At 40.8% G+C, this 123,011-nt stretch overlaps 3 protein-coding genes across 9 annotated transcripts; 1 reads left to right on the top strand and 2 right to left on the bottom strand.

The window, feature by feature from the left end:
* Window positions 1-19,973: 19,973 nt before the first annotated feature.
* LOC108704963 (oocyte zinc finger protein XlCOF26-like) lies at window positions 19,974-36,397 on the bottom strand. Of its 3 annotated transcripts, XM_041571659.1 has the most exons (5): window positions 36,271-36,397; window positions 30,552-30,690; window positions 26,429-26,482; window positions 22,165-22,249; window positions 19,974-21,209 (listed from the first exon to the last, which is right to left on the bottom strand). In XM_041571659.1, the coding sequence occupies exons 4-5, from the start codon at window positions 22,232-22,234 to the stop codon at window positions 20,224-20,226; spliced, it is 1,056 nt and encodes a 351-aa protein (XP_041427593.1). In that variant the 5' UTR covers window positions 22,235-22,249; window positions 26,429-26,482; window positions 30,552-30,690; window positions 36,271-36,397; the 3' UTR covers window positions 19,974-20,223. The 3 variants fall into 3 exon arrangements, with proteins under 3 accessions (XP_041427593.1, XP_018097202.1, XP_018097203.1); XM_018241713.2 differs by lacking the exon at window positions 26,429-26,482; XM_018241714.2 differs by lacking the exons at window positions 26,429-26,482; window positions 30,552-30,690; window positions 36,271-36,397 and adding an exon at window positions 25,646-25,686.
* Window positions 36,398-41,950: 5,553 nt separating this feature from the next.
* Window positions 41,951-49,730, bottom strand: LOC121396576. 4 transcript variants are annotated; one of them, XM_041571665.1, is made up of 4 exons: window positions 49,596-49,730; window positions 47,835-48,013; window positions 46,654-47,303; window positions 41,951-45,086 (listed from the first exon to the last, which is right to left on the bottom strand). In XM_041571665.1, the coding sequence occupies exons 3-4, from the start codon at window positions 47,292-47,294 to the stop codon at window positions 44,042-44,044; spliced, it is 1,686 nt and encodes a 561-aa protein (XP_041427599.1). In that variant the 5' UTR covers window positions 47,295-47,303; window positions 47,835-48,013; window positions 49,596-49,730; the 3' UTR covers window positions 41,951-44,041. The 4 variants fall into 4 exon arrangements, with proteins under 4 accessions (XP_041427599.1, XP_041427597.1, XP_041427596.1 ...); XM_041571663.1 differs by lacking the exon at window positions 49,596-49,730 and adding an exon at window positions 49,239-49,365; XM_041571662.1 differs by lacking the exon at window positions 47,835-48,013 and having other exon boundaries at window positions 49,596-49,691.
* Window positions 49,476-63,173, top strand: LOC108706121 (interferon-inducible GTPase 5). Of its 2 annotated transcripts, none has more exons than XM_041571661.1 (3): window positions 49,476-49,610; window positions 52,433-53,073; window positions 61,617-63,173. In XM_041571661.1, exons 2-3 carry the CDS (start codon window positions 52,436-52,438, stop codon window positions 62,749-62,751), a joined length of 1,773 nt encoding a protein of 590 aa, XP_041427595.1. In that variant the 5' UTR covers window positions 49,476-49,610; window positions 52,433-52,435; the 3' UTR covers window positions 62,752-63,173. The 2 variants fall into 2 exon arrangements, with proteins under 2 accessions (XP_041427595.1, XP_041427594.1); XM_041571660.1 differs by lacking the exon at window positions 49,476-49,610 and adding an exon at window positions 49,677-49,812.
* The last annotated feature ends 59,838 nt before the right edge of the window (window positions 63,174-123,011 follow it).

Below are 123,011 nucleotides of genomic sequence, written 5' to 3' on the forward strand. Positions count from 1 at the left end.
GACCTTTCATCAAACAAACAAGGAAGTCAAAGTTTTTTTTAATTTTTTTCCCTTTTGGTTCCCTAATTTACAAGAAGTCAGGCAGAAGTTCCGTCTGGGCCTGGAGCAGGGGAGGCAGAAGGTCCGCGAGGGTCAGGAGCAGGGGAGGCAGAAGTTGTTTGAGGGTCAGGAGCAGGGGAGGCAGAAGGTCCGTGAGGGTCAGGAGCAGGGGAGGCAGAAGGTCCGTGAGGGTCAGGAGCAGGGGAGGCAGAAGTTCTGTGAGGGTCAGGAGCAGGGGAGGAAGAAGGTCCGTGAGGGTCAGGAGCAGGGGAGGCAGAAGTTCTGTGAGGGTCAGGAGCAGGGGAGGCAGAAGTTCTGTGAGGGTCAGGAGCAGGGGAGGCAGAAGTTCAGTGCGGGCCAGGAGCAGGGGAGGCAGAAGTTCTGTGAGGGTCAGGAGCAGGGGAGGCAGAAGTTCTGTGAGGGTCAGGAGCAGGGGAGGCAGAAGTTCCATGCAGGCCAGGAGAGTGGAGGAAGGAGTTCTGTACGGCTGACCTCTTCAGGAACTAGGGGCAGCAAAGTACGTGCTTGGTGCCCCTTTACCTTCGCTCCCTAGGCTCGTGCCTCTTCTGCCTCCCCATAGTTACAGCCCTGCTATAACATTTGGCATTGTGTCCATCTAACTGCTCTTAGACTGTGCCCTGGATGTAGGTTCTCTAGTGGACCCAAGACCCCCATACTAACGCCACCTGGATCATTTGGGCTAGGGTTCATGACAGAGACCCATGGTAGACTTGCTTCCAAATCTGGAGACAATCGAAGCATCAGTCTATATCACCTCTGAAATGATTCCTGACTAAAGATTTTATAAAGGGAATTTCAAAAGGTGTTCTAAGAATACTGCATTTCTATTACTCTTGGGAGGGGATGTAAAATCTAATATAACACTTTTAGCTGAAGACTCCTGTATCCCGAACTGTAATTTCAGTAGTGCTGTGACTAATAGGTGAGAATATAGCAAAAAGGGCAGCACACCAGGACGTAAAGTACAAAAAATTCCTTGGTGGTTCTATATTATAGAAAAATAACAATTAGGAATGATACAGACTTATAGAGAATCCTGTGTTGCTAAGGACTAATATAGCAACCACCTCTCTCTACAGAGTTGTCAGCTGGAAAGCAAAAAGCAATTCTTATGCACAGGGAGAAGCTGGGTTAAAATGTGTGCGGCAGCTCAGGACTTAAAGACAGATAATTTGCAGGGAAATAATCCAACGGACTTCTTAAAGCAGTCACTACGTCTGAAATAATAAAGCAGAATAAGGCTCGGAGTGTATCTGTGCAGCAATGTATGGTGGCAAAAAAAAACAGGTGATCTGCTCCAAGGCAATGTTAGGGATCAGGATAAAATATAAACAAAAATAAGCAAATTCCGTGGGCAAGCAAACAGTACATCTGGTTGGCCAGTGTGTATGTCTATTGCTCACTGCCAGGGTCCCTTTTAATATAAACAGTGGGCTGGAAGCTCATTTGTTTAATTCACTGTGTAGACAAATTAACCAGAGCTCAGCTTATTCCATGATCAAGTCCTACTGTGTTTCCAGTTTATGTCTTGGAAATGCCAACTCCTGGCACTACATTATTCTGTTTCTCCACTTCCGACCTCTTATCATCATTCTGAATGACCAAAATCCAACTTGTTCTTGACACTGCCCGGGCTTCCTGGAAGATGATTCCAAATTGACATTCAAAGACCAAGCTAGTCATCACGCCTTGTGCATTAACCCTACGGAATAACACAGTTTCTTGCATTTTCTTGTGCCTTTTATTTGGGCATCAAGGCTGACATTTACTGGAAATGTTGAGGCCTCAGACAATTTTTTTTGGCTCATTCTTTCATTAGAGTTTCAATTTATCAATTTCCGTGCCATCTCTAGGCTCCCATATTCATGTGCTTTATAGCAGGCTCCTTACTTCTCTGATCTGCACCTTTCATACCATTCAGGCTCAGCTGCAAGGATTACACCACTATCCTTGTTCGCTGTCTGCTTGCCTCATGATAACATCTGGCTGTTGGTTTTTTTCTTATTAAATCCTGTATACAATACAAAATTCTTCAAAGTCCATCACTTGCTCGCACCTAGCAACATGTTTGACTTAATCTTCCCGTTCACCTTGTCCATGCTTAGCCGAGGCTTATCTTCTCAACAGATCCTGTCTCAACAATGCTCCATAGCATCTACAACCCTTTTGCTAGGCTGCACCCTCTCTCTGGAACTCCGTCAATAAACACAAACAACACATGCCCATGCCAAGGCTAGAGGGATTATTTACCAATTGCATGGCATAGTGCAAAGTGCAAAGAAGGATGCAGAGTTCTATCCTACACTTCTTGGAGGCGGCAAGTCTCTGTGCTCCAAAAGATTATGTTTGCTGTGATACTTGATACTGTATATTTAGGACTGCCCCATGCATAAAGTGTTACCTGCCAATGTAGAGGTAAGTCTCTCGGATTCTCGGAGCATAATGACCTGGTCCAGCCAGCAAAGTGCATGGCAGTGGATTGCGTTTGATTTTTTGCACTTTGCTTGCACTTATTACATGATCCTGTTTGTGCACTGGGTTCAGAACTGTAATTAAGCAATTCTCCGACCTTGTCCACTGCTTCCGTCCTTTGAAGCCAGTCATGCGAAAAAATATTGGTATGGAATAAAGGTCAACGTCTATTGATGTCATGAAAACACTGAAAGTGTGAAGCGGAGACTTGCATTGTTGACCTTCATTCCACACCAACATTTTTTCTTAGTTGATGAACCCTCCAGTCTTGGAATGGGATGGCAGTGTCTATCAATATTGTATATACTCTATAATGGCCACTGGTTCATTAGGGTCAAAGGTTGGTTTTAAATATACTGTATCAGAGCAACATGATGAATGCACTCGATCATAATATACTATATAATGCAACACTGTACATACATAGGCTCTCTGTGCAGAATAAACCTAAGGTAAAATGATCTCTTGAACATAAATAAGTCTCTCTGTGCAGAATAAATCTATGGTAGCATCATGAAATAATCTTGTATGTCATTTCCCTGACTTGGCTTGTGCTTTTCCTTACATTTGGCTCTCAGTAAGTCAGCTCCGAGCTCTGATCTGTCTCTGATCTGTCTCTGATCTGTCTCTGATCTTTTGTGAGGCTTCAGGGTTACTTTGTAGTAGGTTAGAGATATGCTAAGACTCCCCTATATCCTACTCATGTATATGCTGTTGTGCATCATAAAGGTCACAAGTTACAATATAATCTCTCTCTCTCTCTGTTTTGGGTAAAATAAAGTCATATTCGTAGAAAAATCTGAATAGGAAACAAGGCCCTGAGCTTCAAAAAGCCTTGGTAAAATCCACACGCTTTAAGCCAGTCAAAAACCCCCACTCTGAGAATTTTAACAAGTTGGATCTACATTTCAACAAGGGTGCACTGCAGAATACATTGAGTTGGAAAGATGAGGAGGTCAGGGCACCAATCAACTCACTTAAACACAGTGCCAGTAACAGCATGACATTAAGGTGTCTCCTGTGCAAGTGAAGGGTGAATAAAGTGACCTGACAAGGTTTTAAACATCTTTTACGTTGACTTTTGACACTCGTTGCTCCACAAGAGGGCTTTGTGACATGAACTCAATTAATATATCCATAAGGAATCTCCTTAAGAAAGAGCGTGCTCATGCAAGCGTCTGGTTGGACAAGCCTGTCTGCAGTGACCTCCTGTTGTTCATTGTCGTTTTTTGGTGGTACAAATATAACCTCTTCTACTTTCTCTACAGTTTTTTCGATGGACACATCAACTCATGCTGTCTAAAACATCTCTGGACCTGTCTGCACGCAGAACAATTAGCTTGTGTGCTATGCATGACTTGGTGCTAAATGACAAACGTATTCGTGCTGCCATGGTTTCATGCTCAACTGAGAGTATTCATTCCGAGGTATCTGGAAAACAGGTGCTTTTAGACCGTTGTGTTGTGGTTCCAGAATGAATTGAGAACCCATCATGCGTATAGTTGAACCTATGAATATCTGGCTGCTCAGCACGTCGGCTTTCATGGTTAGAAAAGAAGGATTATTTGAGGTAGTGTGGCATTAAAGGGGCAGCATGACTTGGGGCAGCTGGGAAATTGACAAAATGTCTAGCCCCATGTCAGATTTCAAAATTGAATATAAAAAATCAGTTTGCTCTTTTGAGAAATGGATTTCAGTGCAGAATTCTGCTGAAGCAGCACTATTAACTGATTCATTTTGAAAAATTTTTTTTTTCCCCATGACAGTATCCCTTTAAGAATAAGGTACTCAGTGGATAGCCAGGCTAGTTATGTAAGGCTGTAGGTGAAACCAGTGGCGGAACTACTGGGGGAGCAGGGGGTGCAATTGGGCCAGGGCACCCCCTTAGGGCCCCCCGGCAGCTTGCGCACTGCCGATTTCCGGCCGCATCTGCCAATTTTGGGTCAAATAAAATTGTACGGAGGGAGGCGGGGCCCTGGTTGGCACGTCCCCCTCCAGTTACGTTACTGGGTGAAACAGGTTACCAAAGGGATTTGCTGGGGCGTCCCCCACTCCCTCTTTCTTTCCAGCTGTAAGTGCCCCCCAAAATAATTGGCTTGATCTCACCAGATCCTGCATTCCGGTCTTTCCTCGAAGGCACAGCCGGGCATAGATTGTCAGCGATGGACAGCTTGTTCACGATTTCTCCACTTTGCAGGTATCTCTTCACGAAGATCCAAGATGGCGCCCGGTTCACTTCAGCGCGCGAGTTCTCTCAATCTCCTCACACCGATTTCCACTATTTTACCGATTTTTTTTTACGAAGTAACGGCAAACTGCCGATTTTCAAGATTTTTCCGATATTGGGGTAAAACACAAACAATGATAATCCAACCTTAGGAGTGACCCCCACCTGGGTGTTGCAACGCGTTTCGCCTCTATAAGGCTTTATCAAGCAGTTTGAAGCAGTTAGGTTTCTAACTGCTTGATAAAGCAGTATGTTTCCAGATGTGAGCTCCTGAACCTAAGAGCTTAAAATCTAATGGTGATGTGGGAAATTTTGCAAAGGGACACAAGGCATTCTGGTTACCATGTATCTGGGCCTTTCAATAAGGCAGCACATCTTCCTCTTTCTCAACATATTTTTCACGTTAAAAGGACACTATTAGTTTTCATTGTATACTATATGTAATGTTCTTCATTTCAATACAATTATACCAACAATGGCTTAAGTATTAACAGTTAATAATAGATTCAGCATTCTATTGCTAAATGGATCAAGCAGAGAAAGCTATGAGCCAAGGTCACGGCAGTATGATATTGTTACAAGGACACCAAGCAACATCTAACCCAGTGTTCTCAGTATTATTATCACTCTTTATACAATATACAGTACCTTGGAGAGGATTGTCTTCATGGGCTTCTTAAAGGAGAACTAAACCCTAAAAATGAATATGGCTAAAAATGGCATATTTTATATAGTGAACTTATTGCACGAGGCTAAAGTTTCAGCTTGTCAATAGCAGCAATGATCCAGGACTTCAAACTTGTCACAGGGGGGTCACCATCTTGGAAAGTGTCTGTGACACTCACATGCTCAGTGGGCTCTGATTGGCTGTTGAGAAGCTAAGCTTAGGGCTCGTCACTAATTATCCAGCAGAAATGAGCTTCCCTGGCTGTAATATAAGCTGATGCTACAGGTTTGCTGATGCTAATTGCACTGGTTTCTGTGCTGCCATGTAGTAATTATCTGTATTAATTACTAATCAGCCTTATATTGTGACATTTCTGTTCTATGTGTACTGTATATTGTGAGTGGCTCCCTAAGCTCAGTAAGTGACAGCAGCACAGAGCATGTGCAGTGAATCAGCAGAAAAGAAGATAGGGAGCTACTGGGGCATCTTTGGAGACACAGATCTTTACTGCTAAAGGGCTGTGGTTGCCTTGGGCTGGTACAGAAGCACAAAACATAATGTACAACATTTCTAGCTACTTCTTTATTTAGGCTTTAGTTCTATTTTAAGCTAGCAGGAGAATGCAAATATAAAGACAGCCTAAGCAAGCTCATCAAACCTTATACGCTGTATTTATATATTTTATAGCAGCTCAGAGATACAGCATCTCTATAACGGTAATGATACCGGCCTTTAAAGTTGTCAAAAAGTGTAGGGGTTGTACGAAACATTAGCATAGAAACTGATGCTACAAGGTTGATTGGCAGTTGTTTCTACCCTGCCATGCAATGTGAATCTGAATTAATTACTAATGAGTAATTGTATTTTATTTAATTTTTGTATGTTGTGAGTCGATATCTAAACTTAGGTAATTAACAGTAGCCAGGAGCAAATGCTGTGAATCAGTGCAAAAGAAAATTAGAAAATAACTGGGGGCATCTTCAAAGTCACAGCTAACGGGTTGTGGTGGCCCCCTCCGGGTTTGGGGTCTCTCAAATCTAAGTCCCAGGTCTCCCGTAGAAACAGGTCTGTCTCCCACTGTCAGTAATTTCCCCTGTGACCCAACTAACCCCCTCCATTGAAATGCATAGAATTGTCCAACGATATTGTTTCAACCAGTGGAGCAGGCATTTGGGGTAAAATGGGGGCAGAACAGGGGTGTCCAAGATGCCCTGTGTCCTGGAAGCCCAAAACATAATGTTAAGCTTTTTTAGCCTAATTTTTCATAGAGCTTTAGTTCTCCATTAAAGGACAAGTAAACCTTTAAAATAAGTGAATGTAAAATTCATGAGAGTGCTATTCTAAGATCTTTTGTAATTTACATTCATTATTTATTTTGGGGGTTTTTTTGTTCCAACAACACCACCTGCTGGTCAGTTTCCCACCAGTCTGACCAGCAAGTAGTCAAGGAAGTTGTCAGGAGAAAGAAAGAGGCTGCTCTGATGTTCTTCTGCTTAGGAAAGATGTGAGAAAGGTTTCTGATTTTTTCCTAAGCAGAAGAACATCAGCCTCTTTCTCTCTCCTGACAACATCCTTGACTACTTGGTGGTCAGACTGGTGGGAAACTGACCAGCAGGTGGTGCTGTTGTAACAAAATTCATTCATATCATGTATCCCTTCATAGCTTGGAATAAAAATAAACTAAATAATGAATGTCAATTACAAAAGTGCTTAGAATAACACCCTCGTCAATTTTACTTTCACTTGTTTTAAAGGTTTACTTATCCTTTAATCCTAAAATAGAAATAATACTTATTGGAGGCAAAACAAAATAAATAATGAATGTAAATTACAAAAGTTCTTAGAATAGCACCCTCATCAATTTTACATTAACCTATTTTAAAGGTTTACTTACCCTTTAAGCCAAAAATAAAAACAGAAATAAAGGGGCATATATATATGTTCTGTAAAGGATCTCTCTCTCCTCTCTCTCTCTCTCTCTCTCTCATCTATCTATCTATCTATTTTTCTGTCCTGACTGTCAGTCTATATATATATATATATATATATATATATATATATATATATATATATATATATATATATATATATATATATATATATATATATATATATATATATATATATATACAGGCCTGCTGTCTCCATACATCTTTGTACAGCTGTGAGGAGTGAATGTGGACTGGAACATTTCTCAGTATTCATACATTCATAAAGACTAGAATCTTTTATCTTCATATGATTGATTGACAGAGGAAACGAACCACAGAACATTTTTTCTTTGGCAAAAAAAAGGAGAGCGTTCCACTGATAGAGAGTTCAGATTAAGCAGAAACATTATCTGGATTGGAGCAGAGTATATGCAGATTTTGGAGGAAACACAAACACTGAACGAGTCTGATGGTAGAATGGCTCTATTATGTGATATTGTGAGATGAATAATAATGTTCCTAGGCTAGCTAGCGTCTTCTCTCTGATACACGGGGAGCCGGTGGCATAAGAGAAAGGAAGGTGAGCCGAGGGGGCTGCAGAAAGAATAGTCTTGTATATAGAAATATAGCAATAAATCCCTTCACTAATAAACATTTGGCTGCACTCGCTTGTTAATAACACAGCAGCCCGACCTGCAGGTGCTACAAAAATCAAACAAATTAAAGATGGGCCCACTGTGCTCTGTCCTATTTGTACGGTATACAGATTTATTGGCCACCTGATATAGAGCACGCATTGATGTTTATTATGGATAATAAAACCATCTACGCTAAACTACACCTCTGTATTGTTTAGAAATAGGATCTGTCCTCTTACTTATCCTCCCCTTGGAATGTGGCACATGGTATAAACCAATTAGTAATGATTACATACACCTTAAATGAGAAGTGCCTCATTTACTATACGTATTTTTTTTTTTTTTGGAGGGAACACCTGGGACTCATTTACCGAGTGCATGAACCCATACCAACCAGTCAATAATTAGCTTTGCTCTGTCTATGGCACATTTATTACTGGCTGCTGTAGTTTACTGCTCTAGAGCCCAGTACTAGCTAAAACTAGGACACGTGAAGGTATAGGAATAGCTGCTCACTCAAGTGGCCTTTCTAACATGGACATTAGTGATGCACAATTGTTGGACAAATCTGATTATGCATTTATGCTTCACTCATTAATTAAAGCCTTGTGCTCAGACTCATGTGGTGTGTTTACCTCCAGCCACTAGAGGGCTTCAGTCGACCTTAAGTCCAGAGCATCCAGAGGGAAATGGATTGGCAGAAGCAGGAGTATGCATACTAAAAGCTATACTCAAAAAAGCATGGGAATTAACAGAAGACCCCTGTTTGGCATTAATGGGTTACTGTGCAGCTCCACAAAGCTGAGTAAAATCTCCAGCAGAACTTCTGTTTGGGCGTCAGATTGTCACTAGAGTTCCGACCACTCAACCATGGCCACCATACCAATATAAAACAGTGGTGTACGAAACGCTTAATATTAGAACCAAGAGAAATTAAGTTCATGCCAAACATTCCAGAGAAATTCCACCTTTGAGTGACAATAGTAGAGTTCGCATTCACAGTTCCAAATCTTGGAAAGTGCCCGCCAATGTTATTCACAGACTGAGCCCAAGGTCATATGTGGTTCGTACAGATACAGGGCAGACCCTGAGTAGGAATCACAGACAACTTTTACAAGTACCAGAGGAACAAGTACCTTCTGCCCAGGTCATTGAAACCAATGATAGCACAACAGGTGCAACACCAGAGCGAGACAGCCATGAAGTAACTTCATCTGGATGAGTTATGTCAGACTGTACTACGCGCTGGGAGAAATAAGCATTTACTCACCTCCTGGCACGCCTCTCTTTATTTGTGCAGGCGCGCACTTCCTGGTTGATGCTACTAACGCTGGCGCCTGACGCTTGACGCTGGGTGCTCTGACGCTGGCGTCATGGAGCCGGGCGTCATGACGTCACTAATCAGCCCCGAATTCAAAGTTTGGCACCAAAGTTCCTGATAAAAGCCTGATTCACCGTTTTAAAGTGCCCAAGCTAGGCTTCAGTTTATCTGTTCCTGCTCAAAAGGTTTTCCATATTTTTGACTTCCTGGTTTTGACTTTTTGCTTGATAATCCGACTACGACTTCTGCTGCCTGCCTTGAACTCTTCGCCTGACCCTGACTACGTTTTCTCTTGATCCCTGCCGGTACCTCGTTTTGTCTACGAACTTCCTTGTTGGCTTTCGCAGCAAAAAGCCCGGGCCCCAAAAGGGTGTCGGTGAACACCTGTGAATCCAAAGGTTCTTTTCACCTCACTAGGTTCCCATTAACAAGATTGTTACACAAGACTCTTGTTGGTTCAGGAACTGATATTCAGCCATGAGGCTCCACTGTTGGGTACTATAACCACTCTGAATAAAAGTCTGAAGTTCTAACCAGTGTAAGTTTACAAAATATCACAACTCAGACTCCAATGCCTATACCGTTCTATATTACACAAAGAAATCACCAGTGCTCTGTCTCCACATTCTGGAGTTGACCAGCTGCCATAAACCATAGAAAACCAATATTCGGACACAAAAAGAAAAGGAAAAATTACTAGCGCGTGGTTTGACTTTAAAAATAATTATTATAAAAAAGCAGGTGTTAGTACCATACTTTGGCCAAAATATGTAAGCTCAGGTACCACGTCACATTGTATGTGAGTCCTACACTATTGACATTCTAAATTTGCACTGCATTCAAAACCAAATCAACCAGCAAACAGTGCGACTGAGTAGTAAGACCATGTTGCACTTGCCCTTATCCTATATGATTAACATTTTAAGTTTGTAGTGCGTTTTTTTTTTAATAATTATTTTTAAAGGCAAACGGTGCACTGGCAATTTTTCCTTGACCTCTCTATATTAGCCTGGTTCTTGGTGCTCAGAGTATGTGGCTTCAGTTGGGCAGTTTCAGGAGCCTCCTGAGTGGAAGAGGAACATCCAGAATCTGCACCTTTTATTTTTCTTTTATAAACCATAGTAGCTTGCTGGTTGCCTGTATAGAATTAGAGAATGTCCAGTCTCTCTGATATAAAAGTAGTACTAACCAAAATAATAAGTAAAAGAACGCAACTCGTTGAACCCACCCATGAATTTTTCAAGTGAAAGCATCTAAGTTTGCACTGTTGCTATCTCTGTTTGGGGGGGGGAATCCATTCTCAATGGCACTACTATGGATGGGGAGAAAGGTTGAGAAAAATCAAATAAAGTCACATAAAATGAGACATCCCAGTTAGCTGGGAAAAGGTCTCTGGATAACCCAGGGATGCTCCATTAGTGACCTTGCATCACTTTTTTCTTACAGGGCAAATGTCATCCATCTCATAGTAACATAGTAAGTTAGGATGAAAAAAGACACACGTCCATCAAGTTCAAACTTTTAGCTTTTTTAACCTGCCTTATTGCCAGTTGATCCAGAGGAAGGCAAAAAACCCATCTGAAGCCTCTCCAATTTGCCTCAGAGGCAGGAAATTTCCTTCCCGACTCCAAAATGACAATTGGACCAGTCCCTGGATCAACTTGTACTATGAGCTATCTCCCATATCCCTGTATTCCCTCACTTGCTAAACACCATCCAACCCCTTCTTATACCTATCTAATGTATCAGCCTGTACCACTGATTCAGGGAGACAATTCCACAACTTCACATTCCACATCTTCACTGTAAAAAATCCCTTCCATATAATTAGGCGGAACCTCTTTTCTTCTAATTGGAATGGATGACCTCGCGTCTCTCCTCCCCTCTCGTCTTTTTCTTGACCACGATGCACTCTCATTTCTAAATTCTTTATGTAGTGCCCACTTTTATCATCTTTCCTTAGCATGTGCATTATTCCTACAGACCCCGTATGTTGACAGCTGATGTGTCTGTGGCCACGGGTCAGAGGCAAACCAGATTTCTACCCTACTCTTCCATCCAGAAGCAAGTTCATTTCTTTAACGTCTTCTTTAATGAGACAAATAGAATCTACATACAGCTTTAGCCAAAAAAATCTAAAAATAAGAACTGGAAGAGTGCGATCAACCTCCTATTTATTTTAAGAATATATTCAAGATTCCAACCTTCTTCCTGGTTGGTCTCTCTTTGTAACAACCTGCCAAGGCTAGTGCCAGAGCTAAATATTAAGTCACAAACAAGGCAAGGAGGAGAGAGTACTGTTTACTATAATAAGTGAACCTTTATTAGATCACACAGCAGTGGGAGTCAATCAGAATTCAGCATCCCGCTGAGTGACCCTCATCAAAAGGCAACATAAGTATTCATTGTGTGTCTGCATTTCTAACCAGACTGCATGAGGTATAAGCCGTAGGGCAGCCACGGGGCTCCACTGTTTGCTGTTGTTCTGTATCACACTATGGGTACTGAGCAACAAGCAAAGTTCTGCCTTCAGCAACCTACCAGCTATCCTCAACTCTCCTCACTTTCTTCTGCTGCTAGTGTTGTCTTCTGTACATTAATTCCACAAAAGGTCCACTCAAAAATCCTTCCCACCTTAGCACCTTTATTTAGATCACTTAAATGAAGCATAGCACTCTTAAAAAGATGGAAAATATATAAATCCCAACGTTTTGTTGAATATCTGTGACCTTATTCCCGGAAAACTGAAAGGTCACAGAAACCAAAACGTTGGGGCTTAAAATAAATGTTTTTCATTTTAGTTCCAAGACCTGCAAAGCTGCATTCACTTCTACTTTTATTTTTCATTCGCACCCAGGCATTTGACGTTTATGGGGCAGATTTATTTTAGGCTCAAACTGGAGATTCAAATTAGAATTTCGAGTTGCATTTTTAGCCAAAACTCACAAATTCGAATTGGGAATAATCTAACCTCAATATTGAAATTTATCATACCTGGACCCTGGGAACAATTCAAATTTGACGATTCGCTACCTAAAACTTGCTGAGTTCATAAGTCAATGGCAGAAGTCCGGTGACCCATTTGAAGATGTTAATAGCCTTCCTGACATTTTCTTCTGAGAAAAAACTCGTTTTGAGTTTGGTCAAATTTGATTCTAGTTTTTGGGTCAGTAATATTCGTTCGACTAGATTTTTTTTCTTAAATAAGATACTAATTGTAAGAATACCTGTGCGGCGGGGTTGTTCGCCGCGCCATCGGCGGGGACGCCCGCCGCACCGTTCTTCTCTTTAGCCGCGCCAGCGTGTTTTCGCTGGTGCCGGCTCCTCTCTAGGGCACGCAGCGCCTCCTTGTCACTTAAAGGCGCTCTGGCGTATGACGCCAGCGAGCAAAGGCGCGAAATTCAAATCCTATTTAAAGCCTGTGAAATTGCCCGTGATAGAACCTAGTTTCTAGTGGTTTCCTGAGCCTTGTGCATCTGATCCTGAATCTGTTTGTCCTGATTATCCGGTTTTGACTCCTGCCTGTTTCCTGACTATTCTGCATTCTGTATCCTGACCCTTGCCTGCCTACGATAACTCTTCTAGCTTAACCCCTTGATTGACGATCCGGTTTTGACCCTTGCCTGCCTGACCATCCGCATGCCTAATCCTTTTGTACCGTGACCTTCGGCCCAAAAGACTCTGCTAACAGTCGTGCCCCTTTGCAGCCAGAACATCTTGCCTTGCACCCCTCGTTAAGTCCAGGTGGCACCCAAGTAAGCTGAGGGCTCCTCCCGAAGCCCAATGGTGGTCACACTACTGGTGAAGCCAAGCCGAGACCAGGGTACTTGGCACTTGTTCTGGTATTGGGTGCCGGTCGTGACACTAATCAACACTTTTGAGGTCATTTGAATTAAAAAAAACTCTAATAATCGACCTTTGATAAATGCGCCCCATAGTGTACAGTGCTCCTTCCAGGACACATACGGGATATATTTTACAGATGGGTGGTTGTGACCCATGAAATAAAATCTATGACCTACGTATATATTACAAGTAAATGACTGAATGAACTGTTAGATGAGAAGGACATGCCGCACCCAAACAGTGTTGTTACCCCTTGTATAGGGACCCAGTGCAATGTGTGGTGGAGGTTGGAGGATAGCCTAAAGGTACTGAAATTACTTTAATTGACTCCATTTATTTGTCAGTGAAAGTGGATGAGCAACAAAAGCAAAGCGGACTTGAGCTACCCTGGCATCATCTTGGAATAAAGGCAGCTTTAACCCAGAGGGCAAGGCAAGACAAGTTATGGGGGGCTGTAACCCAGAGGTCTTCAGATTCTGTGGGTTCAGATCGGCCATTAGATCATTACAAGCTACAGACATAAAAAACCAAGTTCTAACAACTGCCTGTCTTTGAGATCAGGGATATCACAGTGGGTAATAAGAATACATCCTTACTTTTAAGGGCGGAGACACACGCTCAGATCCGGGGAGATTTAATCGGCCGGCGATAAATCGCCTCTTCTTCGGGGCCTCTAAACTCCCCGAACTGCCTCCGGCTGGCTAGAATCTAAATTGCAGGCATCTGACGAGGACCCATTAGGGCAGAGACAGACAAGATTGGGGCAATTTAGTCGCCCAGCAACAAATCCCTTCTTCTTCGGGCGACTAATCTCCCCGAACTGCCTCCCCGCCAGCTAGAATGTAAATTGCCGGCGGGATGGCACTCGGAGCGGTACATTTTCCGAAGTCATCCGAAGTTTCCTCATGAGGCAACTTCCCATGACTTTTGGCAAACAAAATGCAGTTCGGGGAGATTAGTCGCCCCGACGAAGAGGAGATTTGCCGCTGGGCAACTAATGTCCCTGAATCTGAGCGTGTGTCTCTGCTCTGCTCTTTTTTGGATGACTAATCTCCCCGAACTGCCTCCCCGCTGGCTAGAATCTAAATCGCCGGCGGGATGGCATTCAGAGCACTTAGTTTTCTGGAGTCGTGCGAAGTTGCATCACGCAAAAACTTCGGACGACTTCGGAAAACGAATCTTCTCGTCTGTCTCTTGCCCTTATTCTATGATTGGGAACCAGTGCTATGTAAGAGCTCAGTACACAGTTGCATATCTCAGGACAGCTCCATGACACTAACGGGCACAAACTTACATTTTGCCTAGTGAATTAATTCGTTAAACAGAGAAAATTAAACAAATACGTACCTCTATCTTTCTAGTTCTGAAGAGGTGGTTGCTGAGATTACCAATGCATCGACAAATCCCCTTTACAATGGAACGTTGTTTAAACAGCTCTTCTAATTACAGGGGGATTAAATGCAAAACAATGCTCCATAACATCTTCATAATAGAATACAAAAAAGGAAATTGCAATGAAAAATATACTTTCAACATGAGTTGTATTTACTTTGTTGAAAAAAGAAAAGCAAACTGGTGTAAAGCGCCCATTTAAATGTCAGAGAAGAGTTGCAGCCGAAAGGCAGACAAAACAAATAATACTAGCAATTGTAGAAGGGTTTGCCTTATTATTTCCCTGTCTGCATTATACAAAAGATAATTTTAAGGTGAATTTCAGTTTAAAGTCCAAACGAATTTCTGCTTTTAGAACTTCCGTCTAAAGATATATCCTCCCGCACTGGGATAGGGCACCGAAGCCTTTTGCAAAAAGTAACTGAAACTCTTAAAAAAAAAACCCCAAAAAACAGTAAAAATGTAAAAAGAAAATTACCTGTTAAGGATTCAAGTTATTTTCAAATTACACCTCAGACCTCCATCTTCTGCCCACATTAACAGGCTTACAATTCTAAAGACTTCCGAAAAGATTAATCTCAGAAACAGGGTATGATTATCTGCTTTTAGCGTTGAAACTTTAAACTTCTCATATAACAGGCAGGCACAAAGAGGATCCAAAGTAGCCAACAATGGTGCAGATAAAGAATGATTTATTTTAGGGAAATACATCACAAAGACTTACACGTTTCTTGCCTGAGAACACGGGGCACTTAATTATAGGCTGAGGAACACTCACTATGGGAACAGTATTTAAAAGGTAAAAACACTCCGTTAATTATCCAATCACAAGTTACCGATAGCTCTGACAATCCATTTATTATTTATAGTACAGGTATAGGATCCCTTATCTGGAAATCCGATATCCAGAAAGCTCAGAATTACCGAATGGCTGTCTCCCATAGACTCCATTTTATCCAAATAATCCAAATGTTTAAAAATGATTTCCTTTTTCTGTGTAATAATAAAACAATACCTTGTACTTGATCCCAACTCAGATATAATTAATCCTTATTGGAAGCAAAACCAGCCTATTGGGTTTATTTACTGTTTAAATGAATTTCTAGTAGACTTAAGTCATGAAGACCCAAATTATGGAAAGATCTGTTATCCGGAAAACCCCAGGTCCCGAGCATTCTGGATAACAGGTCCCATACCTGTATATACAAGGGAAAGTGCTCACCCATAATTTGAATTTATTTATTTATAATATTTAATTTTAATTATATAGGGATAAGAAAAGCATATATATACAATGGAAAGTGCTGTATACAAGTGTATATACAAGGGAAAGTGCTCTCCAATGATTTTAATTAGGGGGAGGACATTTGTTTGGTAGCTTACGGCATAAAATGTCTGAATGTATAAAATATATTGATAAAGAGTTGAGTGAGGAGAGGACCTCTTGTATTTTGTGATCACAGCCTCATTACACCTCTGCTTAATAGTGAGCACAACTTTCCCTTGATTGTTATAGTTTATACAGGAGCAGTGACCAGCTCCATGTTGTAGCTCCTACCCTTCCCAGATACATTCAGGTGATCCCATTGGTGGCCAATAAAAGGGCAACCAAGTTTGGGAGTTTTAACCTCAAAAGCAAGTGAGTTGCAGATAAAACTTAGCTCCTGTGTAAAATGTATAATGAAGCAATATGATTTCTTATTAATCAGATAAAGGTGTAGGACTGGCCAGACCAGGGATAACATAGTTGGCCAGCTTAAACAATCCCTGTTTTGTTTAAAGGGTAAGGCATTTCTCAGTAGCAGTATGCACAAAATGTCTCTGTCTTAAATATATTGATAATGGGTTGAGTGCAGAGGACTCTTGTAGTTGACTATATGTATTTTGTGGTCACAGCTTCATTGCACCCCCGCCTAATGGTTTTAAAAATTAGTGGTGAGCACAACTTTCCCTTGTTTGTTACAGCTTAAATATTTTGCAATACATGGGCAAACAATCCCTGTTTTATTTAAAGGGTAAGGCATTTTTTTGGTAGCTTAAAGGAGAAGAAAAGGTTAAAATGAAGTAAGGTTTATCAGAAAGGTCTATATAAATACACCAGTAAACCCTCAAAGTAATGCTGCTCTGAGTCCTCTGTCAAAAGAAACACCACATTTCTTTCCTTCTATTGTGTACTCATGGGCTTCTGTATCAGACTTCCTGTTTTCAGCTTAAACCTCTTTGCCCCGGGCATGAGCATGCTCAGTCTGCTCCCCTCCCTTCTCTGCTGTAATCTGAGCCCAGAGGTATAAGTGAGCAGGGAAAGACTCAGGCAGGAAGTGATGTCACACCAAGCTAATACTGCAGCTGCTATCCTAAACAGAGAGCTTCTATAGCTTTTTACTTAGGTATGGTAAAACATTCTACAGAATAAATGCATTATTGCAGCTAATCTATTGGCAATAAAATGCCTCCATAGCTTTCCTTCTCTTTAAGGCACAAAATGTCTCAATGTCTTAAATACATTGATAATGGGTTGAGTGTAGAATACCTCTTGTATTTATAATTATATATATATATACACACACACACAGCATAGAAAATAAGTATTGAAACCTCAACATTCTTTTCAGTAAATATATTTCTAATGGAGCTACTGACATGAAATGTAACAACCCACATAATCTACATATACAAAGAACTCAAAACAAATAAATCCATAAATTAAGTTATGTGTAGTTAAGTGGAACTGAAACGTATTGAATACTTAGTAGAAAAGCCTTTGTTGGTAATGACAGCTTCAAGAGGCCTCCTCTATGGAGAAACTAGTCGCATGTGATTTTGGCCCATTCTTCCACCCAAACTATCTTCAAATCTTGAAGGTTCCAGGGGCCTCTTCTATGAACTCTGAACTTCAGTACTTTCCATAGATTTTCAATTGGGTTCAAGTCTAGTGATTGACCGGGCCATTCTAGCAGCTTTATTTTCTTTCTCTGAAACCAACTGAGAGTTTGCTTGGCTGTGTGTTTCCTTGGGATAGTCGTCTTGCTAAAATGTAAACCCTCATTTCATCTTCAGCATCCTGGTAGATGGCAGCAGATTCTTATCTAGAATGTCCTGGTACATTTCTCCATTCATCCTTCCTTCACATATATGAAGTCTGCCAGAACCATATGCTGAAAAACAGCCCCACACCATGATGTTCCCACCTCTAAACTTCACTGTTGGCATGATGTTTTTGAAGCGATGTGCAGTGCCATTTCTTCTCCAAACATGATGTGTGCAATGACATCCAAATAGTTACATTTTGGTCTCATCTGACCAGGCTGTATTCTCCAAGAATTTCATTGGCTTGTCCTAATGTTGTGCAGCAAACTTTAAACATGCTTTTTTTTCACCAGTGGAGCATGCATAGAGACCATGTCTATTAAGTGCATTACTTATTGTTTTCTTTGGAACAACTGTACCTACTTATTCAAGGTCTTTCTGAAGCTCTCAGTGAGGGATCCTTGGCTCTTGGACAACTTTTCTGATTATTCTTTTCACTCCGCTGTCAGAAATATTGTGAGGAACACCTGGTCGTGGCCCATTTAGGGTGCAATGATGTTCTTTACACTTGCGTCTTATGGCCCCAACGGTGCTCACTGGAACATTCAGAAGCTTAGAAATACTTCTGTAACCAATGCCATCAGCATGTTTTGCAACAATAAGGTTGTGAAGGTCTTGAGAGAGTTCTTTGCTTTTCCCCATTATCAGATGCTTCTTGTGTGATACCTTGGTAATGAGAAACCTTATTATAGGCCATCAATTAGGTCTAAACCTGCTGATATCAATTTGCACTGATAGAGGACAGGATTGCTTTCTAAATACTAAAAACTGATTGGTTTCTTGGCTTAATTTCATTTATGGACTTATTTGTTTTGAGTTCTTTGTATGTGTGGATGACTTGGGTTATTACTAACACTCGGTGCACACCATATACAACATCTATGTTCATAAATCAAGAACATAGAAACAAAAAAAGAATAAAAAAAAACGATTCCATGTTTACATACTCCTGATGAAGATCCCTGCATAGTGATCTGTGGTGCAGACTGCTTCACAGACTGGTAATAAAGATACCCTGTGAGACTCAAATACTTATGTTTTCTGTTTATTAAGTTATAATAACACTTCAGAGAAAAGAAAACATACGGAGTAAGTGCAGTTTACACAGAAGAGGCACAAGATTCAACTTGCACAAAGAGTATTGGCTTTGTGCTGAATTTCATGATAACAGAACAGGTGCATTGTGGGCAGTGGAGATGGCACAAGTGGCCAAAAAGGGTCAAACATGGCTACCTACAGTACCAGTGCAGCGTAGGCTGCTTCGCTGGCACCTTAAGATGCTGAGCAAGTACAAAGTGCTGCGATTACAATCACTCTACAATATATACTTGTATATGTATGGGACCTGTTATTCAGAATGCTCGGGACCTGGGTGTTTCCAGATAATGGATCTTTTCATAATTTGGATCTTCATACCTTAAGTCAACTAAAAAATCATGTAAACATTAAATAAACCCAATAGGCTGGTTTTGCTTCCAATAAGGATTAATTATATCTTAGTTTGGATCAAGTACAAGCTACTGTTTTATTATTAAAGATAAAAAGGAAATAAGTTTTAGAAATTTGGACTATTTGATTATAATGGAGTCTATGGGAGACAGCCTTTCCGTAATTTGGAGCTTTCTGGATAACAGGTTTCTGGATAACAGATTCCATACCTGTACCAAAACCATCTCCTTTGTCTTATTCAATGCTTATTAATGCAACAGTAATAATGATAATGTACATGTGTTAACGTTCTTTTAAACTTTGTTACTTAAACTTTTCTACAGACAGTACAGGTAGGAGCCTTTCCTTTTGAGTTTCTTAAAGGGGAACTATTGCAAAAATGAAAATTTATTATAAGCTTCATCATACTGAAATAAGAAACTTTGTAAATACAACCAATTAAATATTCTGCATCCTTTCTGAATCAAGTTTATATTCACCAGTCCTCTCTCAGCATCTGTTTCTCTTCATTCTCTCTTCATGCAGCAGTTGGGTGTCAGATTTTCATTGACAGTTAGATCCAATATATCTTATAGGGAGGCTCCTTTCCTAGTAGATGTATTAGAGCTCGCTCAAATAACTGATTCCAGTACAATGAAAATAACTGCCTTTGACACAAAATCTGCATGTAGAGAGACATGATGTCTGGTGATTTTAATAAAGTGAGCTCTAATCCATCTTCTAGATAAAAGAAGCCCCCCTATAAGATATCCTTGATCTAACTGTCAATGAATATCTGACACCCAACTGCTGCATGAAGACAGAACGAAGAGAAACAAATGCTGAGAGAGGAATAATGAAGATAAACTTGATTATTTCAGAAACAGTACAGAATTTTTAATTGGTTGTATTTATAAAGGTTCTTATTTTAGTATGCTGAAGCTTATATACATTTTTTGTTTTCACTACAGTTCCCCAAGTCGTAGCCCTCCAAATGCTGTTGAACTACAACTTACAACACCAAGGGCTGGAGTTGCTAGCATTAGAGGTCCAAATAGCGTTCCTTGCCTTACACACTACACTGTGCAATATTACATTTATACATTGATGTAGGAATATATATCGCTACTCCCACACATCCCAAGGTTGATAGTTCACAGCTCCCCTCTAGCATGTTGAATATAGTGTTTGTGCAGGCTTTCCTCCTGTGTAAATCGCCTTCCACATTCTGTACAGGTATAATCTCCTTCCTCGTCCCCCTCTTCTCCCCATACACCTCGTTCTCTCTTGTGGGTCTGTAAATGTCGTCGATAGTTGGATGCCTGACTAAAGCTCTTATCACATAAGTTACAAGGGAAAGGTCTCTTTCCAGCATGTATTAGTCGGTGGCGCTGGTAATTGGAGCGCTGATTAAAGCTCTTGCCACACTGCTGGCACTGGAAAGGTCTCTCGCCGGTGTGAATGCGTAGATGACGTTTATAGCGTGATGAAAAAAAGAAAGTCTTGCCACATACAGGGCATGCATGTGGTTTGCGAGAAATGTGCATATTCCTGTGTTTTTCAAAGGTGTGCTGGGCTCGGAATCTGCGTCCACAGTCCTGACATTGGTAAGGTTTTGGGTCTTCGTGCACCCATTGATGAACGCGCAATGTCTCCAGCTGAGTGAATGCCTTTGGACAATCTGGGCACTGATAAGGTCTTTCTCCAGTGTGAATTCGCATGTGCCTTGACAACTTAGCGGAGCAGTTGAAAGCCTTTCCACACCATACACACACTCTGTCTTTGCGGTGACCCTGCTGGTGCCTACGGAAGGCTGGTTGGCTGGGCAGCTTCTTACCACACTGTGAACACTGGTAGCCACGTTGGCCGGTGTGCTGCTGCTCATGATGACTGTGCAGAGCCAGCAGCCAACAGAAGCGGCGCCCACAGTCAGAGCAGGAATAGGGTTTATCACTACCCTCAATGGCTCTTGCACGGGCCACGTCGCAGTTTTCGCATGTGTATGAAAGGTCAGCTGCGTGGTTGCGACGGTGGAGGTTGTGTGATCGCAGTGTTTGAAATGTTCGACCGCAGTCTGGGCAAGGAGGTAGCGGAGAGTCTTCTGACACCAAATGGGCATCTGAATGATCCACCAGTGATTCTGCAATAAAGGAATGGGGAAAATTTGATATTATAGTTGTTTGGAGCCTGTTCTGGTAATCTACATGAACTTTGTTCTTATGCTTTGATTTGCTATAAATTGTCTCTAGCCCCTTCCACTTCAAATTTGGTTCAACACAGAAAGACAAAGTAAAAAAATATAGAAAAATAAACTACAATAGGCATGGCACCGCAGTGAAGGTCTCCTGACGCTCCTGTACTTTTAATGTTAAAGGGATTCTGTCATGATTTTTATGATGTAGTTTTTATGTCTAAGTTTACACTGCAAATAATTCACTCTACAATATAAAATGTATTCCTGAACCCACAGGTGTATTTTTTTTAGTTGTAATATTGGTGTGTAGGTGCATCTCAGGTCATTTTGCCTGGTCATGTGCTTTCAGAAAGAGCCAGCACTTTAGGATGGAACTGCTTTCTGGCAGGCTGTTGTTTCTCCTACTGTTGTTTCTCCTACTCAATGTAACTGAATGTGTCTCGGTGGGACCTGGATTTTACTATTGAGTGTTGTTCTTAGATCTACCAGGCAGCTGTTATCTTGTGTTAGGGAGCTGCTATCTGGTTACCTTCCCTATTCTGATGATGGGCTGCTGGGGGGGAAGGGAGGGGTGATATCACTCCAACTTGCAGTACAGCAGTAAATAGTGGCTGAAGTTTATCAGAGCACAAGTCACATCACTGGGGGCAGCTGGGAAACTGACAATATGTCTAGCCCCATGTAAGATTTCAAAATTAAATATAGAAAAATCTGTTTGCTTTTTTGAGAAACGGATTTCAGTGCAGAATTCTGCTGGAGCAGCACTATTAACTGATAAAAAATTTTTTCCCATGACAGTAACTTTTTAACATATCCATGCCAGAACCAATTACGGACGGTCCATTCACCAAAGACTTTACTCAGGTGTTTTGAAAGGCAATTCTATGCTGTCACCACTCACCCGGAGTCATGTGCTCATCAGATTTTTCTTCCCAGGCAATATCAAAAAGTTCCTCTGGTGACAGGGACATCTCTCCTGGGTCACCCTGGCGGAGAGGGAGACAAGTTTAACCTCAGGGATTAAAATACAGCCACCCTACATGATCTTGAAAGACAAAGCACAGATCTGCCAGCATTAACCTTCTCAAGAAGATCTTCACTGGATCTGGCTGCTAATGTGTGGGTGTAAAACAAAACAGGTCCAAGTTGTTGGCGAGCTCTAAATTAAAGTGGCCATAACAGACTTGAGTCAGCAGCTATTGACCCATGTACAGTATGTGGGCCTTCTGATGGCCTGTTCGGCAAATATCTAGCTCGAAATCAGTCAGATATCTATCAGACGAGGACATCGTTGATGTACATCTCTCTTGACTGGTCTTTAGAGGCCTTTATTAAAAGTCGAATATTAGCCTGAGGTCAATCAGATCAACACAATCTGGCTCAGGACATGGGTGACTCAAGATCTGGCAAAGATCTGCTTGTTTGGAAACCTTGCAAATGAGTGGCTCTATTAGTGTATAGCAAGCTTTAGGTTAGTCTGGAATCTTTAATTTTCAAGACATTGTGTAGTTCACAGCCTTCCATGGCTACTAAGATGAAACCAGAGCAGCAATCCATATACCTTTGGTGTTATGTCCTACCTTTCAGTTGTCTGATCAAACCAAACAACTGATTAGTTATTATGGTGCTTTTTAGCACTAGGTTACCGATAGGTCTTTGAAGCATCAGAAGTTGCTTACATCTCATAAGACTAAAGACATCTGGAAAATCTTAGCTATGAGGAAAGACTAGAGGATTGCCTATGATTAAAGGAGAAGGAAAGTTACGGAGGCATTTTATTGTCAATAGATTAGCTGCAATAGTGCAAGCTAGAATGTTATATTTATTCTGTAGAATGTTTTACCATACATGAGTAAAAAGCTCTAGAAACTCTCTGTTTGTTTAGAATAGGAGCTGCTGTATTAACATGGTGTGACATCACTTCCTGCCTGAGTCTCTCCCTGCTCTGGGCTCAGATTACAGCAGAGAAGGGAGGGGGGAGGAAGAGGAGCAAACTGAGCATGCTCTTGCCCAGGGCAATGAGGTTTAAGCTGAAGGCAGGAAGTCTGATACAGAAGCCCATGAGTACACAATAGAAGGAAAGAAATGCTGTGTTTCTTTTGACAGGGGACTCAGAGCAGCATTACTTTGGGGGTTTACTGGTATGTTTAGATGGACCTTTCTGATAAGGCTTACTTAGTTTTAACCTTTCCTTCTCCTTTAAGTGGTGGGTAAGCATAAAACAGTTTAGGCTCCATGTGGGGTATTGTTGTTTTTTAATATGATGTAATAAACTAACATTTTTTAATAACATGAGTATAGAAATTTTTTAGTATAATGAGGAAAGACTGGCCATGTTGGGGTTGTTCATGCTGGAGATGGATGGTTGTCTTTTTTTAACCTGACTTACTATGTTACCTAATACTGAGCAATTTTGGGACTGCGCGTATTGTAGTTTTTTCTTGATGGGGCGAACGCCCAAGAAACACAATAAAAGGCACTCAGGTTTAAGAGCCTCAAAATATAATCAAGATTATTTGCCCACTGTTTGACTGGAATCTGTGGATTTTTTTATTTCACCTTAATAGAACAAGCAGTATAGCAGGTCACAAACACATAGTAAAACACACAAAATGCTCTGGCATTCATAGCAAATCATCTTTACTGAACAAACTGAAATTAAAAGGATAAGTAAACCTTTAAAATAAGTGAATGTAAAATTGACGAGGGAGCTACTCTAAGCACTTTTGCAAAGTACATTCATTATTTATTTATTTTTAATTCCAAGCTATTAAAGGAACAGTAACACCAAAAAATTTAAGTGTTTTAAAGTAATGAAAATATCATGTAGTGTTGCCCTGCACTAGTAAAACTGATGTGTTTGCTTCAGAAACACTAATATAGTTCATATAAACAAGCTGCTGTGGAGCAATGGCGGAAATTGAAAAACGGCTATATGGCACAGGTTAACTAATGGATAACAGATAACACCATTAGACACAAAACATAGAGGCAGAAGGCGCACACTCCCCAATAGAAAATCAAAAACTAACCAAAATAAACATAAGCGAGGTGCTATGCCTCCAGGACATTACCCATCTGTAGTTTCCAAAAGAATCATGCATGAAAATCAAAAAAGAGGAAAGCACACTCTGTAATTAAATAAAAACGAATTTTATTGCATGCTAGTTACCCCACATGGCAACAGCATGTCGCCCAACGCGTTTCAACCTATAGAGGTCTTCATCAGGGGCACAAAAATCAAAAAAAGGCACCATTAGACAGACAGAGCTTATTTGCTATCTGCTGTGTAACCTGAGCCTTTTCTCCTTTGAATGGCTGCCCCCATTGCTACACAGCAGCTTATTTATATAAACTATAGTAGTGTTTCTGAAGCAAACACAGCAGTTTTACCAGTGTAGCACAACACTGCATTATATTGTCATTACTTGAAAACACTTTTATTTTTTGACGTTACTGTTCCTTTAAGGAATACATGTACTGTTAATATGAATGAATTTTATTCCAACAGCGCCACCTGCTGGTAATTTTCTGACCACCAAGTAGTCAAGGAAGTTATTAGGGGAAATAAAGAGGCTGCTCTGATGTTCTTCTGCTTAGGAAAGATGTGAGAAAGGTTTCTATTTGTTTTCCTAAGCAGAAGAACATCAGAGCAGCCTCTTTCTCTCTCCTGACAACTTCCTTGACTACTTGGTGATCAGACTGGTCAGAAAATGACCAGCAGGCGGCGCTGTTGTAACAAAATTCATTCATATTAACAGCACATGTATCCCTTTAATATATTGGAATTAAAACAAAATAAATAATGAATGTACATTCCAAAAGTGCTTAGAATAGCACTCTAATCAATTTTACATTCACTTATTTTAAAGGTTTACTTATCCTATAAGTCCTGCTTGTAGAGTTCTATTTTTCCTGAACATAGTGATTTTAGTTTGCAAGAGAAACTCTTTAGCAAGTAAAACTCTACTTAGATATGAATGATCTGGAATGGCTGTTCCAATTAGAAATGTTGCGGCTCTCCCTGCTGGTTTAGCAGACTTTCTCAGGACCTCTGAGGATTCTCTCCGCAGGATGTTTCTCTGAGAAAAGAACTTTACAGCCAACCGCGTCAACCCGTTCCTTTCTTTTTCTAGGTCAATGTGCAGGATCAATCTATGTTTTCTAGTTAAAAATTAAACTAGCTTCGCCTTTAAATTAAAAGCACACAGGGCCTGGGGATTTCCAGCATAAAATCTTAAAGCCAAACTGAAACATTGCATTTGTGAGGCAAGCAAAAGTTATAAAAAATAACAGGTTCTTATATGGTAAAAGGAGAGAAGAGTTTGGTGCATGGCAATTACCTATCTTAGAATAACTGTAATGTATTCTTTTTAGCATACCTCCCAACTGTCCCGTTTTCAGAGGGACAGTCCCTCTTTTGACAGCTCAACGCGCAGTCCCTCGTTTGTACTGGAAAGTCCCGATTTTCTCTGCACTGAACAGCCAGAAAAAGAAACAAAGTTTCTAACTTAATTGGCTTTTGGCAGGTAGCCCAGAATAGCCACAGCTGTAAATAAGATACTTTTGTAACAATTTTGAGATAAGCAAATAAACAATTGTAACAATATAAGATAACAGGTCCCTTGGGCTTAAAGGGTAATTCACCTTCATTAGCAAAACTGTAATAACTAGAAAAAAAACCACAGAAATATGTTCAAACTTTCATAACCTGCCAAATTTTGTAAAATGTACATGGTAATTAGGGGGTGTGGCCACAAAAATGGGCATGGTCAAAAAAAATCGCTTTAGCCTCAAAATATTTAAGTCAATATCTATGTTGAGCCCTACAGCAATAATATTACTTGACCACCACATTCTGAGAAAAGCTCTGAAAACATATTACCGGTTTGGGATCCGTTATCCGGAAACCCGTTATCCAGAAACCTCCGAATTATGGAAAGGCAATCTCTCATAGACTCCATTTTATTTAAAAATGATTTCCTTTTTCTGTGTAATAATAAAACAGTAGCTTGTACTTGATCCCAACTAAGGGATAATTAATCATTATTGGAGTTTATTTAATGTTTTCATGATAGAAATAAGACATTTAGATCCAAATTACGGAAAGATCAATTATCCGGAAAACCCCAGGTCCTGAGCATTCTAGATAATAGGTCCCATACCTGTACATGTAATCAAAGTTCTGAGGTTTACTATACAGTCACTGTTTTCATGACCTACATTGGGAGAAATAGAGAGTAACAGGATAAATATTTTAATGCTATGCCAATTGTATAAGAACGCACAGAATTTTCAGCAAGGCTGAACAGTACAATATGCATAATGTATGCGGCATAGCTGTACTGGTCGATAGTTGCCACATTATCTGCCCTTATGTAAGGCTTAGATTTTCTTCTCTTGGTAATTGAAGAACTAAAAATGAATAAACGTGGCAGTAATAGAGACAGAGGAGTTGGCAGTCAGTACCTACCGCTCAGTGCTGAGCCGATAGCATTGGAGACCTCTTGAGAGTAGTTATCCCGTCAGTGTAATTTAGCTTTTTAAGAGAGGATATTGTTTGCTGGTGTAGTAAAGAATACGACTTCATGGATATAAATTCTGCCCTGCTGCTGCCTCTGTAGTGATTGCCATTGGTTACTGTGCCAGTATGATATTAGAGGGAGCAAACTTGAACACCTGGGGGAACCCACACACAGAGGAAGAACTTACAAGAATTGGGCATAGCACCCTACTTACAACTGCACTCAGGATCCCCCCACCAAAAAAAAGAACAAGACCTGTCCTCACATTGGGGACACACAAGGATTTCCACAGGCATCAAACCACTGAACTGGACGCAACCCTTTATCCAGAAAGCTCCACATTACAGAAAGTCCATCTCCCATGGGTTTTATTTTATCAAAATAGTTCAGTAGTTTTTTTTTAAAGGAGAAGGAAAGGTTAAAACTAAGTAAGCCTCATCAGAAAGGTTCTCCTAAATATACCGGTAAACCCTCAAAGTAATGCTGCTCTGAGTCCTCTGCCAAAAGAAACACTGCATTTCTTTCCTTCTATTGTGTACTCATGGGCTTCTGTATCAGACTTCCTGTTTTCACCTCTTTTTCAGCTTTAACCTCCAGGGCTAGGGCTTGAGCATGCTCAGTTTGCTCCCCCCCTACCTGCTCTGCTGTAATCTGACCCCAGAGCTATAAGTGAGCAGTGAGAGACTCAGGCAGGAAGTGATGTCACACCAAGCTAATATGGCAGTTGCTATCCTAAACAAACAGAGAGCTTCTAGAGCTTTTTACTCGGAAACCCGTTATCCAGAAAGCTCCAAACTGCGGAATGCCCATCTCCCATTTTATCCAAATAATCGAGATTTAAAAATGATCACCTTTTTCTGTGTAATAATAAAACAGGAGCTTGAACTTGATCCTGACTAAAATATAATTTAAAATTCAATATAATCTAATATAATGTAAAATTCAATAGAATAGCACCGACCCGAAAATTCAAATCGTATTCAAATCAAATTCAAACTCAAAAAGACCAACCGAAATGAATTCAAAGTTTTTTTTTGGTCGAATAGGTCATTTTTCGATCGAATAGGTCATTTTTCAATCGAATAGGTCCGTATTCGGGCAAATTCAAATCGTTCTAATCGAATTAATAGCGCAAGCGAATTCGATTCAAAGTTTTTCCCAAAAAAAATCTTAGATTTTTCAAAGTCCACCAATTGACTCCAAATAGGTTCTAGGAGGTCCCTCATAGGCTAAAACAGCAATTCCACAGGTTTTAGATGGCGAATGGTGGAAGTAGAATTTTTAAAGAGACAGTTCATGATAAGTTTCAATATTCAAATTTAATTTTTTTCAAATTCGAATCGAATTTGGACTATTCCCTAGACAAAGTACACAAAAAATAGCTCGAAATTCAATTTTTTTTCATTCGAAAATTCACCTCGACCTTTGATAATCCTGCCCCTAAGCGTCTTTTGTATTTCCTCTCATTGGAGTAATTTTCGCGGTGAAACTTGAAATATGAAAAAATTGTCTCATCGCTACTATTAACATCTTCAAATAGTTCAAGGGACCAATGCCATTGACTTCTACATGAACTCTGCAGGTTTTAGGTGGTGAATATTTGAAGGGTCTGACTGTAACTGTAGTCGGCCAGATCTCGGGCAGGTTAAAAAATCCAGATGCATCTGTGCGTTTATGCGGTTCCGCTGTCCACCCGTAAAGGATGCATTATGATCCGATCGCTGGGCCCTAGGGCCCACAATCGGATCAGCCCGATATCGCCCACTTCAATGTGATCATATTGGGGGAGAGATCCGCTCGTTTGGAGACATCGCCAAACGAGCAGATCTCTACGTCTATGGCCACCTTAAGAGTCAGGAAGTCAATGGGAGAGTTGGAATTTTAACTCTGGATCAAGTAGGAGTTCGGCTGGTTTTCATTTAAACAAAACAGTCGATATGTGCATGTTCTAGCGCTTAACAAAAATGGAGCACAGGGAGATCACTAGGTTAGGTCCAGGCCTGACTTACTTAGAAAACTGCATTGCTGCCCTTATTACTGACTTGCTAAGCTTGCATAGTAACTTCGGCAAATTAATTCAGTTTCCCTGCTGTAACCCCAGAATTCTTTTGGGTGTATGGGTGATACAGAAACACTTTGTCAAGAGTTCTAGTACCCCTGTAAGACCAGTTTTATAACAAACAAATAATATTTCATATAAAATAGGATAACTCTTTCCTAGAGAGACCCCATTTGAACTAGTTAGATTAGAACAATGATTCCCAAACTGTGGAGCTGGCCCAAATTTCATACACCTGAACTAACGGTCAGGGGAACTCTACATTAGAATGATAAGAAATCTCTGTATATGGTTATTTATATGCAGCAGTAAAATGAGGACAGTCGGAACGAGCTAAAATACAGAGGCCGGCAAAAAAATGCAGAAATTGGCTTTAAAAGTAATAATACAGGTGACATTGGGAATGGCATTGGTTTTAGACTCCCTCTCTAAAAGGTAACAAAAACTGAGAGCTGCAAGTGATCACAAGCTACACTGCCTACAAGCCGGTGTGCCTGACACAAACCCACTGGAAGCGCAAGGGTCGGACTCAGTAAACATTTTCAAAGTGACATCAGCCAAACAAGGAAGATTTCAAAATTGAATGTGCTGAACTACTACATTGCCCAAGGCCTAAGGCATTAGAGCATTAGCACAGTAGGAAGTGGACTGACATCCTGAAGAAACAGTATACAAAGGTGCCCATATCATATGCAGCCCCTCGTATGATATTTATTTATTCAGTCTGCGGGCCAACGAGCCAGATACGGTTTGGAACTGGAGCCTTGCTGCCTTTAACAGGTGTTTGCAAACACATAAATACTGAAAGGGATCCTGCCATGATTTTTATGGTGTAGTTTTTATTTCTAAATTACACTGCAAATAATTCATTCTACAATATAACATTTCATTCCTGAACCAACAAGTGTATTTTTTTAGTTGTAATATTGGTGTGTAGGTGCATCTCAGGTCATTTTGCCTGGTCATGTGCTTTCAGAAAGAGCCAGCACTTTAGGATGAAACTGCTTTCTGGCAGGCTGTTGTTTCTCCTACTCAATGTAACTGAATGTGTCTCAGTGGGACCTGGATTTTACTATTGAGTGCAGTGTGATCTACCAGGCAGCTGTTATCTTGTGTTAGGGAGCTGCTATCTGGTTACCTTCCCACTGTTCTGTTACTGGAGGGAGAAGGGAGGGGTGTTATCACTCCAACAGTACAGGAGTAAAGAGTAATTGAAGTTTATCAGAGCACAAGTCACATACTTGGGGGCAGTTGAGAAACTGACAATATATCTAGTCAGATTTCAAAATTATCTGTTTGCTCTTTTGAGAAACGGATGTCAGTGCAGAAATCTGTTGGAGCAGTACTATTAACTTAAAAAAACAAAAAACATTTTTTCCCATGACAGTATCGCTTGAAATAAGAAAATAAGGCTTTATATGCCACACAGCACCAGAAATGATCACCTCTTCAGAAAAAAACACAATAATGGGTGGCTTATAAAAAAGTATGATCGAATAAGCCTTTTACTGTGCGAGGGACAAATAAAATGTTTTCATTGCAGCGGTACTGAAATATGTGGTCTAAACTGTTCAATTATTTATATTTGGATACAGGTCTCCAAATCCTCACCCTGCTCAAGCTGGATACATAATTCTCTCTCATATTGGAGGATTTGTCTAGCATTAACAGGCAAGAGAGACGAGATGAAAGACATTATCTTACAGTGTTTTGAAGATCCTCACTTCCTTCCTCCCGGCTGTCTGATCATCTCGACATGATAATGGCAACATCTGACATGCACCGTGGAACCACAAACGCCTTCCATTAAAGGGGAAACTAAAGATTTTCTGACATCTTCTTGCTACAAAAAAAAAAGGAAAAACATGAAGTACTTGAGACCCCTATAATTGCCAACGCCACAGCATATGAGAGGGGCCAGGGAAATGCAGGAAGACTGATGCCCCCCGATTGACTTCATTTCGTTTTTTAAAAGTTTGGTTGTTTTGTTCCTACTATAGCATACGGGGAGGCTGAAGGTTGAATTTCTGGCAAAGGTGGTGAATAGTCGAATTCTTAAAGGTTCAGAGTATGATAAATCTCGAAAATCAGATTAGAATTTCTTTAAAAAAACTCAATTTGAATTTGGATAACTCCCTAGTCGAATTTGACAGTTTTGACCATAAAAAATAATTTTGATAAATCTGCCCCAAATGTTTGTATACTGCATGCTGAGCGTGAAAAATGCATATATTGTGGTTATATTACTTTTTATTTAATCAACCAAGACCATTTTTTCTGTTTCAAACGCAACCCTCTAATCATTCAACGTTTATCAAAGGTTGAATTCCGAATTTATGTGAGATTTTTTAAACTCTAATAAATTTGAATATACTAAATATAATAAATATGAATTTGAATGGGGGGGTTTAATAAAAAAAAATTGAATACCTAAAACTCGGACGAATTTTACCGTCTCGAAAACTCAAATCGAGTTAGACTAAACTCAATTCAAGTTTTTTCTCCGGAAAAAACTTGAATGTCAAGAAGGCCAGTAACATGTCCAAATTGGTCCCTGGACTTCTCCCGTTGACTAATACATGAATTTGGCAGGTTTTAGGTGGTGAATAGTCGAATTTGAATTTTTAAAAAGCCAGAGTTTGATGAATCTCGAAATTTGAATTAAAATTCAATTTGTGTTTGGATAATTCACAATTCAAATTTGAGAGTTATAACCATAAAAAAAATTTGAAAATTAGAATTTTCAATTCGAGCCTTGATAAATTTGCCCCAAAATGTTTGTATACTGCATGCTGAGCATGAAAAATGCATATATTACGTGTATATGCTTTTTTTTAATGCAATCAAGACCGTTTTTTTCTGTTCCAAACACAACCCTCTAATCTATTGATACGGGGAGGCACTTTTATCAAAGATTGAATTCGAATTCATGTGAGTTTTTTAATCTCTAATAAATTTGAACAAACCCGAAATTCGATTGGGGGGTTATTTAATAAAAAAAAATTGAATACCTAAAACTTGGATGAATTTTACCGACTCGAAAACTCGAATCGAATTCGACTAGACTCAATTCGAGTTTTTTCTCCGGAAAAAACTTGAATGTCAAGAAGGCCAGTAACATGTTCAAATTGGTCCTTGGACCTATCCCATTGACATATACATGAACTCGGCAGGTTTTAGGTGGCGAATAGTCGAATTCGAATTTTTAAAAGGCCAGAGTTTGATGAATCTCGAAATTTGAATTAAAATTCAATTTGTGTTTGGATAATTCACAATTCGAATTTGAGAGTTTTGACCAAAAAAAATTAAAAAATTTAAATCTAAATTTACAATTTGACCCTTAATAAATCTGCCCCTGAGTATAGCTAGTATCCCTAACATAAAGTGAGACTGTACTGCCGTTTCTTGCCAGAAAATGAAGCAAAGGCATAATAAACAGGAAGAAACTATTTGAAAATAAAACTTTACACAAAACAAGCTGGCGTTTCTAAGCGTCTTCTGTCTGTCCTTACCTATACATGTCATAGGCTGAGGATCTCCCATGGGGAATGGACACAAACAATTCCAGGTGTTTTTTATTGTGGTGCTCACACCTAATTGTTTAGAAGTTGGTCTTGTTTTGTCCCAATGTGAATGTTGAAATGTACAATTTTAGTAACTTGCTAAATGGCAGCTGTCATTAGCGATTAACAGGAGGCCTGATGTAAAGAAAATTTGTAGAATTCTGGCAGTTGGTTTGGGTCGTATTCAGAGCACATTTTAATATTTTACAATGTATTTACTATGCACTTCAGTGTCACTTTTTACATGTTTTCGGTCACTTTGGGTCTTAAAGGTGCAATTAACCTATTAAGGTACTGCCCCAGAGACTTAGGGGAGGACCTAACTTGGGGGAAGAAGGATCCTGTGACATTATTTCACTGCGTTCAAAATGTTTTTTGGGGAAAATACAATTGCCAGTCTATATTGGGCAATATATTTCTGGGATATTACCCCAGTCCCCAAAGTAGGGCAGCCATCAGGGGGGGGATAGGGGGGGAGAGTTGTAGGGGCCCCCGAGGGTAAGGGGGGCCCTGCCATGCCACGCTTACTTGATTAGCTGGCCCCCCATCTTTCTGAGAGCTGCTGACTTCGGGAAGGTATGGACGTTTAAGGGGCCCTGGCCACCAATTTTCTTGTAATGTGGGGGTGGGGGCCCTGGCCACCAATTTTGGCCACCAATTTTTTTTTTTCTCATGTGGGGTCGTAGCCACCAATATTTTTTAATGGGAGGGCCCTGGCCACAAATGTTTTTTTATGGGGGGCCCTTACCACCAATATCTTTTTATTTTTTATTAACATGTGGGAACCCTAGCCACCAATATTTTTTTTGTTTTTTTACTGTGTGGTGGGGGGCGGACCTGTAGGCGGGCTTGCGGTGGGCGCAGCACAGGGGGCCTAGTAAATTTTGTCGTATGGGGCCCTGTGATTTCTGATGGCGGTCCTGCCCCAAAGCACCACTTATATATACTTTACAAAAAATATTCTGTAGTTCAAAATCCATAAAAATCCAGTTTTGTTTAATTCATATAATGGGGAGGCACGTTTATCAAAGGTCAAATTTCATTTGAGTTTTTTAAAACACCCCGAAACTCCCATAAATTCGACCAATCTAAACTTATTATTAAATTCGAATTTTTATAACTCGAACAAATTGAAACGACCTAAAAATTCCAATCGAATTCGATCAAACTCGATTCGAGTTTTTTCTCTGAAAAAAAAAAACGTGTATGTCAGAAAGGCTGCAAACATCTCGACCCCTGGACCTCTCCCATTGACTTAAACAGCTATTCGGCAGGTTTTAGGTGGCGAATAGTCGAATTCTTAAGGGGCCGTAAAAAAATCGTAAATTCGAATTATCAAATTGACCCTTGATAAATCTGCCCCAAAATGTTTGTATACTGCATGCTGAGCGTCAAAAATGCATATATTGCGTTTATATGGTTTTTTTTTTAACGCAACCAAGACCGTTTTTGTCTGTTCCAAACGCAACTCTCTAATCTATCGATAGCTGAATATGCGTCAAGCACAAGAAAATTTAAAAATGCTGCATCTAAACTAATGAAATGAAATGCAAATAAAAATGCAACTCAGAACGCTCATGAGTACAACCAGGCTTAATAGCATGAAATCAATTAGCGAGTGTGTTTAGGGCTCTTTCTCGTGGACGTTTTTCCTGGGCTCCCCTGCATTCCGGTTAAAAGTGTTGAACCGCTGTTAAGCGCAGGACAAAACACAGGCAACATGCTGGGTTTCATCTGCGTTTGGTGCGTTTTTTCTCATTCCGAGCAAGTTTGAAAAATGCAAACACCAGTGTGTAAGAGCCCTAAGAACGAGCCCGTTAAAGAAGAATTTCCTGCGTCTGGACCTGCGCTCCACTGCAGGAAAAAGATGTCCATGAGGAAGAGCCCTTAGGTACGCTCAATGGTGATGTGCGGGTCGAGACTAACTCCAGCCCGCACCCGACCCTAACCCAGCACACTCCCCTATTTATACACCCGTGCCAGATCTGTCCTGACTTCACGAAAGGGGTGGGGCCAAATGAGCGGATCACCCTGTGTACGGCCACCTTAAGTATAGTGCCAAGTAGTCTCCTGTAGGCTGCCAGTCCACATAGGAGCTACCAAATAGCCAATCACGGCCCTTATTTGGCACCCAAAGGGACTTTTTCATGCTTGTTTTGCTCCCCAACTCTTTTTACATTTGAATGCGGTATTGTGCCTGGCTGTACTCGTGAGCATTCTGGGTTGGGTTTTACTCCATTCGCATCTCATTGCGTTTGTTCAGGCAAAGCATACGCTCGATGCACGTTCAGCAGAACAGAGCATTGCATTTAGAACAAAAACCCACTTAGCTGCACTTTTTTACGCGCTCAGCGTGCATTTGAATAACGCAGATAAACACCCATGTGTAATAGCCCTAAGGAATAAAGAAGGACCGGCATGCAGTGAATTTGGTCTGACAAACTGACCTTTTCATGCACCAAAACCAGTGCCAATTTAATCTGGAGTAACGACCAATCGCAAGCAATCTGAAGTTCTTCTGAAACATGAGAACTAGTTGCTGATTGGCTGCTCTGGATAAGACTGAAAGCACCTGTTTTGTGCCTAGGGTTGTCATCTGTTCGGTTTTGACCTGAACAATTCGGTTTTTGTGAGGCCTGTTAGGGTCTGTTCGGTTTTCAGCCTTATAAAAACCCGAACAATAATGTGGCCAATACATGAAATGCATTTAAATACTAAGACACTCACCTCAACATGGCTTAGTTACTATCAAGTGCAGTTCATTTCTTATTATGACAGATACAAAAAAAGCAAATCAATCAAAAATAAGAATGTTTTTTTTCTAAATAAGTATCGCTGTATTTCAGTGCTTTCTAAATAACTGATTTCTGTATAATAGATCTCATCCGTGTAATTAAAGGATTGGGCTTATCTCATATAGCTAGAGATAGGGTTGCCACCTGTGTGATTTTGAACTGGGCATCAACACTTTAAAATAAGGATGCACCGAATCCACTATTTTGGATTCGGCTGAATCCTTCGCGAAAGATTCGGCCGACAAAAAGTCACACGATTTCCCTCCTCGTCCCTAATTTGCATATGCAAATTAGGATTCGGTTCAGCCGGCCAGAGGATTCGGCCGAATCCAAATCCTGCTGAAAGAGGCCGCATCCTGAACCAAATCCTGGATTCGGTGCATCCCCAATTTAAAACATTGAGAATACCGGATAGGAATCCAGCCAGTTGCATCTGAGTGATGCAATAACTTTGCCCCGGTGTCATCACTACACCAACATCATTGTGCCTACCTATGATGTCATTAGGCCTGTTGCTACATCACTGCCCCACCCCCAATGTTATCTGCCCCGCCCCCCGTGTTCAGGTTTAGCAATTAGCAAAGGAAGCGACCCTATTTGTGCCGTTATAGCCTGGGCCAATATTTGTGTTGCCTGTCAGCCTGAGGGACAATGGGGCCCCTCTCTGGATTCACTGAAGCCTTCCAAGTTTATTTCCCTTCATAAATAATTAGGTAGGAGCTTCAGTCTTTGGTATGAGCTTCAGTCAGAGGCCACCGAGGGATAAATATGTCCTGCACCCCCCAACAATGTCACATAACCAGATATTACGTCTACTAGACTACAATTCCCAGAAACCCCCAAGGGACAAATTGTAGTTCAGAACCAGCAGCAACTCTGCAGACTGATTTTAATGAACTACAAGTGACAGAAGCCGCCCATTATCTATAGTCGCTGCCCGTACAATAGGTGAGCCTGCCTCAACAACCATATATTCACCGAAACCCAGGCGTCACTATTTAATGACGTCAAGCAGCCTAACCCGCCCTCCCCCTCCTGCCCTGCTCACGTGACATCTCGGCTCACCTTGTGCCCGGTCCCCTTCGGGCAGCCTCGAGGTTATGAGGTCAAGGCCACGGCGCCGTTTCCATCACAACCAGGTCACAGAGCGATGCCCTGGTTGTGGGCGGGGTTATGAAATCCAAGCCTGGTAGACAGGAAGGCGGCTGGTCACATGATTGACCTCTCTTGACAGCCATCTTGGTGGGGGAATAACAGTATAACTATATCATAAATTAAAGATGTTTTGGCTGTTAATGCTTTAGATTATTTATCTTATTTGTTCAGATTGCTGTGAGAGCAGATCACTCTCAAAGATACATAATCCAATCCCTTCCCACATCGAATTAGCAAGGGACAGGGTACATATTATATACTCTGCTCTCACAGCTCACTTCCAAGAATATGTCATTAACAGAATAATTAAGAAACATGAAAAAAGTCCTTTAAAATCACTTTCTCTTGACGATCTTCCCACAGTCTCTCGGCTGCACAAAAAAAGTATCCAGAAATGTATATGCAGATCAGCACCTACAGCAACAGAGAAAGAAACAGAAAAAAATAGCGCAATATGTTTCAATATCACGCCAACACCCAGGGGCACATTTAATAAGCTCGAGTGAAGGATTCAAAGTAAAAAAACTTTGAATTTCAAAGTTTTTTTATGGCTACTTCGACCTTTGACTACGACTTCGACTTTGATTCGAACTAAAAATCATTCGACTAGTCGACCATTCGATAGTCGAAGTACTGTCTCTTTAAAAAAAGCTTTGACTACCTACTTCGCCACTTTAAACCTACCGAGCTTCAATGTTAGCCTATGGGGACCTTCCCCATAATTTTGCTAACCTTTTGCTGATCGAAGGAAAATCCTTCGATCAATGTTAAAATCCTTCGAATCGTTCGATTTTTCCTTCGATCGAAGTATTTGCGGTAAATCTTTCGACTTCGATATTCAAAGTCAAAGGATTTAACTTCGATGGTCGAATAGCGAGGGTTAATTAACCCTCGATACTCGACCCTTAGTAAATGTAGGTTTTTTTTCCCCCCCTTTAAATTTCCACTATTATTGGTGACATGCAAAGTTTTTCCAATTTTTCCACCACCGTTTGGCTGGATTGCCTATTACAAACTGTAGGTATAGTATATGGCTCGTAGTGTTTAGCAGGTCTGTCCCTCTGTCTGTCAGCTCCTCATGTTCCCATAGAGATATATAAAGCCAGGATAGTGTAACGCCATTTATTAAAAAGTATAAAAAAGTTTAAAACAAATTTGCACTCACATTAAGGGGCACATTTACAAAGCTCGAGTGAAGGATTCGAATTAAAAAAACTTCGAATTTCGAAGTGTTTTTTTTGGCTACTTCGACCATCGAATGGGCTACTTCGACCTTCGACTACTACTTCGACTTCGAAACGAACGATTCGAACTAAAAATCGTTCGACTATTCGACCATTCGATAATCGAAGTACTGTCTCTTTAAGAAAAACTTCGACCCCCTACTTCGGCAGCTAAAAGCTACCGAAGTCAATGTTAGCCTATGGGGAAGGTCCCCATAGGCTTGCCAGCGTTTTTTTGATCGAAGGATATTCCTTCGATCGTTGTATTAAAATCCTTCGAATCGAGTGTTTAGTTATAATTAACCCTAAAGGTGTCTATTAAAGGTGTCTATTACTTTTACTCTCTCCCTTTTACAGTACTACACACACTGCGGCACCTTTAGGGTTAATTATAACTAAACACTGGGTGTCATCCTTTCTAACAGAAATACTGCACCATATTGGTTTCTAAACTTCTGTTGCCACAGGCGCTGGTCTTGCTTTTGCATATTTTGGATCCTAATCCTGCCTGCAGCTCACTCCCATGGATCTATATTATATATACCCTGCCCAGTGCTCATTACCAAGCATATGTACCCTGCAGCATCTCATTCCTGAGGATATATATCCTGCGTCCACCATCTACAAAGCTTTCCGGTGTACCTTGCTCCTCACCAAAGACACAGAATCCCAGTAAGCACAATGTAAAGATTTCAACTAACTACCGATTGCCAGAAATGCAGTTATGTAAACCCCCCCCCCCCACCAAGATGTTCTCTGTCCAAGTCAATCTCTGTGCTTCTGCATTTTGTTCTGAAGTGGAAAATGCCGTTTACTGTTTGGAAACTTGATCTTCCTCTGATTGCTAACTATTAGTGAGCTGACAGCACTTGCACTTGGAGGCTGTCCAGAAACCCATTAGCTATCACTTCTTCTTAGCATGGGATCCAGTAAATCTCATGAAAAGCTGCCCAGCAAACCACAAGTAAATGGCCCGGGCTTGATTGGAGCTCGAGCTGAGACACATTTGGCCGCGCTACAATACCAGCACATTATACGCCTTGTGCCTCCTCGCTATATTGGGGAAGCATTCACATTACTTATTTCTTTTCTTTTTTTTTCACAAGCTTTTTGCATACTCCTGTGTTCTTTCTCATGCTGTGATAAAAGAGTCAGCATATATATATATATATATATATATATATATATATATATATATATATATAAATAAATAAACAAGGGAAAGTTGTGCTCACCACTAGTTTTTAAAATCATTAGGCGGGGGGTGCAATGAGGCTGTTACCACAAAATACATATAGACAAATACAAGAGTCCTCTGCACTCAACCCATTATCAATATATTTAAGACAGAGACATTTTGTGCATACTGCTACTGAAAAATGCCTTACCCTTTAAACAAAACAGGGGATTGTTTGTCCATATATTGCAATATATTTAAGCTGGCCAACTACGTCAAAGTCATCCATATCTGGCCAGTCCTATGCTCAATTTTCATTTGATTCATTAAGAATTCTATGGTTTCATTATACATTTTACAAAAGGGACGAATACGTTTTACCTGCAACTTACTAGCTGCTTTCAAAGTAAAACTCCCAAACTTGGCTGCCCTTTTATTAGACACCAGTGGGATCACCTGACTATAGTTGGAGAGGGTGGGAGCTACAACATGGAGCTGGTCACTGCTCTTGTAGAACTATAACAAACAAGGGAAAGTTGTGCTCACCACTAGTTTTTAAAACCATTAGGCGGGGGTGCAATGAGGGTGTGACCACAAAATACATATAGACAAATACAAGATTCCTCTGCACTCAACCCATTATCAATATATTTAAGACAGAGACATTTTGTGCATACTGCTACTGAAAAATGCCTTACCCTTTAAACAAAACAGGGATTGTTTGTCCATATATTGCAATATATTTAAGCTGGCCAACTACGTCAAAGTCATCCCATATCTGGCCAGTCCTATGCTCAATTTTCATTTGATTCATTAAGAATTCTATGGTTTCATTATACATTTTACAAAAGGGACGAATACGTTTTACCTGCAACTTACTAGCTGCTTTCAAAGTAAAACTCCCAAACTTGGCTGCCCTTTTATTAGACACCAGTGGGATCACCTGACTATAGTTGGAGAGGGTGGGAGCTACAACATGGAGCTGGTCACTGCTCTTGTAGAACTATAACAAACAAGGGAAAGTTGTGCTCACCACTAGTTTTTAAAACCATTAGGCGGGGGTGCAATGAGGGTGTGACCACAAAATACATATAGACAAATACAAGATTCCTCTGCACTCAACCCATTATCAATATATTTAAGACAGAGACATTTTGTGCATACTGCTACTGCTCTGTCTTAAATATATTGATAATGGGTTGAGTGCAGAGGAATCTTGTATTTGTCTATATATATATATAGACATATAAGTGTTGCATAAATATGTATTTCTAAGTGTCCCCAGGGCTTCTGCATATGAATAGTATGTCTTTACCAAATGCTTAAAATTAATGGGAGGGTCTTAAAATAATTGGAACTCTGTTTCTATTATGGCACAAGGATGGAGATAATGAGGCTCTCGTTGGGGTTAGCAGCCCTAAACCACACTAGATTTAGATCTCTATTCAGTCAAAAACTTACCACCCTGTTTCCATGGTGATGCCCATCCACCTTCATGCCCAGGTCTTAGCTCAGTTATAATGCCTGATTCATGATGCCCATAACTCCAGCACTCGTCAGTGGCAAACTATTCGCACTCATTTCCTGAAGAAGCAGAATATGGAGGACTTCCGATCTCTTGAAACCTAAAAAAATAAGTTGTGATTGCACTGCAAGCTCTGTCTTAAATGGAATGAGGTGGCTGGGCATGACCAATATAGCCTTATGTTGAAAATTATTTTGAGACTTTCATTTGAGGCCATAAAGATAAACTGTTAACATTATAAAGCTTCAATACGGGGGTTGGATGGATTTTTAGCAAGTGAGAAAATAGAGTCATTGAAAACAGCTACTGTATTAGTACAAAGTTGATCCATTTAACTGGTCCGATTGCCGTATTGGAGTCGGGAATGAATTATTTCCCCCTCTGGAATTTGGAGACGCTTCAGAAGGACTTCTGTGCCTTCTCCTGGATCAACTAGGCAGATTATATATAGACATAAAAGGTTGAACTTGAGTGTGTCTTTTTTCACAAAAAACATTAGGGGGGACAGGGTCACAGTGTGAGTAAAAACCCAGTGATGGTTTATCATTCCCATGTAATCAAATAACACAGAACATGTATTTACAGTGCTTAATATGAGTTACTGTGTCTACAATAGTAAATCTATGTGCAGTTCTCCTGCAGTCACATACTTTCTTTGGGGTTCAGTCACCTAAGCAACATCTTCTCGTGTGACATTAGTCTACGGAACATGAAATCCAATGTTAAATACCTTAAGTTTAAAAACAAATCTGGCAATCCATATTGTATATTTTGAATCCTACACAATAGTTCCACATAAGGGCATCTTGTGTTTCACCCAGGCTACACCTTCTCTATAAGAATGCAAATTTCACTCATGGTTGATGGAATGGTGGGAGCTGGAGCTTAACAACAGCTTTAGGGTCACAGGTTGAACATGCCTAATACAGAGTCACCCATGTGTGAAATGAATCCTAGTTATATACCACAAAGTCAAGGGCATGTTAAAAAAATAGAAAAAATTGTCTTATAAGCCATTCAAGGGGAACAGTGTTTTCCCCATCAGATGATTCTTGAATCCTAATTACTGGCATAACCTATTCAGAGCTAATGGAACAAAACTGTGGAAATAGAATGGAGCAGATGGAAAAAAGATGGAGTGTGGCTTGAAAAAATGAAGAATTTAGCAGAAGACAAAAAAGATGGAAAAGAGGGGAGAGAGATTAAGGATGTTTAAGCTTAAGAAAACAAATGGAAACAAGGGGGGAAAGGGAGAGAAAGAAAAATTAGGAAGGAGGAAGGTGGATAAGAGAAAAAACCAGATTAGATGTTTAGAACTGAAGAAGAGGAATAGAAGAGAAGCAAAAAGAATGAACAGAGAGTTGTAGAAAGATGGAGTATTGAGGTATGTGCAGATAAGAGTATGGAGACGAGGTATGAGTAGAACAAAGGGAGATGGAGTATTTCAAACACAGAATATGGAGAGGATTAAAGGACATACTGTAGAAGGGGAGAAAGCAGGGAGATGGAGCACAAGAAAGGAGCAGCCAGGGAAGTGCAGAAGAAAGAAAAATTAGATCAGGATATGCTTTACTTCATCACCCCTGCACCATATCCTCAACAAGAATACATTTCATCACAGTGGGGCAAAGGTGTGGCATTAATAAAGCAAGAAAGCTCACATACTGGAAACAAAAGGGTTATTTATTAGCACTATGACATGTGCAACACAAAGCATATAAACACACAGTGGCGTAACTAGTTTTTACTGGGCCCCATAGCAAATTCAATTTAGGGCCCCAAAATATTTATAAGTTGGCCTGTTTTACCAAGATATATTAAAATTGCTAATTAATTAGGGTCTCACTGGGGCCCCTACACTCCTGGGCCCCCCTGCAACCGCAGGGTCTGCTTCCTCTATAGTTACGCCCCTGTAAACACATTTCTCTTGTAACAGACATATGCTCCTCACATCAGCCAGAGGTGGTGCTAGTGAGTGCTCCGTTAGTAATTTGGGCATCAACTTTTGTTGTGTATCATGCACAAACTGTTGGTACATGTGACAGCCTCCCACAACCTGGAGTATGCACTGGATTTATTCAGCAGCAGGAAAGCAAGAAATCCGATCCCTAATCTAATAAATTAGGATTATAATGTAGGGAAGTCTTGTCGGTCAGCCATCACAGAACCATGTTTCCTTCATGTGTCTCCAGCTTGCTGTCCTGGCACTGCCACACAGATATTGCTTGTTGTGTAAGTTTAGAGACGTATGTATCCGTAATTGTTGCAATTTACAACAGCAAGGTAAAAGGATGCAACCGAGGTTCCCAGAGATGAAACGATTTCTTGAGAATATCCAGCCCAGAGACAGCAAATGATACAGAGGTCTTTCAAAATGTGCCCACAAGTTATATGTATAGGGTATAATCTACAAAAGAGCTTTTCCCTATGCACTTCCTTCTACTACCTTCTTTCTCTCTCTCTCTCTCTCTCTCTTCCTTCGTTTCAAAATCTGCCAAAACCAGCTCCATTGTTATACTGTTTCTATCCCATTGACCAAAATGGGAAATGGTTCTGATTGGCTGACGACAAGTTAAACAGGTATCTTATTGTTTTAGTTAAACCAGCTCATTTCTTTTGATGTTCTTTTTTGACCAATAACAACTGTACAAACAGTTCCTCTTTAAAATGTAAAAGACCCTCTCCAGATGGTTTCTCAGGGTATGTTGTTGTCAGACCACACACCTGCTATATATAATTAGGAATCAAAGCATCCTGGATGGACCTAACTTATTGTGCATTCGATTAGACTACAGGATGGGTATTCCTTTGAAGTAGGTAGAAACTAGAGTTTAGGTCATAAAAACTCAGGACGTCTACTACCTAACTAAGGATTACTACAATCCTTTTAAGTAGGCAGGAACGAAGAAATATGTAAATTATTGTGTACATCTATCATTGGAAAATACTAAAGTTATAAATGGTAGGCACCATATATTGGAAAAGATATATCACATTCATATATCCAAACATAGGCCCCATACATATTACTTCATAGCTGTCTGCCATCAAGTGTGTGACAAGTCACTTCTTCTCTTTAGAGCGGAAGCCGTTGGTGAATAAGTGTCACCTACTGCATTTAAACCACTTTTGTCTTCAGCTTCTTCTGAATTTCATTACAAACTCATTTATTGTAACTCTGCACCTTGAGCCCAAGACTTACTATGTGATGGGGCAGTTGGATGGGATAGGGTTAGGTATGGGAGCCAGGCAGGTCTTCAGGCCATCTTCAAATATCTTCCAGAAATGCAAGACTTGCCATGTGATGGGACAGTTGGGTGGAAGGGATGGGGCTAAGTATGGGAGCCAAGCAGGTCTTCAGGACATGGTATTGCACTTCAGTGTTAATTATCTTTATATATTATGAGTTTCCAGAAATGCAAGACTTGCCATATAATGGGACAGTTGGATCGAGGGGATAGGGTTAGGAATGGGAGCCAGTCAGGTCTTCAGGCCATCTTCAAATCTTTAAATATCTTAATATATTATCAGCTTTGTGAAACGCACGTAGAACCTCTAGCCTAATTTTTAGCTACTTAGGCAAGATATGTTTAAATAGACATATATTTGCAAAAGTGGTGCCAGGAAACTCGATGGCAGTTTCCTTATTTTGCCAAGTTGCATGCTCAGAAGATAAGACCAAGAAGCATTGGGCTCTATGTTATTCAGCTCAGGCAAGGGTAAGGAGAAGCAGGTTGCTCTTGTAACATTAGATCTTCAAATACAGGGCCAGCGACAGGTGACAGCACTCTCTTTAGTCCCTTTTTGCTTGGTGCAACCCCGGAGCAGCACTCTCTCTGCATCTTGTGCCATTCCAAATACACTCTCAACTAGCAGCCTATAAGTGCGCTCTGGAGAAAAGATGGGTGCTGTCTCTGTCCCACCCCAGACCGGGATGTAACTCCAGACTAATTCAGATAGTGACAGAGGCTGAGACACCATTTGCTGCAACTGCTCTGTGCTCTGGGGCACTGTCAGGGGGCAGTGGATTTCAGAGTGTAAATCCTCAGCAGAGCACCCAGTTACTTGAGCTATTCGTGAAATGGAATCTTCGTCCAGACCAAACCGAGAACGGAAAGAGGACAGAGCTGCAGAAAGTGAGGAGAGGGCTTGTGGAATTTGCCCATAAAATGCCTTAGTGCATACATCCAGACATAGGTTATGTACCCCCATCATAATCCTCCTCTGCTCTCTCCTCACCAACTGAGCTACTATAGATGGAAGACAATGCAATAGTCTCTCTCTTATCAACTGAGAAGCCCCTTTTTCTAAAGCAACCTTTAGCCCTCGCAAATCAGTGGCACCTTGATATGCTCGCTTTTCTTCATCATCATGCCCAGGTTCCTTCCCTCCACCGATGTGGTTTCCGTCTCCACCAATCAGCATACAATGCTTGCCAGCCGCTACCAATGCCTCCACCAAGGTGGCACGGAAGCTATTGTCCAGCCCAGACTCTACAATCAGATAGACATCACATGATTCTAGCTGTAAGTTTTGCAGATACTGATCAACAGGCAGCGGTGGACTGCTGGGCCCTGGTAGGGCTTTTATCAAAAGTCCTGACATCGGAGGATCAGAAAGACCATGGACAATGGTCTCTTTATTGCTGCCTGCCACACCCACAATAGCAGGTACAGGGGGAGGTATGTCTAACAAGATGCTGAGATAGGGTGGGAATTCCACCAGCCCTTCTTGATCACACGGCATTGCAAATACAGACACCAGCTCCTGGCATTGGTTCTCTATGTTGTTTTCAACTGATCTGCAAAAAGAAGAAACATTCTGATAATGGGTTGCAACAGTTTGAAGATCAATGCAGTAGTAGATCATTAGCTAATATAACCCATCTGTCAACCCCAGTGGATGATGGAAACAAAAAAAAAACGGTTAGCATCTTTATTGACCGTACTATAGATCCCATTGTTATAGAGAATATCTCAACAAAATGTCATTCTTGTAGGAATCCAAATAACGGATAATACAAGGCTTAAGGCACATTCAGAAAATGATCATTCTAAAAGTCTTTGATCCCATGCAGTTCAGAAGTACAGCACTTGTCTAATTAAAGAATCTCTTTGTTCCGTGACTAGTTATACCAAAGAATCTTGTATTTTGTTACACTGCAAATCCTGTCGAACCATTTCCCTATCAGATGTACTTGTCGAAGGAGAAGAAGATGTGTCTACTCCAAGTACACAGCTATCTGGAGGGTTCCTAACTGGCACTTAGAGGCAGATTTATCAAATGTCAATTTTAGAATTTTTTTTAAAAACTTCTCTAAATTCGAATCTCAGCCAATCAAAATTTATTATTAACATCGAATTTTTAAAACGACCTGAATATTTGAATCAAATTCTAATCAAATTTGAAAACTCGAAAGTCAGGAAGCCTGCAAACAGCTCCAAATTGATTCCTGGACCTCTTCCTTAGACTTAAACAGCAATTTGGCAGCATTTAGGTGGCAAATAGTCGAATTCTTTAAGGACCGGAGTATGATAAATCTCAAAAATCAGATTCAAATTTTAAAAAAAAAACCTCAAATCGAATTTGAATAACTCCCTAGTCGAATTTGACAGTTTTGAAAATTTAAATTCAAATTTTCAATTCGACCCTTTATAAATCTGCCCCCTAGGGTTTTTGGCCTTCATTATCCTTTATATATTCTCATGCAGGTTCTCCATCAGTAATAATGGTGCCAATTTGGCCAAGTATTAGCCCACCAGTCACCAGAGTAGTGGTGGTCCCAATGAATATTGGCATTTATACACAAGTCGTGCCACAAATATGTTAAAACCATGCACATAATCTGCCCACACCTTACAAACTGCGCCCCTCTTTGACCTGCCAATTTCACCTTTACCTCTCTTAGGGCCCCCTCATGGCACAGGGCCCCTGACTGGAGAACCAACCCCCCCCCCCCCGAAGGCAGCCATGCTCTTATGCACAAATATCTGTTGTACCTCTGGAATAGACAATAAATGTTATGCATACAGTACATACCATATTTATATATAAAGGTGTAAACTTTGCTGCAGGTCCGGTAACCCACTTCAACCAATCAGATGTATGCTTTGAAGCATGCTTTGAATCTGCTGATTGGTTGCTATCGGTTACTAGAACCAGAGAAAACTGTATCGCCATCATTTCTAGCCTTATCCTTTTTCTGATTTTTAAACCCGTCTGCAGGGTCTCTCGCTGTACAGTGCCTGCAAAGATAAATGTACACAGAATGGCCGAATGGTCAGTAAATAAAGAGAGCCAACGTGAAGCCTTTTATATGGGATATTAGAGTCAGCCATTGCATGTGAAAAACACAAACAGCCTCTCACCTTGGCCACCGCAGGATTTCTCCCTCCATATAATCCATCATGGCCGGAAAATCAAAGCTTTGAGGTTCGAGGGCAGAGAGAAGGAATGCCCTGCATCCTTGTAGCCCAGCTCCCCCTAGATGTTCCTCCACTCTGCTCCTCATTCCCTGCAGTGTCTGCCCTCTCCAGTAACTCTTCCCCTGCCTTCTCTTCTCTGTGTGCAAAAGTAAGTCTGTGTGAGTCTGGACCATACAGTGCTGCTTCCCCTTCTGCTTGAGTGTTCCTAAGAGTTGCAGGTCAGTGTCAGATACAGCTCCCCCTACAGTCACCAGAAGGTACTGCACAGTGTCTAGCTTAATCCCATCTAGGTAAGAGGCTAGTGAGTCTGTAGCCTTGTAGCCAGGGTAGTCAAGGAGTGTGACATTGGGGAGAGGGGGATAAGGATACTTGGAAACCTCATGAGACCCTTCTTCTCCTTTAAAGTATGACTCCAGGAATCCATTGCTAAACTGCTCAGTTTGGTGGCTCAAAGCCCGGGCCAGTGTACTCTTTCCTGACCCCTGGGGTCCTATGATGGCAATGCTAAAATTCAGGGACTCGGGAAGTGAAAACGGATCAGGGGGTCCAGATGCGGCATTCGCAGGGATCTGAGTATCTGTCATATCTGCAGCCTGGAATTACAAACACAGAAGAGAATCACAAGGTTAGAGCAGCAGGGGGATCAGATCTGAGCACTCACACTGAGATCTACCGATTATTAATGGACGAGCAGGATAAGCAGATGGAACAATAATAACCTTATGTAATAAGATACAGATCTTGCAAGATAATACAGGAAAGGGCAAAGGCTGCAGATCTGATATATATCTGTGTGATAGGAATAATCTTGGGTAGGACTAAAGACCATAGAGAGACTGTGGGGATCATTTATCAACACTGGGCAAATTTGCCCATGGCAACCAACCAGATTGTTGCATTCATTGTTCTACTTGCAGCTGGCTTTAAAAAGCTAATCACTGACTGGTTGCTATGGGTAACTGACCATGGACAAATTTGCCCAGTGTTAATAAATGAGACCCTATATATGGTACAGATTAGCACTGACCAGTAGGTAAGCAAAACAAAGCAGACATAGGCATCTGGTGAGGGCCCTTGCGCTATCCTACTAGAGGTAGTAGAAAGCGCAGCATTTCTAGATTTACCTTGGGCCTCGGAACATCTTTAATACAGGAAATCCATTAAGCAACAGTATCCATTGTCGTACATTGTTGTGATCTGGCTGTCTCTCTAATTAGCTGGCAGTAAGGGACTGGAAGCGTTACATTCTTGCCATACGTTGATACAATTGTTTCCACTTTACTTCCAGTTGGAAAGATGACTGCTGAAAGTGTCAGTAATAGAAATTGGCAATTTGAACAATTGAACAGTGGCAGAAGGAAGGAATAAACCGAGTTAGCGTTCTCTCAGTGTTTTTCTTTACTGATCACTTGGAAAATTTATGAACTTATTTGGGACACTTACAAACTAATCAATTAAGGAATCAATATGTCCATAACAACTGGTCTACAACTGATGAATTAAATACGAACTAATCATGAACTTTAACAATACTCATCAACAGTTCCAGTAATCAAATCCAATATGAACTAATGCACTTTACTAACACTGATCAACTGTGACACCATTTTAAGCTTCAAATTAATGCACTTTATTATTATATGTGGTTTTTTGCATATGTGTAAATTAAAGATAATTAATTTGTAATGTACGTGGTTCTAACTAATTGAATCAGGTGGCTGTGAGAATAATTGTAATGTTATATAATAAATTATAAACAAAATACCGAGTGCAAATTTAGAGATACTTTTTAATATTTATCAATCTGGTGAGGGCTGGCAGGGAGATTTACTGGCACATAGCAAGGCAGAGCATGTAGAAATACAGAGATACATAATAGTTTACACTAAAGCACTAGAATGGTTCTGAGAGCTTAGGAAAACTATATATATATATATATATATATATATATATATATATATATATATATATATATATATATATATATATATATATACATACAGCAACAAAACCTGGGTGCTAGTACTCAGGAAGAAGAGCAACACTCCTTGGATTTAAAGGGGTTGTTTGCCTTTAACTTTTAGTATGATATAGAGAGTGAAATTCTGAGACAATTTGCAATTGGTTTTCTTTTTTTATTATTTTGGGTTTTCAAGTTATTTAGCTTTTAATTCAGCAGTTTCAGCAGTCTGGTTGCTAGGGTCCAAATTACCCTAGTAACCATGCCTGATTGGAATAAGAGAATAGAATATGAATAGGAGAGGCCTGAAAAGAAAGATGAGTAATAAAAAGCAACAATACATTTGTAGCCTTACAGAGCATTTATTGTTTATATAAATAAATACATGTTAATAATAGATGGGGTCAGTGACCCCTAATGGAAAAGTGGAAAGAGTCAGAAGAAGGTAAATAATTCAAAACTATAAATAAAATGAAGAGCAATTGTATAACATACTAAAAGTTAACTTAAAGGTGAACCATTGCTAAAGAAATTGTAATTGCAAAAAAAGAAACGTTTATTCACTTACACAGAAACCTCCACCTGGAGCGAAAAGCAGACAGTGTGGGGATAGTTCTAGGGGATAGTTCTACACAATGAGGGAGCAGTGATGCTGGGGAACCCCCAAGGGAGGGACTGACAGGAGAAAGGGGCGGGGCAGCAGTGACAGGAAGTGACGAATGAAGTGATGCAGAACGAAAGGCCACATAAAGAGATAGGACCAGGAATAATCAGTCTTAGAACGAGTCCCAGCATCCCCTGCGTGAGGGCAACTGTTGTTCAGCGTTTGGACAGATAAAGGGTCACGGACAGAAGGGACAGGAGGAATTTGCGCCGCGGGAGGAAGAGATGGGAGACAGGGGGCTTGTGAGAGTCACAGACTGACCTGTTCCATCCCGGGGTGAGGCGGCTTTGGCCGAGTGTTTGGGTGTCAGTGTCATTGGGGGAGGCGGAGTCTAAATACAGACACGTGAGGGGGCGGGGACACAGCTGGCGAACAAAACACAAGTGCGGCTGTCACACTGGGGAACTGGGACCTGGAGTTTATTCACCCGCGGACATCGGCTTCACTGGGAGGAACCCCGGCACCTTCTGTGTCATAGGTACAACCTGCAGCCTCTCCCTGATACACCCCACCCTCTGATATACACCCTCCCCCCACCCTCTGATATACACCCTCCCGCCTCATATACACCCTCCCCCTCATATATACCCTCCCCCCATCCTCTGATATACATCCAGCCCCCCACTCTTTACACCCTCCCCCCATCCTCTGCTCCCCATCTTCTCAGTCCCTCTATACACTGTGCACCCCAACCTGCCCTCCAACCTATCATTTCCCCTGCACATCTACTCCCACCCCATCATCCTGCCCTCTCCTCTATACTCCCTACCCCCCCCAATATGTCCTCTCACCCTGCACCTCGTCCTCTTATCACACTGATTCACCCTGCCCATACCTCCCAACATTTTGAAAATAAAAAGAGGGACAAAAAAGTTGCAGCGAGAATTTTTTTTGACCACACCCATTTTTGTGGCCGCACCCCCTAATGACCATGTTCATTTTACAAAATTTGGCAGGTTATGAAAGTTTCAACATAATTCTGTGTTTTTTTCAGTTATTAAAGTTTTGCTAATGAAGGTGAATTGCCCTTTAAGCTGTGATTGTAACTTCTCCCAAGGGACCTGTTATCTTCTATTGTTACAATTACTTATTTTCTTATCTATAAATTGTTACAGATGTATCTTATTTGCAGCTGTGGCTGTTCTGGGCTCTCTGCCAAACACCAATTAAGTTAGAAACATTGTATCTTTTTCTGGCTGTTCAGTGCAGAGAAAAATGTGACTTTCCAGTACAAACGAGGGACTGCGGGTTGAGCTGTCAAAAGAGGGACTGTTCCTCTAAAGACGGGACAGTTGGGAGGTATGCCTGCCCCCAACCTGTCCTCTTTGTCATCTCCCTAATACATCCTGTTCCCCACCCTATACACTATCCACTCATCTGTCATTTACATCTTGTCACCCACCATATCCCCCCCAGACATCCTGCACCTTGTAATACCCACCAACACACCCCATCCCTGATCATCTCCTTTATAAATCTTCAGCCCATTCTGTCCCCCATACATCCAGACCCCCATACTATCTTCTCCTTCTACACCTTTTACCCCTTCCTGTCCCATATACACCTTGCCTTTACCTTGTCCTTACATCATGCACCTACCCCACCCGCTTACTATTATATACTCTCTACTATTCTTCTATTCTCTCTCTCTCCCTCTCCCTCTCCCTCTCCCTCTCCCTCTCCCTCTCCCTCTCCCTCTCCCTCTCCCTCTCCCTCTCCCTCTCCCTCTCCCTCTCTCTCTCTCTCTCTCTCTCTCTCTCTCTCTCTCTCTCTCTCTCTCTCTCTCTCGGGCAAATTCACTAAGCGCCGAACGCTAGCGTTAATTCGCTAGCATTTGGCATTTTCGTTACTGCGCAAATTCACTAACGAATGCTGGCGTAGTTTCGCTAGTGTTACTTCGCACCCTTACGCCAGGCGAATTTTCGCTAGCGACGTAACTACGCAAATTCACTAACTTGCGCAGTGTACTGAACGCTACCTTTTACGCTAGACTTCCTTCGCCACCTCAGATCTGGCGAAGCGCAATAGAGTAGATAGGGATTGTTTGAAAAAAAGTCAAAAATTTTTCTAAGTCCCAAAAAACGCTGGCGTGTTTTCTACATGATGGGTGATAGGCTGAAAAAGATCGAAAAAATTTTTGGGGCTCCCCTCCTTCCCCCCTACATTTCCTGACTCATGGCAACTTACCTAGACAGTGGGCACATGTGTAGGGCAAAATAAAATTTTTATTTGCTTATTTGAAGGTTTTCTAGGCATTTGTAGTGCTGATACGTATTCCTCCATCGAAATTTGCTAGCGTAACTTCGCTTTACATAGCGAATCAACGCTAGCGCAAATTCGCAAACTTACGCTACCTCTGAGGGCAACTTCGGATTTTAGTGAATTTGCGGAGCACTGGCAAAACTACGCCTGGCGAAGTGCGGCGAAGTTGGGCCTGGCGCAACTTCGCATCTTAGTGAATTTGCCCCAGAGTCTTTCTCTCCCTCTCTCCATAGTCTTGTAATTCACATAAACCAATCAGCACGTAGCATTTACTGCTCTGTCCTTTAAAAGCACATTTTGATTGGTTGCTGCTGTCTGACCTGCCCCAGTTATTACCTAGCCTGCTTTCCAGACATTATGTACATAAATAATTTGTATAGTGCTTCAAGCTCCAAATTGTAAATTTTTTGAGGGTTTAACTTACCCAATGCATTGGGGGATCCAGGTGCTCACACCTTAAGCCTTCAGCTCAGGAAGGCACTGTGACAGAATATCAAATGAAAAAGGTTGGCACAAACTGGATCACTCTCCACGATGTAGTTAAAAAATATATTTATTTAGAACAGCAAAATCCCAAATGCCTAATGATATTCTGTCACAGTGCTTTCCAGACATACCTTATTGGAGCATCCAAAATACAACAGTTTACTGTGCGCAATTTTAGAACCAGAGTTGAAGGGTCACAGGTGGTCGCATTGAGTTGAGGGCAATGAGACATCACTTGCTTAGCGAGAGGGTTTTACTTTAGTTCAACTACGAATTCTCATCTTTCATCCTTGTTGTATAATGTTTATCCCACAATTAGATCTTATGTTGTATATTTCCCACTCTAACAGGTGATGGAGTCCCTCAATGAGCTAAGCCTATCTGAGGATGACCCCCGTCTATGTGTCGCTAAGGATCCCGCATCCTGCATCAGGGAGGAGTGCTGCGAGTTCTCGGTGGCAGTTGCGGGTAGTCCTGGCGTTGGTAAAACCGTTTTGATCCAAGCTCTGCTGGGTCTGACGGAAAGCCACCAGCACTCCAATGTGACCTCTCTGTACCCAACAAGACCTGGAGGGCCCTTACTGTACATTCACCCATCTCATCCTGGTTTGAGCCTCTGGGAGTTGCCCCTGGAGGATGGATCTCCTGAGAAATGGATTTTAGAGGCCGACCTCCTGCTGTTGGTCACTAATGGGCAGTTTTCACGTGTCCATATAGATTTAGCCCGCAGTGCTCTCTCCCAAGGGAAAAAGCTATGTCTGGTGCGCAGCCAGGTGGATTGTGATCTGCACACCCTGAAGAGGAGGATGAAGGAGATGTTTAGTCGGGAAGAAGTGCTGCACTCACTCTGCACACTCACCCTCCAGCCCTTTAGTGACCTAAAAAACAAAGGGGAGATCAGGCTATTTCTGGTGTCCGGCTATGAGCCGTGGAAATTGGACACGACACGATTAAAGGCAGTAATAGAGGAGACCTCCAGAATGTGCGGGAGGTAAGTTTTTATAGGTATTTGCCTTTCTGGAATCTTTATTTATACTGAATGTTACTGTCATACCTTAAAGGAGAAGTTCACTTTTAAACGAGCATTTACCAGTCATTCCGAACCTGTTAAAGCACAAGGAAACTCCAGACAAGGATTGTCATCTTATAGGACATATTGAAATCAGTGCATGTCCTCTTACTAATATATCTAGTAGAATTTAGTCAATGGCAACTGGACATTCATTTTGTGTTATGTTCTACAACCCTGATGTTGCTGGACTACAGCTCCCAGCATACCTTAACCTTGATAATATGTCAAAGTATGCTGGGATTTGTAGTGGAGCAACATCTAGTGTGTTTAAAGGGTGTGTTCTCCTTTGAGATTACATTTTGTATGATGTAGAGAGTTATATTCTGAGACAAATTGCAATTTGTATTAATTTTTTATTATTGAAGGTTTTTGAGTTATTTTTTTTTAATATTTTTTATTCAGCAGCTCTTCAATTTGCATCTTAAGCAATCTGATAACTAGGGTACAAATTCCCCCAGCAACCATGCATTGATTTGAATAAGAGACTGGGATATGAATAGGAGAGGCCTGAATAGAAGGATCAGTAATACAAAGTAGCAATACATTGGTAGCCTTACAGGCTATTTTAGAAGGGAGTCAGTGACGCCCATTTGAAAGCTGCAAAGAGTCAGAAGAAAAAGACAACCATATAACTGTAAAAAATAAATAATGAAAACCAATTGAAAAGTTGCTTACAATTGGCTGTTCTATAACATAATAAAAGTTACCTTAAAGGTGAACCACCCCTTTAAGCAGCATGGTTTAGTTTCCCTTTAAAATGGAACTAAATTCACTAATTCCGGAGGCTTTTAGTTGGCTATGGCTTGACGAATGTGACCAAATCGTCAAAAAGATTTGTCCAAATACCAAATCTGAAGTGTAATCTGCATATTCAGATATGCACAAAATTGTATCATCCTCGAGCCAAAAGGATTAGGGCAAATCTCATAGAAATGACATTTCGGAGGTGAGATATACGTCACTTCTGTACAGAACATTGGCAGGCTTTAGGGTAGGACTACATGGACGTTTACGGCGCGATCCGACTCACTGCGACAAAACGCTGGCATCAAATCGCATGCAACGGAAATAAGGTAAGAGATAGAAATGTCGGATGAAGTCGCATCGTTGATCCGACGCGACACAGTTGTCGGATGCAGACGCAGCGTCTGCATCCGACAGTCGTGTTGCGGCGGATCAACGCTGCGACTTCATTCGACAATGCATTCACTCACCTTATTTCCGTCGCTTGCGATTTGACACCAGCGTTTCGTCGCAGCCTGTCGGATTGCTCTGAAAACGTCTGTGTAGTCCTACCCTTAGAATAGACCGGGTTGATTTAGCTCAGGGCAGCAACCAATCAAGAATCCAACTGAGCAGAAACTGCAGGGGTAACAGTGAAATGGAAACCTCTGATTGGTTGCTGTGGGTTACCGTACTGACCGAAATCTGCCCAGTGTTGTTAAATGAGCCCTTGTGAATATCAAGTTATTGAGATTATAGGCAAATGTATTGCTTCGGCGCCGGTATAAGATTCACAGCAGGCGGCAGAATAACAACAGGAACCCCGTACCGGCTGTAAGTGATTCATTCAATAATAAGGTGTTTAGAACTATTTGACTAATTTGCTCAGTTCTCCGAAACAACCCTCCTCTTTTTCTACCACCCAGGAACATGAAGTGAATAATGAGAGTTTCACAGAATGTTCTACAGGAGAAACCCTATTATTTCCCTTTGATGAATTATTTGTGTTCTCCTCTTTCATTTGTGCTTGCTAGAGAATATATGGCAGCGAGCTAATGGCTGCGGGCCCTATAAATGTATTAAAGGGGAACTATTGCAAAAATAAAAATTTAATATAAGCTTCAGCATACAGAAATAAGAAACTTTCTAAATGCAATCAATAAAAAATTCTGTGTTGTTTCTGAAGTAATCAAGTTTATCTTCACTATTCCTCTCTCAGCATCTGTTTCTCTTCATTCTGTCTTCATGCAGCAGTTGGGTGTCAGATATTCATTGACATCCAATTTATCTTATAGGGCGGCTTCCTTTTCTAACAGATGTACTAGAGCTCACGCAAATAATTAATTAGAAAAAAAGATACCCCTTTTTATTAATTATAACGCATTCGAGATTTGCTGGAAGGATCTGTTCCCGAAAAGTTTGTTGAGAAAAAACTGGATGATTATACCACGTGCTGGTATATCAATATTAGAAATCAAACAATGACCCACATAGATAGTGCTTAGTTGAATAAAACTGTATATTAATATAAAGTGCTAGCACAATAAATGAATTAAGTTCATTAAAGTGACTAAATTGATAAATAACTTGAAAAAATTAATTATGAGCTTTAAAATCCTTTATAATAAATTACCATCGCTGAGTACAACTGAAGTATGTTGGAGGTTAACTAATTTATAAATGTATAATTTATAAAGTGATTATGTGCCTAAATAATGATTATCAATTCATCCAGTGAAATTAATATCATTGCTCAGAATTCAGAAGGAAAATGAAGTAATAGAGGGTGGAGAAGTCCCGTCAAAACTATCTTATTTTTTGCTATCTTCGGTAGAGTCCTGCGCGGGTCCATTTTTTGGAACCCGTACCCGACCCATACCCGCAATCTGCAACCCAAACCCACATTCTTACAGCTTGGACACGCTACCCGACCCGACCTGCAAGTACCTTATCTGCAACCCGGACCTGCTGACCATCAAGAATCAGGAAGTGCTGTCATTGAAAACCAGAAGTGACATCATCGGAAGTAGACGTGATCAGAAAAAAGGAGTAAATATCGCTATTGAGAAGACCCGCGGCCTGACCCACAAACTCGCAGAACCGCCGACCCGCGTCTATACCCGCACCCAGAACTTCTACCTGAAACCCAGAGGTTACCGCAGGTTTTTGCGGGTAACCCACGGGTACCCGACCCAGGACGCTAGTCTTCGGGACCCCACAAAGATGGAGAAGTCAGGCCTTCTGGGACTGTGATCTCAAAGTTACCTTGAATAACTTGTGTAAAGAGCTAGCTTTCCTGTTAAACAAATTTAAGAGAGCATTTAAGAGAAAAAACAGATTAACAAGATTGTAAATTAGATTTCCGAACAAAAAGAAAAGTAATAAACCGCTTCCAGGAATTAAACATAACACCAACCCCAAAAATTCTGTTAAAAATGGTATAAACCGTCGGTATTAAAATAGAATGCTGATGATTTATACAATTTTTAACAGAATTCTGGGGGGGGGGTTTAAAGGAGAAGGAAAGGCTAAAAAGTAAGTAAGCTTTATCAGAAAGGTCTATATAAATACACCATTAAACCCTCAAAGTAATGCTGCTCTGAGTCCTCTGTCAAAAGAAACATCACATTTCTTTCCTTCTATTGTGTACTCATGGGCTTCTGTATCGGACTTCCTGTTTTCAGCTTAAACCTCCAGGGCTAGGGCTTGCTCATGCTCAGTTTGCTCCTCTATCCCTCTCGCCCTCCCTGCCGTAATCTGAGCCCAAAGCTATGAGTGAGCAGCGAGAGACTCCGGCAGGAAGTGATGTCACACCAAGCTAATATGGCAGCTGCTATCTTGTTAATCTGTTTTCTCTCTTAAGTGCTCTGGGATTTTAACGGGACTTCTTCACCCTCTATTACTTAATTTTCCTACTGAATTCTGAGCAATTCTATTCATTTCACTGGATGAATTGGGAATCATTATTTAGGCACATCATCACTTTATAACCTATAAATTATTTAACCTCAAACAAACTGCAGTTGGTAATTATTTATAAAGGATTTTAAAGCTCATAATTAATTTTTTCAAGTTATTTATCAACTTAACTTTAATCAGTAGGAGGGACAGTCGATGAATTTAATTTATTGTACTAGCACTTTATATTAATATATGTTTTTTTTTTTCAACTACCGTATATACTTGAGTATAAGCCGACCCGAGTATAAGCCGAGGTACCTAATTTTGCCTACGAAAACTGGGAAAACTTATTGACTCTAGTATAAGCCTAGACACAACTACAGCCCTGTCTCCCAGCAGCGCACATTTTGCCAAAGCGACCCCCCCAGCGATCAACCGGACTTCTTTGCAAAGTTGATGGTGACAGAGAATTGCCAAACGGATTACTGTGTGCATTGTCCCACTGTCCCACTACCATGTGCAGAGGGTGCTGTTTGATATTGCCATCACTGTTAATCTTTCGTATAACCAACAGAGGGCGCTGCGTGATATTGCAGTCACTGTTATTCTTTCATATAACCAACAGAGGGCGCACTGTTATTCTTTCATATAACCAACAGAGGGCGCTGTGTGATATTGCAGTCACTGTTATTCTTTCATATAACCAACAGAGGGGCGCTGTGTGATATTGCAGTCACTGTTATTCTTTCATATAACCAACAGAGGGCGCTGTGTGATATTGCAGTCACTGTTATTCTTCCATATAACCAACAGAGGGCGCTGTGTGATATTGCAGTCACTGTTATTCTTTCATATAACCAACAGAGGGCGCACAGTTATTCTTTCATATAAACCAACAGAGGGCATTGTGGGATATTGCAGTCTCTCCCCAAGTGAACTGTTGTATAGGAATGATTAAAAGTGACTGCAATTCTCAGCTACTTTGGTCGGGTACCGCTGACCGAGTATAAGCCGTGGTAGACTTTTCAGCACATGAGCCTTTACCCCCTTTTTTCTGTTCTGTTCTCAGCACCTTTAGTCAGTAAAGACTAGTGGAGAATGTGCGCTGCTGGGAGACAGGGCTGTAGTTGTGTCTAGGCTTATACTAAGTCTAGGTTTCCCAGTTTTCATAGGTAAATTGTACTCGGCTTATACTCGGGTCGGCTTATACTCGAGTATATACGGTATGTTTGGAATTCAGCCTCTTAGGAACAGTTCTCCAAAATATATGGAAAAGTCACAGCTGTCAACATATCGTGGTGTTATATTGTATTTATTATTCATTTCTTCTCCGGGGCATTTGAGGTGGATGTTCCAGACAGGGTGGGACAGAATAGATGACTTTAGAGGTGTGACGATGGTGTAGAGGGTTTGACGGTACAGATAGGGGCGGGGCTATGACAGCGCTCAGTGATTGGCAACCAGCACAACAATTCCCCTTTAAAAACATCTATTTTTAAATTAGGGATGCACCGAATCCAGGATTCGGCCTTTTTCAGCAGGATTCAGATTCGGCCGAATCCTTCTGCCTGGCCGAACCAAGGCAAATTAGGGGCGGGGTGGGAAATCGCGTGACGTTTTGTCACAAAACAAGGAAGTAAATGTTTTCCCCTTCCCACCCCTAATTTACATATGCAAATTAGGATTTGGTTCGGTATTTGGCCGAATCTTTCGAGAAGGGTTTGGCCGAATCCAAAATAGTGGATTCGGTGCATGCCTATTTTTAATAGAAGCAGAAGAAACTTTCTATTCACAAAATAAACCACTTTTCTTTCTGTATAAAGGAAAGTGGATGGACATTAAAGCGACCTTGAAGAAGGAAAACTAAAAGCCGTATTGTACGTTACATAAATGATTAACTGAGACTTTATAATACTAAAACAGATGCTTTATTTCAAATGGAAACTATACTTTAGTATTAAGGGGTGGCGGATGGCCTTGGGTCAAGTTGACCCTCCAGTTTTTTTTAAATGAAATTTTTTTTTTATTATTTGTTTGTCACATTTCCAAGCTGTTGCTGACCAGGCCGCAGGTTACAAGTCTCTGTTTACAGTCTGACACATTATCTAACTTAGATGGATGGCTGTTCTCTGTTATAAAACATCTACTGATTTGTTGTCAAGTATCATCTAAAGTCAGAGACTGCAGCAGAGAAAGGACTGAAAGTCATCAGATGGATGGAAAGTAAACAAGCAACAAGATACAGCGGGGAGGAGAGCAGAGATCACTATTGGTAGTAAATACAGATTTCTAGCAGAAATTAGAAGGCAAGGAGGGGCAAATTTTGGCACAATACCTGCTTTCCTAGATATCCCAGAAACCCTAGGTCAGAGACCAGTCGGAGTAAGATTCAATGATACTGCCGGTTTGTTTTCCTAGATATCCTAGAAGGCCCACGCAGAATGCCAATTAGTCATATTTAAGGATAATTCCTATTTGCTTTCCTAGAAACCCTTAAAGGAGAAGGAAAGCTACAGAGGCAGTTTATTGCCAATAAATTAGCCACAAAAGTGCAAACTATAACACTATATTTATTCTGCAGAATGCTTTACCATTCCTGAGTAAACAGCTCTAGAAGCTCTCTGTTTAGGATAGCAGCTGTCATATTCGCTTGGTGTGACATCACTTCCTGCCTGAGTCTCTTCCTGCTCCATCATAGCTCTGGGCTCAGATTACTGCAGGGAAGGGAGGAGGGGGCAAACTGAGCATGCTCAAGCCCTAGCCCTGGAGGTTTAAGCTGAAAACAGGAAGTCTGATACAGAAGCCCATGAGTACACAATAGAAGGAAAGAAATGTGGTGTTTCTTTTGACAGAGGACTCAGAGCAGCATTACTTTAAGGGTTTACTGGTGTATTTATAAAGACCTTTCTGATAATGCTTACTTAATTTTAACCTTTCCGTCTCCTTTAAACCATTGCCTCCAGTCGATTGCAAGCAGATGCAAAGCATTTTGGGGCCAAAACGCAAGATATTGTATTCCTACCTGCACCTGAGTGGAGGGAATGTTTCCGGCATCAATAGAGCGGATTCTTGCCTGTATTTATCCACATGCAGAGATCTGCATAGTGTAGCACCAGCCTAAAGGGGAGCCAAAGACGTTAACCTTTTTCTCTCCCTTGCGACCAATTTTTCTGCAATCTGATGAATCCGTTAAATTATTGGGAGATTAGTGGGCACCGAACGATCATGCATCTGACAATTTTTTGTCCAACATCAGCCAGAAAATCGATAGGTCAGGTTAGAAAAGTTTCATCATTCACAGTGAAATGTATCCATTGTCCAATTGTTTGCAGGGCTGAGCAGGCAGTTAGCCACAGTTTTCCTGGCTTTAACTAGATGATATTGCTTGAAATGGTCTTTTTAGTTGATGGACCAATCGTACACTTAAATGATTAAGTTTGGTCTTATGATAAAAAGATCTTTTAAAAATCTTAACGTCTATGGCCACTTTAAGAGGCCAGATACGCTTAGATTTGAGAATAATGTGTATTTGCTCTCCTAGAGACCCCTAAGGGTGGTGACACAAGAGGCTACTGGGGGAGATTTGTTGCCCAGCGACAAATCGCCTCTTCTTCGGGCGACTAATCTCCCCTAAATGCCTTCCCGCGGTTAAACTGTATGGGATGGCACTCAAAACGTTTCGTTTTCCGAAGTCGTCTGAAGTTGCCTCACGAGTAAATTTCGAGGCAATTCAGAAAACGAAGGCATTTAGTGGACATTAGTTGGGGCGAGATTAGAAGAGACAATTTATCACTGGGCGACTAATCTACCCCAGTTGCCTCGTGTGTCACCACCCTAACAGTCCCGGTAGGAGACCATTTAGAATACAATTTGGGAGATAATGCCTATTTGCTCTCTTAGATATACCTGAAAGTTCAATTAGGGTGATATTTGGATGCACACTTGCTGTCATAGATCTTCTTGGAGAAATTGCTGAACAGCTGATACACCAGTGTTTACTTGTTATCTGTAGCCTTTTTATGAGCTAATGGAGGCCCTGTACTAAGTCTGACCCACCTATTGAACCACAACCAGCAACCAGACTAGTATGTATAACTTTATTTGTAAAGCGATGTATGGATCCGCAGTGCTGTACACTATAAAATTACAATATATAGGCAGGACAAGTATCACAATAAGTACAATAAACATACACAAAGAACATATAGTGGTAAGCCATGTGGTAAGAAACACAGTAGGAAGAAGGTCCCTGCTCCGTAGAGTGGGTGGCTAACATACAGGCACAAATTAGAGGGGAAAATGCTCAAGTTACAGGCATAGCCCCTTAATTGCCAGGACTCGGCTAATGTTCTAGAGCTCCAAAAGGTAAAAATCATAGTTTTTTCTTGAGGCGAATGAGAGAGGATTCCTTATGGAGGAATATTCAGTGATGGAATTCCAGAGGTAAGGAGCAGCAAGATAGAAAGGTTTGAGACGAGAGGTGGCATTGGATCTGGATGGTGTGAAGAGAAGGTTCCTCTGAGAGGAGAGGAGAAGTTGGCCAGGAACATACAGTGAGACAAGATGAGAAATGTAGTGAGGAGCAGAGCCGTGAAGGGCTTTGAATGTTAGTAGAAGGATTTTATATGCTATCCTTTGCTAGTCTAAGTTCCTCCTATACAAGCAAAGTTGTCAACTGTCTCTAATTTCCATTGGTAGATCCAGTTTTACTTACGTTTCTTAAAGGTGAGAATTCCTACTATAATTGCGGCACACTTCCATCAGATATATGCTACTTGATTTCCTCTAAACCTTTGTTCTAATGTCCCCATGTTCTTCTTCCTTCTCTTTGTATATAGGCCCCTCTCACTGGTCCAGCAGGGGTACGAGGTAATAGGAGACAAGGAGATTTCAGAACTACAGTCTGCTCTGGAGAGAGGAGGAATTCCAGAGATGGTCAGATTTATCCAGAACAGTCTGGACATGCTGCTTGACACCCGCATTGACTTTGCTTTTGAAGGAGGTGAATGCAGTGTTCGTCACTCTCTCCTTAATGCACTAAGAGGAGTTCGAGATGAGGAAGATGGTTCAGCTCATGAGAAAGATCCAGAAGCCCCAACAGAGTATCCAAGTCTCAAATACCCAAAAGCAAGTCTATGGGACATACCAGGCCTGGGGAGCCATGAATTTGAGGTTAAAGACTACTTAGAACATGTAAATATCAACCACTATGACTTTATATTTCTGCTACTAACAAATGGAACAGAGGCCACCGACAGCTTCAAATCTTTACTCTCTGAGCTCAAAAAGCAGGGAAAGAAAGTCTTCCTTATACGAGCCTGTGAGGAAGGAGCAATTCCAATGGAAGAGGAAAGAGGGAAAAATGAGCTTTTTGTTCTTTGCCCCACTAAACTTCCAGGGCCAGAATTCCATAGATTGCTAGGGAATCTGGAGGAGCAACTGTCCACCCATAAGTCTCGCGCTTTTATGCTCTCTCTCCCAAATCTTTCTGCTGAAGTTATCCAGAAAAAGAAAGAGGCACTTGCTCATGAGATCTGGAAGGTGGCTCTGCTTTCAAGCCTAGTGGCTTGTGTGCCAGTTCCTGGAGTAGCCATATCATGCGACATGTCTTTGCTCACTGCCAGGCTAGACACTTACCGTCAGGAGCTGGGGCTGGATGCCAGTTCCATTGCCTCGCTTTCCCAACAATATGGAGTGCCTGCAGCTACTCTTATGTTAGAAATCCACAGCCCTGCAGGAAAGGGGGTGACCCGGGAGTTAGTTGGGAAGATGCTTGGCACTGCCACTGGCCTTGGTCTAGAAATAGCAGGAGTCATTCTTCACCGCTTCCCTCTCTTGGGCCCTCTGGCTACAGGAGGAATTGCTTTCCATGCCAACTATAGCGTGCTGAGTCGCTGCTTGGAGGGCTTGGCAGAAGATGCTCAGCGAGTGCTGGAGAAGGCTCTAACATTTCATTCTACCTCTATGAACTGAACTATTAAACTAAGCATTCCAACTGGGGAGTATAGTAAGTGGTGTGAACAGAGACATAACTCTAAAAGCACACTCATTGGCTTCTGGGATAAGCAGGGGTTGTTGTGGACCAATTAGGGTCTTGACTAATGTGCAAATTCAATATACTTTTGGGAAGAAATATCCTTCTAAAGGTTTGGAGAGTCTAAAATTATACTGTTGTGGGGGCATATTAATCTCTAGCTTTGCTTCTGAGTTCATCTGTTATATCGGATCTAGTATCCCAAGCCAACAGTTAGTGGTCTAGTGCAGGTAGTATATATAAAGCCTCTGATTGGTTTAGGGATGCACTAAATTCACTATTTTGGGATTCTGACAAGCCCCCGAATTATCACTTCCTTGTTTGTGTGATGGAAAGTCACCTGATTTTAAAGGGATACTGTCATGGGAAAAAATGTTTTTTTTCAAAACACATCAGTTAATAGTGCTGCTCCAGCAGAATTCTGTGTGGAAATCCATTTCTCAAAAGAGCAAGCAGATTTTTTTATATTTAATTTTGAAATCTGACATGGGGCTAGACATATTGTCAGTTTCCCAGTTGCCCCCAGTCATGTGACTTGTGCTCTGATAAACTTCAATCACTCTTTACTGCTGTTCTGCAAGTTAGAGTGATATCACCCCCTTCCTTTCCCCCCAGCAGCCTAACAACAGAATAATGGGAAGGTAACCATATAACAGCTCCCTAACAGAAGATAACGGCTGCCTGGTAGATCTAAGAACAGCACTCAATAGTAAAATCCATGTCCCACTACGACACATTCAGTTACATTGAATAGGAGAAACAACAGCCTGCCAGAAAGCAGTTCCATTCTAAAGTGCTGGCTCTTTCTGAAAGCACATGACCAGGCAAAATGACCTGAGATGCACCTACACACCAATATTATAACTAAAAAAATACAGGAATTAAATTTTATATTGTATAGTAAATTATTTGCAGTGTAAACAGTGTCATTTAGAAACAAAAACGACATCATAAAAATCATGACAGAATCCCTTTTAGGATTCGGTTTGGCCAGGCACAAGGATTCGGACGAATCGCGCTGAGAAATGCAGAATCCCGTCTGAATGCCGAACTGAATCCTGGATTTGGTGCATCCCTGTATTGGTTGCCATGGGTTACTGACCTGGAGAAAACTTTGCACTATTAACCTGTAGCAACAAAATAGCAGTTAATAGTCTAATTCAGGTTTCTATAGATACCTGGAGCAACGCTGCACCTCATGCTACATAAGCCCCCCCTTATTTCAGCCGTGCATGGCACTTTATAACTACAACTTTATCAAGCGGCTGAGATGGAGTTATTGGGATGGGGCAGGCTGGGCATGTTACTGATCCGTCCTATTCAACTGCCATTAATCTAAAGCTTTATGCCTGCAACTGTAAAACTTTATTAGTAAGAGAATGGGAATGACTTGCTGAGGCTGCCAATGGCCGGCCATCTTTTGGCTTTTATTGCAAAGCTTCCCATGCGCTTGCACTGATGAATAAAACTGGTAAAATCCCTTTGTCCTTTTTATTGGAGAGTTTCAGAGGATTACAGGAATCACATCACTACATTTAGTCATGAATTCCCTGAAAGCAGGTGTGCTAAACAAATCGCAGTGGCTATTTGTTTTTCTCTATTTCTGCTGTTCAGTCCACACTGGGATCAGACAGAACAGCTAAAGTTAAGTTGCTGATGGAGAAAGCATCTCCTGACGTTTCTCTGCTCAGTTGTATCTCTCCTGTCACACTAACAACTGGGCAGAGGAACATCAGGAGTACATCTGTAAATGAAGCTATTGTCATTCTGTCCAGAAAGAACCACAGCAAGATAGAGGCATCAACTCAATACACTCCATTCTAAGAGGCAACATTAAAGGGATCCTGTCATCGGAAAACATGTTTTTTTCAAAACGCATCAGTTAATAGAGCTGCTCCAGCAGAATTCTGCACTGAAATCCATTTCTCAAAAGAGCAAACAGATTTTTTTATATTCAATTTTGAAATCTGACATGGGGCTAGACATATTGTCAATTTCCCAGCTGCCCCTGGTCATGTGACTTATGCCTGCACTTTAGGAGAGAAATGCTTTCTGGCAGGCTGCTGCTTTTCCTTCTCAATGTAACTGAATGTGTCTCAGTGAGACGTGGGTTATTACTATTGAGTGTTGTTCTTAGATCTACCAGGCAGCTGTTATCTTGTGTTAGGGAGCTGCTATCTGGTTACCTTCCCATTGTTCTTTTGTTTGGCTGCTGGGGGGGAAAGGGAGGGAGGTGATATCACTCCAACTTGCAGTACAGCAGTAAAGAGTGATTAAAGTTTATCAGAGTACAAGTCACATGACTTGGGGCAGCTGGGAAATTGACAATATGTCTAGAGCCATGTCAGATTTCAAAATTGAATATAAAAAAATCTGTTTGTTCTTTTGAGAAATGGATTTCAGTGCAGAATTCTGCTGGAGCAGCACTATTAGCTGATTCATTTTGAAAAAAATATTTTTTCCCCATGACAGTATACCTTTAAGGACATGGACCGCTGTACAAAAAACAAGACGATTTGCATCTTAATGAGGCCCAAGGACTTATAATTTCCCTGACACTCAGGGAGTTATTTATTAAAGTCTGAATGCCAAAAACTTGAAAAATTTGAGTTATTTTTTACTATAAAATCCGAATTTTTTTCGAGATTTATTATACCTGCGATGATGGAAAAATTATGAATCTGAAAATCCGGCATCTCAGACTTGCTGAGGATGTATATAAGTCAATGGGAGAGGTCCCTATACTATTTGGAAGTTCCCGTGGTCTGCGTTGGAATTAGCCAGAAAATCCGACTATTTCAGACTTTTCGGGCAAAAATGGGAAAAAAATGATTCGGGAAAAAAACGTACGACGGATTTTCACTCCATTTTATTGAGTTTGTCCCCGATCCGATTAAATCGTGCTTTTTTTAATAATAAATAAGGTCAAATCGTGGATTCTAGTTAGTCGGATTTTTTTTTCTTAAAAAAATCTGATTTTGATAAATAACCCTCTCAGTGTAACTGAGTGTTTCTAAACCAGTGAGATGGGTGACATTTATTAACTTGCAAGGTGTTCAGAGACAGGAATCATATTTCCATTACAGCATTTTGTAGAGAAATTCACTTCAGGGCAACTATTATATTTACAGTAATAACATCTTTGTGCAACACACTTACACAACTAAACTAAATACAGAGATGAACACAATCCATACAATATAATGTTATTGCTTTTCTGCAGTGTTTGATTTATTTTTATTTTTTCTATCTATATGTAAAAATCACAAATTTATTGTTTATCTGCGGCAAGGGAAAACCGCCAACAGATCAGTGTGCACAATCATATTAGGACCTGTGGCCAGTGACTGGACAGGCTTTAGTTGAAAACACTTTTAAAGGGACACTAAAACCAACTATAAAGCTGTCCCCAGTTGCCCCCTATTTCTTTATCGAAGCTGAGAAAAACATAATTACATATGGAAACCAATTCACCAATGAGAATTCTACTGAGCAAAAACTCAATTACAGATGCAAGAGAATCGACCAATGAGAATGCAGATTCCCAGCACTGTCAGCCATCTTTCTCTTATCTAAAGCTGGCCATACACGGGCCGATAAAAGCTGCCAACATACCGAATCGGCCATCCGATGGGCTTCCCAGATCGATATCTGGCCGAAAATCGGGCAGATGTCGATCGGGCAGGGATAAAAATCCTGTTGGATTGCGGCTGCATATGTTCATAGATGCAGTCCCACAATCCGACCGTCGGTATTGGCAGCATTATGATCCGATCGGATCAGCCCGATATCGCCTACCTCAATGTGGGCATAGAGAGATCCGACCATTTGGCGATTTTTTTACGTGTCTGGCCACCTTTACATACAGAGATTATTGTGCAATTTTGGAATCATTATATTACACTGGAATGAAGGATAAAGGACAGACTTGTTCAGTGCTGGCAAACTGTGCTTAAAGGAAAAGCAAAACCCCTTATTAAAAAAAACCCTACCCTACATAGTCCCCCTTCCCTCCTCCCCCCCAGCCTAGCTGCTACCCTGGCGCATGCGCAGTTGACAAAAACGTGAAGACTCTGTGTAAAGCAAAATTGAACAGCACCATCAACTCTTGAAGTATTTGGGCATCAGCGCAACATTTCAGGCCATGCGGCCTTTTATCAAGCTTGATAAAAGGGCGCATGGCGTGAAATGTTGCGGTGATGCCCACAAAAGCATAAATAAAGGCTTTTTAAATACTTCAAGAGTTGATGGTGCTGTTCAATTTCGCTTTACACAGTTTGCCAATGGGAAGTGGCCATTGCAGAACGTGCACCATCCCCAAAGAGTATCGAGAATCGATGTGCTGACTACTCTTTCTCCACAAAAACGTGAAGACTCTGCATGCGCCGATACGGAACTTACTTCCTGATGAAGACCGGAGAGATGAAGATGGCTGCCGTGAAATCTGCACCGAGGGGTAAGTAAAAAGTCTGGGGCATGTGCCCAGGGTAGCAGCTAGGCTGAAGGGAGGGGGTCTATGTAGAGTAGGGGGTAGGATTTTTTTTTAATAAGGGGTTTAATTCTCCTTTAATGTTTCCAACTGCAAAGAAAAGAACAGGGAGCCAAATTTACACAGATGGGCTGGAATTGTCATTGGAGTATTAACTTGCATATTAATGCTGCCGCAGGCCCTGTAGAGCTGGAGTAAACCTGCTTTAAGAATACACCCTAGTGGTCATTATAATATTGCAATGTACTTTTTTATTTTTTTGTCACTTTGCAGCTAGCCCTGCGCAGGGTAATTAAGGCTCTCCAAGTCCTAAATCATTTCAGACCTGTTCCTACAGATACATACAGCTGTCTGTTTGTCCAACAAGTCCAGTACATATTATTTTCATTTATCTGTAAAGGTTAATCTGTTTTAATATCAGTGAGTAAGAGTTTTAGTATCAGGCTTTTGGCTTCCCAAACCTGCTCCTCTTATTGCTAAGTCTGCCCCAGGCAAAGAACAGAAAATTCACAGTGACAAGGGCAGCCAGTACTTTGCTTTGGCAGGTGCTCGGATACACTGAGATTTCTGTATTAGAGATGACAGTATTCTTAAAGGGGTGAATCGCCATTAATTTAACTTTTAATCTTCATTTTTCTTATAGTTTTTTTAATTGGCAGCTTTTTTCTTTCAAATAGGGGTCACCCTCCCCATCTTAAAAACAAATGCTTTATAAGGCTACAAATTTACTGTTATTGCTATTTTTTTATTACTCATCTTTCTACTCAGGCCTCTCCTATTTATATTCCAGTCCCTCGTTCAAATCAATGCATGGTTGCTAGGGTAAGTTGGACCCTAGAGACTAGATTGCTGAAACTGCAAACTGGAAAATAAAAAGCTAAATAATTCAGAAACCACAAATAATAAAAAAATGAAAACCTATTGCAAATTGTCTCTGAATATTACTCTCTATACCTTACTGCAGGGGTGCCCAGACTTTGTTACGCTGGGATCTACTCTCGACACCTGGCCCCCATCAGGAGATCTACCTTTATAACGTGCAACAAAAATGTTTGACCACGCCCATTTTTGACCACACCCCCTAATTAATATGTTTATTTTACAAAATTTGGCAGGTTATGAAAGTTTGAACACACTCCCTTCCTGCTTGCTGCTCTCAGAAGGGTCGGATTGGGGGGCTTGGGGCCCACCGGGGCTACTGCCCCAGGGCCCCCCTCGCCTCTCCGGAGCGATGCGTCGCATTTGTCCATAGGCGCACATGGTGCCGGGTTTCTAAGTATGCGCGCAGCGTGACGTCAGTGAGCACACGCGCGGCGGCCCATCAGTGCGCACGCGCAAAATTTTTATTTCACTTAGAATCGGATCTGGGCCGGCGAAGCCCACAAGAGCCCGTGGCCCACCGGGTTTTTTCCCGGTTTCCCGCCAGCCCAGTCTAACACTGGCTCTCAGCTCTCCCTGCTGTTAGCCCTCCCTCCCACCTCTGTCCTTCCCCTCTGTGCCTGCAGCTCTCCCTCCTCCTTCCCTTTGTTCTGTTCTTGTGTTTCCCCCTGCAGTGCTGCTCGTCTCCCTGCCTTCCCTCTCTTCCCTTTGTGCCGCTCGTCTCCCCTCTCTTCGTGCCAGGTCCGAACTGAGAATTAAAATAGGTCCTGGCATTTCAGGTATACAGAGGCCCACTCAGCCCACATAGAGGCCCAAACAGCCCCACCTTGACTTCCTGGGCACCCCTGCCTTACAGATATGGGATCCATTATCCAGAAAACCCATTATCCTGAAAGACTGTCTCCAAAAACTTTTATCCAAATAATACAAATTTTTAAAACTGATTTCTCTGTAATAATAAAATAGTGCCTTGTACTTGATCTAAGATATAATTAATCCTTATTTGCAGAAAAACTGGTCTATTAAGTTGTTTTAATGATTTTCAAGTAGACTTAAGGGATGAAGATCCAAATAACGGAAAGATCCATTATCTGGAAAACCCCAGGTCCTGAGCATTCTGGTTAACATGTCCCATACCTGTACTAACTAGTTAACTCAAAGACAAACAACCGCTTTCAGGCAGGGATTTGCATAATTTTGGGGTTTAAGTAGCCTTTTCTGGATGGCTCATTACTCAGGCTCCCCACACTTAGCTACAGGTACAGGAAAGCACTGTTGTGATCACCTAGATCTTACCCCAAAAAAAAACCGTCATGCCCAGACTTTCTCTCCATAGGGGGCCAGACCCACAATTTAAAAATCTCAGATTTAAGGAAAATAAATGCAAGTGATACTTAAAAACAGGGATCTTTACTCCCTAAAGCATAAAAGCCAGCGAGTTGGGGGGGATGTCGCATGTTCTTCGGTATAATAGATGGCTCCATTGTGACTCTAGTGTTCCATAGAATAATGGGCCTTTAAATAAAGCCTGATGTGTAGCAGCACCTGTTATTACTTTCTGTTTAATTAAAATCCGATTTATGAGCGGGTTTTATGTGTAAGAAAGCGACATCAGACACTGCTTTTATTCCTTTTAATGGCACGCTGGTAAATCGTATGGAAACTGGCGCGCATTCTCCGCTGCTTTGCTGACAGCCTTTGTGCTGCAGAGATTCGGGTAAGTAGAGAGCAGGGCTGGTTATAGTGCGGAGCTAGAAGGACAATAGGGATTTGGGGTCCAGCATCAGAAGGACTCTGCTGGGGGAAAGAAAGTAGATGAAAATACAAAGGGCATATTATGTATATAAATTGTTAGATATTAGTATTAATGGACGTCCAATCTGCAGCTATTGTTAAACCCTCCTTTACTAGGGGCCACCCCTCTTTTCTGTCTCATATCAGCCGTATCCTAATTAACTGATTATCTGCAACAGCGAGAGACAATTATTATTTGGAAAGGATACATAATCACGTCATCTTTCCATTGTGTTGCATTCCTAAATTTAATTTATTTTACCCAAGTCCCTTTTTTTTCCAAATAACAGGATGTATTATACACATCTAATTGCTTGTGTTACAGGAACAGTAACATCAAAAAATGTAATTGTTTTAAAGTAATAAATAAATGTGTGTGCGGCACTATAAAACTGCTGTGTTGCTCAGAAACATACTATGTTATATAAAAGCTGCTTGTACCGGCAGCCATTCAAAACGATACATAGTTGTACAGATAACTACTACTATAGTTTATATAAACAAGCTGCTGTGTAGCCATGGGGTGCAGCCATTCAAGCATCAGAGGATACACAGTAGATAACAGATAAGTACTACTATAGTTTATATAAACAAGCTGCTGTGTAGCCATGGGGCAGCCATTCAAGCAGGATACACATAGATAACAGATAAGTACTACTATAGTTTATATAAACAAGCTGCTGTGTAGCCATGGGGCAGCCATTCAAGACAGGATACACAGTAGATAACAGATAAGTACTACTATAGTTTATATAAACAAGCTGCTGTGTAGCCATGGGGCAGCCATTCAAGTACAGGATACACAGTAGATAACAGATAAGTACTACTATAGTTTATATAAACAAGCTGCTGTGTAGCCATGGGGGCAGCCATTCAAGACAGGATACACAGTAGATAACAGATAAGTACTACTATAGTTTATATAAACAAACTGCTGTGTAGCCATGGGGCAGCCATTCAAGAAGGAACCAGTATACACAGAAAATACTACTTAGTTATAAAACAAAGCGTATCTGTTATGCCATTACGGCAAGGCCTTTTCAAGTTTCGATCCATAGTAGTTTCTAAAGCAAACAGAACTCGTTTACAATGTGCAGGCACATTAAATGAATTTTCAGTTACTACAAACACTTTACATATTTGGTGTTACTGTTACATTTTAATCAAATAACTTAAATTTTTCAAAAATATTTCCTTTTCTATTGTTAATCAATAAAACAGTATAAACAGTAGCTTGTACTGATCCAACTAAGATATATTATCCTATTGAAGAAAACAGCTATGATTGATTTATGTTTACATTTCTTAGTATTTTTAGGTATGGTATTCCTGAGCATTCTGGATAACAGGTCCCATACTTGTACTTTACATCTAACAGTCTGAGTATAACCAATCAACAAGGGGTGAAGTGAGCGAAAATACGAATCGGATCTCCCTCCGATATGCCCACCTTGAGGTGGGCAATATCGGGCTGATCCGATCATGGGCCCTAGGGCTCAACGATCGGATCCTAACGATGCCTAACGGGTGGTCGGATCGTGGGACCACATCAACGAACAGATGCGGCCGCAATCTGACGGGATTTTTAGTCCCTTCTGATCGAGATCTGGCCAACTTTCGGCCAGATCTCGATCGGGGAAGCCCGTCGGGGGGCCCCATACACGGGCCAATAAGCTGCCGACTCGGTCTGTCGGCAGCTTTTATCGGCCCGTGTATGGCCACCTTAAATTACAACTAAGACTATGGGGTATATTTATCAAAGAGTGGTGGGATTTTTAAAGAGTATTAATCAATGGGTAAAAGTGAAAGTTCATTGATAAATACGCCTTTCAAAATCCCATGGAAATGAATGGAGAGTGGCTGAATTTCACTCTAGAGGATTGTGGCGATCTCTAACTTCACTTTTTGATAAATATACCCCTAGGTGAACAAGATCGCACCGATCGCTAGACTTTGCCAGGCGCAAATGCACTCAGACTATGCTTATTGACTTAAATGCAGAATTTAGTCGCGGGTGCTGAATCCTGACGACTTTTCGCTAGCGTTACTTCGGCAATGCGAGCATTTGATGTGATAGTGATAGCTCTAGCGTTCATTTCTGCATAGCGAAAGTTCGCTAGTGATCTTGCGCTCAGGTCAATTTGCATAGAGTGGGAAATTTAAAGCTGCATGGACATCTTTATTTTAAATGTTGGTGCATATACTTACAAATTACACTTTTAAAAACATATGTCCAGGGAACCTTAATAAACACAAAAGAGTTAATACAATGCCCTACACATGAGCCCACTGTAAAATGAATGTTCCATATGTTATGAAATGTCTGGAGAAAACCGGTTACCCACAAAATTTTAAGTCAAGACTTGTGCCGGCAATCAGGCTGATAAAAGGAAAAGTCGCCAGCGTTTTTTGGACTTTGATGCATTTTCAGCACACAGGATATGATGTAAGTGACAGAAGATTGAGGAAGATCCAGCTGCTTTATAGCACTTCCTCTGGTCTGAGGTGGAGAAGTCAACTCTGGCGAACGTTCAGTAAAATCCGCACTTTAGTGAGTATGCGGAGTAGCGTCTGTTCGCCAGATTGAAAAGTCGCCAGGTGATAGAGTGCAATTTTTTTCAAAATGCATCAGTTAATGCTGCTCCAACAGGAATCTGCACTACAATCTGTTTTTTAAAAGAGCAAACAGAATTTTTTATATTTACTTTTGAAATCTGACATGGGGCTAGATATATTGTCAGTTTCCCAGGTGACCCCAGTCATGTGACTTGTGCTCTGATAAACTTCAGTCACTCTTTACTGCTGTACTGCAAGTTGGAGAGATATCACCCCCCTCCCCCCAGCATCCTAACAACAGAACAATGGGAAGGTAACCAGATAACAGCTCCCTAACACAAGATAACAGCTCCCTGGTAGATCTAAGAACAGCACTCAATAGTAAAATCCAGGTCCCACTGAGACACATTCAGTTACATTGAGTAGGAGAAACAACAGCCTGCCAGAAAGCAGTTCCATCCTAAAGTGCTGGCTCTTTCTGAAAGCACTTGACAGAATCTCTTTATGTTCTAGACTCTTCCATTATGTCAAAGATTTGTATGAAATTGCCATGGTAGGAGGGTATTAGTAGCCCCTACAGATGTATTTGTTCTGTATTGCTTATCACCTTGTGTATTGGCTTAGTCATGTTCCTCCGGGTGCCCCTGACCCCTCATCTTTGACATTCTCCCCTCCTTTTCCCCCAGATACCTCTCCAGACAATATTCTAATGAGTAAATGTGCCACCCAGGTCTACTGCCTTACCTTCCAACTGTCTCGTTTTTAGAGGGACAGTCCCTCTTTTAACAGCTCAACCCGCAGTCCCTCGTTTGTACTGGAAAGTCCAGATTTTCTCTGCACTGAACAGCCAGAAAAAGAAACAAAGTTTCTAACTTAATTGGCTTTTGTCAGAGAGCCCAGAACAGCCACAGCTGCAGATAAGATACTTTTGTAACAATTTTGAGACAAGCAAATAAGTAATTGTAACATTATAAGATAACAGGTCCCTTGGGAGAAGTTAGACTCACAGCTTAAAGGGCAATTCACCTTCATTAGCAAAACTGTAATAACACATAAAAACCACAGAAACATGTTCAAACTTTCATAACCTGCCAAATTTTGTAAAATGAACATGGTAATTAGGGCGTGTGGCCCCAAAATGGGCGTGGCCAAAAATCGCCGCACTGCACGCGGCAACTTTTTTGTCCCTCTTTTTATTTCCAAACTGTTAGGAGGTATGCCTTCTGCCAGTGCCTCTACCCACATTTCCCTTTACCAGGATGGAGAAGTACAGTGTGCAGCTCGGAGCCCCTGTGTAACCATGGCAACACCACAGGCCCAACAACTGGAGCTGCAGGACCCTGAATAAAGAAGGAAGAGAATGGAAACATGAAAAGCATCTTATACGTAATGAACTGATGTGCTTTTGTCTCATAGCATAGCCTTGTCTGGCTTCTTCTAGGCTGTATGTCCAAAATGCTTCATTATACAGGGATAACAAGGTGCAAAGTCCCACCATGAGTTGCATTTCCCATCAACAGCTGCCACGGGTTACTCTCCTGCAATGGAGCTGCGCCTGGTGCATCTTTGCTCCGCCTGCACCACCAACGGTCACACCCCTGTTCTTCCCAACATCCCATTACCCGAATGCGCCCCTGCTCCACTGCTTGTGAGGATTTTGGGCAATGAGTCTGCTTTTCCATGGAGCCAGTAAGTTATGATTTAAAACTGGCAAATTACTGCCAGTGGGTGAACAACCTGGTATGTTGTTAAAATATAGGCAGCGGAGGCATGTGTTTAACCTGCAGCGTCTCCTCAGTTGCACCCCAGACTTCTGCCTACCCCAAGTTCTGGCCCTGCCAGAGGTAACAAAAGGGGGCCCCAAGCAATGCATAAAGGCTGGGACCAGCGGTATAACTAGAACAGGGGTATCCAGCTTGAAACGCTTGGTTCCCAAGGAAACGTCATGTCGCAAAGGATATAGGAGGAGGGGGGACTTTGCCCATTGCCCACTTACTAATAATAATATAATAATAAGTCTATTTATTATCCAGGTGTCCCATATTCCAGTGTATCGCTCCATCTGGTTATCCAACTGCCATTGCAGTTCTTTTCTGTGTATTTCCTTTGCTTTTACAAATCAAACGTGTTTGTGTACTTCATGTGTGGCCCCAGACAATTTTTCTTTTTCCAATGTGGCCCTGCGAGCTAAAAGTTTGAACACCCCTGAACTAGAAGATACTGGTCCTCACAGCAAAATCATTTCAGGGCCCCCTAAACATGGGGAATAATCAGGTCCGCAACTAGGGGTAGACAGAAGAGGCACGTGACTAGGGTGCAAAGGTGAAGGGGATGCCGGGCATGTACCTCTTCCCATACCTCCCAACGGTCCCATTTTTCGTGGGACAGTCCTGATTTTGACAGCCAGAAAAAGATACGAAGTTTCTAAAACTTAATTGGCTTTTGGCAGAGAGCCCAGAATACGTGTACTTAGATACTTTTGCAATAATTTAAGAAAAGCAAAGAAGTAATTGTAACAATTTAAGATAAACAGTTCTCTTGGGGAAATGATGACAATTCGCTTTTTTAATAACACAAAAAAACACAGAAATGTGTTAAAGCTTTCATAACCTGCCAAGTTTTGTAAAGTGAACATGTGTGGCTGCAAAAATGGGAATGGTCAAAAGTTTTTTTGTCCCTCTTTCTATTTCCAAAATGATGGGAGGTATGCTCTTCCATCCACTTACCCCTAGTTTGGGCCCTCTCCCCCACACTGAGCATTGCATGTGTGCTCTCTGGTTTCGTTGAGTGATGTCATCGTGCACATGACATCATTGTGCGAATATAGACGCACACGCAGGAGGGGGAGAGGTGGCAGTCCGAGTTGCCTAGGTTACCCGCATGGCATGTCCCAGCTCTGGCAATAATATATTTTGCATGAAACTGCTTATAAGCCAGCGCCTCACTGGGCTCCCTATACCTCCTGGGCCCCATTGTTTCTTCTGTATTTAGGCCCATGAATTTCTTTCAAATTAATGATCACAGGAATTAAGCTTTTGCTTTCTTCGGCTAAATGTCTCATCTGTACAAGATAATTTACACCTGAAGCCGTGCCCCTTCCCTCTACCACTAGATGGCGCTGTATCACAGGTGTGAATATGTGCTTACACCAATGGCAACTTCTGAATGCAGATATACGTCTGTTACACTCTGAACTTCTTTTTGATTGAATAAATAATATTATCTTATAGGAAAACATGTGCATTGTGTTACATGGATGACCTTTATAGGGGATCTATTGAGAAAATGAACATTTAATATAAGCTTCGTCATACTGAAATAACAAACTTTCTAAATATAATCAATTAAAAAATCTGCATCATTTCTGAAATAATCAAGTTTATCTTCACTATTCCTCTCTCAGCATCTGTTTCTCCTCATTCTCTCTTCATCCAGGAGTTGGGTGTCAGATGAATGATCCAATTTATCTTATAGGTATATATTTGCCTAGAAGATGTATTAGAGCTCACTCTATTAAAATCACCAGACATCATGTCTCTCTACATGCAGAATTTGTGCAAAAGGCAGTTATTTTGTTAGATTTTGTTTGTACTGGAATCAGTTATTTGAGTGAACTCTAATTCATCTGCTAGGAAAGGAGCCCCCCTATAAGATATATTGGATCTAACTGTCAATGATTATCTGACACCCAACTGCTGCATGAAGAGAGAATGAAGAGAAACAGATGCTGAGAGAGGAATAATGAAGATAAACTTGATTGTTCTAGACACAAAACAGAATTTTTAATTGATTGCATTTAGAAAGTTTCTTATTTCAGTATGATGAAGCTTATATTAAATTTTCATTTTTGCCATAGTTCCCCTGTGATTACTTGCCCTTTAGCACCCCAATAGGAAGTAGGAACATCGATTCTCTTGCTTTCATTACTCACAGATCTTATGAAAGTCTTTGTTCTGATGCTGAACTTCAGTGCTCAGCGTTCTGCTTTCAACCTCATCCAGCAGAAAGAGGAGGACCCCCCGTGTGCCCCCCAAAGCCCTGCATTCCTTTGCTCGCTCTTTTCAAGAGAAAAATCATAGAGAACTACTACTACTACTCGCTTATTTCCACCTTTTTGTGTTTGCCAGTCAGCTGTCAAGCTGTGTGTGTTGCAGGAGATATCCAGGTATAATGCACAAAAGCCATGAATATCTTGTAAATGATATCCTTATAAACGGTGAGTTCTGATGTCATCAGTTATAAACGGTGAGTTCTGATTTCATTTCTGTCACATGACTCACCAAAACTTGTGTATTATAATAAATAAAGTACCCCCAGTTGCAAAATATGAGGATATTAGAAGTTACCTCGGAGTTCCACGACCTGTATAAAAACACTCAGCCTTCGGCCTCGTGTTTTTATATGGTCATGAAACTCCTCGGTAACTTATAATATCCTTATATTTTACACTTTATTCACTATATATCCACTCCTTTGCTCCAGGCACAGTGGATCCAGGCTCAGGGTTTAGGTGTAACCTTATCATCAATAATGTAGGGGTACACACTAAGGGGCAGATTTATCAAGGGTCGAAGTGAATTCAAGGGAATTTTCTAAAAATTCGAAATTCAAAGTAATTTTTTTGGATACTTCGACCATCGAATAGTATACTACGACTTAGATTCTAAGTAAAATCGTTAGAATCTTCGACCATTCGATAATCGAAAAACGTAGACTTCAATACTTCGCCAAAATAAACCTGCAGAAGTGCTATTTTAGCCTATGGGGACCTTCTACAGCAGTTTTCTAAGTTTTTGGAAGCCAAAGAAAAAAACGCTTGATCGATGGATGAAATCCTTCGAATCGTTTGATTCGAAGGATTTCATCATTCGATCGAACAATTTTACTTCGACCGCAAAACGGTCAAATTCGGTGAAATATTCGAAGTCGAAGTAAAGCAATTCGATGTTCGAATTTCGAAGTATTTATCACTTCGAAATTCGACCCTTGATAAATCTGCCCCTTTAGTCTATTCGATATTTATACAGTTTAAATAGCCCAGTTACATATAACTGCAGGGTGAAGGTGGGCTATAAATGTAATAAATACTTGTGCACATAAACAATGGAAACCCCGATCCATTGAAATGATCGTAGACCTGAACAAGTGAGCTGCTGATCACATCAGATCACTATGAGATGTAAGACCACCATTGCCGCAGTTTTGCAAAAAAATTTCTGGGTGGCAAACAGAGACGTAACTAGAGGGGGGTGGACCCTGGCGCGGGTCGTGCAGCCGGACCCCGCCCCCTCCGTACGGCTGGAAACGGCCGCAGAACAGAGTGGCGCGCGAGCTGCCGGGGGGCCCTGAGGGGGTGCGGGCCTTGGCCCAATCGCACCCCGCTGCTCCCCCGGTAGTTACGCCACTGGTGGCAAAATGTGAAAATTTGCCGCAAATTCATGCCTGGCGAATAAATTCGCCCATAACTACCTGCTAACATATAGAATGTGGCCTTATTGTAAAAAATTCCCCTTCCAGGTACCCTTAGCCATAATCCACCGAAACTCTGTGCCCAATCTACCTCAAGCCCTGCCCTATTTGTGACCAGTGTATCACTCTTTTGGGGCCCCTCCTCTGCTGCAGGGCCCCTGACTGGTATCCCCTCTCGATGACATCACAGGGGAATGGGAGGCATCCGGCATTCAGTCTGCCTTTATTCCAATACTAAAGTTAATCCACAGGGCAGACTGGAAGCAGCTCACAGAGCTCAGAGCAGATGGTGAACGTCAATAGCTCCCAAGAAATCATGTGGACGAATTCACTAAAGGGCGAATTTTCGCCTGAGAAGGCTTCGCCACACTTCGTCAGGCGCAAATTCGTTACCACTATGCTAATTCATTAAAATGAAAAGTTTCGCCTCGGCAGACAAACGCTGGTGAAGATTCGCTAGTGTAAATTCATCAGTGCAAGCATTTCATAGCGCAATTTGATAACTTTAATTTCTGCCTAGTGAAACTTCGTTAGTACACTTACGCTTAGGTCAATTTGAATAGGGCAGGTACATATAGGTCATATATACGTCTTTATTAGAGATGTTGGTGCAAATGCTTGAAGTGGCCACTTATTATTACACATGTCCAAGGAAGCAAAATAAAGACAAAAGAGATCCTCTAATGTCCTAGACATGAGCCCACCCTAAAACAAATGTGGCATGCCCCTCAAATGGTTATCAAACATTTATAACAGTTACAACTTTTAAACATAATCCTGCTTTAAAATATGAAAAAAAACGCCAGCGTATTTTTCCATTTTTATAACTTTTCGTATACAGGATATGATGTCACTGAGATAAGATTGAGGAGGATGTAGCTTCATCTTATCAGTTGGTGATGGAAACTCTGGTGAAAGGGGTAACGTTTAGTGATTTTGTGGAGTAACAATCATTCGTCTAAGCGAAAAATCGCCTCGGGACAGGGAGCGAAATTTAGTTAGCTCGCTGTCCCCTACACCTGTGACTAAATTGGCGTTGTCCCTGCAGATTGGATTTCTGGCGTATTTTCGCTAGCTATAGCCACTTCGTCCCCCATGGAGTTTATGGAGTAAAACTGATTTTGGCTACATTGTTTCAAGAGTAAGGGAACCAGGGAACAAAACACTGCTTTATTTTGCAATTCCATTTACAAATAACCATTGAAAATATTTAATGAATGTATAAGGAAACGTTTGCAATTTCTTTCATTATGCAAAAAAATCCCAACAAACTGATTTGGAATTGAGCTCCCATTTGAAAGGTGGTAGGTCCTCCTAACCCGCTGGTATTCCCGGGAGACCTGTTTCATGTTGAGTTAATGGAGTTTACTGTGATATTAGTGATTGTGCTATTAGAGCAATGCGACTAATGAGCGGGCCTTTATAATCCGACTCTGGCGCATGCAATGTTCATTGTTGTTCCGGCACAGCGTGGGATTAAGGTTTATGCAGAAAGACAGCGGGTTCCTCTCAACCCACAAATATTCACCCAGCATGGATTGATGCAATGAGTAACTAATCTACTTTTTCACCAGATGCCTGAATTGTCTCATCAGTAATTTGTCTTTCTTCTGTGTCAGAACATTGGAGACTCGTACACTTCCATCCCGGAGACTCATCCAACTGTACATTCAATTTAGGGCCACAAAGAGAGTTGGACTGAGGGTCCAGAACGATGGAATCCTTGCTGGTTTATATTAACTTTATGTCTATTTATACTCACATGTATTGATATTATTAACAGCAGATCATGTCCAGCAGAGTAACTATGATTTTTCTTCTTCCAGGTACTTTAAGCTCAGAATCAACAATTAAAGGCTGTGGGACGGGTAACCTCTGCAATCGAAAGTCTGGAATACAACAGCAGAAATAAGACGATAAACACATCTGTATCGTGCTGTGGGAAGACCAACTGCAACACTGGCAGAACGTCTCGTATTCTAACACCTTTCCATTGTTCTAATGGTGCATCACAGATACAAGAATGCTAATGAATTTTGATGTAAGATACTGTACCACAACAGAGGCACATTACTTGCAAGAGTGGCAATGAACAAAAAGGGCATGTTCATCCATGGGCAACCTTGTCACACGCTGGCTGAGCAAAGTTTGGAACAAGGGGGCCAGAACCTGGGGGCCTGTAAACCTTTAAGCACTGTGGTGTACAGTTATGATGTCTCATTGGACATATGAGACAAAGTCTGCAGTTATGTAGGGATATATCAGGAATAGATAAGTAATTACTCCAATTTCACCCAAAAAGACCTTCTCATGGATTACATTTAACCCTCTTAGGGACAGCATCTTCATAGTTTGGGAATCTCAGCCCTAACGTTACATTATGTTATATGTGACATGGACATATATATGTAATTTCATGGAAATGTATCTACAGACATTGGGCTAGATTTAGTTCAATGAGAAAAATGGATCTCCTGGTTGACTACTCCATTGAGGTCTAATTATAAATCTGGAATTGGATTAGGACATCATTTTTCTGATGGATTCTGCCTTACTGTTTGTAAACGTGTATGTCTTGACTGCTAATTGTCATTATTTAGCCATATTCCTAGAGCTTTATATTGGCCCAGAGTATAAATATCAAGTTTCTTAAAGGACACAGAAAGTCTAATCACTGGAGGATGCACAACCCCAGTGATTGTAATCACTTACCTGATAACCCATGATACTCACTGAAAAGTACCCCAAAAGAGGCTGCTCTGATGTTCTTCTGCTTAGGAAAGGTTTGAGAGAGGTTTCTATTACTTTCCTAAGCAGAAGCAGAGCAGCCTCTTTCTTTCTCCTGACAACTTCCTTGACTACTTGGTGGTCAGACTGGTGGGAAACTGACCAGCAGGTGGCGCTGTTGTAACAAAATTCATTCATATTAACAGTATATGTATCCCTTAATATCTTGGAATTAAAACAAAATAAATAATGAATACACATTGCACAAATGCTTAGACTAGCCCCCTTATCAATTTTACATTTACTTATGTTAAAGGTTTACATATCCTTTAATGAGATATTGGGTAGGCAGGTAGCCAGGTATTAGTGTCCATATAGCGTATGTAGGACATAATATCTCAGCGTTTCTTTTAATGCTGAAAGAATCCACTTCTTTGCCCACGCAAACCAGGACTTCTCTAGGATTAGGCCACCAAACTTCTTATTGCACTGTTCTCAAAAATAACTTCATTCAGTTCAGGGCTAGTTCAGTAATTGTTCCAGCCTTTAAGAAATATTAGAAAGGCACATTCCTGACAGTATTCCTGGAGTATCTAGAACTTAATCCCTCCACCAAGAAAATCTTATGTCTTCAAAAGCTAAAGATGTATCTAGTCTTGTAAGCTAAGATCTATATTCTCTGCAGTTACATTCAATGAGACTCTGAATGGCATGTTGTGCTATGCGTGTAATGAGACAGGGAAAGGAGAATGTTGAACTCCAATGACAGTCAGTTGTACGGAGAACATGTCCTCCTGTTTGGACGTCATAGGTGAGTCACCAATTCTTTCTCTGAAGTTCCTCCCATATTTCTTTTCTCCCACAAGTATTGGATTACACAAGACTGTCTCTTCTTGCAGTCTTTCCCAGAGGCAACACTCTGATGAGAGGCTGCTGCTCCCAAGACGTGTGTCTGGGTATCTCTGCATCCATGTTAGTTCAAGTGAGTCAGAAGCAGTATTGCTGCTCTGGAAATCTTTGTAATAATGGGGACATTAATTCATATTTCAGCACAGGCTCAATCACTGCACACAGCAATGCTTCCGTCATGGGGATCACCTTGTTGATCCTCACAGTGGTGATCAGGAAAATGTGCCATAAGAACTTCAAAAACATATTATATGGATGTAGAAGAGCCATGTAAATATCTGCTATGTGTTCAGGAGTTAGAGGAAGATCCTACAAACATTTTGTGTTGTTGAAAAACCAGGAAAACCATTATCGTGGAAAGGACATATTTGAATTCTTGGAAAGGTCCAAAAAACACTCCGATTTTCACCCTGTTCTTTAATATTCATTATTTTTTTTATTAAAAGCAAAAGAATGATTAAATGTAAATGTAAAAGGCAGGTACAAGTGGCAGATAAGGTTAAGTGGTCTAGCTAACATGCTGGATAGTGGAGAGTCCAGGTGGAGCAGGTCTTCCAGGGCAGACAGGACAGAGGTCAATCACAGACCCCCGACTCAAACTGAGCCAAGAAGATCTAGGAACAACCACAAGGTAATCAGTGTGGAAAACTTAACTGCAAAAGCCATCCCTAAAACTGTACTATTGTCAAAAATCAGGCAACCTACTTTTAAATTGTTCTTAAAGGGGACCCGTCACCCAAAAAAATTATTAAAAATCCTATTTTATCACATTAGTCAAGCAAAATGAACTTAAATTACACTATATAAATTATTTGAATCTTGTTTCCTTCAGTCTGGGAATTCAAAATGATAGCAAACAGGCAGCAGCCATTTTGTGGACACTGTTATTAAGACAAGCCTTGTATCATCTCAGAATCTTGTTTGTGCACCAGAATGGGGGACCTGATGGCCATCCCCATGCCCTGGCTACACAATTAAATGGTTAAGAGAACGGGGGAATGTGGGGAGAGCAGTGACATCTAGGAAGTGCTGAATGGAAAGTGAAAGTAATTGTCTGCCCCGCCTCTATGCCCATGGCATAGAGGAGTGGCAGACAATATTTGATTGACAGCTGAGATTTTTAAAAGAGTTTACAACAGCTATGAATGCTTTAATAAAAAAATAGAAATTGGATTTCATGTTTAATGTGAAAATGACTTTTATTATACAGATTTTTGTGTCTGGGTGACAGGTCCACTTTAATTAACTTGCCACCTACTCGTATGGGCAGCATAGTTATCTCAAGCAGATAATAAACACCTAAGCATGAACCAATGTAACTAGGACCTACTTTGGTCATAAGTGGCCACAATCACAAGCAAATCTTTCAGCGGCTTCCATGAAAATATACAAAAAATGAATGAGCTGCCTTGGACCTGCCAAGAAGTAGAACATTTATAGTGTAATGGCTCTAGTACTGGGATTCCTAAGAAACCAAAAAAGCCTGGACTTTAGCAATTAAAGAAAATTAACATCACACAGATCAATAGGAAATGGTCTCTGTCTTATGTTCCAGGAAATTGATATTACAGGTATGGAATCTGGAAACCCATTATTCAGAAAGCTCCGAATTATGAAAAGGCCATCTCCCATAGACTCCATTTTATCCAAATAATCTAAGTTTTAAAAAATGATTTCCTTTTTCTCTGTAATAATGAAGCAGTGCCTTGTACCTGATCCCAACTGAGATATAATTTATCCTTATTGGAAGGAAAACCAGACTATTGGGTTTATTTAATGTTTACATAATTTTTTAGTAGACTTAAGGTATGAAGATTCAAATTTCAGAAATATCCATTATCTGGAAAACCCCAGGTCCCAAGCGTTCTGGATAACAGGTCCCATACCTCTAGATTCAACACAATGCAAATCTACAACAGTATAATACATGAATTGATAACCATCACCACTACACCCCAGGGTTAAGAACTATAATCATGTTATTATTATCAATAAAATACTATCATATTGTAAGCTCTTTTGGGCAAGAGCCTCTTGTAGCAGGAACCTCTTGTAGCAGCTATTGGTTGCTTTGTACAGTATGTAATTCTGTATGTTCAACGTAGGAAAACCATTTTACACTTAGGGGTGCCAAAAGTTAGGCACCCCAAGTGATTATTTTTACTTACCTCACACCCCAGGCTGGTGATCTTATCAGCAGTAAACCACACTGGCCCGGGGTTCTTCTAGCCAGCACCATGGAGCAATCCTCTTCCTACTTCTTCGGGTCTTCTCATGGCCGTGCCTCCACAGTAGAGCGGAACGCTGATCTTTAACAAAAAAGTCGCTATTTCACGCTACTGCTCATGCGTCTGCCCCGGGAAATTTGAAAACTGTGGTGCTCGCTAGAAGAACCCTGGGCAGGTGTGGTTTTCTGCAGATAGGAGCACCAGCCCGGGGTGTCGGGTAAGTAAAAGTAATCACTTGGGGTGGCTAACTTTTGTCACACCAAGGGGCAGATTTACTAAGGGTCGAATATCGAGGGTTAATTAACCCTCGATATTCGACCAGGAACTAAAATCGTTCGACTTCGAATATCGAAGTCGAACGATTTAGCGCAAATCCTGCGATCGAACGATCGAAGGATTATTCGAACGATCGAACGATTAAATCCTTCGAAACGAACGATTCGAAGGATTTTAATCCAACGATCGAAGGAATATCCTTCGATCAAAAAAACGCAGGCAAGCCTATGGGGACCTTCCCCATAGGCTAACATTGAGTTCGGTAGCTTTTAGCTGCCGAACTAGGGGGTCGAAGTTTTTCTTAAAGAGACAGTACTTCGATTATCGAATGGTCGAATAGTCGAACGATTTTTAGTTCGAATCGTTCGATTCGAAGTCGAAGTAGTATTCGAAGGTCGAACTAGCCCATTCGATGGTCGAAGTAGCCAAAAAAACACTTCGAAATTCGAAGTTTTTTTAATTCGAATCCTTCACTCGAGCTTTGTAAATGTGCCCCCAAGTGTAAAATGGTATTCCTTCTCCTTTAATAATAGTAATGCTACCAGAAACAAATGCTAGTGATCACCTCTCCCACAGATGAGATTCCAACCATCGATAAATGTAAAACATGGCCTACAGCACAATGGTGGAATCCAATTAATTCATCACTAGAGCATCAATAAACCCAAAGAGAGACCAAGCCCTGAGTGTTGAACTATAGAAATGTACGGAACGCTCTCCAGGATAGTGAGATACATTGTATAGCTAAATTCTACATTATTTTAATATTACACAGTTTTTCTGTATTGCTTCTCAAATTTACAATTTCATTGATAAGTTTCCTGTGTTGTCCTTATTTATTTTGTAACCTGATATGTTTAGCGCAAAGTGACATTTTTGTATTCCTTTTGTATTCCAACATGATCGGGTATATTTATCAAAAAATGAAGATCACCACAGTCCTCTGAGTGAAATTCCACCACTCTCCTCTCATTTTTAGTATTTGTTAAAGGATGAACTTTCACTTTCACCCATTGATAAATACTCTTGTGCTAACTTCAGAAATCCGATGATGCCATTGACTGTCGTTCAATCTTAATGAAATATAATTATTATTATTATTATATAATTATGGTATGAGATCTGTTATCCAGAAACCCATTATGCAGAAAGCTCAGAATTGCAGAGAGGCTCTCTTCTTTTTATCTTCTTTTTATCTAAATAATCCGAATTTTCTTTTTCTCTGTAATAAAAAAAAAATACCTTATACCCAGGGTTGTCAGATTTACAATTTAAAACCAGCCAAAGACTCAAAAAACTAGCCAAAAGCCATTTTAAACGGAGCCCAAAAATTGGCCAGTTCGTTAACTGGACAATCAGTATGACAACAGTATATAGAAGCCGCTTACTATATTTCTATTTGTATGGCACATGTAATTATCACATACCAGATGCAGGGGGGCTGCAGGCTGTAGTACAGACAGGTTGGTACTGATAGGCTAGAACTGCAGCAAATAGAAATAGAAAAGGGAGTTGCTTTCTACACCTTTCTACTCCAACTGCATTCTGGGTATTGTGGTTTCACATTTAAAGGGCATGTAAAGCCATAAACATAGAAAGAAGAATAGGAAGAAACCTATGTCCAATATACTTTAATTAAAAAATGTGCACCATTATTATAAGAAACCTGGCTGTATGCAGTGAAATTCCCCCTTCATTTACTGCTGTGGATAGGAATTGTCAGACGGTCCCTAACTGCTCTGCAGGGAAACAATCATACTTATGAACAGCAGGGGGAGCCCCCGTCTTACTTCCCAGCCATGCAGAACTCAAGCAGCTTTGTTTGTTTCCCTGTAGAGCAGTTGGCGAATGTGTAGAGATTTGTATTGGATTTTATTTTGGCTTTAAATCCCCTCTACTTTTTTTAATCCCTAAGCAGCCTAGACCACACTGAGCATGTGCACAGTCTTGGTCTTGCAAAGATGTATAACAAAGTTACAAGATGGTGACCCCCTGTAGCCAACTTTGAAAGCATAAATCATTTGTTTGATTAGGCTTGTGGTGCAGTAAGTTTATGTTTATGTTTAGTAAATAAAATACAGCATTTCTAGCCTTATTCTATTTTAGATTTTACTTGCCCTTTAATCTACGCTGTAGGCATTTGCTAAATAAAAACAATATTACTCAACATGCACTGGGATGGCATTGACACGCGAGGGGTGAAAAAAACTTTGGTTTGTTTTTAAAGTACAAACCTGCCAAGGCTCCAAATACTAGCCCAAATCCGTACCTTGGCTAGTTTGTACTTTGGCTTGAAATTAGTAGCCCAATTCAATGGAAAAACCACCAACCTGGAAACCCTGCTTACACCAGATCCAAACTAAGATATAATTTATCCTTATTGGAAGCAAACCCAGCCTATTGGGTTTATTTAATGTTTATATGATTTTCTAGTAGACTTAGATCCTAATTACAGAAAGATCTGTTATCCAGAAAACCACAGGTCCTGAGCATTCTGGTTGACAGGTCCCATACCTGTATAATTATTAATGATCATGGTGCATCATAATTCAGATCTGCACTTTTCTGCACTTCTAGGCCCTCATTATATTCTGGATATAACCTTGATTCTCATCTCCAGCCTTTTATGACTTATGGTGTGAATATTACAAAAAATTCCCATTAAAAAGGATGACATTTCCCGTTTCATAACAAGCGAAATACCTAAAGTCGGCAAGTCCCGGAGAATGGAGTGATAGGTTTCCAACTGAAATGTATGACCTTATTAAAAACAATATCACTCATTCTGTCACCCGCCACACAATCGATACAAACTCCACACGGGCAGAGCCAGAAAAATAATTTAATATATGTACATTAGCCACTAAATAATAAGATAGTGAAGAAATAAAATATGGATTGGAAAAACACGAGCAAGTCATTATTGTTGGGTGCCGCAGATGTAATAGCTTTTCCAGACAGTGCACATTACGTTTGTCAGAAGTTTAGATTTTTAATGCATTTGGGATCCGCTACGATGCAAACACGTAGGATGAAATACAAATCAGAATTCCAGACAATGAGAAATATCAGTTTCAATTACTAGTCGACCCCTTTTTAGTGATCCAATATCTGAGACGTGTACTGTATGTGATGATGTGCAGTATATAAAGGGTCGCAGTAGCCAATCACAGGGGTGTATTTGTTGGAACGTTCCATCTCATACCTCTCAGCTCTCCCAGATGGATCAGGACTTACCCAGTTTTGGACCCTTCACCCCCTATAATCCCATTATTATATGACATTTCCCTGGTTTCTACAACTTTGCCCCTCTATACCCATTAGGCCATGCCCACTGAACCCCCTGTTATATAATTTTGAGAGCTTGATATTAGTGATGGGCAAATACATTCGCCAGACATGAATTTGCGGCGAATTTCCACACTTTGCCGCAAGCAAATTAATTCGTCGGCGAAAAATCCGCCACATCAAATAAAAATTGTTGTGTGTCAAAATTATCTGGACGCCTATTGACTTTAATGCATTTGGACCAAATAGTCTCACGTATAAAAATTTAGGCTCGCATCAAAATTGATGTCCGTCAAAATAATTTTGACGCCAATTGACTTCAATGTGTTTTGCAAATTTTTTGCCGTTTCACGAAACAACACAGATTCGCCCATTACCAGTTGACATCTCTGGTCCATTTCAGTTGGTTTTAAAGTGTCTCAACCACAACTGAAGGGGAAAAGGCAGGACAACATTGATATATGGTGGCGCATTTTTGGCCATACAGTATTTTTCTAAACCTGTTACCCACCAATCATCCCACCTCCTATGAATGTCCTATGCAATAGATCTACATAGACCTCTTTGTTCAACATCATTATTCTAAAAGAGTGGTCCCAGTGGCGTAACTAGTTGTTACTGGGCCCCATAGCAAATTCAATTTAGGGCCCCAAAATATTTATAAGTTGGCCTATTTTACCAAGATATATTAAAATTGCTAATTAATTAGGGTCTCACTGGGCCCCCTACACTCCTGGGCCCCCCTGCAACCGCAGGGTCTGCTTCCTCTATAGTTATGCCCCTGAGTGGTCCCCAACCAGTGGCTTGTGAGTAACATGTTGCACACCAAGGTCTTTGATGTTGCTCCCAGTGGCCTCAAAGCAGGAGGTCGTTTTTGGATTTCTGACATGGAAGCAACTGTGGAGGCATAAAGACCATGTGTACTGCCAAATAAAGCCACCTGTAGTATGTGAGTCCACACAGGGACTACAAAATGACCAATTAAAGCCCTAACAGGAACTTTTTCATGCTTGTGTTGCTCTCCGACTTTTTTATATTTAAATGTGGCTCACAGGTAAGACCATGGACAGCACTGCATTGGCACTATGTGCATGTTGTAAAGAACTTGTATGGATGGAAGTACCATTATTAATAGTATCGATCTGTGAGCAAAATTTTGCTCTTTGCGCTTGCATACTTGAAAAATAAGCCTTTAAGGGGCACATTTACAAAGCTCGAGTGAAGGATTCGAATTAAAAAAACTTCGAATTTCAAAGTGTTTTTTGGGCTACTTCGACCATCGAATGGGCTACTTCGACCTTCGACTACGACTTCGAACTAAAAATCGTTCGACTATTCGACCATTCGATAGTCGAAGTACTGTCTCTTTAAGAAAAACTTCGACCCCCTAGTTCGGCAGCTAAAAGCTACCGAACTCAATGTTAGCCTATGGATCAAAGGATATTCCTTCGATCGTTGGATTAAAATCCTTTGAATCGTTCGATTCGAAGGATTTAATCAGGATTTGCGCTAAATCGTTCGACTTCGATATTCGAAGTCGAACGATTTTAGTTCCTAGTCGAATATCGAGGGTTAATTAACCCTCGATATTCGACTCTTGATGAATCGGCCCCTAAGTGTATCATCATCCAAAGTGTATTAGCATTATTAACATTAAGTGTATTATCATCCAATTTGTATGGTTGGAAACCACAAAGAAAAGGATATGTCATAGAACCCCAACACAAAAGGGAAATGGGTGACCAAAGAAATGCAGCGTTGGGGGAAAGCTTTGTCTAAAGCAAGTGGTTCGTTTGTCAGATAAGTTGCAAGTCTTGGAATGGCCCAGCTAGTTCCTGGTAGTGCAAATCATGTGACACATTATATGACCGTGAGAAAGCTCAGCAACTGCTTAAGTAATGCAAGGTGTAAGCAGTCGCATAGCCATAAGGCATATAATGGACAAGGAAGAAGTTTGGTGGAAATTACAGTTGTGTCAATCAACCTAGTAACTAGAAGGCAAGATAAAATCCAGGCTCACAAGAAGCATAACAGAAAAGCAAAGCACTGAAAATAATAAAGAAACACTGGAAATAGTTTTATGCTGCAGTTACCTAAACTCTACACCGTGTCTCTTTCTTGGGCTAATGTCACAACCACCCTTACCACCTGTCATTGATTTTTTTGGGCACTAGTTTTCAACATTTTCAAAAACTGATCTCCTTATGATATATCAGCCCTCTCTTCCCTTTTATCTGGGGTGTATGAGTCTTAATTTTGTTGGTTTCGCCAATGGGCCACATCATTATGAATGCAACAGCACATCTGTTCCACCCCAAAATGGTACCCATGACTCCCATTATAGTGCTCTCATCCCTCATCTAGTAATGCCATCTGTCTATTCTGTAAGGCAGTGGATCCCAAACTAAGGGTCTGACCCCTCTGGGTGGGGGCTTGGAGAAGTGGCAGATGGCTTAGACTGAATGCCAGTTATGGATGGTAAAATGCCTCTTTGCTTGCCTATTTACTCACATCTTGAAGGTAAATTAGGGAGATATTTGAAGTGAAACTGTATTGACTGCTGTAGATATATATATATCTGTCACTGTATCACTTTATCTCAACTCCCATAACCTTTATGAACTTTATGTACTTTGCCAGGTTGTTCAAACTATGTATGATCAGGTACAGTTTGGTTTCTAGCTGAATGATAATTGGGGATTTAGAAAAACAAGGATAAAGGACAATATCTTGCTGTTCTCTGTTACTTTGTACTGCTCTGATCACTATTTCCCAGCATTCCTAGAGCTTGCTCCATTGGGGACTGGCCTATCATAACACCATAACCGGCCTTAGCAATGTTCATAGTGTCAAACCCAAGAAGCTAAAAACTTCTCAGGAGAGAAAACATAAAGGACTTGTTCGGCATAATCTCGCCCCTCTGCAGCTGTCAGGGAACAACAACAGGAGAGCAGTGATCCGGCCTGACGTGACATTCTAGCAATAGAGACAGCATTGTTGCTTAACACAAAGCAAGTGATTTCACATCAAAGGAAGGCAATACTTCAGCAAACACACGGACAAAATAGCCGTCTTATGATAGAACAGTAACTCTATTTGTAACAGCATTCTCTTTTTTTTACCATCTCTGAGCAGTGCAGGTCTATGTCTTAATTTTTTCACACTTGAACAGACAGTTCTACGTCTTATAATGCCATGGGGTGGTGGTGCCTAGGGCCAAACACTCACAGGACCACCTTATTATCTCAATGGGTTCTTCATGAACTGAGCCAGGTCAATGAGCTTTGGAACCAAAAGCATGGGTAGCAAACTGAAACCCAAAACAAACTCTAGGACACAGATCCCCAATATTTTTTTACCCATGAGCCACATTCAAATGTAAAAAGTTTGGAGACCTTTATGGGAAGCAACACAAGCATGCAAAAAGTTACACATATGAACTGTGATTGGCAATTGGTAGCCTCTATGTGTACTGGCACTGTTTGGCAGAAGACATGGTTTTCATGCAACTAAAACTTGTCTTTAAGTCAGGAATTGAAAAATAAGTCCCTGCTATGAGACTACTGGGAGCAACAGTTAAGGGGTTGGTGAGAAATATGTTGATGGGAAGCCACTGGTTGGGGATCACAGTTCTAGGAGAACATGAAAACTCCTTGCAGATAGTGCCCAGGTCAGGATCATAATTTAGACCCTAAAACATCATGGAGAAATGGTTGTACCTAAGACTTCTTAAAGTGTAAGTATGTTAGAATGTCACTAATGTTCAGCAAATTGTGTAGAGGGTTTCCGTAGTCGTTGGAGTGAGCAAATTGGCGTCTCATGCTGAAGGAACCTTGGAGCTACGTTGAAGGTGTGACATCTCCAGGGTTGCCCACAGTGGCTAAACTACAGTTGATGTTACTGGGCCCCACAGCAAATGAATACCTAATGTATCCAGAGGATGTCTATAAAATTGATCCTTATTTGGGCCTCGTGGAGCCTCCTATACCTCCAGCAGGGTCTGTTTCCTTTGTAGTTACACCACTACATCATTAGGTACACTTGTGCCCAATTTTGCATAAGAGGTGGAATAAATAAACTTTTAGAAGTGAAGTTTGTCTTTAAATGCAAGTGCTTTTGATGAATGGCACCAATTCACACATTGACTGGAGCCATTATTGCATGCCTGCAAATGCAGTTTGTAAATTGGCTTCTACACTCTACAGCAGTGATCCCCAACCAGTAGCTTGTGAGTAACATGTTGCTCTCTAACCCCTTGGATGTTGCTCCCAGTGGCCTCAAAACAGGTGCTTATTTTTGAATTTGAGGTTTGGAGGCAAGTTTTGGTTGTATAAAAACCAGGTGCACTGTCAAACAGAGCCTCAATGACAATCCACATAAGGGCTACCAAATGGCCAATCACAGCACTTATTTGGCATCATGCATGTGTTGCTCCCTGTTAAATATGAAATAAAGTAAACACTCCCTAACTCCTTTTTCTTCTCACGGGTTCAAAAGTTTGCGGATCCCTGCTCTACAACATACAGATATAAGCTATAACCTCACACTCTACATGGGGCAAATAACTGAAACAATTTACCTTGGGACAGGGGGGAATTACCTAATAATATAAGTCCACATTTCCTGTTTGCTAATGAACATGTCATGCCCTGACTGAAGAATGTGGCTCGGCCTGTGAAGCTACATTAGTTTTATCCTTAAATATCATTACAGCAGTTCAGGCAATACAGAAAGAGAATTGCTTTGTCCAGATTTTTTTTTAATAAACTAATAAAATACATTTCTGCTGACACTTAGGAGCAAGCATGTATGTTTATTAACTATTAGAGAAAATAAGGACCATGAAAATACTAATATTACAAAAACATTTTTAATCACAAAGCTAAAAAAATCCCCCCGAACAAGCTCTATCTACCATATTGCTTTTAATAATGAATTTCCCATGATGAATTTCCCATGACAGTGCCTTAAATGTCGCTTTGTTTTTGAAGATTTTTTTTTTCAGGCTACTAGAATACCAGTATGTGCCCCATAATTACTGGCGAATATGTATCTAAATGTACATTTTTGGGGACTATAATAAGTTATATCCAGCTAAAAGCAATAGCGCATGAGTGGGCCTTCGCTATACGAAAGGTATGAAGGGGAGGAGTAGTTGAACAACTTCATTAGGCTACTGTTCTTTAAAATAAAATAATGAAGCTAGGAGGTTCTAGCAGCAAACACACAGAATAAGTTTATTGCCCAATACAATGATCCACATGGTTAAGTTCTTACAAATCCATAGAGGTAAAGTAGCCAGTGGTGGAACAACTGGGGGTGCAATGGGTGCAGCGGCACCAGAGTCCAAACCCCTGCACCCCCCAATGGGGCCTGCCGCCCGCAATCAAGAGCAGCAGAGCCAAATTAAAATTATATCGGAGATCGCAATCTCCACGGCGCCATGGTGTGCTTCCTGCCAGTCAGTCACCACAACAGCTGATGAGGCTGAGCTAAGTTAAGTGTGTTTCTGGCACCAATTTTCTGCCGGCTCTACCTGCCCTTCCCCATCTAGACTCTGGCAGCTTTGCTTGAAAAAGAGAGCAACTCCCAACAACATGGCTCTTCTGCCCAATGGATAGCTAGCTCCAGCCTGCAGCTTACTGTCTGGCACCCTCCCTGAAACGAGTCAGTCACCTCACTAGTCTAAAAAAAAAAAAAAAGTCGGTCACCTCACTAGCAGGATTCAGAAGAACGCGAACCTGACCAATTTACCTCAGGCATAGCACGACACACCTACCTGCTGCTGCACTCATTAATGTGTGCAAGCCTAGTGGCCTTGCGTTTGTTAACAGAGATTATAAATTTATAAATAAACATCTGTTAATGTTGTGGCCTTGCCTTAAGGGGTAGATAATGTAATTTTATATTATATATAATATATTTCTGGAATAATATCCAAGCACAACAGTAAAACCTCAATTTTGCATGTCCTTCCTTACATTTGACCTATTTTTTTTTTTTTGGTCTAACCAATTTATAAACATTTCAATTGTTGTTTTCTCTGATTTTACACTGAAAGTAGCATCAGATGTTAAAGGAATTTTTCAGTGCAAAAATAAAAACTGGGTAAATAAATAGGCTGTGCAAAATAAAAAATGTTTCTTATATAGTTAGTTAGCCAAAAATGTAATGTATAAAGGCTGGAGTGACTGGATGTCTAACATTATAGCCAGAACACTACTTCCTGCTTTTCAGCTCTCTTGGTTTCCACTGATTGGTTACCAGGCAGTAACCAATCCATGACTTGAGGGGGGGCAAGGGGCTAATAGTTGAATTCGAGTTCTTAAAGATGATAAATCTCGAAATTCGAATTTGAATTAAAACTCAAATCAAGTTTGGATAATTCACAATTTGAATTTGCGAGTATGACCATAAAGCAAAAAGAAAATTTGAATTAGAATTTTCACTTCGACCCTTAATTAATCTGCCCCTTATAGTCAGTTACTATGTTGTTATTTAAGGTGACAAGAGCACACTGCTTTTAGAAAGAGATGTTCCACAAGAATGGCACAAGGTGCTCTTGATCTAATTTATATGTTGCATCTTGGGGCTCAACCCTTTGCAGAGACACACGTGAAGATTTAGTAGCCCGGCAACAGAACGACTCTTCTTCGGATGACTCTCCCCGAAAAGCCTTCCCTCCTAAATCACCTGCGGGATGGCACTTGGGGGTCTTCGTTTTCTGTAGTTGCCCGAAGTTGCATCACGAGGAAACTTTGTGCGACTTCAGAAAACGAGGCACTCCGAGTGCCATCCCCCCGGCGGTTTAGATTCTAGCCGACGGGTAGGCAGTTCGGGGAGATTAGTCGCCCAAGGAAGAGGCGATTAGTCGACGGGCGACTAAATCTCCCCGAATCTTCACGTGTGTCTCTGCCCTAAAATGGAGAAGAAAATATACATGCAGACCTATCAGTGCCCAGCGCTGGTCAATATATGTTACTCTGGGATTAGTTGTCTAGTTAATGTGTGGTTGAGCAGTGCAGCAGTGCTAAGTGTCTCTTTAAAGCTCCAGACTTATGTACGAAGATATGAATATACAAAGTAGGGTTCCGATTCAGTACGTTATTCAGACTCAGCTTTGATAGAGGTTTCAGTATTTGGGCAAATAATGCCTGTGTCAGCGTTACTTCAAGAGAAAAATAATGAATTGATTAAAATGATGTTTTTAACAGTTTTACAGTACACATGATGAAATAAAACATATTATTATCCTTTCAGCACCCTGCTTTGCCTGGGATTGAAAGAAAAAAGATGTTTAGGCATAAATAGATAGATCTGTCTTTTATTCTTTGTTAATATTATGTTTTACTTATGCAGACAAAGGCATTCGTCCGTTGGTTTTCGATTATGTAAAACAAAAAGCAATAAAAAGTGAGGTATATAAGTGGGTTTATTCATTCTGAATCCATAACCTTCTGCATTCCTAAACCATCATTTGTTCCACTAAACTCTCTCGCTGCAGAACTTGGAGCTCCGATGCCAGAGCTGTCAGATTCATTGACGACTTGTCCGGATTATTTGACGTCTGCCTGACGGATGGACACGCTGTCTGCCCGGCTTGATGGTTCATAATGTAATTACAAGGCAGCCATTGCTCACCATGAAGCTGGTCTATTCACAGGGAACATGTTTACCTCTATAGAAGATCAATTTATTGGGCGACGGTTTATTTACAGCGTTATGGAATGTCTACGTGTGAGGCGCTGAGACGTTTGTTATTGCATTTATTCATGTTTGCTGTAATTACTTTTTATTAGTCAGCTTTGTTTGACAGGGGTACAGAAACCTCTAAGCACGCCATAATTAAACTGAAAATCAATTATTTCCTCCCAGTCAAAATGGAAAGTGTTTGAACTGTCACAGTAACAGACTAGGTTTCCCCACCCGAAGCCTCAAGAAGATTTATTAGGTCAGAATGGACAATATTAACAATGCAACTGGGCCCCTAAATTCCTGGGTTTGGGGGGTTATATTAACCCTAAAGAAATATATTATTTTTGATTAATTGTATTTATTGCTTGAGCAATAGGGATGTAGCGAACTGCCGATTTTGGCAAAAAATGCGAACGTTCGCGAACAGTTCGCGAACTTCGAACACCCGCTAAAATCGTTCGATTCGAACGATCGAAGGATTTTAATCGTTCGATCGAAGGATTTTCATTGGAATCGAACGATCGAAGCCATTCGATCGAATGCTTTTCATTCGATCGAATGCTTACAATCGTTCGAACGAATGGAAATCGTTCGATTTTTAGCGGTCGAAGGAATTCGAATGGTCGAACGATCGAACGATCGAACGCGAACTCAAAATGCGAACGTTCCCAAACGTTCGCGAACATTCGGCGGACGCAAACGGTCGAAGTTCGCGCGAACTAGTTCGCGGGCGAACAGTTCGCTACATCCCTATTGAGCAACTTTGAATCAGGTAGGGCAATATTCAACAGAAAATTAGACATGAACTGGAGGGCCCACCTAAGAGAAAGAACCCCTGGAAGAAGTAACTGGCAACCTCTATTAATTCTTTATGTCTTCTTCTGACTGATCTATTCATTAGACAGCCCCTGAACTGGAGATCCCACCTAAGGGAAAGAACCCCAGGAAGAAGTAACTGGCAACCTCTATGACTTCTTGATGTCCTCTTCTGACTGATCTACTCATTAGACAGCCCCTGAACTGGAGGGCCCACCTAAGGGAAAGAACCCCGGGAAGAAGTAACTGGCAACCTCTATCACTTCTTGATGTCCTTTTCTGACTAATCTATTCATTATACAACCCCTGAACTGTAGATCCCACCTAAGGGAAACAACCCCGGGAAGAAGTAACTGGCAACCTCTATCACTTCTTGATGTCCTCTTCTGACCGATCTTTTCATTAGACAGCAGAACTGGAGGGCCCACCTAAGGGAAAGAACCCCAGGAAGAAGTAACTGGCAAACTGGCATGACTTCTTGATGTCCTCTTCTGACCGATCTATTCAGTACAAGCTAGGGATTTGGCCATATCATATGGATTTGGATTCAATAGAGACTGGCACAACCTAATCTGAACCCATTTCGGCATTGCTTTGCACGAGCATTGGGTATTTCCGCTGGTGCATCTGCTTTTCCAGCACAGATGAGAGTTTTGAATTCAGCTGTTCAGGGTTTGGTGCATCTTTAAGGTTGAGGGAGATTGGCAGGACAACTGGAAAGAATGGATTTTATTTATGTGACCTGAGATTGCCCATAACTGCTGGAAGGATATCACAACATGCTTGTCAACTCACCTTGAGATTCCAGTCGCCTGTTTCCTTGCCATTATGGAAGACCTCATCAGGGGGGAAATACCCCAAACTGGTGGCCCTGAATCCTTCTATACTATAAAGGAGTAGTCATATGTTGGATGAGCCTCAAACTACCAAAGAGGAAACCAGCACATCAAACTGTACATACCCAACAATGGTCAGCATCAAATATTTGGCAAAATATGGCAATTTTACTCAGGAATGCATAATGCTCCCCAGATGAAGTTCTATTCTTGTAACACTCACCTGTTCTTTGCTGACGGAATTTATTTCCCCTTCCTTTATTACCTATATCAGCATGCATACTAAATTATACACAAACTATACACTACATACAGAGTAAAGGGCTGGTAATGGGTATGAACACCAAGTAATAGCAAAGGACACCATAATCATTTATATATTTCTTTACAAATTATAGACTTTACTTACATCCCCATGGTAGCTCTTAACATAGAAGGGCAAAGGATAAGCAAGTCTCTTGGGCTGATTTACTAACATTAAGTGCTAAATTGCAGAGAAAGCAGCGTGATGGCAGTTTTGTTTGGCAATGAAGTTGATTTATGTACAAACACTCTTTAGCAGTAATATTCTCTTCTTTACTAAAAAACCATATGGAGGAAGTAGGTCCAGCACCCTTGTACAGTAAGGGAATATACTTAAGGAGAACTAAACAGTAAACATTAATATGGCTAAAAATGCCTTATTTTTATATTAAATTTATTGCACAAGCCTAAAGTTTCAGTTTCTCAATAGCAGCAATGATCCAGGACTTCAAAATTGTCACAGGGGGTCACCATCTTGGAAAGTGTCTGTGACACTCACATGCTCAGTGGGCTCTGATTGGCTGTTGAGAAGCTAAGCTTAGGGCTCGTCACTAATTATCCAGCAGAAAATGAGCTTCCCTGGCTGTAATATAAGCTGATGCTACAGGTTTGCTGATTATTCAATTCTGATGCTAATTGCACTGGTTTCTGTGCTGCCATGTAGTAATTATGTGTATTAATTACTAATCAGCCTTATATTGTGACATTTCTATTCTATGTGTACTGTATATTGTGAGTGGGTCCCTAAGCTCAGTAAGTGACAGCAGCACAGAGCATGTGCAGTGAATCAGCAGAAAAGAAGATGGGGAGCTACTGGGGCATCTTTGGAGACACAGATCTTTACTGCTAAAGGGCTGTGGTTGCCTTGGGCTGGTACAGTAGCTCAAAACATGGGGGCATATTTACTGAGGTTTGAATGGTAAATTTTCGAATTTTGTTTGGTTTGTTTGGTCACAAATTCAAATTCAAAACCGCTGACTCGAATTTGAATTTGAATGTGAGATTTATCACACCTCGACCCTGGAAACAGTTCTAATTTGACTATTCTTCACTGAAAACCCTCTGAGTTCATGTAGAAGTCAATGGCAGAGGTCCCTTGAACTATTTGAAGATGTTAATAGTACTGATGAGCCACATTTTTGTCAAGTTTCGCTCTGAAAATGACGCCCCATAGACTCCAATGGGAATCAAAAAAATAAATGTTGCGTGTCAAAATAAATTGATGCACAAAAATTTGATTCGAATTTGAATTGAGTTTTCGGGTCTGGACTATTCGATCAAATTTTAGACGTTCAAATTGAAAAAAAAAAAATAATAATAATTCACATTACTCTTTGATAAATAACCTCCATAATGTACAATATTTCTAGACTACTTCTTTAATTAAGCTTTAGTTCTCCTTTAAAAGTTGTTGCCTGTCACGAGTCAACTCAGGTTCTCCTTAGCCAAAGCCCACCAGATTGTCTGGCCTTCTAGACCTCGATTATGATAAATTTTCTCATACCCACCTAACCTGTTTAAAGAATTTATGGGCTGGATGCCCAATCCCTGGACAAAGGCAACAGCTCCGAACCCATAAAATGTTAATTAAATCTACCCAGTAGATCTCTCTGCACCATTAAATCTAGTTTTATAGACCACCAGGCCTCGTGAATGTTGTAACGCTCTGTAGTCAGTGTGGTCATTGCACAAGTTATACTTCCATTGCTTTTATTGCCTGAATGAATAGTCTGTTTTGTTTGACAAGAGCCATTGTGAAACTGTCGGAGGAGAATTTGTAGAAATATCAAACACAACAAACATTTGCTGCTAGTCAATAAGGTATTGTGACTTCTCAACAGAAGAGAAACGGAACTGTTACAAGACACTCTCTTGACATGATATTTGCTTAATATTATATTACGCACACACATCTAGAACTCTGTCCCCATTTAGATCTGTCTTAGAACGTAGTCCTGCCTCCTTAGTGTGTCTCAATCAGCGACTGGAAGGGTTTGTTTGTTGAGTTTAGGACAATTTCATCCCTGATGTTTCACGCTACCCAGGGAGTCAGTACAATGAAAAAGAGTTTCCGCTTTTTGTGAGTTGTTTCAACCTGTCTTCTCTGAAACCGACCCACAGAATACATGAAAAATAGAACTAGAGTGGAAATATACCTGGACCCAGCTTTGTCACACAGCAGTTGGCACAGGTAGTGTTTTCAGTCAGATTCTGTTGTATTAACTGACAGTTAGCATGGGAGGTTTTGGCGGCGGCAGTTACAGTAAGTGATACAGCAGAAAAGGATGTGGAAATATGGTTTAACACAGATATACTGCTGCAAAAGTTACCACTACAGGTATGGGACTGGTTTTTCAGAATGCTCAGGACCTCATTCATCCAAAATATTTTCTTTGCATTTCCATATAATTGAGTTTCCTGCCTCCTGTTCCAAATCGAGCTCAGTTTGCACCTATTGACACAGAGGCAGTGCTGTATTTCAAAAGATTCCTTTATCAAAAGATAACTGTCCCGAGGCTTTTTTCAGTAAAAAAAAATATCATTTTATTTAGATTAGCGTTAAAACTCAAATACATGCTGACCCCACCAGGCCCACCTTACGCGTTTCGCACCCTCCGGCGCTTAGTCATAGGTGTATATAGATTAGCGTTAAAACTCAAATACATACTGACCCCACCAGGCCCACCTTACGCGTTTCGCACCCTCCGGCGCTTAGTCATAGGTGTATATACACCTATGACTAAGCGCCGGAGGGTGCGAAACACGTAAGGTGGGCCTGGTGGGGTCAGTATGTATTTGAGTTTTAACTCTAATCTAAATAAAATGATATTTTTTTACTGAAAAAAGCCTCGGGACAGTTATCTTTTGATAAAGGAATCTTTTGCAAATAATTGCCTGAGAACTGGGGCGAGTTCCTTAGGCTTAACTAAGGTGGAAATCAGATGTGGACTCCCAATTGATGTATAATATAAGTGCTGTATTTCAGTCCAGATCCTAAGGACACCCCCTCCATTCATCTATCTACATTCACATACATGATGTCACTTTACGCTCACTAATGATGATGTCACCCCCCAGCTCCACCACTGGATTAAGGTCTGGCGAAAGCTGAGGAAATAATTTATTTTTCCTTACATTTTTATATAGGCACCCAAGGGCCACCCCATTAAAACTGCCACCCTAGACCCTTGGGTGACTAATTATATGTATATATATATATATATATATATATATATATATATATATATATATATATATATAGTATCCGAGTGCCCACACTCAATCCAAGACAAAGCCAGAGGTGCACGATCAAATCAGTAGTAATATTTGAATAGAAGATCAGCACTCTCTGTATGGTTTGGTGAAAAAACGTGTCAATTTATTCCCACACTTTTACATGTTATCCATAACAGGTACAAGTGTGTGAATAAATTGACATGTTTTCGGGAGAAATTAGCTATGGTTGGCAAGAAAGCGTAGGATCAGGAGCATAAAGACAGGGACACCACATTTTCAGGCACACACAGGTTTATTTAGGCAACTCTTCCCAACATAAAGTCACAGGAACCCAGTTCAATAGCATTTTAACAGCACATATTCAAGACTTTTCCCCACTCTGGGGTTCTCCCCCATACAGACTGGTTTCCACACTCTGGAATATACTGATCTTCTCACTAAGCCCTGCTGACTCTTCCCTCCAGGGATACCAATACCAGCCTCTGGCCTGGCTCACCTTCTGGCAGCACCTCAATCACATTTGAAGCTCAGTCACCTGGTCACATCTCCCTTTGCTCCTTGCAGTGACAGGCAGCACCCCAGCCCCGCTCTGGGAGTTCCTAACACAGACAGGTAACCTTCCTATTCTGTGCCCTGCTTTGAAAGACCTTCTTAACATTTTCACCACCATTAAATACCATTCCACAGGACAGCATTACTGTGGAAAGTGAGCTCCAATATGCGATGTGGACCGTGGAATGTGAGTGTCTGTCTTGCCTTTTGCCCTAAAGGTTCCAGGACTTGGCAACTAAAGCCTTTCAGCAGAGAAACCTTCTCAGTTTAGTAACACTATTCCTGGAGTTTACCTTTCCTACTGGGGAGAAATTAAAGGAAGAACATGCTCTACCACACTGAGTTATTGCAATTGCATCAGCTGCAATGTCCCCTTGCTGCCACAACATTGCTGCAATTCTGGGGAAAAACTCATTGCATTATAGGGAAAAAAAAGGTGTCTCATTGTGAAGTTAAATGCCATGTGCAAAGTGCAGAAATTGCCACAATTAGACTTTTGCACTTTGCATGCTGCATTCAGCTGTGTAAATGACCGCAGACCTGAGGCATGTCCTTATGAGTCAGTGCTGAATGCATTAATCAGGATCCAAAAAGAGGCAGACGGGGGAGGCACATAGATGTCCCCTCTACCAGCCCCTACCTTGGGTGTCATTCAAAGATGCAAGTTACGAAGAGGCAAGATGGGCCCTGTGCCAAGACAGGGAGTAAGGACAAGGCTTAGCTGTGTGTCCTCCAACTGCCCCAGATTTTTTACCTGCCGTCCCATCTGCCTTTGGTGTTGCTTCTTTCTGTCTCACCTTGTTCCAATTAAATATGGATTACTTTGTTACAGTGCAGTCTGCCTTGCTTGGTTCAATCAATTGCTTCTTTTGAGTACCAGATGCTCAACCCCATGTGAACAATAAAACAAAAGCCAACTTTATACCTTGGCCAAACATTTCTCTGACAAGGGCATTGCATCACTATCACTTTGCTCCAAACTGAGTCTCATAACTATGAGCTATGCATTCGGAGTGCCGTGATGAATTTCTAGATTTTTCATTTAGTAGAGCTCTACTAGCTTCTTGACTTTATTGGGCACTTTTAAGTTGATTTACCTTCATCTCACCTCCATCAGAGGATTGTTTATATTCTCCATTCTCGATGTTGTGGTTGGATGTAAATCAACAGAGAAAATAGTGTGAACCTTTTCAACCAAGTGGAGGTTAGCAGTGTGAGAAGAGAGATGCCCTGTATTGCCCAAGAGAGAGTCCCATGATACCTTAAAAGAGCCCTACTCCATATTTGCTTATTGGACACAACTGCTGTGTGTATTTATTGTATATTAACGGCAGCCTCTGTTGAGGGCACTTTACAACCTTAGAAATGAAATCTGACACTGGTGGGGGATAAAACAACACTGACAAATTGTTTACGACATTCACAGTCAATTGCAAAACTGGGTTGTCACTTGCAAATGACGCCATCGCAGGCAGGGCAAACAATCCATTATACAGTCTAGTATTATTTTGTTGTTTTACCCAATCTGTGCTATGACCTTAACAAATGTAAATAAATGGCCTCCTGCCTCCTACGCATGGCAAGTTATTACAGTAACTGAATGAAAGAACCCAGTCTCTTCTCTGCTGATGCTGAAAGGCTTCACATGTAACAACAAACGTCATTCTTATTACAAAGCACAAATGACAGAAATACAAATATTTTACTCTAGCTTTGAAAGAGAGAGAGAGAGAGGAGGCAAAACATGTAGTTGTTCTACTCCATTCTCAATACTTAGCACTATAGTTTTAGGGTATTGGCTCATTCTGTATGGACATTGTTGGGCATCATTCTACGTTAGGCACTTACAAAAGACTGTTCAATTCAATTTAGGCCGCACTCACTTGTCTGCAATTTTTGTTCCCGGGTGCACTTGTCCCACGTGTCCTTCCACACGAATATAACTCTTGTTAGGAATTCAAACGGGCAGCACTCCGATTAAAATAAAAGCCTTTATTTCTCACATGCAGGGCAACAGCAGCTCTGCTGTTGCCCTGCATGTGAGAAATAAAGGCTTTTATTTTAATCGGAGTGCTGCCCGTTTGAATTACTTACAAAAGACTGCGCAATGGCAATTCCTTCATCACGCAATTTTTCTTTTCAAAAATGGGGGTTTTAGTCAAAAATGTCTAATCACAAAAGAAGTCACCATACCCTTTGTTTAAAGGACAAGGAAAGGCAAAAAACTAAAATCCCATTTTTACTTTCTTTGATGAAAAAGAAACCTATCTCCAATATACTTTAATTAATAAATGTGTACCGTTTTTATAAGAAACCTGACTGTATGCAGTGAAATTCTCCCTTCATTTACTGCTGTGGATAGGAATTGTCAGACAGTCCCTAACTGCTCTGCAGGGAAACAATCATACTTATGAACAGCAGGGGGAGCCCCCACCTTACTTCCCAGCCATGCAGAACTCAAGCAGCCCAGACCACACTGAGCATGTGCAGGGTCAGTGTCAGGCAAAGATGTATAACAAAGTAACAAGATGGTGACCCCCCTGTGGCCAACTTTCAAAGCATAAATCATTTGTTTGATTAGGCTTGTGGTGCAGTAAGTTCATGTTTATGTTTAGTATACAAAATACAGCATTTCTAGCCTTATTCTATTTTACACTTTCCTTGTCCTTTAACTCTCGTCAGATTTGTATCTGCTTTATTTCTTGGTTGCTTTTACATGGCATAAGAGTTTTAACCAGTAAATTGGCCCAGAGCCCATCCAGCTGTGACTCTATGTAAGGAGAGAATTTTAAGGCCAACGTATACTTAAATGCACAAGACCACTATTAAAGGAGTGGGTAGGTGTAATGAATGAATTTGTACAGCACAATATTATTTTCTGTGGTTCTGATAATAGTCATGAGAAAAGGTGCAGAAAGTAAACATGTTAATGTCCAAGACAGAGAAGAAACAAGAAAGGTCTCTGATCGAACATAATTTAACCTTGTTTATAAGGAAAAGTCAAGTTTGAAGGCAAAACAGAGGGGACAGCAACATTGAGGTTGAGCAACAGGGAAATGGTTACTCAGATATTATTAGTGGTAATATAAAAATTCTCTTTCAGATATAGAGGAACATCTGGCAAAGATGGCAGAAAGACAGAGGAGGACCAGTGGGTGGAGGCTTGACAGACATATAATGACTGGAATTCTTTGGCCTGATTGTAGCAACTAACTTATCAAAATACTGATTCAATTAACTTGCTTATTTTTTCACTATTTCAGCCTCTTTTCATCTCATTGCTTTTTATATTATGGATTGTTTTCCACTTCCTTGTTTGGTGCCATCACATTGTCTTGTCCCCATCATGCACCCATCTTTTCCCATGCTCTCCTCTCCTTTCCTGTTCAGTCTCCACTCTCTTCTATATTTCTTTTTTTATTATTTTATTCTAATGACGTCCCTTATTAATTATTGTCTCTCTCTTTTCTTTGTCATCCACTTTCTCTTTTTCCAGTGACCCTGTTGCTACCTCCTTTCTTTTTCATTTCCTCTCTCTTGCCATTTTTCTTCTCCTACTTTTTAGCAGTGACTCTGCCTCTACTTCCAACACATATTTCTTCCCCCGATGCACTTCATTGCTCTGACAGTTTTACTAGTTGGCGTGGTGCCCCTAGTGTTCCATAAAGTGATCACTGCCTCAACAGCACATTTCACTTTTCCTAGAAGGAAAACTGATGACCTGGAATTGGAGTTGTAATGGTATGCCAATTATACCAAATGAGCAAGCATGCAGCTGAATGATTATTAGACATTTAGTGCAAGGTGTGAGGCTCATATAGGAAATGGTCACCAACTGATGATAAGGCCAATTTGAGTTGAACTCTATGAGGTTCTACCATTCCAAGCTCACCCTGAAAACATGTCAGTTCATGTGCCATTGATAAAGTAAGTATATACAAATGATACGAAGCTTCACAAGATAGTAGTTTGAAAAAGCAATAAGTCAACACCACCAACACCACCATCTTCCCCCCACTCAAACTCTACTAGCATGAACCTTCTTCTTCAAGTCTAGTCAAATTCTCTTTGATTTTCCTGAGCCCCACAAAACAAGTAGAACACAGTGATGTAGATGTTACAGGATATGGAGAAAGTACACCCAAATGTCTTCTGAGAATTCATTGCATGACAGTAGTTTAAAGGCCAAGGGGCCTATAGACCTGAGTAAAATATTAAACACCTAAAAACTGAGATGGAGTTGGAGTACAAATACCAGCTTTGCACAGCTTTATAAATACCTACCTGGCAAACCATGACATTGAAACGTTGGTGTAAATTTTAGTGCTGCTTTTTAAATCTTCTTATAAATATGGCCCGAGTGTTCTTGACCTATATTATTTGCAAGTATGCTGCATGCTTTCAGGTGGGAGGGAATTCAGCTCAGGGTGTGTCTGACTTTCTTTCATTCTTTACCAAACCTGTTCCAAGTTATGTCCCTTATTCCTCACAGACGCTCAGAAGGGAGCAGAGGGACAGCGTGGGGCCGACCACACTCCTCCAAGAAATAACACAGTGTTGGATGGGGAGTTTGTAGTCGAGGGCTTTCTAGGAATCTGGGACAACATGGGGAAAAAATGGAGGATTTTATTACTACTCATTAACTTCTGGCAGGGTGAGTAACTTTTTGGATAATATCCTCTGAGAGCATTGCTTATTAGACAGGTCTTTCTCTATTCATTTTCACTTTGTTTATATATTTGTAGAGCTGTATTATATAACGTTTCAAGGGACAGGCAGGTAAAGTTCCTTCTTCTATCCAAAAATGTTGTGCTGTAGGTATATTGGTATAAATCCATGTGAGCAGCTGGACATGCCAATAGGTTTAGGGAGTATCATGCTTCAAACTGTTGTACCTTTATTATCATTAGATCTAGATTGTCATGTGATTGGCCCTTACAGAGTAGTTAGGGTAAAGGTGTTGTCTCAGTTAAGTCCCTCTATTCAGGCTCAGGGGGTCCTAGGTTGAATGAATGTGTCAGTTCCTTTTGGTAGGACATTTAATTTCCATATTACTTGGGTATCAAATGATAAAACTTAGATGGGACAAGGACCCAAATGCAAGAGAAAAAATGCTTAGGTTTGGCCGAGCCCTTGAGATGTTGCCTTAGGCTACTATTAGTATGACATCTCTCAATTCCACATGCATATACTACAGCTAGGGCTACACTGAATCCATAGGAAAAGCGAATTCAGGACACTGCCAGATTGGCCTGCTGTGTTCCTTTAGGTTGCTGTGTTCCTATGAGCTAAAAGTCCCTCTGAATTATTTCTTGTTATATTGCACACATATTGACTGCCTTCTTATAAAATGTCTTCAGGTCTTCTAAGCAGTCACTTGTTGACCCCCTTAATCTTACATTAACTGGCCTTTATTCTGGCCCAGCCTAATACAATGCTTTGGATCCTCAGGGATTGAAGCCAATAGTGATGAGCGAATTTATTTATCAGGCATGGATTCGTGGCAACCTTTCGTACTTTGCCACCTGTAAACTTTTTCGCAAAACTGTAGCAAAAATTTACCGCCGACAAATTTCCTGGGACAAAAAATTGTCTTGTGTAAAAAAAATTTGACGCCCATTGACTTTAATTCATTTTGAAAAAAAAGTTGGCGAGACAAAAAGTTCAGCAAGACAAAATTTTCACTGAGAAAATTGTTTTGAGGCCCATTGACTTTAATGCATTTGTAGTGCGAAGAAATTGTAGCACGCAAAATTATTGTCCCCATTTAGTGGATATTTCAGTTAAGCGAAACGGGACAGATACGCTATAAGCCAATAGTCTTCAAACCACAAGGGTTAATTTGATGGTGTAAAATATCGGCACCATTTACCATGTTTTATTAGCCATGATTTGTACTCATGAAATGAGTTCGTTTATAATGGGCAAATGGGTGCAGTTATCCAGCTCTGACTGTCAGGGAGGGCTGGAAGTTTCAGTAACAAAAGCAAAATGTCTCCGTTCTAAAGTGATATCTATTTTTTGCTTTTACAAGTTAAATAGCGATGCCTGGCCCTTAATGTTTTATTCATCACGCTCTTTATTAAAGCCAGACAAAAGCACATTTTCCTCATGTCGTAGAGGTTAATGACATCTTGAAATGATTCTTTTTTTTTTTGCAAACCCCCTTTATATTTTTGTGCTAAATAAATATCCCAGCTCTTTTCAATTGCTTTTCATTCAGAGGGATTATCATTTATACTGCCCTTGGAGACCGCCGTAAGTGACTAGTGAAGGATAAAAGTCCCATTACAAAGACACGGGGCTGTTTTGTGAAAGCAGGGTCATGTACCAAGAAAAGGCCATTGGTCTCGTAACCTATAGCAACCAACCAGATATGCTGATGGGTTTCTATGGGTTACTAGACCAAATATTTCACCTTTTATTACATTACCCCCTAATGATGCTATTCTGTTTTTGTCTTGTTGAGTAAACCCTATATTATACAAAGTATTTGTCCTAATGACATTAGTATTCTGTACTATAGTGCCGTAACTGTCAGCTTGTTGAATGGACAGTCAAAAATAAGCGATAAAATTAAAGGTGCACTAGGTCAAGAACCCATGGGACACAAAAGTACATGACAGGAATGAAGAGTAATGCAGGTTGATGTACTTCAGATAAGGATGGCCCTAGTAGTACGTTCTTCTGTTGCTTTCTCAGTTCAGCGCCACACCATTGAGATGGAGCATTGTTTTTCATCTTTTTTTCCCCAGATAACCCATAGATTTTATAAGCTGGAACCTAAGGGTATGGTTGAAAATAAAATGTATTGTTTTAGGATATTTGTCTCAAAATATCTGATCACAGAAAAGTTTATGAGATGAATTATGGGATGGTAGTGGATTATGGTTCCTGCTCAAGGTAAAGGCTATGGGTACAAACAAATAAATATATGGGATACAGGTTTTGTTGTCACCACATCTTCATTCTAATGAAGAAGACTTCTTTAGCTGCTAGTGACAGGAGGGCCACCAACTGTCCTGCCTCAAGTAATCCCCAACCAGAGGCTCATGAGCAACATGTTGTTTACCAACCAAGGCCTTGGCTGTTGCTCTCAGCGGCCTCAAAGCAGATATTTATTTTTAAATTCCTGGATTGGTTTTGTTGCATAAAAAACAGGTGTATTGCCAAACAGAGTCTCCTGTTGGCTGCCAGTCCACATGGGGACTACCAAATGGCCAATCACTGCACTTATTTTAAACTACCCAAAAACATTTTTCACGCTTGAGTTGCTCCCTACTCTTTTTACACGCGTAAAAAAGGTTTGGAAAGAACATGGCATGGTGCCCCTGTAAAAACTATAAGAGGGCATTTTTTAATCTGACCTTTATACCAGGGTTCTTTGACTAGTTTCATATACAGTACTTATTTTGATATGGACATTGGAGATAGTTTTTTCCGGCATAGCAGTAGTAGATAGTAAATAGGAAATACCGTGTATTGCCCAGAGTTCCTTAGCCTGGGATTAATTCAAATGTGCTAAAGCCCTGGTAGAAATGGAGAAAAGGAGACAAATATCAGGATATTGATTTTGGAGAGTCAGTCTCATTATGTAAAGCCAAGCTCTCTTCCCCAGTGAACTCTTACTTTCCATCACGTGGTAAAGTCGGCTACACAAAGGCCTGTCACAAAAATGAACTATTTAATAAAAAAAAGAACCATTTACTACCCGAGAGACCAGTTTTTGGAGCAAACAGAATAACATTTAGAGTTTTACAAGCTGAACATTTGGCTGTTAAATCTTTTTCTGCTCAGCGTTTTGGAATCTCATTTGAAGCTTTCATGGTGACTTTATATTTGAGATTGCATAGCAGCTACATAAATTGCTGCCTTTTTATGCGCAGTATAAAAGAATCAGCCAGTATATGTCGGGTGCCAATATACGGGTCACTGACATGAATGTGTGGGAGAAGTAGCAGCAGTTTTACTTCACCCCAGTTATTTCATGGGGGTTTTGGTGATGTCACGTATCTTGCACATATATCATTACTCTCTGCTAGGCAGGAACCAGCAATTACCCAGTGCAAACCAGTTACATAAATAAATGAACCCCAGATCCTAAATGACAAAATGAGTACCAGTTACAGCACATACAAACGTGGGGGGTAAATGTTAATCTGGTGCAGAACATCATTTTTTATAGAGCCAGGCCAACTTGTTGCTAATTACATTAGAAAATTCAAGGGGCAAGACCAACCTGAAGCCAATCAGAGCATGAGAACCTTCATACGTGTAATTAAAGTCAAAATAGTAGAACTGGATTAGCCTAATCAGTCGAACAATTCTCTTTAGGCTAAGGCCACACTAGGCGATTTGACTCGCGGCGACTTTTCGCCGCGACTTATCGGCGCGACTTTTAAGCAATCGCTGGGGAAACTTTTGCGCTGGCGTCTATGGGAATCGCGACAAATCGCCAGCGTAAAAACACACGCGGCGATCTTTTCTCTACTGTCGCTCGAAATTGCCTCGCTAGGCGATTTCGAGCGACAATAGAAAAAAGATCGCCGCTTGTGTTTTTACGCTGGCGATTTGTCGCGATTCCCATAGACACCAGCGCAAAAGTTTCCCCAGCGATTGCCGATTAAAAGTCGCGGCGAAAAGTCGCCGCGAGTCAAATCGCGGCGCTATCGCCTAGTGTGGCCTTAGCCTTAGGGGCTTCATTATCCTGTAGTTTCTCACCCCAATAGAACTCACACAGGGATAGACCAGCCTGTAGCACTTGCACCTGTAACAACATCAACCTTTAGCCAGTCTGAACATTAGAACATTCTCAAGGCAACACCAACCTCAAGAATATTTGAAAGACTACATCAGGTCTGGACTGGGTTTTAAAATAGGACCTGGAATTTAAAGTTGAGGCCCAAACAGATTCCATTGGTCCACTAAACAGTGACAGACATCTTACAGCAGATTTAGCAGTTTGCCAGTCTGGGCAAGAACAATAAGAGCATTAGAACATTCCAAGGGAAGAGCAACCTGTAGCTATTCTGAGGATTTTAACATGAAAGGTGGTTATTTATTAAAATTTGAATGCCAAAAACACAAAAAAAAACCCACTATAAAATCTGAATTTTTCTTGAAAAATGTTTTATTTTGGGATTTATTAAAGGCCAATGCTGCAAAATGTCTGAATCCAAAAATCCAGAATCTCAGACCTGCCGGGGTTGTATATAAGTCAATGGGAGGGGTCCCTATCCTATTTGGTAGTTTCTGCGGCCTGGAATTAGCCCTAAAATCCAACTAGTTCTGGCTTTTCTGGCAAAAAAACCTCAAAAATTCTCACTTTTCTGGAAAAAAAAACTCTGAAAAATCTGAAAATCTGAAAAAAAATCATGCTATTCAGATTTTCACTCTATTTTATTGACTTTTTCGCCAATCTGATTAAATCATGCTTTTTCAATAATAAATAAGGTCAAATTGTGGATTCTAGTTTGGTCTGACTTTTTTTTAATAAAATACTATTTGGATTTTGATAAATAAGGCCCTAAAGTCAAGATTTGTGTTTTCTAGACACCCCTGTTTGAGACCCAACATTTGGGCAGGGTATTCAATCATAATATATGGAAAAAAATAGGTATGTCTGCCATTGAACCAAGAATATCTTAGGCAGGTGAAAAGTTCAAACTCCTGAATCTTTAATTCACCTCCGATATGGTCTTCCAGTAGAATTTAATGCATAATTAGGCATTATTTCCATGTCTCTCCTGGAGTATGGTCTGGCTACAAAAAGCCAAGGCTTTGAGTTCCTCTACGGACGGCAGCCCCACAGTTTGAGTGGTCTATATCAACCTTTAGCCTAGGAGTGCCCATACTTTACTAATGTGGGGTCTACTTTTAGTGATGATGTCCATTATGATCTACATCCATGTAAGCATTGTTAACATTCTGTTCTATGGAAAATATTACTTAAATACTGATTTATGTATATTGTTATATTTAACAAACACCCATTTTCTTTGTAACCTTAACGTAATACATATCTGCATGAAAAGAATGAAACAGGAGAGTGATATAGACAAGCTGTTCATTGACAGTGTCTTGAGATCTACTGATCACCAGCTAAAGGTCTACTGGTAGATCCCGATCAACCTTTTGGGCACCCCCCCTGATTTAGCCAATGAGATGATTAGACGATGCATGTCTTATGTTAGGACAAGGCTAAAATACAATAAAAACAATGGGCACATAAAATGCTTGGGATGAACATAAAATTATTGAAATAATCAGAAGGAAACTGAAGCAGAGTAATAAATAAGCAGATTGAACAGGCCTAGGAGTATTTTATTTCTATCTAAACACCAATTCAGCCTTATTTTCAAGCTAGGGATTGAACTTGGAATTAGAAGAGCGAACGAGTGTTTATATCTTGACTGTCTTCTGTGCCACTTACATTAAAATTCGAGAACAAAAATGAATGTATTTCATGGTACTGGCATCTTTCTAGTACCATGAAAATCATTCATTTTCTCTCTAAAGCAACAAACCACTCAATGTAAAATTCAACTCCAAATAAGTAGTTGCCTACCACTAAGTGCTTTGGATCTCTTGTTGAAGAGAAAACTCATGTATAATTCTTTTTAAAACCCACAGCTCCTTGCTCAATGCAAACACAGGGGAGGCCAAGGCTGTGCGTTGGGAGGTTAATGAGACTGAATGAGTAACTGTGCTGCTTCTGTAACACCACTACCTCTATATACATGTCCTTACACATTCCATTAACTTACATAATATGTATTCCTATATATATAGGAAAACTTCTCTATTCCGCAAACTCCATTTGTCAGGCAGTCGCGGCAAAAAAACATTGCTAACGTGTACTGTATATTGTGAGTGGGTCCCTAAGCTCAGTAAGTGACAGCAGCACAGAGCATGTGCAGTGAATCAGCAGAAAAGAAGATGGGGAGCTACTGGGGCATCTTTGGAGACACAGATCTTTACTGCTGAAGGGCTGTGGTTGCCTTGGGCTGGTACAGAAGCACAAAACATCATGTATAAAATTTCTAGCTACTTCTATAGTGAGGCTTTAGTTCTCCTTTAACAGGCAGCCATGCTAAGGATTTTAGTTGGGGTTGAGCAGGTTCCCTGTAACCTTTCCTTTTAACAGATGTGTAATATTAGTATAAATGTAGAATAATAATTTCTGAAGTCAAACTGGCAATTGAAGGTCGTTTGTAGTGAACTGGGGTTTCACAAAGAACAATGGGGGTTATTGTCAATGCTAGCTCATTACTGATCCTTTATTTGGGTTGTTGACGTCGTTGGCCCTATGTGCACAGATCATTGTGATCTGACTTGTTCTATGATATTGTACAGCAATTAAAAAGATCCAGGCTCCTCGCACATGTTAAAATGAGTTTTATCCAGTACCATTGAGGCATAATGCATGTAATGTGATGTATTTGCTAATGGGTTGATTGGATATTACATTGGTTACTCTGTCTATTCTTTGCATGGAGCCATAACATGATTACCAGTTGCAACAAATAGTGATGGGCGAATCTCTCTCGAAAAATTCACGAAAAATCGTGGAAACGGAAAGTTCAAGAAAAATGTGTGAAATTCAGCCGTTTTCACGAAAAATCGAGAAATTCGAACCTTTTCACTAAAAAAATCGAGCATTTAGAACGTTTTAACAAAAAAATAGTGAAAACCTGAAATTGCAGGCAGGCGAATTTTCACTGGTGAATTTTCGCTAGAGATTCGCAAATTTATTCGCCGCAAATTCGTGCCTGGTGAGTTTATTCGCCCATCACTAGCAACAAACCCAAGTCATGGCCCAGAATTGGCCAATACTGAATAATAGATGCAATCTGTAGGGTGTATACGGCCTTATGAGGATTGAGTTCTTGTAGCAACTTCTCTACTATGCTGATCAATTGAAGGTCTTGAATTCTCTATACCCCATGGCATTCTCTGCAAGCGTATACTAGGGGGCACATTTACCTAGGGGCGAATATCGAGGGTTAATTAACCCTCGATATTCGGCCGTCAAAGTAAAATCCTTCGAATATCGAAGTCGATGGATTGTGCGCTATTTCTACGATCGAACGATCAAAGGAATAATCGTTCGATCAAACGATTAAATCCTTCGAATCGAACGATTCAAAGGATTTTAATCCATTGATCGAAGGATATTCCTTCGATCAGGAAATTGTTAGGAAGCCTATGGGGACCTTCCCCATAGGCTAACATTGGCCTCGGTAGGTTTTAGATGGCGAACTAGGGGGTCGAAGTTTAAAGAGACAGTACTTCGACTATCAAATGGTCGAATAGTCAAACGATTTTTAGTTTGAATCGTTTGATTCGAAGGTCGTAGTCGAAGGTCGAGGTAGCCCATTCAATGGTCGAAGTAGCCATATTCGACCATTCGAAATTCAAACTTTTTTTCCTCTATTCCTTCACTCGAAGTAAATGGGCCCGAGGGGTTTATTCTGACAGTAAAATTGTCCTTTCATAAGAATTGATCTGTGCTAAGGAAGGGCAGACTTGTCAAAAATATTTGCCCAAATGATGATGACAATTGAAGGTATTCAGGGTGGGGGTTATAGTCAATAGCCTGTGCGTGTTTGTAGTGTCTGTTACAATATATTCTATCAACAAGGTCTCGTCAGCAATCCACACCCACTGCCGAAATAACCTCAATTTTTTTGTTTTTGGGAGAAAAAAAAAATCATCAGAACTTCAGCGTATGAAGAGCCTCGCCCAGACCACTGATCAAGTCTAACAATAGTTCCCAGTACATAGTGAGCTGCGTGCGAGGAAATCTTTCATATTTCACATATTTTATGATTTTCTTGGCTTACATTCATAGCACAGCAGTTATAATAGTGTATAGTTATATAAGTGTTACATAATAAGGCTCTTATATAGGGCAATGTGCAGCATATACAGTATAGGGTCATTTGCTTACTGTGTATAACTGTAAAGTAAAATCACTACAGGTATAGGACCTGTTATCCAAAATGCTTCGGACCTGGGGTTTTCCAGATAATGGATCTTTCCGTAATTTGGATCTTCATACCTTAAAGGGGTGGTTCACCTTTAAGGTAACTTTTAGTATGTTATAGAACGAACAATTCTAAGCAACTTCTAAATTGGTTTTCACTATTTTTTTTTTTTAGATTTATAGATATTTGCCTCTTTCTTCTGACTCTTTGCAGCTTTCAAATGGGCGTTGCTGACCCCCTTCTAAAAAGAAAACGCCCTGTAAGGCTACAAATGTATTGTTATTGCTACTTTTTATTACTCCTCTTTCTATTCAGTCCCTCTCCTATTCATATTCCATGCATGGTTGCTAGGGGAATTTGCACCGTAGCAATCAGCTTAAAATACAAATTGCTGAATAAAAAGCTAAATAATTCAAAAACCTTAAATAATAAAAAATGAAAACCAATTGCAAATTGTCTCAGAATATCACTCTCTACATCCTACTAAAAGTTATCTCAACAACCTCTTTAAATCTACTAGAAAATCTTTAAACAATAAATAAACCCAATAGGCTGGTTTTGCTTCCAATTATGGAAGCACCGAATCCAGGATTCGGCTTGGGATTCGGCCAGGATTCAACCTTTTTCAACCTTCTGCCCGGCCAAACTGAATCCAAATCCTAATTTGCATATGCAAATTAGGGACGGGAGGGAAATCGCGTGACTTTTTGTCACAAAACAGGGAAGTAAAAAATGTTTCCCCCTTCCCACCGCTAATTTGCATATTCAAATTAGGATTTGTATTCGGTTCGGTATTCGTCAGGGTTTTCGGCCGAATCCAGAATACTGGATTCTGTGCATCCCTACTTCCAATATGGATTCATTATATCTTAGTTGGGATCAAATACAAACAACTGTTTGTACTTGATCCTGTTTGTTATTATTACAGAGAAAAAGGAATTATTTTTGATTATTTGGATTATTTGGAAAAAATTGAGTCTATGGGAGATGGCTTTCCCTAATTGGGTGCTTTCTGGATAATGGCTTTCTGCATAACAGATCCTAAACCTGTACTATCATAAAATGAATCTGTAGAGTACCATTAAAGGGATCCTGTCATCGGAAAACATGTTTTTTTCAAAACACATCAGTTAATAGAGCTGCTCCAGCAGAATTCTGCACTGAAATCCATTTCTCAAAAGAGCAAACAGATTTTTTTTCTATTAAATTTTGAAATCAGACATGCGGCTAGACATTTTGTCAATTTCCCAGCTGCCCCCAGTCATGTGACTTGTGCCTGCACTTTAGGAGTGAAATGCTTTCTGGCAGGCTGCTGTTTTTCCTTCTCAATGTAACTGAATGTGTCTCAGTGGGACCTGGATTTTACTATTGAGTGTTGTTCTTAGATCTACCAGGTAGCTGTTATCTTGTGTTAGGGAGCTGTTATCTGGTTACCTTCCCATTGTTCTGTTGTTTGGCTGCTGGAAAAGGGAGGGGGTGATATCACTCCAACTTGCAGTACAGCAGTAAAGAGTGATTGAAGTTTATCAGAGCACAAGTCACATGACATGGGGCAGCTGGGAAACTGACAAAATGTCTAGCCCCATGTCAGATTTTAAAATAGAATATAAAAAAATCTGTTTACAGTATCCCTTTAAGATTTGAGTAAATGCCAATGCAGCGACACAGTCAGATTTCCTTTCATTCGCTAATCTCCAACTGACAGTCGCTATTGCTGAAATGCCATGATAACGTTCACAATCTGTATTGCTTTATCGTTTAAGCCTTTAATCCTGTTTGGGATAGCGCTGCACTAATCATGCACGCTTTCATATTTGTATTTAACATTTATGTATTTTATGTAAAATAAAACATATGACTTTGTTGATTGTGGCAGAGATCAAAAGCACGTAGCTCCACAGCTCTAATACTGCTTTTATTTTTCCCGATTTTATTTGCAGTTGTGTCTTTTTGATTGACGTCTTCCAATCATTAAACGTAATCAACCAGAGGCGACTCAAGGCAGCAGCGCTATTAAAGTAGATGAGCCTTTCAGATAAAGGGCATTTGCTCCTCTGTGTATCTTGTGAGACACTTACCCTGACCCTAGTATATTTCTGCATGAACAACACAGGGCTGCTGGTTTTTATCCAAAGTACTTACAGTTACACCGTGTGACCTCTACACACAACACAATAGGGGTCCTTTACTGACACAACTATAGTTGCAGTCACACATATATGGACGCAGTTGTTGTGCATATTGAAGCCATTCACTAAGGTTCTTTTGGCCAATCAAGCTTCTTGCACTTCTAGATAGCTCCACATAGTTGCAATCAACGCTGGTGCTACTTTCCAATGTGTTCCTTGCACTTGTTCCTTGGTACTTGCGGCCAAACAAACTCTTTGCTCTTCTACATAGTTGTACTCAACTCCGGTCTTTCCATCCTTCTTCCAGTTCTGAATTGCATGTAAGTGTGCCCTGGAACCACTACCATCTACCATTACCATCTCCAAAAATATAGTAGCTCCATGATTTCAGTTGTTGGAAGAATTATGTGCAAACATCATTTGGATGATGAGCCGTGGAAACTACATCATTTGCTTAACTACTGCCTTCCACATTATTCTGGAATTATGGGCCAAAAATGCTGCATGATGGTTGAATACTATCGTGAATGGTATCCAAAATTGCACTGAAATTGCAAAAGTAAATGACCCCTAATAAGTTGGGTTTTTTTGGATGTAAAGGACATCAGTTGTCCAACAGGGCCTTAATTTATATCCTAGATCACTTGTTAAATTGTGTTCGGGGGCAAATGAACGCCTTTTAGTGGATATGGAGAGCTCAAACGCCCAAAAAAAACCCACCCAAGTTGTGTTGTCAGGTGCTGTTACTGGAGGGCCCACGTCTTCCACGGGGCTATAACACGTATCAAAAATAATTACCAGCAGCACTCTGTGTGAGTTGTAGTTGAACAAAAAGGTTTATTTAGCATAAATAAACCTTTTGGAGCTAAATAAACAATTTAGTTTGTGAGGACAGAGTCCCTTTGCATACATGTAGGGAAAATGCCCTAATAATAGTGACTTCAGTATACAAACCCTTGATAATTAGACTTACAGACTGTGCTGCAGAACATTACAAGGGGCAGAAGGGGGGCAGTTAAAGAGAGGACTATGATAGGCGAGATATAAGCCCAGAATGATGAGATTGAAAGAGTCTAGCTGTTCTTGGGAAGAAGTTGTTTTAGGGCAGAGGCACACGCTCAGATTCGGGGAGATTTAGTCGCCTGGCGATAAATCGCCTCTTCTTCATGTCGACTAATCTCCCCAAACTGCCTAGAATGTAAATCGCCGGCTGGAGGCAGTTTGTGGAGAGTAGTCGCTCCGAAGAAGAGGAGATTTGTCGCCGGGCGACTAATCACCGCGAATCTAAACTTGTGCCTTTGCCCTTATAGTCTCTTGCTTCTAGCTTTTATGCTTTCAGGCCTTCTGTGCCGTGTGCTATATAGATGATCCATTAATCCATTATCTGGATGGGAAAAGTCACTTATCATGACAATAATCTTCATTTTTCATGTGGCAGTATGAGGATCACATAATGGTGGTGGACTGTTGCCAGTTTTTTACTCTGCATTTCTAACCACTCTCCAGAGACAACACTTCTCCTGCTATATGGACTCCTTTATATTGTTCCTAGTAGGAATGCTCCTATCTGATCTACAGGAGATAGCCAGTGGCTTCTTATTGACTTCAAAGCATTTTAGCTTTCTAAGAGATAAAGGCTTTCATGAGATTTTTAAGCTATTCCCTCACTTTTGATGTTCCAGCTTACTGAACTAGAGATGTGTAGGCCTAGGAACTTGATTGAGTTCAACTGCTCAACTTCAGTTTATAATAATTTGTGCAATTTTTACGTTTTCCTGAAATCAATAACCAATGCTCAATGTTAAGAACCAGACTGTGGTTCTTACTCTATTGAATTACTGTGTGTCCAATACTTGTTGTCTATATGACGTTTCACCATTATTCTGGATGAGGCCAAACATTAGTATATTTTAAGCATGCATACACATGTGTTGGGCTTTTTAAGGTGTAATGAAGGATACAGTGCTAGGTCTTATGTAGATCTGATTGGATAATAAGCATATGAAAGTAGATCTAGAGACTTGGCATTGATGAGAACCAATTTTCAAGACACTTCATGGCAACTGATGATAGACCAATGGCCTATAACTATATTTTTTTAATAGGGATGATTATTGAGGTCTTAAAGATGGTATTGCACATGTTCGAATCAGGTCAAAGATTGAACAGGAGGGTGTGCATAGGACAGTGTGAGGTTACTCTTTAAATGGCACCTAATAATGAAACCTGATGAACAATGAAGAAGAAGTAACACAACTTTGTCCAATTTAGTTTCCCCGACTAAGCAGTACAATGTATCCAGTTATTTTGCTCAGTCAGTGCCTGGGCCATTCCATTACTTGTAATGACGTCCTATGAAAAATGCTGCTGAAAAGGCTTTTTTTGTCTTTCTTTTCTACTGGGCTGAACACGGCAAACTGTATGGCTGGTGCTTGGCGCAGAGCTGTTTTAGCCGACATTAGGGACTGTCACAATCCTTTGTGTGCCTTGTGACTAGTGAGCATTGTGTGAATAGAAGTAACTCTGATGTATGGGATTGTTTGAAGAATGCTGGGCTGATGAGCTCTCACAGTAGATCAGAGCGTGGAGGTGATGGGAACAATGTACTTATGGGTGAAGGGAGTCCTGTGTGAACAAAGGATCCTCAATTCCTATTTTTGTTCTTTGCAAACACTTTATCAAGTGAAAAAAAGGATCCATACATTTCCTTTGACGCTTTGACGAAGAGATGATACTGAAAGGAACAATATCCTCCAAGGACACTCAAAATCACTTGATGTCTTTGCTCCCCCCCCAAAAAAGTCTCACTCATTGTTATGTTTTTCTACTAGAAAATCACACAATTATTATAAGGGAAATATTTGGGGATGTGCCATTAAGTGTAGGGGTAATTTACAGTAAAAAGCATTCATTCAACTCAAATCATGGGGGCATGACATAGAATGGGTAAAGTTATATAGAGGGCATGTTCATAGGTGTAAAAAAAGAATGCAGATTTATCATTTCTATTGCCACAATTTGCTGTGTAACATTTCACAAAATTATAGTCATGTAGATAGAGTGCAGTGTTATTCTGGGGGACACACATTTTTAAATAGACACATTGGGACTTTGATCTGGAATTGTAAATTTGCAAACAGCAGTGTCATCTTAGGTCCCACCAGGGAATGTGACATTGGGAGCCCAACATTTCCAACAGAAAAATACTTTCAGGGCATGCTGGGACCTTCAGGTCAACAACAGGGTCCAAGGTTAGACATCCCTGTTTTATATAACCCCCCAACCTTCAATCAATCAGTTTGGAGCATCCACAAATGCATTGGGGGATAACATTAGCTCAGCAACAACTGGAGGGCTCCAAGTTGAAAATCCCTATGCAACCACACCTCTCCAAAGGGGACCTAAGTCAATCAGTTTGGAGGGACCACAGTTGGCCATTTAATGCCTCCATGATCAAACCTCAGATGCTCAAGAGTAGACAGTTTGATAGACTTCCCAGCTATAAAGCACGCCCGTAGAGCTATAGACCAGGGGCCCCCAAACTTTTTTAGCCACATTTAAATGTAAAAGAAAAGTTGGGGAGCAACACAATCATGAAGAAAGTCCCAGGGGTGCCAAATAAGGGATGTGAGTAGCTATTTGGTGGCCCCTATGTGGACTGGCAGCCTACAGAGGGTTCTGTTTGGCAGTACAGATGTTTTTATGCAACTAAAACTTGCCTCCAAGCCAAGAATTGATAAAATAAGCATCTGCTTTGAGGGCACTGAGAGCAACATCCAAGGAGTTGGTGAGCATCATGTTGCTCCGGAGCCACTGGTTGGGGACCACTGCTATAGACAATTCAATTTGGTACAAAGCTGTCTGGAGTTAATTCATGGCTACCAGGGTCAGTACAGAGAATTGGCTGTAAGTTGTGAAATGTATAAAATGCAGTAAGGATTAATCCACATTAAGCCACATTATAGGGCGGTAAGACTTGGAAGAGGTAGATGAGGCCTTCAGTAATGCGTCATGGTCATATATCAACATAACGTGTAAAGTTCTACAAGTGTCCCTACTTCAGCTTGTGTGTGATACTTGTGATAATGGTAGATTTAAATGAGAATTCAACCATAACTAAAAAAAACCCTATGTGGACCCCCCTCGCTCCTCCCCTCAGCCTAGCTGCACCCCCCCCTCCCCGGGGGAAATGCACCTAACTTTTTACTTACCCCTCAGTGCAGATTCGGGGATCGCAGTTCACCGCAGCCATCTTCCAGGCCTTTGTGTCTTCTTCCAGCACTTCTACAATTTCCGTCCATTTTGGCGCATGCGCAGTTGTCGCAAGCCGGGAAATTGCTCCAACTGCGCAAGCGCCGATTCGCCAGTCTCAGCTTACCGAAGACCTGGAAGATGGCTGCCGTGAACTGCGATCCCTGAATCTGCTCCGAAGGGCATTTCCCCAGGGGGGTAGCTAGGCTGGGGGGGAGGAGGGAGGGGGGTCTATGTGGGGTGGGGGGGTAGGGCTTTTTTTTAGTTACGGGTTAGTTTGATGATGTGTGGAACGATGTGTATTAGGACCATATTGCTACGATGAAGGTAATGTCATAAAATGTAAAAGGATTGACTCTGATCATGAAACCCCGTAGCAGCCAATCAGCAGGTGGTCTTTAATGTCAAGCTGTTAGATGCTAGACCTGAGCAAATTCATCTTTTTAAATGCATGACAGCCATATATTGCTTAGTTTCAGCTCATTAAAACCAGTTGTACGGGAGCTTTAGAGGAAAATACTGATGCCCGAGAGCTTTCTTACAGAGCTATCATGTCTGAGCTTCAGGGAAAATCTCTTTTCTGGGCAAAGGTTCAATATAAGGCGCCAGTCAGATGCATTTCAGACCAGTCCTACCAACTGGAGAAAGTACAATGCTAATAACAGTCACAGTTTGCATGTACTAAATCCTATCCAGGTATGGGACCTGTTATCCAGAATGCTTGGGACCTATGGTTTTCCAGAGAAGGCATCTTTCCATAATTTGGATGACCATACCTTGAGTCTACTAAAAAAAATAATTTAACATTCATTAAGCCCAATAGACTGGGTTTGCCTCCAATAAGGATTAATAATATCTTAGTTGGGATCAAGCACAAGCTACTGTTTTATTATTAAAGAGAAAAGGAAATCACTTTTTAATTTAATTTGAAGCTTTCTGGATAAAGAGTTTCTAAATAAGGGATCCCATACCTGTATATACATATATCATTGTACAGTTTGTTGCTTTAGAAGAACACCTAGTGATTTGTCAAGGCCAGGCAAGCACAGAACTATAGGAAGGCAGTACAGGTGAGAAGGGTTCAAGCATATTGGGGGGAAAGGATGAGCCACAGGGTAAACTGGCAGAAAATATTTAATCTCGTTTTATTCTGCAAATTCAATGAGCTATGAGTAGTAGCACCTTGTCTCTCTCCCCCTCCTCTCCTGTGTAAATTGCTCTGTGCCTACCACTGACTCAGATAGGTGTCCGTAATAGTTTGACATTACCCTTAGGGGGCACATAGATTGCCAACCTTGTCTTGGGTGCCAAAGCAGAATTGGCTTCTTTAATTACCTAATTACCATGTCCATTTTACAAAATGCGGCAGGTTATGGAAAGTTTGAACACGTTTCTGGGGGTTTAAGGGTCAGGTTTTATGTTTTATTTCAGTTTTGCTAATGATGGTGGATTGCCCTTTAAGCTGTAAGTCACAGTTTCCCCAAGAGATATGCTTATCTTAAATTGTTACAATTGTATCTTTGCTTATCTCCAATTATGGCTGGCACGTATTCTGGGCTCTCTGCCAAAAGCCAATTAAGTTTTAGAAACTTTGTATCTATTTCTGGCTGTTCAGTGCAGGAGATCAAAGAGAAAGTTGGGACTTTTCAGTAACAATTCAGGGACTGCGGGTTGAGCTGTAAAAATTGGGAGTGTCATGCGATAAATGGAACAGTTGGGAGGTACGTGGAAGTAAAGTGGCATAGTAGGTCTGCTCAGAAACCTGTGTAAGTGGTAGAATTACATTAGAACTTACATAACATGTAAATATAGTAACTAGGCCAGATTCCACCCTGTATACTAGACTTGGACAACTTTTACCACAATTTGTGTTATTTTGCAGTTTTATAACATTGTCGGACTCCACAGGGCAAAGAGTTGGGCAGGAGAAGTGTATGATACAGATGACAGATAGAACAGACAGACAAATGATTGAATGATAGACAACAATAGAGATAAATAGATAACATTGCCCTGCAGAAGATATATAGATGATAGGTAGATAGATAGACAGACAGACAGACAGACAGACAGACAGACAGACAGATAGACAGATAGATAGATAGAGATAAATAATAGATAGATGATAGATATAGACTGATATATAGTTTGATACACAGGTAGATATGGAAGATATGAGATCAGGCAGAGAATAGATTGTAGAAAGATACTACTGATAGTGCCAGTCTGTTAGAGATGTGGAATTATTATGTGGATGATGCAGGTAGGTAGGTAGAGGTGAGTATGTGCCCTGAAGGTAATAAAAGCTTACGTCCAAATTCCTCAGATGTAGGTCAGTGCTAGAGACTGGGTGCAGCCAGGAAATGTACAGTATCTATGTGTATAACTAGAGCTAAACTTCTGTTTTCTCTTCCTTCCACTCAAATGTCTCCTTGAGAAATCACAAGTGTAAGTCATGGCAACATCCACCTTCAGTACTAGACGTTCATTGTTACCTTTTAATCCCCCACTTGTATCCTTCATCATGCCTCTGTACCAACTCAAAGATTCATCAGTTCAGTAACAGTATTGATCCAGGTCCACTAGCATAAATACCATACAATAGTCTCACCATACAACAGTCCCACCATAAAACAGTCCCACCATACAACAGTCCCACCATACAACAGTTTCACCATATAACAGTCCCACCATACAACAGTCTCCAGCTTCTTTCACATACAAAATTTGCCTCTGGCGGTGCAACGGGAGGGAAGGGAGTCATGCAAATGTTTGG

This window comes from Xenopus laevis, chromosome 7S (genome assembly GCF_017654675.1).
Source record: "Xenopus laevis strain J_2021 chromosome 7S, Xenopus_laevis_v10.1, whole genome shotgun sequence".
Classification (NCBI taxonomy): Eukaryota; Metazoa; Chordata; class Amphibia; order Anura; family Pipidae; genus Xenopus; species Xenopus laevis.

Coding starts and splice junctions, on each gene's coding strand:
- LOC121396576 (XM_041571662.1), bottom strand. Junction 45,087..46,653: donor GAAATCCTGCGGTGGCCAAG/GTGAGAGGCTGT, acceptor TTCTTTTTGCAG/ATCAGTTGAAAACAACATAG.
- LOC108704963 (XM_018241713.2), bottom strand. CDS start 22,234: ATGTCCCTGTCACCAGAGGAACTTTTTGATATTGCCTGGGAAGAAAAA. Junction 21,210..22,164: donor TGATGAGCACATGACTCCGG/GTGAGTGGTGAC, acceptor CCTTTATTGCAG/AATCACTGGTGGATCATTCA.
- LOC108706121 (XM_041571661.1), top strand. CDS start 52,436: ATGGAGTCCCTCAATGAGCTAAGCCTATCTGAGGATGACCCCCGTCTA. Junction 53,074..61,616: donor ACCTCCAGAATGTGCGGGAG/GTAAGTTTTTAT, acceptor CTTTGTATATAG/GCCCCTCTCACTGGTCCAGC.